This window comes from Vigna unguiculata, chromosome 11 (genome assembly GCF_004118075.2).
Source record: "Vigna unguiculata cultivar IT97K-499-35 chromosome 11, ASM411807v1, whole genome shotgun sequence".
Taxonomy (NCBI): Eukaryota; Viridiplantae; Streptophyta; class Magnoliopsida; order Fabales; family Fabaceae; genus Vigna; species Vigna unguiculata.
Genome location: NC_040289.1, coordinates 30,477,920 through 30,594,346, shown reverse-complemented (window position 1 = coordinate 30,594,346; position 116,427 = coordinate 30,477,920). Strand labels below are relative to the sequence as shown.

The window sequence follows — 116,427 nt, the reverse complement described above, 5'->3', positions numbered from 1 at the left end:
ATAGACAAGTTTTTTAGGAGTAATGTAAATATAATTCACATAATATCAAGAGTTAATGAATATATATTTTTATTTTAATATAATATAAAATTTAAACTCATAATTAAATTCTTAATATTTTTTACTTCAATAGAATTTATAGGATTTAAAATCATAAATAAATATTAAAACACTATTCAATAATTTATCTCTAAAATTGTTAGGAAATACATTGTTAATGATTAAACCTATTCATACAATCACTAGTGTACAAATAATCATTAACGACTCCTAACCACAACGGCTATAGTACAGACGTAGCGGAAAGAAGTGCGGTGGCATTATGGTAATTATAAGCTCAAAATTAACAACGGTTTTACTAAGACCCGTCGCTAATTTTCATTACAGTTGTCATTGGCAACTGCTTGTTGTATTAGCTTTATGGTTTTGCTCTTGTCATAGACTTCCTAACCCCTTATATGAAGAACATAAGTGATACGTAAGTCTTTTTCAATAAATGTCTTCATTTATACTTTAATCTTGAATATATAATGTCATGTTTTCTAACATTGATAATTTTAACTTTAGTGCTTTTAATGGATAAAGTATATAGAGTGGTAGATCGACTACCAATACTAAAAGGGTCACTTGGATTTCCCTTTGGGTACTTATACGCTATCTATCATTCATTTACTTTAGTATTGTCATGTGTATTTATAACTAAATACAATTACTATAAGTGTAGTGTAATAAACAAACTGAGAGCTTTGAGTGTGGCTATTATGTGATGCAATGGATGACAACAATTGTTTAGGGCAATTATGAAATTGGTTGGGATGCGGTAATATACTAACTTATTTCATGTACTAATTTTAACTTGAACTGATTTACATATGTATTGCTTTAACTTTTCCTACACTTTTGCAGAAATTCAATGACCCAAGTCCGATGGGTTCATGAGCAATAATTTATGTTCAAAAAGTGTAGGCAAAGTATTTTCTATCTAGAGTTAGTAAGAGTTAGCTTTAGTCAGACTTAGATTTTTAGGCTTATTATGTCATATAAGTTATTTGTAACATTGTTTAAACTGTTTGGATTGGAACTCTGTTGGCATTGTTGGAACTCTATTTGGATTCGAATTTTGTTGAATGTTTTTTGAATTACAGGTTCAGGTTAAGACATAAATCAAATTTGCCTTTAAAAAAAACTATAATTAATGACGATTATAACATAAATCGTCGTTAATTTGAAATACATCTACAACGATTTTGATTATAACCATCGTCATTAGTGGTCAAAAGTTCTGTTTCAGTTGCAAGTACATAGTGTGTTCAATGACGACTTTTGAAACGTCGTGGTATATTCTAAAATTGACTATGAGTTTTTTGAACCGTTGTTATTTTAAGTTACTTTTAATGACGATTTTAACTTCATGAAACCGTCTTCATATGCTTTAAATAGGCACCGAGTCGTTAATAGCATCTGCTACCTTACTGAATATAAAAAAAAGGTTAAAATACTCAGTTGGTCCTCGTTTTTGTTGCAGAATCTCAATTTGGTCCTCATATTTTTATTAGTCTCAATAAGGTCCTCATTTTTGTAAATTAGTATCAATTAGGTCATTTCCGTTAGTAGATAACTAACACCGTTAAGTAGGTGTCACGTGTCAGCTCCTCGTTTTTTTGATTTTTTTTAATTTTTTTTTAATTTTTTTTTAATTTTTTTAATTTTTTTAATTTTTTTTAATTTTTTTAATTTTTTTAAAAAATATTTATGTCACGTGTCACTTTTGTAGTGTGCCACGTGTCAATCTAATATGGTGACACGTGTCAAATTAATGTATGAATCTCAATTTGGTCCTCATATTTGTTAAATTGATTTGATTTAAGTCCCAATTTTTTTTTTAAAATTTCAATTTTAGGCACTCCAAATTTAGACCAAATTTTACTTTTATATAATGTGATGATTATTTTTATTAAAATTGATATTTTTATTAAATATTTTAATAATATTAATTATATTTAATATTAAAATTTTAAATATATTTATTTTAATTTTTTATAAAATTATTTCAAAATTTTACATTTGAATTTATAAAATTGTTATTTTTAAGCCAACTCTAAAATATTGTTAATATTGAATATTATACAAATATTCCGAATATAAATTTATTAATCTATATATTTATAATTTTAAAATAAAATTTAAATAAAGTTTAATGTAAAATATAAATTTAAATAAATTAAATGTTGTTAAAAATATGTAATAGAAATATCACTTGTAATAAAAGTATCATCATTATATTTATAAAAAAAATTAAATTTGTTCTAAATTTGGAGCACATGAAATTAAAATTATTTTAAAAAAATTTGGGACTGAAATCAAATCAAATTAACAAATATGAGGACCAAATTGAGATTCATACAATAATTTGACACGTGTCACCATATTAGATTGACACGTGGCACACTACAAACTTGACACGTGGCATAAATATTTTTTTAAAAAAATATAAAAAAAAATTTAAAAATTCAAAAAAATGAGAAACTGACACGTGGCACCCACTTAACGGTGTTATTTCTCTACTAACGGAAAGGACCTAATTGATACTAATTTACAAAAATGAGGACCTTATTGAGACTAATAAAAATACGAGGACCAAATTGAGATTCTGCAATAAAAACGAGGACCAACGGAGTATTTTAACCAAATTAATTCAATAGAAAAGTTAATATTGTTTCGATCTCAAGTACATTGAAATGTTTTGAAAGTGGAATTGCATCAATATTTTGTAACTCGCAGAATTAAGAAAGAAAGTTGCAAAGATATAAAATTTATGGTTTTTTTATTTTTTATCAGCGACATAAAATTTATGGTTAAGAGTGACTTAAAAGTGGAAATATATTTATTTGTGTAATTAATTTAACTTTTTTAGTTATGAAAACATTAAAATAACAATTAAAAACTATTAAAGTGTGAATGTTAAAGTTAATTTCATATATAATTTAAAGATAAGATAATATAACAAGACAATCTTAAGGGCATGTTTTCGTGAATAAATGTCTTTGGAAAGTGTGTGAAGATGAATTTGTGTAGATTTTGGTAGATAAATATGTGTTTTTTTTTTTGTGAATTTAAATGGTTAATTGCCTGGATATGAATGTATGAATTTTGTAAAAGTTAATGAATAATTTGAGTGATGTGATAGATAAAATAAAAAATTATAATAGATGGAATTTAATGAATACTAAAATACCATTGGTGATAAAGTATATAAATAATTTGCAGGTTAGTTAAAAATATTAAGTTTTAAAAACTATTATTTAATAAATTTTAATAAAAAATTAATAAAAAGTTAAATAATATTAAATTATTATAATTTTTTACAATAATTACTATTATTTGAAATTATTATTAATAAAAAATATTATTATTATTAATTATATTTATTATTTATTGTTATATTTAATTGCTATATATATATATATTATTACTATTATTATTTAATTATATATATATATATATATATTATTCAATATATTAATATTATATTTTCAATATTATTAATTATTATAAAGATATATGAGTCTATAAAAGAAAATTAACTCTCATCATTACCTAATAAATAAGGGGCTCATTTTAATGCATTAATTACGTAATCGATACTAGCGTAACACAGGCGCTATCGTGCCTGTGTATGCACTTTTTAAATATGCGTGATATTATATTAGTAGGTGATAATATTATAATGCTATTAAGTTAATATATAAATTAAAATTATATTTATTAAAAATAAAGTAAAATATATCAGAACAGATAAAAGAATAACTATTGATAAATAAAGAAGAAGCATAGACATCCGATTTTATAAAAAAATTGTAAAAGTAATGGTCAATTTTTAAAAATTTAATAAATTATTATATTTAAAGGGTAAAATCGGTATTTTGAAAAGTTGATACAAAAAGGGGAATCCCCTTTCTATATTGTTATAGATGATTGAAGTAAGAACATAAATACATGAGTTACATAATGTCTCTATGTTAATCATGTTAATAAATGTATGAATTTGTTTTTTCGCTATAAATACATGTAGGAATGTTGTTATGGTAAAAAATCAATTTATTCCCAAAAATTTTCTCTACACGAAATGGAATGAGAAGTGTATGATGGCAAATAAACCCGTCCCCGTGGGTATTGTCCGAACCCGTCCCCGTTTTGACGGGGAATCACCGCATTGACTGGGTATGGGTATGGGTATGGGGAATCCCCGACTTTTTCAATTGGGTATGGGGATGGGTATGGGGATGTACGTATCCCCGCCATAATACCCGTCCCCGCCATATCTCCATCTCCATTTAAATTATTAAAATATTCATAATTAATTAAGTAACTATATATATATATATATATATATATACTTTCTATTTTTTATTTCTTTTAATTATTTGGTTTGTCATGAAACTCATTCGCATATCTAATATATTTTTTATTTTATCATAACTTTTATGTAATTATGTTAAAATGATTTATGTTAATTAAAAATTTTTTATGCCTCACATTTGAATATTTCTATTATTTTTTAATATTTTTATTTATTATATATTTTCCTTTCACATGAGAATGTTTATACTATCAATTTAAGGTAATATAAAAAAAATTATTTACTTATTATTATTAATTTTTGTTTAATTTGAAGAACTCTTTTGTTTCATTAAAATAATTTTCGTTATTTTTCAACTATTGAGTATATATGTTGATATTTGAAAAGTTTTCTTAGTTCTCTAAAGTATTTTTCATCTTATCATACCTTAATTATACATTTGATTTTCTTTGTGCGATTTCTTTCGATAGTCTCTCAAATTATTTCTAAAACACACATTTGTTAATTTTTTAATATTTTTATTTATTGTTTATTTTCATCATGTAGAATAATATTTCGATATATTCTATCTAATTATTTTTTATTTTATAACTCATTATTAATCATACTATAATTTTTTCATTTTAAATTATGTTTGAAGTGGTTAAAATTATATATATATATATATATATATATATATATATATATATATAATGATATTTGGGAATAATATATGATAATTCACTACAAAAAAAAACATGAAATAGTGACCGATTTAGTCAATAACCCATATGAATCACTATTTTCCGTCATTGGTGGTAGTAGTTGATTTATTGACTGAATAAGTGATTAAATTAGTTATTGAATCGGTACTTGATTTAGTGACCAATTTAATTACTAATTTATTTGTAATTTAGTGACAAATTTTTTGGGCACTAATGATATTTCTATTTAATTTTAACCACTTTAAACATAATTTAATAATTTGTTCTCTAAGGTATTTTTCATCTTATCATACCTTAATTATACGTTTAATTTCCTTTGTGTGATTTCTTTCGATAGTCTCTCAAATTATTTCTAAAACACACATTTGTTAGTTTTTTTAATATTTTTATTTATTGTTTATTTTCATCGTGTAGAATAATATTTCAATATATTCTATCTAATTGTTTTTTATTTTATAACTCATTATTAATCATACTGTACTTTTTTTACTTTAAATTATGTTTGAAGTGGTTAAAATTATATATATATATATATATATATATATAATGATATTTAGGAATAATATATGATAATTCACTACAAGAAAAACATGAAATATTGACTGATTTAGTCATTAACCCATATCAATCACTATTTTTCATCATTGGTGGTAATAGTTGATTTATTGTCTGAATCAGTGATTAAATATTAGTGACCGATTCAATGATTGAATCGGTACTTGATTTAGTGACCAATATAATTACTAATTTATTTGTAATTTAGTGACAAATATTTTGGGCACTAATGATATTTCTATTTAATTTTAACCACTTCAAACATAATTTAATAATTTGTTCTCTAAGATATTTTTCATCTTATCATACCTTAATTATACATTTGATTTCCTTTGTGCGATTTCTTTCGATAGTCTCTCAAATTATTTCTAAAACACACATTTGTTAGTTTTTTAATATTTTTATTTATTGTTTATTTTCATCATTTAGAATAATATTTTGATATATTCTATCTAATTTTTTTATTTTATAACTCATTATTAATCATATTGTAATTTTTTTCACTTTAATTGTATAAATAACTTTTATTTACTACAATATAAAAATTTAATGTAATTGTTATGAATATTTTTTTGTCACTATCCAACATATATTGAAGTTTAAAAGATACAAAATCTATGTCAAAATTTTATTATTGTGTTTATTATTTGTTCTTGGTGTCATTTTGATCAAATGATGTATTATAACTTTTATTAGTGTATAAAAAAGAGATTCATTAGAATTTAAAAAATTGAACGAAACAAACATTTAAAATATATTTTAATTTAAATATTTGTTTTCCTTTTATATTTTTTTGAAATATTTTTAATTTTATCAACTAAGTTTCATTAATGTTGTAGTTTGCAAATTTAATAAATGTTTTGGTTCTCATGAAATTTTATTTGGTATTCAAATATAACATGTAGACAATTATAATTTATTTCAAAGTATTTGATATGGAAGAAACAATCATCCTCCTAATATTGAATATTTGATAATATTATGTTTTCTTTATCGTAATTTTTTTCTCTTATAAAAATTAATTAACATTGAAGTTGTTAGAACACGGGTACGGGTATGGGTACGAGATTATACCCGTTACCCGGTGGGGATGGGGATGGGACAAAAGTTTAATACCCGTTGGGTTTGGGTATGGGAATGAGGATGAATTTTTTTTGTGGAGATGGGTATGGGATAGCGAAACCCGTCCCCGCCCCGCTCCGTTGCCATCCCTAGAAACAAAAATGCTTCGTAATATAAAATCTCTATCTTTATCTTAAAGAAACTAATAACTTGATTAATTAAGGTTTAATATATAATATTTCCTCTTCATTTCCTCACTGAATAATTTTGTGAGGGATTAGTGTATTATAGATTTGAATTATTAATCTATTTTATTTAATTTTGTACATCCGTATACTATTTTCACTTTAAATTCTTTAAACAAATTCTAATAATATTTTTCTCGTATATCTATTAAATATAAAAGAAAAAAATATTTTACGTCATTTAACAAGTTTTGTAAATAAGATAGTTTTAGCAAAAATTATCTTTTGTATTTCTAAAGAAAAAGAGATATTGAAAAATAATGAGAAATAATGTTAAATAAGTGTAAAAAAAGTTCTGATACCAAAATCCCAATGTTCAATTAAAAATTAATACCATAATGGCATATTTTCAGCTGAGATATAAACAATATTTTCAAAGATCATAATAAAAGGTGTTCTCTATTATTATCTTGGTCTACCACCCTTAAGACTTTTATTAAACTTTTATAAACTTGTTAAAGACTTTTATTCAACATTATAAGAAACATTTACAACGTGTTTTATCCTTAAATTTAGTTTGTTTTTACCTTTAATTTTGAAATGATTTTTAAGCTTATAAAAGTCAATTACAAGCTACAATACTCAGCTTTTGGAAAATTTTATTGAAGTATGGATAACTTTAGTAAAGTATATATATATATATATATATATATATATATATATATATATATATATATATATATATATATATATATATATATATATATTGAAATTGTTTTCAATAATATAAATTATTTAAAAAACAAGTTATTCAAAAATTTCTTTCCGAAATTTATTAAAGGTATATATTGACAATTTTTCTTTTGATATTTACTGAAATAATTTTTTAATTAATATCAAGCATAATTATTTAAATTAACATTTATTAAGGATGTTTTTACAAAGTTGACGATTGAAATTTTCATTTATAAAATTTTACCAATACTTATTAAAAGTTTTTCTCAAAATTTATCTTAATCAGCATTGATAGAAATTAACATTGATGAAAAATAATTCTAATTAATATTATGTCTAAAATGTCATGAAACAAATCCTAAGCAACTAAACAAATAATACTCATAATTAAAAATACAAAAAATATTAATAAAAAATTCACAATAAATATTAATTAAAAATGTCTAATTTACATTGGTAAAGAAAATGGTCTTTTAACAGAAACAATATATTAATATGGAGGAAGAAATAACATTAAATATAAGAACATCAAACATTCATGGTAATATGTTTCGATCCCAAGAATCTTTCTAAAAACCATTGGATTTAAGGTGACTTAGTTTTGAATTTAAATTTCGATTTTGTCTTATGGTATCCACATTAATTTAAAATATAGTTTTAAACACTATATTAACAATAAAAATTATTTAATATTGTTCAAACACACTTCACTTCAAACTTTGTATTTTCATTTCCGATTCAAAATTCTCGACCAATTTTTCTTATGAATTTCACAATTTAATTTAGTGATAACGCTTGTGTTAATCCCAACTTCTTCATAAAAATCAATTAATAAAATATAATTAGTATTAGCAAATGATTGTTTTGTCAATAAATTACAACAACAAAAGTTCTTTAACATTGTCGGTGGAAAAATTGTAACTTTTATTATTGTCCATAACTTATCATTGTAATTATAGTTATAAATTTCGTTGGTAAATTTTTTGACCAGTAATTTGTATATGAAGGAAAATGAGTGAAGTGTGTGAAAATGAAGGATAAGTTGTGAATTTACATATTCTTAATCAAAGTTAATGTTTTAATTACTAAAACTTTTTGTTAATAAAAAAGTAAAATGAAAAATTTGAATCTTGTGAAGTTTTACGCTATATTCGTCTAAGCTGATTTATTGTTTGAAATGATTAGGAGGAACATATGTGCGAAAACATGTTATGTTCCCTTCAATATATTTTTGAGAGAGGGAGAGTACAAATTTGTAGGATACACTTAGGGATGGCAACGGGGCGGGGCGGGGACGGGTTTCGCTATCCTATAACCATCCCCACAAAAAAAATTCATCCCCATCCCCATACCCAAACCCAACGGGTATTAAACTTTTGTCCCATCCCCATCCCCACCGGGTAACGGGTATAATCTCGTACCCATACCCGTACCCGTGTTCTAACAACTTCAATGTTAATTAATTTTTATAAGAGAAAAAAATTACGATAAAGAAAACATAATATTATCAAATATTCAATATTAGGAGGATGATTGTTTCTTCCATATCAAATACTTTGAAATAAATTATAATTGTCTACATGTTATATTTGAATACCAAATAAAATTTCATGAGAACCAAAACATTTATTAAATTTGCAAACTACAACATTAATGAAACTTAGTTGATAAAATTAAAAAATATTTCAAAAAAATATAAAAGGAAAACAAATATTTAAATTAAAATATATTTTAAATGTTTGTTTCGTTCAATTTTTTAAATTCTAATGAATCTCTTTTTTATACACTAATAAAAGTTATAATACATCATTTGATCAAAATGACACCAAGAACAAATAATAAACACAATAATAAAATTTTGACATAGATTTTGTATCTTTTAAACTTCAATATATGTTGGATAGTGACAAAAAAATATTCATAACAATTACATTAAATTTTTATATTGTAGTAAATAAAAGTTATTTATACAATTAAAGTGAAAAAAATTACAATATGATTAATAATGAGTTATAAAATAAAAAAAATTAGATAGAATATATCAAAATATTATTCTAAATGATGAAAATAAACAATAAATAAAAATATTAAAAAACTAACAAATGTGTGTTTTAGAAATAATTTGAGAGACTATCGAAAGAAATCGCACAAAGGAAATCAAATGTATAATTAAGGTATGATAAGATGAAAAATATCTTAGAGAACAAATTATTAAATTATGTTTGAAGTGGTTAAAATTAAATAGAAATATCATTAGTGCCCAAAATATTTGTCACTAAATTACAAATAAATTAGTAATTAAATTGGTTACTAAATCAAGTACTGATTCAATCATTGAATCGATCACTAATATTTAATCACTGATTCAGACAATAAATCAACTATTACCACCAATGATGAAAAATAGTGATTGATATGGGTTAATGACTAAATCAGTCAATATTTCATGTTTTTCTTGTAGTGAATTATCATATATTATTCCTAAATATCATTATATATATATATATATATATATATATATAATTTTAACCACTTCAAACATAATTTAAAGTAAAAAAAGTACAATATGATTAATAATGAGTTATAAAATAAAAAACAATTAGATAGAATATATTGAAATATTATTCTACACGATGAAAATAAACAATAAATAAAAATATTAAAAAAACTAACAAATGTGTGTTTTAGAAATAATTTGAGAGACTATCGAAAGAAATCACACAAAGGAAATTAAACGTATAATTAAGGTATGATAAGATGAAAAATACCTTAGAGAACAAATTATTAAATTATGTTTAAAGTGGTTAAAATTAAATAGAAATATCATTAGTGCCCAAAAAATTTGTCACTAAATTACAAATAAATTAGTAATTAAATTGGTCACTAAATCAAGTACCGATTCAATAACTAATTTAATCACTTATTCAGTCAATAAATCAACTACTACCACCAATGACGGAAAATAGTGATTCATATGGGTTATTGACTAAATCGGTCACTATTTCATGTTTTTTTTGTAGTGAATTATCATATATTATTCCCAAATATCATTATATATATATATATATATATATATATATATATATATATATATATATAAAATTTTAACCATTTCAAACATAATTTAAAATGAAAAAATTATAGTATGATTAATAATGAGTTATAAAATAAAAAATAATTAGATAGAATATATCGAAATATTATTCTACATGATTGTCGCAACCGGAATCGCGACGGGAAGGCGAACCGAAAAGGAAAACGGGTTTAAAAAAGATTTAGGAGTCGCCACCATAGTTATTCTGGAAAACTATGGAAAACCATAAAGATAAGACAAGTCTGCGAAAAACCATATTTTGGATTCGGGAGTCGGTTACACGTAGGGAAAGTGTTAGCACCCTATCGCGCCCGCCCAAGGGCGGTACCTTTAATTAAAAAATGCAAAGTTGATGTGGTTTTCAAAATATTAACTTTTCCCAAAAAAATAATAAGACAAAAAAAACTAAAAGAAACAAAACTAATTTTTTTGTTTTTTGGGCCCGACAAGGATTGACCTTGGTCCTACGTATTCTCATTAAAAATGAGAAATCAGGGTTACGTAGTTCTTTAAAGATATTTGAAAAAAACAATTGAGAAAAAGATTTGATTTTTTAGAGGTGAACCTGACAAGGACTGACCTTGCTCCTACGTATCTCACAGGGGAGAATCAAGGATCACGTAGTTCTTAAGAAGGCTTTTGTTTGAAAATGTTGATGTTTTTATATTTTGAAAATTTTATATTTTTTTGTATTTTTTGAATTACTTGAAAATATGTGTCACACGACGCGGGCGGTCGGACAGACACTAAAAGGGAAAGAAAACTATTTTTGGTATTTTTGAAAATGAGTGTCACGCGATGCGAGCGACCGGACAGACACAATAAAGTGGAAGAGAATATTTTTTTTCATTTTTTTGGATTTTCCTATTTTTTTGTAATTTTTAATAATTTTCAAATATTTGTTTTTGTTTAGAAATAATAAAAAATAAAAAAACGAAAATCAATAATAATAATGAATAAGTAAATAAATAAATAAATAAATAAACAAATTAATTAAGAAGGATGAAAATGGAAAACAAAACATGGGGGTGTGTGAGTGATTAGTGGGAGGTATATGAAGTAAAATAAAAAGAGCCCAAAATAAGAAATAAATACAAATGAGTGGTGGAGTCAATAAAATTGGAGGTGTGTGAAGTAGAATGTGAGCTGCACAACAAACGAGTCCAAAACAAAATAGGGGGTGTGGTGTTAGCAAATATAGGGGTGCGCAGAAAAAATAATCAAACAGTCTAGCTCAAATAAAAGGAGGTGCAGGCATAAGAAGAAGGGGGTGTATGAAGTAAAAGAGATGTGGCATATGAGACACCTAAACCCTAATTGCTCAAAGAAAGCCTCCTCTCCATCTCTCTCGACACCAACACGCTGCCACCGGCCACGCCAGCGAGTGCCGCTGCCTACCAACACGCCGCCCTCACCACTGCTCCATCGCGCCGGCGGGTCGGGAACGCCGGCGACGACGCCGATCACAACTCACCGGCGACACGCCTCTTTTTTCCTCCTTCTTCTATGCGCGAGACCCTTTCTCCATTGCCTCGAGCCACCACGATTCCAGGAGCCAATGCCGCTGCCGCAACTCCCACGGCCGGCGAGGCACGCCGCCGTCGACACCAGCCACCAACGGAAGCATCGCCGGCGAGAACCCAACTCCACGAATCGTCTCCTTTCTCGTTTCTCCTCCCGCGCGCGAGATGGCTGTCATAGCCTCTGTGATTCGCCACCACCGCGCCAGCCACACTGCGACTAGATCCGCCAACGTCACGTGACCATGCTCGTCGCCGGCAATGCCGCCGGCGTTGTCCTCTCTTCTCTGTTTCACTGTTTCGATTGGAAGTGGTGATCTGTTCTTTGATTTTGCGCAGGTGAATGATAAAGATGAGGAAAAAAGATTAATTGATGGTGGAAGAGTGTGTGACGGTGGTGTATAGAATATGAAGAGGGGAAGTTTCTTTGCGTGAATGATTCCTTGCGGGGCTGTGAGCACGATGAAGGTTCTGAATGGAGAGAAGGGTGGAGATGGAAGCCTAATGGTGATGGCGGTGATTTTGGAGGGACGGTGGTTTTACGAATGGGAGAGATCAAAGTTGAATGTGAAGCTCATGATTTATGGCTATGGATGGGTGATGAGTCTGTGAACAATGGTGAAGCAAAGAAAATAATGGTGATGTGTGTGTATGTGGACCTCTAGATGCAGGTTGAAACGGAGTCTTGATGTTAAAGGAGAATGAAATGAGATAATGGTTGGGGCTTTGGGTCGAACTGGTTTGGGTTATGCATACACAGGTTTGGTCTTGCGAGCACAGGTGAAGGAGACCGGGAAGGGGAAGAGAAAAGAACAGGAATCGTGTGGGATGAGTTGATGTCTAAACATGTTCCCTCTTCGTCACTCAAACAGCAAGCAATATAGACTGGGTCATGAGCAGAGCAACCGAGCAAGCAATAGAGATTGGGTCCTCTTGAAGTTCCTCACCCTCCCGTTCTCGTTGCTTCTCCCCTTTTTATTATGTAACTATCTCGTTTGTTCTGTTCACTTCTCTCTACATCTTCCAATCTTGAAATTTGGGATAAGGTTGAGAGCAGATGTTGCTTCCTGCTCCTTCAGTCCTCATTACCATGTTACAGGTCATTCCCAATACCAAACCATGATAGCATAGCAGACATGGGTCTGATAACAGAGAGACCTTACTTTACCTCTCTTTTTCCCTTTTTCCTCTTTTTTTTGTTGTTTTCTTTTTGTTTCATTTTTTTTTATATACATATTTTTTTGAAATAAAACAAAATAATAATAATAATAAAAAGTAAACAAAATATGATTAAAATCAAAATTAAAAAAAAATTAAATTTAAAAACAAAAATAAAAATAAAAATAAAATAAGAATAATAATAAGATAAGAAGAAAAAGAAAAAAGGAAAAAAAAAGGTATTATCCGGACAAAATTGGGTGTTGACAATGATGAAAATAAACAATAAATAAAAATATTAAAAAATTAACAAATGTGTGTTTTAGAAATAATTTGAGAGACTATCGAAAGAAATCGCACAAAGAAAATCAAATGTATAATTAAGGTATGATAAGATGAAAAATACCTTAGAGACAAACGAAGAATAATATGTCATATAAGACAAAACAACAATTATTATATTGCGTTTTTTAAAAAAGAAATTGGAAATTAAGATAACTTCATTAAGGACTATCTTTATATGAAAAAATATTACCAAATTTAAGGGTTTTCTTCAGTTTCTTTTTTAAAATATGATTTAGCATATTAAAGCAGGTAAGTGTGTACAAATATTTCTTTATTACAACTAGGGATGGCAACGGAGCAGGGACGGGTTTCGCTATCCCATACCCATCCCCGCATAAAAAATTCATCCCCATCCCCATACCCAAACCCAACGGGTATCAAACTTTTTTCCCATCCCCACCGGGTAACGGGTATAATCTCGTACCCATACCCGTACCCGTGTTCTAACTACTTCAATATTAATTTTTATAAAAGAAAAAAAATTACGGTAAAGAAAACATAATATTATGAAATATTCAATATTAGGAGGATTTTCTTCGATGCCAAATACCTTAAAATAAATTATAATTGTTTACATTTTATATTAGAATACCAAATAAAATTTCATGTGAACCAAAACATTTGTTAAATTTGCAAACTACAACATTGATGAACTTAGTTGATAAAATTAAAAAATATTTCAAAAAAATATAAAAGGAAAACAAATATTTAAATTAAAATATATTTTAAATGTTTGTTTACTTCAATTTTTTAAATTCTAATGAATATCTTTTTTATACACTAATAAAAGTTATAATATATCACTTGATCAAAATGACACAAAGAATAAATAATAAACATAATAATAAAAGGAAAACAAATATTCAAATTAAATTATATTTTAAATGTTTGTTTACTTCAATTTTTTATATTATAATGAATCTCTTTTTTATACACTAATAAAAGTTATAATACATCACTTGATCAAAATGACACAAAGAACAAATAATAAACATAATAATAAAATTTTGACATAGATTTTGTATCTTTTGAACTTCAATATATGTTGGATAGTGACAAAAAAATATTCATAGCAATTACATTAAATTTTTATATTGTAGTAAATAAAAGTTATTTATACAATTAAAGTGGAAAAAATTACAGTATGATTAATAGTGAGTTATAAAATAACAAATAATTAGATAGAATATATCGAAATATTATTCTACATGATGAAAATAAACAATAAATAAAAATATTAAAAGACTAACAAATGTGTGTTTTAGAAATAATTTGAGAGACTATCGAAAGAAATCGCACAAAGGAAATCAAATGTATAATTAAGGTATGATAAAATGAAAAATACCTTACAGAACTAATTATTAAATTATGTTTGAAGTGGTTAAAATTAAATAGAAATATCATTAGTGACCAAAAAATTTGTCATTAAATTACATATAAATTAGTAATTAAATTGATCACTAAATCAAGTACAGATTCGATCATTGAATCGGTCACTAATTTAGTCATTGATTCAGACAATAAATCAACTACTACCACCAATGACGAAAAATAGTGACTGATATGGGTTACTGACTAAATCAGTCACCATTTCATGTTTTTCTTGTAGTGAATTATCATATACTATTCCTAAATATCATTATATATATAATTTTAACCACTTCAAACAGAATTTAAAGTGAAAAAATTACATTATGATTAATAATGAGTTATAAAATAAAAAATAATTAGATAGAATATATCGAAATATTATTCTACATGATGAAAATAAAAAAAATAAATAAAAATATTAAAAAACTAACAAATGTGTGTTTTAGAAATAATTTGAGAGACTATCGAAAAAAATCACACAAAGGAAATCAAATGTATAACTAAGGTATGATAAGACGAAAAATATCTTAGAGAATTAAGAAAACTTTTCAAATATTAACATATAATTAATGGTTGAAAAATAACGAAAATTATTTTAATGAAACAAAAGAGTTCTTCAAATTAAACAAAAATTAATAATAATAATAAGTAAAGAATTTTTTTTATATTATCTTAAATTGAGAGTATAAACATTCTCATGTGAAAGAAAAATTTATAATAAATAAAAATATTAAAAAATAATATAAATATTCAAATGTGAGGCATAATTTTTTTTTAATTAACATACATCATTTTAACATAATTACATAAAGGTTATGATAAGATAAAAAATATATTGGAGATGAGAATGAGTTTCATGACAAATGAAATAATTAAAAGAAATAAAAAATAGAAAAAAAAAATATATATATATAGGGGTTACTTGATTAATTGTGAATATTTTAATAATTTAAACGAGAATGGAGATATGGCGGGGACGGGTATTATGGCGGGTATATGTACATCCCCATACCCATCCCCATACCCAACTGAAAAAGTCGGGGATTCCCCATACCCATACCCATACTCAGTCAATGCGGGGATTCCCCGTCAAAACGGGGACGGGTTCGGGCAATACCCACGGGGACGGGTTTATTTGCCATCTCTAATTACAATCCTTAATATGTGAATTTAAAATATAGTAAAACAAACACATAAAAAACTGAGATATAAGAGTAACTTCGATCATTATTTTTTAGTATGACACTCGACGTCAATAATATTCCAACTGTAAGCATGTTATGTTACGTTACTATTTAAAACTCACTTTTAATTATGCCATCATTTTTTAAAACATGTTTCAAAGAATTAAGAGAAAATGATGTGTATAAATTATAATTATTAATTTCGAAAAGTATATATCTCACTTCTGGAAGTACTTAAATATAAACAAACAATAAACATAAAATCCAAATATTGTGAAACTAATATTGGAATTGGATATCTGTCCTATCTTGACTATTTGAAAATTTCATTCAAAATTTGCTGCACATAAAGATTTTGGATAGATTTAGTCTTATCCAAATCACAAGTTAATTGATTTTTCCTATGTGTTCCTTTGATAGGATGGATATGGGGGAGAGTGTAAAGATGAATTTGTGTAGATTTGGGTGGATGAATTTTTGTGTTTTTTTGAGTGGATTTAGAGGTTAAAGTGAGTAGATTTGGAGATAAATTTTATGAAAGTTAGTGAAAGATTTGTTTGATGTGATAAATAAAATAAATTGTAAAAATAGATAGAATTAGAAAGTTACCAAAATACCCTTAACGAAAAAAGAGAATGATTTTGTAATTTGATGTTATAAAAATAATTATAATTAATTAATACGAATTAAAAAAATATTAAACGGTTACGTATATTTATATATAATAAAATAATAATAAGAACAATAATTATATATAATTATTAATAATATATATTTTAATTGTAATTTAAAGATAATATAGTGTGTAATTATTAATATTTGAAATATTGTGAAAGAAAAGTAATATATGAGAGGTTAAAATGGTAAAGTTAGTTATTACTTTTGTAAATCTTCGCATTTTAGCGGGATGAAGGTTTTGTTCAATCCCTTAAATCTGTCTTGGTACATGCTTCTAAATCGGTGCAATGGAACATGAAAAGTAACGAAAATCCATCTGCGCAAATCAGTGGATTCGTAAAATCAGTGCAAACGAACACTGCCTAAAAGTAGTAGGAATTTTGGTTACTTTCACTAGCCATGTGTTTTTTATTTGGGTATATAGGTGAGGCTCTGGAAACTATAATAATTATGAAAATAGATAAACAAAGTTAAACATTAAGTAATTGATAAAATGAATAGGTGATATGATTTAAAAAATTAATAGTTTATTAATTATTTAATTTTGAAGATTTATTTTACTTAAAATATTTTTCGATGAGATTTAATAAATAATTATTCAATTAAAAAGATATTAGATATCATATTAAGGGATGTTATTAAATATTATTATGTATTAATATAAATTATGAAATACTTTTAAATATTCTAATGTTTTGTCTTTACATTTGTTTTTTGGTATTATTTTTAAATAAATGTTTTTTAGAAATTAAAATAATTATTTTATTAATTTTATATTTTAAGTCTTCGTTTCTTTAAAATTAATTATTTTTTGAACTTTTTTTTAATTCAATTATTTTTTAATTGTAAAATTATTTACAAAATAAATAAGAAATATTTACAATTAAAAAAATAATTTTATAATTATAATAGTAATAATAATAACAATTTTATTATTTTTTATTATTAAAAATTATGAACACATGTGCGTGCATGTGTTTCAATAGTATTATTAAATATAATTAGAAATTACGATATGTTTTTAGATATTTTATGATTATACATTAGATATTTTTAGATATTATGAAATATCTTTAGATATTATGAGTTATTATTGAATATTATTATATATTATTAAATATTATTAGAAATTATGAGATGTTTTTTGATGTTATGATGTATTGTTATTAAAAAGTGAAATTAAAATATTGTATGTCTTTATACATATTAGGCTCGTGAGGCTAATGTTTAACAAAAACAATTTAATAGAAAGGGTTAAATATGTTTTTTGTTCCTTAAGTTTAAGTAAAATTTAGAATTGGTCTCTCAAGTTTAAGTAAAATTTAGAATTGGTCCCTCTTTGAAATTTTTGACCAATTTAGTCTTTTGTATGAATTTAGTCCTTTTAATCAAATATTGTTAAGTTTATCTAACATTTCAAGCGCATCTCATGATAATATTTGAATTGTTTACACTGTTTTACCCATTTTCATTTAAATGCTAACTCAAATATTATCATAAAACTCATTTGAAACTTAAAAAAAAAACTTAATAAAATTTGATTAAAAGAACTAAATTCACGCATTTCTAAAGATGAATGACTAAATTGGTCAAAAGTTTCGACGAGGAATTAATTTCAAATTTCACCAAATCTAAAGAGACAAAAAACATATTTAACCCTAATAACAATTGTGGCAAGTAAAAAAAAAAAAAAAACCCGAATACTTAATGGTTGAGTTTCAAAAGAAAACAAAGAAATACCAAAAGAGTAAGATGAATGCATCAACTAACATTATTGTTTTTCTTCTTATTTTTATTGTCTTTAAGTTTGTATGGTGAATTGGGTTAAACCGTAACTATTTTTGGTTTGATTATTATACTTTTGAAGTTGGAAGAGATCTTATTTGAAGAGTGTCGAGATTTTGAGAGAAAGATGATATTTTCATGTGAATAGGGTATATGAATCTGTGAATATCTCGAGTCTTAAGAAAAACTAACTTTCATGCTTATAGTGTATTGTTAAGTTAACTGGATTATGATTTTTATTTTATTTTAGTATGTTGTTGTTATTTGATTATCAAATTATATTTTTGGTGGTGAAGGTGTTTGAGGTTTTGATTTTTAATTATTATTCTAAAGTTGGAAATTTTATTGTTAAAAGGTGATTACAATAAACAGAGTTAAAGTCATGCTTTATTTATTCCTTTGTTATCGCTATCATAAAGTATAATATTTCACTAATCCATACTTATAAAGATTTTTTGTTCACATTTGTTTTTTAATTTAATCTTTTATATGATTTTTTTAATTAAAATAATTATCTTACTTATTTTGCTTTTAAGTGACCGTTTTTTTAAATGTTAACTGTCTCTTTTGGTTGTATGATTTCTCAAACTTAACTATTTTTTAAATTAAAAATTAAAATTTAATACTGTTTTTATTTGTTATTATCATAATACACATGTGTTATATATATATATATATATATATATATATATATATTTATTTATTAAGAAATAAAATATAATAGTCAAAAACTACAAATTATAATATATTTTTTTATGTTTATTCTGATGTAGAATTTTGGTCAAAATCATATGTACAAAGAATGTCTAAAGCTGGAGCGTCTATATTCCAACATGATTTGAAGTGTGGAGAAATGAAGGGTGATGCGTGGTGACAGTAGTTTGTGGAAAATGAAGGGTGTAGCAGTGGATTATTTTGATAGAACATGTTTTCCACGTTTTAAATAATTATAAAATTGGGGTTGATGTTGAGAATGGTTTCAGCAGTGATCTCATACTAACAATGAATGAGTGTGATTTTGTTGATCTTGATTTGAAGGTTGGTAGGGTCACGTGAAGGGAGTTCCTCATGGGAATTGCTCTGTCACTTCAAATCAAACCACGTTCCTGCGCGACACTGACAGACACATATTATTATCCTCTTATCTCCGATATAATTTTTATTTTTAAACTTAAACTTAAAATTAAAACTTATTTTTATTTTAATTTTTTTAACTTTAAAACTAAATAAATATTCCTTTTAATTTAATACGTCAAATTTATATGTTAAATAATATTTTAATTAAAATGTATAACCAACTCAAACATCGACTTAAACATAGATTAATATATCAATAATAACTTATATATTTAGATTATAAAAATCATATTTATGAGTTTTAAAATTTGATAATAAACTACGTCAAAATGTAGAATAAAATTAAATTTTAATTTTATTTAAATTTAAGAGTTAAATATATTCTTTAACCAAATATATATAATATAAAATAAATAATATAAACAAGAAAAAAAAAAGAAATTTATTGTTAATGAACCATAAATATCTAAAGGGTGTCTCTTTCATATATTTATAGTGAAAAAAAGTAGGTTACGTTATTTCTTTTTCTTTTCATTTTAGGTAGTGGAAATTGTCAAGCAAAATAAAATAAAATGAAGTTTTTTTTTTTTGTTGAGAGCAATGTATATTTTGTTGTATAGATTGTTCATATCTTAATATCTTGAAAGTTGTATTGCAATCCATATCGTGAAGCTACTCATAACCAAACATATTTGATTTACTCATTATTTCGGATATAGCAATATTATATTTATATTTCTAAATATCCAACTTTTGATTGTATTATATTATTATTTTATTCACTCTTTAACCAATACTAATTGACTTTAATGTCTTCCAGTGGCAATTGTGGGAGAACAAATAAAATGACGTCATTGATGACTCTGAATCTTTTGCTACAGAGACATAAGATCTACTTGTATTAATATCTAAATATCTAAATTTACTGTTCTCGAAAACCAAAACATGTTTTGTTTTGTTTTGTTTTCAAACAGTGGCAGTATACTTAATAGATAACAATAAAATGTGTCAATTGATGATGAAACAGTTTTGTAAAATCTATCCCCGAGGGAGATAGTTTTGTAACCGTTTGTTTTTTTTTTTAACATTTTTAATGTGATAGTTGAGGTTTTTTTATATATTTTTCATTTTTTTTTTATATTACAGATAATGGTGGCGCAAGTTCATCGAATAATATAAGCTAGTTAAGAAAGAAAAGAAGGAAGAAGTTAAAAATGGAAAAGTGAAGAAAAATATATTTTTAAAACTGTCAAAACGGGTAACTTGGTCAAATTCGATTTGATTCACCATGAGTTAATCACTTAATAAGTCAACCTAATCCGGCTCACTTATTAGCGAATCAACAAAATTTGAATCCGACTAGATTCACCACAGGTCGATGGATTAAACAAATTGACTCACAAAAAATACAATTTTTTTACTTTTTTCAGTCAAAACTAAATTATAATTATAATTAAAATCTAAATAAATTTTAATATAATCTAAATACAAAGTAAAATCACAAAAATACAAATTATCTATTTGTTGGCTAAAAAAATCTAACATGACTGAAATGCAAAACCAAACTTAATAAAAAACATTGTATGATCATTTATTTGCAGGTTGACTCACCAACCTAGTTTACCATAAATTCAACTCGGGTGAGTCGGGTTCTAGGTGAATCGGGTTAAAAATAAACCCGTATTGAAATTTGTAAAAAAAATTCAACTCAATCCAGCCTGAACCCGTGGTGAGCCAGGTTGACTCACGAGTTTCAACGCATTTTAACATCTCTGTATATTTCTATTAATAACATAAAACTTTAGTTTTAAAAAAATGTATCATATAAATTATTTTACATTATGAAATGAATATATAAAACATGAACCATTCAATGTTTCAATTTCATGAATTTTGATCCGTCAACTATCAACTAACTTTCCAAAGTTTGACTAGATTTACTAAACATAATAATTATAGAATCAAAAGAAAAACACTTTGAGAGTTAAGAAAATTCTTGTTCTTATGACATCCTTTACTTGTATACCTAATTCTCATGACCCGGTCCAGAATAATTGCTGGACCTTCCAGAAACTTCACATGCCTCAAGAAGTTTTCAAGGTACGTAGAAGAATAAACACACAAGTCAGAATATTTGACTAAGTAATAGTCAAAGTTTTCAATTAGTAGTTTGAGGTTGTATTCAGAAACTTCTTCAGAAGCAAAATAATGCACTTTGAAAGTGTAAACCCTCTCCCACACATATTTGGTAAGAAAAATCCATAGGGTTCCTTCTTCTTACACACCCATAATTTCTTTCTGCACCTGTTGTTTTCAACTTTCTCTTTTATTCACTGGTATCTTTTATTGTTAAGGAAAATTTTCAATAGATTTGACATTCATTTTTGATTTATTTTAAAATTATGTAATATGAAATTATATTATATTAAATGATCCAAAATGATAATTTCAGATTTGGTAAAGTCAGAGGTCATATGATTCGGAAGTCCACCGTAACATTTTGGATTATTTAATTTGTAATAATAATAAATTAACATGTTGATTCACAATCAAGAAGGACATCACATTAGAGCAATTTTAAATTGTACAATCCAAGTTGTAATTTTAATTTACAATTTGTAGAGTCCACTGCTTGTTTCCATAAAACACAGTCAAAAATATAAATTATGACTTTCAGATTGTAAAATGTAAAATATATTTTAGATTTAATCCAGAAGTCATATTCACATTTGGAATACACGATTCAAAAATATAGTTTGAGTTATACAATTCATAAGTTTAATAATTTCAAATTATATAATTTATAAATATATTATAAATTCTGTAATAAAAGAATATTATGAAATATGAATTAAATGGTCCATAATATATTTTCAAATTGAATTTTTGTTTTAAGTTACATAACTTGAAAATATATTGTACATTGAAATATTTTCATCATAACAATATATAAAAAAAATTTCTTCTTTTATGTCCATATTTTAAAATATTAATTTTATCTTTTAAAATATAATTATTTATTAAATTTTTGATATATTTTATTTTATTTATATTATTTTTTGATTTTTTATATATTTTATTTTATTTTTAATAAATATAATTTTATTTTATAAATTAATTTAATAATATTTAATATTATCATCTACTAATATAATATCACATCACGTATATTTAAATATATAGAGAATTTAAACTTTTCTCATACCTCGCAAAGGAGCAGGGAGGAATTATGGTGGTGCAATAAGGAGAAGGCAATCCATTAGTATCAGTTTAACAACATCAAATGCCAAAGCCCAAAAATTGAGATACAATGATGCCTATCCAATGATAAACAAATAGAAAGAAATTACTTCCTGTACGTCCCATTATTATAATGGGTACGACAAAGAAAAACATCGCTTTCTTCTGAGGATCGCAAATTGGGCCACCTTCCGTGGACTGGGCTTCAGCCCATCCAACTACGGTCCGGAATAACCTAAACCACTGATATTTATTAATTAAAAATTTAGATAAAAATATTTTAAAAAATAAACTATTTTATATTATTCTTTTTTCAAAATGAAAATATTCAATAATTTTATAACTTAAATTATTAATGATTAGAGATTAAGTTTATAATAGAGTAATTTAACTTATATATGTAATAATTATTTTAAAAATTAGATATTTTTATAATTCCTAAATTTGGATAAGAAATTATAATTTGTTATATTTTATCTCTTAAACTTTAAAATTAAATAAATATAATTATTTTTGTGCTAAATCACATTTTAAATTGAATTCTCAAACTCCGACTTAAAATGTCATCTAAGATATAAAAAAAATAGTAAAATTATATTTATTTATTTTTAAAGTTTGGAAAAGATATCAAAGACAAAAACAAATTTTAATTTTATGTTAAAATTTAAGGGCTAAAAACATTAATTAATCAGTTGAAAGCTTAAAATATAGTTAATAATTAAATATTCTTTAATGTTTATTTTTATATACAAATAAAAAATTAAGGATTAAGTATGTTTTTAGTCCTGAACTTTAACCCAAAATTAGAATTCGTCCTTGTGTGAAACTTCGATACATTTTGGTCCCTAAACTTTACAAATGGATGAATATAGTCTTTTTAATCCAATTATATTAACTTGTGTCGATCGTATTTCCCAACAAATATTGAATGAGAAATTTGTCAAACAGTGTAAACAACTCCAATATTAACATGAACTGTGTTCGACACTTAAAAAAAATTAACGTAATTGGGTTAAAATGATTATATTTATTTATTTTAATCAGTTATCAATGTACACTACATATAATTTAAAAAAGGGTTAAATATGTTTTTGGTTCCTTAAATTTCAGTGAATTTTGGAATTTGTCCTTATTCGAAACTTTATACCAATTTAGTCATTCATCTTTAGAAATACGTGAAATATGTGGATGTAGTCATTCTTATTAAATTTTGTTAAGTTTATTTAACATTTTAAATGCATTTTATTATAATATTTGAGTTAACATTGTTCCAAAAATGTGTCGGTGTAAACAATTCAAATACTATCATGAAATACGCTTGAAATGTCAGATAAACCTAATAAAATTTGGTTAAAATGATTAAATTCACACAATTTTAAAGATGAATGACTAAATTGGTCAAACGTTTTGAAGATGAACTATTTTCAAATTTCACTAAAACTTGAGAGATGAAAAATATATTTAATCTTTTAAAAAATAGAAAAAAGAAATTATTTTAATATTTATACATCTAATTTTAAAAAATTGGGGGTCATAACCTCCTCCTTCCTTATAAGACCCGTCCTTGATTACGCCCTCAATTTAAACATTTTCCCCACTTTGTATTTTTATTTTATATGTCTATTGATAGTAAATTTAAATCATTTGACTGTTGACAAATAAATAAATTATAAATATCATACTACTATATAACTTACATGATTTTTTATGCATCAAGTAAGTTAGTTCATTTTATTTTATAACCATATATAAAACTGCAGGATTTAAAAAGTAGTTAAAAAATTATTATGTACTAAATCAAAGTAAATATCATATCTTATTATATTAGAACTTATTTTTAATTTTTATGAAAAATATCAAAGTGAAATTTGAAAAGTATTTTTTCAAATTCCATAGAAAAAATTTCGTAAGTAACTCATCTTATATTAGTTTTTCATATTTGATTTAACTTATTTTGAAAATAATAATTACTATTTTAATTTCTTAAATATATTCTATTTTTTTATACTTTTTCACATGAAAAATTACTTCTATTTATACTATTAATAGTATGATAAGTTATATTTTGTACTATACATCTACTAATGAATTCATATTACACAGAACAACGTCAATTTTATGGTCGACTAATATAAAAAATGGACAAACTATATTAAATTAAAGTTATTATCTGTAAAATCACAATTTACACCAGCAAAAAACACGTGTTATCTACATCTTTATTATATTAAAATAATATAATTTTATTAAATTTTCGTACAATTAATTAATATAAAAATAATATATATATATATATATATATATATATATATATATATATATAAAGATTATAGGACGGTTATTTTTAAAAAAGGGAATTATTCAATTATTTGAAATAAAGTGAAATTTCTTAATTATTTGTTTTATCAAAGAGAGAAATTATTTTTTATTACATGTCCATTTAACAACATTGTAAATTAAATTACCAAATCTCTTAACATAATAAGTTTACCAATCTTTTATTTATGTCTAATTTAAATTAACAACATTTTTATTTATGAAAAACAAAGAAAAATGAAAAGAGTGAGTGTGTAAATTAAAGAAGGTTGTATAAACCCATATTTTGACAGAACCTAAACAAAACCCTCGCGCTCTCGATTCGCATCGCAACTCACTCTCTCTCACTTGCTTCGCCCCAACCCTACCTTCTTCCGCGGTCAGTCTCTCGCGTTCTCTGTACTCGAAGTGTTCAACCTTTTATGCCTTTTGATTCTCGTTCTTGTTTCGGTTCGCAAGCTCCTTTATGTTGTGTTCTGCATCAGCTTCTTAACTTCTACCTCCATTTCAAATCGCGTTTCTTTTCTTTTTCCATTTCTCACCTTCGCGTAGTAAATCTATGCTGCTTTCTCTTGTCCGAGCCAAACCCTGATTCTTTCATTTTTTGATAGGATGGTGTAGAGGAATAGGTAGACCTGAATTTTATTAAGACTTGAGAATGACTTAGTTGATAGAAGTGAGAATTGCATTTGCAGTGTGTAACCTAGAACTAGACACAAAGGATTGAGGTTTTCTTGTGTGGACTTTGGACATAGTGGATTATTTAATTTTATTTAATATACAGGATGTATATTTTTTTTCCTGTTCTCTTGATAGATCTGTGTTATTTTAGTAGTTTGATGGTAAAAACTACTATATGTATAGTTTTTTTAAGCGTAACCCGAGTGATGTACATGATAAGAGGCTGGTTTATTGTGTAAGGTGGAAGGAACAATGTAATCTGGCACTATATATGCATAGGGCTATTGGGCAGTGCTTCTTTAGGGTGCATTTTTTTTTACGTGATTGTGTTGTTATTCTTTTTCAGTTGGCCTGATCCTCTCATATAAACGTAGATGTTTTTTTTTTTTTTCTGTGATTGATTACGTGACAATATTTGATTCTGTATTCAGGTGATTGCATTTGATTTTTCCTGTAATGGCGGTAAGTTACATGCTATACAATTTTGTATTTTTCTATACCTACCTTTTTTTTACTTCATCTGAGGATTTCTTTTGTGGTGAATGCTATAGATTGATAGAATTTTTAAAGATGAAGCCAGTGAAGAAAAAGGGGAGCGAGCCAGAATGGTTAGCATGTTATGATCTTATGTTTGTGCCTTGTTTTCTTGAGAATAGTATAATGTTTATGATCTATATCAGTGAATGTTTCCGTGCATTATTATTTTTACGAGTCTAGGAATATTTGGTTTACTCTAATTATCTATGTTGAATGATTTGGTTTTGTGCAGGCTTCTTTTGTTGGAGCCATGGCTATTGCTGACTTGGTCAAGACAACCTTAGGGCCAAAGGGAATGGTAAAATTTCTTCTTGGCTCATTTTGATAAGTGGTGGTGATAAATGCTTTATTTTCTACTCTTAGCTAATTCATATATCTTGGATGTGATTACTGCAGGATAAAATTTTGCAGTCTACAGGTAGAGGACGTGAAGTTACTGTCACTAATGATGGGGCTACAATCTTGAAGTCCCTCCATATTGATAACCCAGCTGCTAAAGTCCTTGTGGGTATCCTTATTAATTTTTATTGTTGTGGTGAAACCAGCTTAGAAAAGTTGGATTTTAGAGAGAGCTAATGTGAAATTCTTATTCATGTTATCTAAGGGTTTGATAGTTACTTGATGAATAGTTTTTTAACCATGGAAAATGCGTAATATAATGAAATCCAAAGTGAGAAGTCGTGATTTTGAATTTCTGAAGCAGATGCGAAACTCCTAGTTTCATGGAAGTCTCTAATCACCGTAAAGTTAATCTCCTAGTTTCATGGAGCCAAAACTAAAAAACAGACTACAATCTGGATATTTAAAGGATACCATTAATTTAAGGTACCTGCAATTTTAAAAGACATACTAGGATACATTTATCTCCTTTTTGAATCTGCAGAAGAAATGCAAAAGTACTATGTTGTAGTTCACCACTATATGGCACCCACCAATCTGAGGCAGCATAAGTGAACAAAAGCAGAAAAGAATCTCCAAATTTCTCAAAATAGTAACTCAAAAATTCCTTTACACTAGAATCATGGATGTGGATGGCCAATTTTTGAATAATTTTAACTAGTGGTAATGTTATATGCTACATATTTATCTTTAAGGTGGCAAGCAATTTGTTGCAGAACACCCATCCAGATAAGGTTGAGTGTTTGCTCATTTGTAATTTTGCTTCCTTGTGAGTTATAGTTCATAGTTCACAGTTTCAAGTTTTGGAAGCAACCTCTCTAGTTTGGAATGCGAGGGTGGGGTATAATGTTGTGTGCATACCGAACCCGGATCCCACTTGGTGGGAAGCATGTGTGTTCGGTCATCCTTATTCTACCCATCCAGTTATTAGAGAGCATTGGTGTGGGTATATTTTTCATGTTTAAATCTTAAGATAACCATCCTTAATATAAGTTAGACATATCAAAAGTACAAGATGATGAAGTTGGGGATGGAACCACCTCTGTCGTTGTTTTGGCTGGTGAACTTTTAAGGGAGGCGGAAAAGCTGGTTGCAGCCAAGATTCATCCAATGACAATAATATCAGGTTCAATTCTTTTCTTTTCTACAATGGCTCAACTGCCCTTATCCTGAAAATGTTATGTTTTCATATTAATGAATTTTCTACTGGCAACTTCAGTGATCCACACTTTGAATACAAGACAATATATTCATTAAGTAACTGTATTGGATAAGAAAGCTACATCTTCCTTATTGTGCATCATATGTTTCTAAATTGTATTTTGAATAGCATGTCTTTCGTTGATGTCTGACATAATCGAGTGTTCCTTTAAAGCTTGATATTAAGCAGGGAATGCAAAACCTAATGTTAAAAAAAAATTGGTGCTTGTTTTCTTATTAAAGTAAGAATTAATTTTTTGATTCTTGTTATTGAGAGGTGTGGTAATATAAGTAGTCAATGAAATTTCCATTGTCAATCTTTTATTTCCCTTATTTCGAATACTTCCCTATATGTACTTATTTTTCCACATGGTTTCTAGGTTTCCGAATGGCAGCAGAGTGTGCTCGAAATGCATTGTTGGAGAAGGTTGTGGACAACAAAGCTGATTTTGGTATATCTATTAATTTTAATATCATTATTGTAAAACATAATTTAAAATTTGTGTTTCTTAAGTAAAAGTTTTATTTTTCAGTACTTACGTATCCAATATAATTTTATATAATTTTGAAAGAATTTTCATAAAATCTCTTTCTCTTTCCTTACATTCCTCTTTCAGCAACCCTATTCTCTCTGCAAAGTTCGAGCGTCTTACATTCCTCTTTCAGCAACCCTATTCTCTCTGCAAAGTTCGAGCGTCACTCTTGAAAATGGGGTTTAGAGAAACGGCTGCGTCTTGTTACCGCGTCCAATAACTGGGCCGTGTCTGGACCAGAGAAGAGTGTCCGAAACCGCGTTGTACTTCCGACGAGTGTCCGCGTCCGCAACGCATCGGAAGCAGGGAAGCGCCGTCTCCGAGCCGTGTCGGAGCTTCCTATGGCAATGCAAATGCAAGTTCCGGTGGGAGGGAGAGTGCCCACATGCTTTTCTCGCCGGAGATTACTGGAAGAGAAGCTCTGCTACCTCCACAAGTGCACCAACCTCAACCATGTCAACCAAATCTTTGCCCAAATTCTCAAAGCTAATCTTCACCGTGACCTCTTCGTCGCTCCCAAACTCATCGCTGCCTTCTCCCTCTGCCGCCACCTCAGTGCCGCCGTCAATGTCTTCAACCAGCTCCCCCAACCCAACGTCCACCTCTACAACTGCATCATCAGAGCTCACGCCAACAACCATTCACACCCCTCTTTACCCTTTAATGCTTTCCTCCAAATGCAGAAAAACGGTCTTTTCCCTGATAATTTCACCTACCCTTCTCTCCTTAAGGCTTGTATCGACTCTTCCTCGCTCCCCTTGGTCCGAATGATTCATGCCCATGTTGAAAAATTCTGTCTTTACAGAGATATTTTCGTGCCCAATTCACTCATTGATTCCTACTCCAGGTGCGGGAGTTTCGGGCTTGATGCGGCCATGAACTTGTTTCTGGCCATGGAAGAAAGGGATGTGGTCACTTGGAATTCCATGATCGGTGGGTTGGTCCGATGTGGGGAATTGGAGTGTGCGTGCAAGCTGTTTGATGAAATGCCTGAAAGGGATATGGTTAGTTGGAACACGATGTTGGATGGGTACACCAAGGCAGGAGAGATGGAGAAGGCGTTTGAGGTGTTTGAGAGAATGCCTGAGAGGAATGTTGTTTCATGGTCGACTATGGTTTGTGGGTATAGTAAGACTGATGACATGGACATGGCAAGGGTGTTGTTTGATAGGTGTCCGAAGAAGAATGTGGTGCTTTGGACGACGATAATAGCAGGGTATGCAGAGAAGGGGAATGCGAGGGAGGCGACGGAGTTATATGGGAAAATGGAGGAGGCTGGGTTGAGGCCTGATGATGGGTTTTTGTTTAGTATTTTGGCGGCCTGTGCTGAATCTGGAATGCTTGAGTTAGGGAGGAGAATTCACACGTCTGTGAAGAAGTGGAAGTTTAGATGTAGCAGTAAGGTGTTGAATGCGTTTATTGATATGTACGCCAAGTGTGGTTGTTTGGATGCTGCGTCTGAAGTCTTTATTGGAATGATGGCGAAGAGAGATGTGGTGTCTTGGAATTCCATGATCCAGGGGTTTGCCATGCACGGACATGGCAAGAAAGCGCTTGAGCTTTTCTCTAGAATGGTAGACGAAGGTTTTGAGCCAGATAGATGTACATTTATTGGCCTCTTGTGTGCTTGCACCCATGCAGGACTTGTTAACGAAGGGCGCAAATACTTTTACTCAATGGAGAAAGTGTACGGGATCGTTTCTGAAATTGAGCATTATGGTTGCATGGTGGACCTTCTTGGACGTGGGGGACACCTAGAAGAAGCTTTCACGCTTCTGCGCAACATGCCTATGAAACCAAATGCCATTATATTGGGTACTCTTTTGAATGCTTGTCGGATGCATAATGATGTAGATCTTGCAAGAGCGGTGTGTGAACAACTGTTTAAGTTGGAGCCATCAAATGCTGGGAATTACTCCCTTCTGTCAAATATTTATGCTCAAGCAGGAGATTGGATGAATATGGCCAATGTAAGGTTACAAATGAAGAACACAGGAAGGCAAAAGCCTTCAGGGGCTAGTTTCATAGAGGTAGAGGAAGAAGTGCACGAATTTACTGTATTTGATCAGTCACACCCTAAATCTGATGATATATATTGGATGATTGATAGATTGGTTGAGGACCTCCAGCAGGTTGGATTTGTTCCAATGATACACCAATAGAGGCTAATGAAATCATTGGTTGCATTAGCATGCACAACACAACTGATTTGATGTTTCAAGAAATGTATATGATTATTTAGCTGCGCTCAACACTTTGCTTGTTTGCAAAAAATGAGTATACAAATCGTGTTATTGGTTGCAACCACTAGTTCTGCAGCACAGGCCAATTATTTGTGTACTTGTGAGACATAGAGGTCGCTTGTGGGTTATTATGATTTCTGTTTTTTCATTTCTTGTTATTGATATCTACTTTTCTTCATTTCTCTAATATAACTTACATGTTCATGAAAGTGAATGACACTATTATTACCTATTTGGATATTTAAAGGCCACCATTAATTTAAGGAACCTGCAATTTTAAAAGACCCAGACTAGAATACATTTATCTCCTTTTTGAATCTGCAAAGGCGATGCAAAAGTACTATGTGAGGCAGGATAAGTGAACAGAAGCAGAGAAGGGTCTCCAAATTTCTCAAAATAGTAACTCAAAAATTCCTTTACAGTAGAATCTGTAAGTGGATGGTCAATTTTTGAATAATTTTAACTAGTGGTAATGTTATATGCTACATATTTATCTTTAAGGTGGCAAGCAATTTGTTGCATAACACCCATTCAGATAAGGTTGAGTGTTTGCTCAGTTGTAATTTTGCTTCCTTGTCAGTTATATTTCACAGTTTCAAGTCTTGGAAGCAACCTCTCTAGTTTTGAATGTTGAGGGTGGGATATAATGTTGTGTGCATACCCAACCCAGATCCCACTTGGTGGGAACCTTGTGTGTTCGGTCGTCCTTATGGTACCCATCCAATTATTAGAGAGCTTTAGTGTGGGTATATTTTTCATGTTTAAATCTTAAGATAACCATCCTTAATATAAGTTAGACATATCAAAAGTACAAGATGATGAAGTTGGGGATGGAGCCACCTCTGTCGTTGTTTTGGCTGGTGAACTTTTAAGGGAGGCAGAAAAGCTGGTTGCAGCCAAGATTCATCCAATGACTATAATATCAGGTTCAATTCTTTTCTTTTCTACAATCACTCAACTGCTCTTATCCTGAAAATGTTATGTTTTCATATTAATGAATTTTCTACTGACAACTTCAGTGATTCACACTTTGAATACAAGACAATATATTCATTAAGTAATTGTATTGGATAAGAAAGCAACATCTTCCTTATTGTGCATCATCTGTTTTTAAATTGTATTTTGAATAGCATGTGTTTCGTTGATTTCTAACATCATCTAGTGTTCCTTTGAAGCTTGATATTAAGCAGGGAATGCAAAACCTAGTGTTAAAAAATTTTTGTGCTTGTTTTCTAATTAAAGTAAGAATTAATGTTTATGCTTGTTATTGAGAGGTGTGGTAATATAAGTAGTCAATGAAATTTCCATTGTCAATCTTTTATTTCCCTTATTTCAAATGCTTCCCTATATGTACTTATTTTTCAATATGGTTTATAGGTTTCCGAATGGCAGCAGAGTGTGCTCGAAATGCTTTGTTAGAGAAGGTTGTGGACAACAAAGCTGATTCTGGTATTGATTCTCCCACTTTTTTGTAGGATTTGTTTTCAGTTTTATAATTGTCTCTACTGCCTTTTAAACATTGTTGTTATTATCCCATGTTAGAAGGTCTGAGCCAGGTATTTAGGCATTCTTGTGTCGTGTTATCTGATATATTGATATAATTTACTGAAATGTGCAGAGAAATTCGGGTCAGACTTACTGAACATCGCAATGACAACTTTGAGCTCCAAGATTCTTTCACAGGACAAGGAGCATTTTGCTAATTTAGATGTGGATGTTGTAATGAGGCTAAAGGTAAATTCGTGCGTATCCTACTGAATACTGGTTTTCAGTTTTAATAGATATAGCATATAGAGTCTTTCTGTTAGCCAAATTTTCTCCCTTAGACAATTTCTGAACAGCAGACGAACTCCATTCTTGATACACCAGATTCAAACTTAATCAATTTATTTTTCCACATACTTGACTGAACTTTCTTGAACCTTTCTTGAACGTGTTAGTAGAAAGTTGGATTACATAACTACTTTTATAAGAATATGTGTTGCTTCATAATAACTTCTTATAGTATAAATGTGGCTATTCAAATGTATTCCAATCCATAAATAACAATATACTTATGGTACGATTTCATAATAGTGAATTTGGAATACTCTGTAGGAACTCACAAATTATTTGTTTAACTATTTTTTTTTTGGCTGGGTTATGGCAGCTTTTCATGTCGAGTAGTGATTTTTCCATTTCTAGATGGTCTTAAAATAGGAAGTTTCCTTCGGTTGTTTTGTTAATTTTGTAATATTGATTTTACAGTGCAAACTAATGTTTATTATGCTTCAATATCTATTTTATTAGTTTGAGCTATATTTTGATTAAGTATGTCTTTTCATTCTTTCATCTTATATCCATCCTTTCCATGGTGTTGTCTGCAGGGAAACACAAATTTAGAATCTATCCAGATTATAAAGAAACCTGGAGGCTCACTGAAGGATTCATTCTTAGATGAAGGGTAATATTGCTGAAAAGTTGGACTATTTTGCAGTTTGCAAATAGGAATTCTTCAACTTGTTGCTGAATCCTTATTGTCTTATTATATCGAGTTGCACAAGCTGTTTCCAAGAAACTTGTGCAGAGTCATGCTCATAAAAAAAGATATTATCAACTTCTGCAATTTCCTGCATAATGAAGGATTTTGTGATAGCAATCTTGTCTTTTTCTTATAAGCATTGCTTAACATTGCATTGCTCCGGCAAAGTGTAAGCTATCTTAATTGAATTCATATTTTTTGCCAGATTCATTCTTGACAAGAAAATCGGTATTGGACAACCCAAAAGGATCGAGAATGCAAAGATACTGGTGGCCAACACTGCCATGGATATAGATAAAGTGAAGATATACGGTGCACGTGTTCGTGTTGATTCTATGGCTAGAGTTGCTCAGATTGAAACAGCGGGGAAAGAGAAAATGAGAGAAAAGGTGCAGAAGATAATAGGTCATGGTATCAACTGTTTTGTTAACAGGCAGTTGATTTACAATTTTCCAGAGGAGCTCTTTGCCGATGCGGGGATATTGGCTATTGAGCATGCTGATTTTGATGGTATTGAGTGTCTGGCTCTGGTAACTGGCGGTGAAATTGCATCAACCTTTGACAATCCCGAGTCTGTTAAGCTTGGACATTGTGACCTTATTGAGGAGATTATGATTGGTGAGGATAAACTAATTCATTTCTCTGGTGTTGCTATGGGGCAGGCCTGTACAATAGTTCTGAGAGGTGCTAGGTACATTTTATTCTTGTTATTACAAAATTCCTTTCCAGTGTTCTTTTACATAGTTAGGCAATTTAGTCTTGATAATATGCTACATCAAATTTTGTCAGCTGAAGTTTTTTGTATTTTGGCCATAGGGTTTGTTTGTGATGTTCTGCTTCTATCAACCTTGACCAGAATCATTAACTATTTGTGGTAGATTATAATCTTTTGCTGTTTCCTTGATGACTTGCTGAAATTTCACACCTAGAATTGTGCAACACGGTGATTTAACTACCAAGTGCTGGATTTCTGAATGCTACTTTGGGTGTCTTAATGTTTTCATGTCATCATAATGAATTTAGGCCTTTATGTAGTGCTGTTCCAATATTATATTTCAGTCAGTGCATTGTGAGCTGGACATGCTCAGGATTGTTTTATTTGTATGAATAGATCCTTTTTTTAAACAAACTAGAACAAATGTTGTTTGTATGTGCAACTTTAAGTCTGATGCATCTGCTTTTTTGGCAGCCACCATGTTCTCGATGAGGCTGAGAGGTCTTTGCATGATGCCCTGTGTGTGCTATCACAGACTGTAAATGATAGCAGAGTGTTGCTTGGAGGTGGGTGGCCCGAGATGGTGATGGCAAAGTAAGTGGATGCATTGGCTAAGAAAACTCCAGGAAAGAGGTCTCTTGCTATTGAGGCATTCTCCCGTGCACTTTTGGCTATCTCAACAATAATTGCTGATAATGCTGGTTTGGACAGTGCTGAGTTGATTTCTCAGCTCCGTGCAGAGCATCAAAAGAAGGGCTGTACTGCAGGAATTGACGTTATTTCTGGTTCTGTAAGTATTGAAACCAAGAGTTTGGTGAATTTGTTGAGTGATTATTATGATGTAGGATATTGCCTTGCTTCTGTTGTATGAAGTGCACTCTTGTCAGAAGATCCATTTCATTTTGTAATGTAATGCTTTATTGTCATCTTTATTTATATGGGTAGCTGATCGTCTTTACTTTTCACTGGTCATTCACTGATTTCTGGTTTAGGATTAAAGGGTTTTGAGGTTCATATACTGATTTTTGGTATTTATTTTGATGTGCCCCATCAAAATATAAAATATATGTATATGTTCACGGAGGGTATGTGCCTAATGCTGGGTGAGTTAGGACTTGTCATTAACGAGTGTGTGTTCAAGTTTAACATGTTAGTAAGAGCAGGATTTTACATTGGTTTATGTATAATTGTCTGCATTTTTGTTCTACTTTTACCTATGTTTTTGTTTTTGTGGAAGGTTGGAGACATGGCTGAACGGGGTATCTGCGAAGCATTCAAAGTCAAACAAGCTGTATTGCTATCTTCAACAGAGGCAGCTGAGATGATCCTCAGAGTTGACGAAATAATCACGTGTGCTCCAAGGAGAAGAGAAGATAGAATGTAAAATATGGTGAAGGTACCTTGGCATTTTCTGACGTACCATTAGCGAGTGCTGTGATTTTGATACGGTGGTTGTGATTGGAAAAACTGTTTGTAATGCTAAAAGTTTGTTAGGTAAATTTTTTATTTGTTTTGCACCCCAGTCGCATGCTAGTGGATCGGGGTGGGTGGCAGGGTCAGGTTGGTGGATAAATTTTGCGTAATTTATTCCTGCCCTGTACTTATTGTTAATTATGTTATTTGAATTTAAGAACAGTCTTTCGAAGATATCAAGATTTTTCCTTTTAACTTGTATCATACACCCACTGCTTACAAAAAAAATTATAGACAATATTTATTCTCTTCTGCGAGTTAGTTAGTACTATTAAAAACTGGTTTCAAATTTGCTTTGCGAGTTAATTACTACTATTAAAAAGAGACATGAATGACTTTTATGTTGTAGTGATTTCATCGAATGCGCAATGCTACAGAAAATAGAGTAACCTTTCATGAAAGGTTGGTTGAGTTTTCCGGTAGACATTCCAAACAAAATATGTCGCTGTAAACGTATATTTTATTTTTTGGTGCACATTCAAACTAAATTATTCTATTCTATTCTTTATATATATATATATATATATACTTTATTTTTTTTCTTGTGAAAAATAGTTGATAACGTCCTTGAACGGAAAATCTAATAGATTTGTGAAAAGTCATTGTTTTTGCAATTGCAAAAGTGAAGGAAGTGTTGGACAATCGGTTGAAAATCGCCTTTGAGGGTGGTGTACGACGTTACTTTTTCTTCTCTGAATTGTTCTTTTGTTTTATGGTTTCCCTCATTACTTCTTTCATTTTCATAATCAACTGAAAAAAAATAAAATTTTCGGACATTTTATGTAAAAGAAAGGCTTCAGTACCTATCAAAAGAAAAATACAACATTAATGAAATATTAGTCTAATCTACATAAGATATTAACGTCACTTTTTATTTAAAAATATTAAAGTGATAAATTTTTCAGTTTTATTGCTTATAAGGTTAAATACATTTTTGATTTCTTAACTTCTAATGAAAATTGGAATTGGTCCCTTTTGAAAACTTTTGCCTAATTTAGTCCCTCGTCTTTAAAAATGTATTGATTTAGTCATTTTAACTGAATTTTTTTAAGTTTATTTGATGTTTCAAACGTGTTTCATGAACACATTTAAGTTATTTACATTGTTTGACACATTTTCGCTTGAATGTTAATTGAAATGCTATAATGAAACACATTTGAAACGTGAAATAAACGTAACAAAATGTTGTTAAAATGATTAAATTCACGTATTTATAAAATTGAGAGACTTAATTCACCTAAAATTTCGAAGAGAAACTAATTCTAATTTTCACTAAAAAATAAGGGACACAAATATATTTAACCGTTAGTTATATATCACTACTAAACTATTTCACTTTACTCGATATGAAACAATAAATATTTTTTTACTAGAAACCTGAAGCATGATTTGTGTTCAATGGAGAATCACTCCAATTTTTTTTAATCTATACATATTTTATTTATCCTCAGATGCAATATAATAGTAAAATAATAAAGTAGAGTTGATAGTGTATAAAGAATGTGCAGCACATGAAAGTTTATTGAATGAAAGTAAAAAAGTGAAGTGAGTGGATTAAGAATGTTTTTATAGAATGTTGTAGTTTGAGATATGAGTGAAAGTGTGAGATAGTTTGGTATAAAGCAAGTTGAGTTTGGTGAGTTGGTGAAATGGCATGACAGCCACTTGCTAATAATACATGTACAATTGGCATTTGGCAGCAACTATATGCAAACGTGCTTCTAACCAACTTGCCAAATGCTTCTATCCCTTTAACACACTTTCGCTGTCAAAGTTTTTTTCTTTTTTTTCTGAAGATATTTGTTTTATATATAAATCTAGGTTGGTCTACTTCGTAGACTTGTGGGTCAGACTCTTTTTTCAACTAATAATTATATAATTGAAAAATTACTGATTTATTAAACTGTATAAAATAATTTAATATAAAAAAATTTGATTCTATTACTGAGGTTTGTTTCGGGTACAGAGACTGAGCGTCTATTTAAAATATTCGCTTAATCTTATTTTTCTTTATTGTCACTCGATTCCTCTTTTCTCTTCCTGCTCGGTATTCTTTCTTTTTCCCATTCGATCATCCAGACGATCGGAATACCTGTCAATTAGGCTCCAATGCCAAAGTCGTTTAGCCGTTACGGGCGGCCTTCGACCAGTTATTCTTGGGTCGTTCGGTTGTTGAGCTATTAATAACACTATGAAGAAATTGTCACATCAACGAGTCACGACTTAGATTGTCCGCTTATAGCGAGCGGCCGAAGGCCGCTTATCCTTGGGCCGTTTGGTTAGAGATGTTGATCAACCCTACGATACAAGATTTAAATTTTAAATATTTTTTACTTTTAATTTGTTAAACAAATTAAAATAGTTGGTTGATCTAAATTGAGTTTATATATCATTAAATTATAGATTAAACTTACCATTTGTTTATGTACCAAGGAAATGTGAAAATAGATTCGACAAAAATAAAAGAGATAAGAAATAAAATAAGATTTAAATGTATTTGATTAATATATTAATATTATATGTATATTAATTTATTTTTTCATGTCAAGTAATTTATTTTAGGTTAAAATACTCCGTTGGTCCTCGTTTTTGTTGCAGAATCTCAATTTGGTCCTTGTATTTTTATTAGTCTCAATAAGGTCCTCATTTTTGTAAATTAGTATCAATTAGGTCCTTTCCGTTAGTAGAGAAGTAACACTGTTAAGTGGGTGCCACGTGTCAGCTTCTCATTTTTTTGAATTTTTTAAATTTTATTTTTATTTTATTTTTAATTTTTAATTTTTTAATTTTTTTAAAAAATATTTATGCCACGTGTCAAGTTTGTAGTGTGTCACGTGTCAATCTAATATGGTGACACGTGTCAAATTATTGTATGAATCTCAATTTGGTCCTCATATTTGTTAATTTGATTTGATTTCAGTCCCAAATTTTTTTAAAATAATTTTAATTTCATGTGCTCCAAATTTAGAACAAATTTAATTTTTTTATAAATATAATGATGATACTTTTATTACAAGTGATATTTCTATTACATATTTTTAACAACATTTAATTTATTTAAATTTATATTTTACATTAAACTTTATTTAAATTTTATTTTAAAGTTATAAATATATAGATTAATAAATTTATATTCGGAATATTTGTATAATATTCAATATTAACAATATTTTAGAGTTGGCTTAAAAATAACAATTTTATAAATTCAAATGTAAAATTTTAAAATAATTTTATAAAAAATTAAAATAAATATATTTAAAATTTTAATATTAAATATAATTAATATTATTAAAATATTTAATAAAAATATCAATTTTAATAAAAATAATCATCACATTATATAAAAGTAAAATTTGGTCTAAATTTGGAGTGCCTAAAATTGAAATTTTTAAAAAAAAATTGGGACTTAAATCAAATCAATTTAACAAATATGAGGACCAAATTGAGATTCATACATTAATTTGACACGTGTCACCATATTAGATTGACACGTGGCACACTACAAAAGTGACACGTGGCATAAATATTTTTTAAAAAAATTAAAAAAAAAATAAAAAAAATTTAAAAAATTTAAAAAAAAATTAAAAAAAATTAAAAAAACGAGGAGCTGACACGTGGCACCTACTTAACGGTGTTAGTTATCTACTAACGGAAATGACCTAATTGATACTAATTTACAAAAATGAGGACCTTATTGAGACTAATAAAAATACGAGGACCAAATTGAGATTCTACAACAAAAACGAGGACCAACGGAGTATTTTAACCCTAAATTTTTGGACTTAAAGTGAGTACGTACTTTGAAGGCTTTTTTTGTATTTTGGGTTGTTTTTGTTAGGAATCTAAGTGTGAGTCTAAGTCCCATATTGGATAGAAATGAGAAAGTAGAACACTATATAAGAATTAAGTCCCACATCACATTGCCTTAAGATTTTGGGTTGAGAGTGGTGTCAATTCCTTATGTGGTTGGACTCAAGTCTCATTGGTGTTTGTTCTCCCTAGTGATACCCCTAAAATAGGGTCCGTCCTCATTATTTTTTTAAAATTTTGTTAACAGTACAAATTATATTTATTTTTTTGGTAATTATTTTTATTGGTACAATAAATTAATTTAATTAAAAATATTAGATAATAAAAATGACATAATAAAAATTACATAATAATGTTAAACTATATTAATGTTTATTTTTATTCCAATTTTTTTACCACTTATTGTTAAAAAAACCTAAAAGTGAAGTCATCATCTGTGAAGACGACTTCACTGTTCACATGAACAAAAATTGATCTTTCCTCTAACAACTTTGTTTTTTAAAAAAAAAAAGAATAAAATCGGCTGGATGGAGGACAATTTCACCTTTAATATCGTTTTTCATCCTGACAACTTGACCCTGTTTCGAAAAAAAATTAGACAGACCCTTTTTTATAAATTAAAGTTAAAATTGATCCTCAAATAAAAAAAAAAACCCACTTTGAACAAAGAACAACCATGAGAAAAGTTCAATTCAAAAAACGATGCTGTAAATTAATATACGACAAGTATTGCATGTCTCTGTATGGTTAGAAATATTTACAAGTTTGTCTTGGGGTTGTCTTCTATTTGTATACAAATATTGGCAGGTTTATTTAGGTGCAGAGAATAAAACACATGTACTTGTTGCATATTTTCCGATTAACAATGAATTTTCTACGCATGTTAAAGTGTACAATTTATTAACATATTTTTGTGTCTATAATTTTACAAATCAATGTGTTATAATACCGATAAAAATATCCATCAATAATATCAAATTGTTGACATTTTATATATCATCGATAATTATCGAAAGACTTTATACATTTGATAAAAAAATTTTACAAACGGATAAATTATCAATGAATTAAATGTCGTCGATAATCCTTCAAAAATTACAAGTTATCGATGAATTTCATCAGTTTTCAACCGATTATGACATTTGTGATATCAATTTTATTTTTTTTAAGTGTGTATTTAAAAGATGACTAAAGAACATATGATGGTTTAATAACTATCGTATTATAATTTAAGAAGTGATTACTTTAAAAAGTGTCATATTAAAACAACTTTTGTACTGAAAGATAATTGATGAGACGTTATTCATGTTCAAACATCAAATAATTGATAAAGACGAGAAAAAAAAGTGGGTTTTACGTTAGAAATTAACAAACACTAAATTAAAAATTATTAGAAATGCCTTTTATGGAAGGAGGATTTGACGTCTCGGGGGTAATTCAGGCTTAGAAAATTAAAATAGGGAAAATAATTTATTGATTATTAAATTTTGACAACTTTCTCTTACAGTTTTAGGTGATATTTTCTAAATAGTTTTTATTTCTCTATTTTCTCATTCTCAAAATAATCATTAATTTTAAAAAATTTAGTAAATAATTATATTGTAAAAGGTAGAATAGGTATTATAAATTGTGGATACAAAAGAGAGAATTCTCTTTATATATTACTAGCGTAATACAGACGCTATCGCGTCTATGTGTATAATTTTTTAAATATACATGATATTATATTAGTAGATAATAATATTATAATGTTATTAAGTTAATATATATATTAAAAATATATTTATTAAAAATAAAGTGAAATATATCAGAACAGATAAAAGAATAACCATTGATAAATAAAGAAGAAAAGAAGAAGCAGAGTCATATGATTTTATAAAAAGTTTGTAAAAGTAACGATCAATTTTTAAAAATTTAATAAATTATTATATTTAAAGGGTATAATCGATATTTTGAAAAGTGGATACAAAAAGAAAAATCCCTTTATATATTGTCATAGATTATTATAGATAAAGATGAGAGGAGTAATTAATCGTTGGGAAAACAAATGAAGAACTTGATGACGAGGAAAATATTACTGATAGAGGATTCGAGTACATCTAGCACAAACATTTATTAGGGTAGCTATTACAAATTTATTTTAGCTCAATTATTCTTTCTGAATTTTATTTATTTTTATTTTCCAAGTTCCATCAACCTTTATTCTATTACAGATTTATTACAGGTCAATTACTTGACAGCATACTTCACAAGTCCAGGAATGTGAACGTTTAACACGTAGTGAGTCCAATCAATGGTTGTGGGATCAAAGTTAAATCTTCCAACATCATCGTCATCTTTTGCCTTCATTTTTGTCATCCTTAAATTTTCTGCGTTCTTGTCATCGAAGCTGTGTCATTGAAGATCCACAAAAACAATATCATATATTCATAAAACCGAAGTTAGAACATCAATTTTAGAGTATTTTCTACTTACATTCCCTCAAAGAGGAGAAAAGGTTCATAAAATCTCATTATTCCCATCATCTTTTTCACTTTCCGTTTACTTTCATTGTAATAGGCCTTGTGACCGTAGCAGCACACTTTGTTCATCACCTTTAGTCTCTTCAAAGTAGAGCACCAAAATAAGAAACAAAAAATTGACTCAATCTGAAAAAACACCAGAATATATAAGGTAAAACTATGTGTGCTTTAATTTCCATTGAAATGCAAACCTTGAGAGGTAGCATGTATCGAATGTTGATGTATCTGTGAAATGAACTCACACTAGACATCCACGAAACTTTCTTGGAACAAGCCACTGGTTTTCCAAACATGTCTGTCAAAGGATGTTTTGTAAAGTATTGATGGGCCAAGTCCTCAAGATCAGAAATTCTGAATGGATTTCTGAGTGAAGAACCAATATGATAAATCAATGTCTTTGAACAACTCTTTGAACAAGCTTCCAGTGCTACTATCATTGAGTTTATCACCATGTCTGCTGGTATCTGCATGCATAATTATTTCAATTTATTCTTCGGTTTCAAATAAAAATGATGAGAGAAAAAGAAAAAGAAAAAGAATAAATTGATAACTTGCCGCTTCTATAATTGTACTCCGACGACCAACGCTTCTTCTTAATTTTCCTTTACCGTACATCACAACAAGAAGGTCCATAGTTCTGCATTCACGTCATTAAAAATCCTCATCACCTTTATCTCTTTTATGTGTTAATTTTTCCAAAACATTCTCATAATTCTTCGAAACACATACCTCACACCTTCGATCCAACCAGGAAATGGTTCAGAGTGAGTGTTGAGTATTATGGTGGGGCGTGCAATGATCAATGGTATATCACCTTTCATCTTCAACAAAATCATTTCCCCCATTGCTTTTGTAAATGTATACACATTTGGCCATCCGTGTAAATTTGACCTAAATTCAAATTTACAACATTGCCAAACATATATAAGATCAAAATTTTAGGGTTTCCAAAATACAGGAAAAATGAAATAACTTTTTACTTGAATTCCACCTATCACCTTATAGTTCCAAGGTTTTTCATAACTGATGTGATTGTTTTTTCACTGGCATTTTCTGCCTCAAGTTCCTTCAATTTTTCTTCAGTTAACAGTTTTTCTAAGTTGACGTCTAATCTTGAGGACCCATTTCAAAAGGTTCCTCTGCGACAAGTCCTTTTCCCTCGCCACATACGTAAGCTTAAACAACAAATTAAAGTTTAGTTTAATAGTATCATCAAAGGTTTTGCAAGTTTATTATTACACGTACCAGTAGATACATGAAGAAGCATTTGTAATTTACAACAGTTCTTGGCGAAGTTCAGAACATTAAGAGCACCCATCGTATTAATCCCCATCGCAACATCCAATCTGTAGGAAAAAAACAAATATAATATACGTAATGAAGATTATTTTCTTTCCTTACCATATATATAATTATATAATGATAATTAACCTCTCATAAAAATAGGTAGTAGCAGCAGCATTTACTATGATGTCCGTCTCCGCCAACAACATTTCTCTGAGCTTTGTGTCTTTAATTCCCAAGTTCTCAACAGAAACATCGCAACCAACAGCCAACAGGTTCTGAGATATGAAGGAGACAAAATCTGTACCCCATATCTACTTTGTCTAAATTTTGTTGGTGAGCAGAAACACAAACCCACATCTTCAATAGGAACAACTCAGGTATCCTCGTATCATTGAACACAATCTTTGCTAGTGTGGTCTTTCCCAAGCCTCTAATCCCCACAATGGGGATGACAGAGAGCCTTTTTTTCATTTTTTCATTATTATTCGGATTCTATTGCACCAAAAGCTGTATAATATTTTCTTTATCTTGATTCCTTCCTATGACATCCTCTTAGAATCATTTTTAAAATTCTGTTTTGTTTGTTTTAGATTCTGATAATCAGTTTTTGTTTTTCCCACTCTACTCTTTTTCCTTTTCTGTATATAAGGAACTTCGTTCCTCTGGGACTTCATGCTCCGTAACCATTTATCTTACACTAACAATAGAAGTCTTCACATTCGTTTATGCTTTCGTGCTCTCTTATCATCATTTTGCTCTCACGTCCTTTTGCCAGCACCCTGCTGTCTTCTTACCTTTCAACTATGAAGGATCATGTTGTCTAACATGGTATCAGAGCTCTTCGATTGAAGAGCTCTGCTGCGCCTGGTTTGCTTACTCTGATTCTTTCACCTTTCTTGTTGTTCTTTTCCTTTTTCTTTCACTGTATTGTCTTCTCCTTCCTCCGTCATGACTAAAGAAGAGAATTTTGAAAAGATGTCTATCACCAGTGAAAGTCACCTATACTTACATCCTGGAGAAAGTCCAGCGGTTGCTCGTGTCACCTGTATTAGATCCTGGAAATTACCATTCGTGGAGCAGGTCTATGTTGACAGCCCTGAGTGCAAAGAACAAACTACAGTTCGTCTGTTGAACCAGAAAAACTTCACATAATGCCTGGATAAGATGCAACAATATGGTCGTTTCTTGGCTTATGCACTCTGTTTCACCACAAATTAGGCAATATATTATGTGGATTGAGAACGCTGAAGAGATATGGAAAGATCTCAAGGTTCGGTTCTTTCAAGGTGATCTACTCCGTATTTTAGACCTCTAATCAGACGCGTCACAGCTAAAACAAGGGGACCAAATTTTTAGTGAGTATTGCACAAAATTAAGGGTCATCTGGGATGAACTTGAGAACTTCCGTCCAGATCCAATTTTTTGTAGCTGCAAAGATCTTTGCAAGGTTTCAGAATTAATCACCCAAAGGAAATCTGAATATCATGCGATGCAGTTCCTAAGAGGCTTGAATGAGCAGTACTTGAATGAGCAGTACGGTAATATCAAATCACATGTTCTATTAATGAATCCTTTACCCCCTATTTCGAAAACTTTTTCCTATGTGATGCAGCAAGAAAGACAATTGTTTGGGAATCATGTGATTAGTAATCAAGAAAATAAGATTGTCGCCGCTGCCAATACTTCAGTAACATGTTCTTTTTGCGGGAAAAGGGGTCATATTGAGTCTGTTAGTTACAAGAAGAATGGTTTTCCTAATAATAAAGGAGGAAAGTGTGTCTGCACCTATTGTGGCAAAAATGGCCACAATGTGGATGTTTGTTATAGGAAGCATGGATTCCCACCTGTCGGTCATAAAACCTTTAGTGCTAAAGCCAAATCCAATGAACTCAAGAATGATGAAGATGACCAGGAGGTGAAATTTACTCAACAGTAGTATCAAGCTTTGATGGCTTTGATCAAACCTGGGGTGATTTTGATAACATCACCCATAAACAAAGTCACATCAGTAGCATTTCTTCTAACGTTGTTAAACCAGGTAATATCTTTAATTGTAGTAGTTTCTTTCACAATAATGAGAAATGGATTCTAGATTCAGGGGCTACAAATCATGTTGCCATAAATCTTGACACCTTTGCTTCGTATAAAAGGATTAACCATGTCAAAATAAACCTTCCCAATGGTATTTGTATTAATGCCACTCACAAAGGAGATATAAAGTTGAATAATGGTATTATGCTGCATAATGTTCTCTTTATACTCGATTTCAACTATAACTTGATATCTATTTTAAAGTTAATAGCAGATTCTCAAGTACATGTTATTTTCACTAACTTTGGCTGCCTCATTCAGGACCAAGTGAGCAAAAAGATGATTGGTTCAATTAGCTTCCATGAAGGACTATACATTTTGTATGATTTCAAGAATTCTGTTAATTCTACGTGTAGTAATACGTGGCACAGAAGGCTTGGCCACTTATCTGACCAAAGGTTACATATATTGAAAAGTAAACATGGTTATATAGATATCAGAAATGAACACTGTGATGTATGCCATATGGCAAAACAAAAGAAACTTTCTTTTTCCAATAGTCAATCTCGTGCTGATAAATGTTTTAATCTCATTCAAGTTGACATATGGGGTCCTGCACCCACTCCTTTTTTACATGGACATCGCTATTTCTTAAATGTCATTGATGATTTTAGTAAGTTTTCTTGGATATACCTCATGCATAATAAATCTGAAACCACAACACATCTCACTAATTTCATTAACTTTGTTGAAAATCAGTTTGAAACCAAAGTGAAAGTGATTAGGAGTGACAATGGCCATGAATTTAAAATGAATGAGTTCTTTAGCTCTAAGGGCATTATACATCAAACCAACTATGTAGAGACTCCCGAACAGAATGGGATTGCCGAGAGAAAGCACCAACACTTGCTCAATGTAACTAGGGCTTTACTTTTTCAATCTAAAATATCAACACATTTTTGGTCTTATGCCCTCACACATGCTGCTTTCTTGATTAATATAACCCCTACTCCCTTTCTCCAAAATTCTACTCCCTATGAAAAATTATATGATGATTCTTATAATTTTAAAAATCTTAAAATCTTTGGATGTATGTTCTATATGCAAACCATATCTGCTAAGCGTTCTAAGTTTGATCCCCGTGCAAAAACTGGCATTTTTCTTGGTTTCCCGTCTAGTACAAAAGGGTACATAGTGTTTGATTTGAAACATCATGACATCAAAGTGTCTCGTAATGTCTTGTTCTATGAAGATGTTTTTCCTAGCTGCACTAACATTGATGATTCTGTTGTTAGCAAAACTGATATATGTTTTCCTGTTAATCAATCATACAAGTCTACTTTTGATCAGCCTGATAATGCATATAATGATACTGTTTCTGGAATTGAACAGTCTGATATTAGTGAACAAGCTAATAATTCTGCACATTCTGAAATCAGTAACCAAGGTAACAACTCTGAACAATCTAGTACTATTGACATTGGTCATAGAAGATTTCACAGAACTAAAAGTGTTCTTACATATTTGAAAGATTATCATACAGATTTAGCTTGTGTCAAGTCTTCAAAATACCCCATCCAATCATATGTTTCTCTATCTAGATTGTCTACTCATTTCCAACAGGTCACCCTCAGCATTGATAGTCACAATGAGCCAAAATCCTTCAACAAGGTTGTTCAAGACTCCAATTGGAGAGCTGCCATGGATACAAAGTTAAAAGCTCTTGAACAAAACAAGACATGGACGTTAGTCAAACTCCCTACCAACTGCTCCTCTATAGGCTATAAATGGGTCTACAAGTTAAAACATAAAGGTGATGGTTCTATAAAGAGATATAAAGCCCGCTTAGTCGCAAAAGGATTCACTCAACTTGAAGGGATGGACTTTCTTGACACCTTTGCGCATGTGGCCAGACTTACAACAGTACAAATGATTCTTGTTGTGGCTGCCATTAAAAATTAGCAATTAATCCAGCTTGACGTCAATAATGCGTTCTTGCATGGTGAGTTAGATGAAACTATATATATGGATATGCCTCCTGGAATGACAAAAACAGATCCTTAGCAGGTATGTCTTTTACACAAGTCTCTATATAGCCTACGACAAGCTAGTCGTCAGTGGTATGCTCAACTATCATCTTTTCTTCTTAGTCACAACTTTAAACAATCATCTACTGATCCTTCCTAGTTCATTCATAAAAATCAAGATAACTGCTTTGCTTGATCAATGATTTAAAATAAAGAATTTTGGAAATCTGAACTACTTTCTTGGCTTTGAAATTGCCCGAGGCAATAAAGGAATAATTCTCTCTCAAAGAAAATACACTATTGACTTGTTTGAAACTGGCACGTTAAATTTCTCTCCCTGAGCACTCCTATGAATTTTTCTATCAAGTATCATGCAGATGGTGAAGTCCTTCCTAATCCCACAGCTTATCGTAGACTCATTGGGAAACTCATCTACTTGACCAACACAAGGCTCGACATCACTTATGTTGTCAATCATCTTAGTCAATATGTCTCTGCACCAACTACGAACCATCATCAAGTTGTGTTCAGAATCCTTCGTTATCTAAATGGGTCCATCAGACAAGGGATTTTTCTTGATGCAAAGAGTGATATTCATCTCAAATCTTGTAGTGATTCAGCCTGGGCTGGATGCACTGACACATGATGATCGGTAACATGATTTTTGGTCTATCTCGAGAACACCCTCATAGCATGGAAATCAAAGAAATAGGCCACTATATCTAGGAGCTCCTCTAAAGCAGAGTATCGGGCTTTAGCACAAACTGTGTGTGAAGTTCAGTGGCTTACTCATATGCTGCACGATCTGAATATCATAATGCCACAACCTACAACTATTTACTGTGACAACACTTCTGCCATCAAAATTGCCAATAACCCTGTTTTCCATGAGCGTACTAAGCACATAGAATCGATTGTCACACTATAAGAGAAAAGATTCAGCAAGGCTTGGTCAAACTCCTCCTTGTCAGGACCAACCATCAGCTTGTCGACATTATGACGAAGGCTCAACTCCAAGCTTGGCAATCTCTATATATTGCCAACTTGTAGGGGGTCTTAGAATCTATTTTAAAATTCTGTTTTGTTTGTTTTAGATTCTAATAATCAGCTTTTTTGTTTTTCCCGCTGTTACTCTTTTTCCTTTTCTGTATATAAGGAACTTTGTTCCTCTAGTACTTCATGCTATGTAACGATTCTCTCTGATCATCATTCTGCTTTCACGTCCTTTTGCCAGCACCCTGTTGTTTCCTTCTTACGTTTCAACTATGAAGGATCATGTCATGTTGTCTAATATCCGAATCGATAACGTAGGAGTATGTCATGTCATGTCCTTCCTATGTACAAAACGTCTATCAACATCAATTCTTTCAAGACCAAACTTATGTTTGTCTGCTGCAACCTTGTCCAATCTCTTCTTGATTGTTTTGATCTGTTGAGTCATTCTATAATGAAAAACAAGAGGATTATAACTTGAGAAGAAATGTGCTACCTGGTGCTTCCATGAGCTTGGACAACTTGTTTTCGCAATGTTTCGCACTCAAATTCATCCAACATATTTTTGGCATCAGAGAAGACATGTTTGATCTGCCTCAGCCATTCCCGTAGCTCATAATTCTCCTGTTGCTTCTCCTCGGCATCTAACAGCACAGCCTTGACTAACAAGAGAGTTTGTGAAACCTCTTGCAGATGGTGGTATAACCTCAGCACGTGTGAAGTTTCATCGTATGTCCAAGAAGCAAGCTTTGCTATGAGTGATTCTGCGATGCTGAAGAGGAGTAATTCAGCCATGGTTATCAAGAAATCACAACGGTGGAAGAGATTTTCTGGACAATCAGTGTTTGAAATTTTTGAAGAGGTTAAGTCGATGGAAACTGTTTTTGACCTTTGAGGGATTACACGTCTTACATTGTTGACTAGAGTCGAGAAAAGATATTTTGCAGTGTCATTGTCTTACACCAAACAATAATAAGTCTATTCTTTTAAGAAAATAAAATTTAATCAATCTATTCTTTTAAGAAAATAAAATTTAATCAATCATATACAGATAGGGTTTGGACTTGACCATACTATAGCCATGTTGGACTAAAACTTGCCTATAAATTAAAGTTGTATTTTTAATAATGGCAACAAATTTTGAAAATGGAAAAAAGTAACATATATCGTTGAAGAATGGGATTTACCTTAGTGTAAAGAAATATATCATGTGAATGGTGAAGTTCAGTCATGATCTCACTAATAGTTCGTGCTCATATGCTAATCAAAACCAGGATAAAAGTAGATTTTCTATGGTTCTTCGATGGAAAAAACTTCAAAGGTGAGTTCCTTTTACATTAAGTCATAAACAAATTCATATAAGAAACCAAAATACCACCACCCGAAAACCTTAAAACAATGATTGAGCTAAAATCAGATCATATACGAATTAAAAGTCAGATTTTGAAAAAGCAAATAGGAAACAACTTCTGTAAACTAGATAATGCATAAACTAATTTTAACTTGTGGAGGAACTAATTTTGTGTTTCTTCTGATTTTTCATTCCCCTAAGTATAATGGAGAAATCTTTCCCCTAACATAATTTGCTATTCAAGATCTCTCAACATCAAACTAAGATATTATTAATCACAGAAATACAAGTAGGAATTCCCTGTTCTTAAAACATTGGGCGTTTCGAACTCTCAGAGTCTTAAGTCTTTGTTGCTGGATGGAAAAATTGTCCTAAATTAGAAAGTTTGATTGTTCATGCCTGCAGTAATTTGGAGTTGGAAATGTGGAAGTACCATGAAGAACAAAGCCCCAATGTCGAAACGTTTCCAGATAGGTTAACAACACTGATATGAAAACACTTGCTATAACGGATTGTCCAAATTGGTATCTCTTATTATAACATATTTCTGAAAGATATAAATATCAACACAGTAGGATATATCATTTGAAAAGAAAAATAATTAAGTAATTAAATCATGAATATAATTTTCACCTTTTCTAGCTGATATGGCAAAAGTATTTTTTAATAAGAAAGAAGTTTTAAAATGCCAACAATGATAATTTAGAAGCAAACCAAACTTTTCAATAGCAAAACTCTGTTTTATATGAATTGAATTATACTTGAGTGACAAGTGAATGTTTGAGATGTATTCATCTATAACTATATTTCTAGTTATTCAAAATTTAATTCATTAACAGGCTCTAACAGGCTTGACAATAAAGGGGATGAAATCAATTAGATACAATTATAAACAATTTTCTTCATATGTGAAAAAAAGAGACATAAGCGTCATGGGAAATATAACATATATAACTACTCCTGCTCATGCTTTTCTCCGTTACCTCTGGCTTTGTACTTTGTTTTTGCAATTACAAAATGCTAGAGAAGCATACATGAGTAAACACTGAATTAAAGTGTATGCTATCCAATCGGAATTGCTCATGGTGATTTGCTTCATTTAATAACATTTATCACCACAAGATTCTAATTTTATATACCTGTTTTTGGATTGGTAACTTAAATTTCTCTTTCATATCCCATATTGAGGTTCTAACCTACATGCAATTGCAACAGCTTAAAACTCTAAAATTTATAATTCCATTTTCCTAGACCGGTTCTTATACCATTGATGTTTTCTTTTTTTTCAAGAGAAAATTCATTAGGAAAAGATTATATAAATGTGATCTAAGTCTAATCCATATAAGAGATTGATACTACTTTTAACTCAAAACCAAAAGAAAATGAACTTATGATCTTTTTTCTTATAAGGTATTCAACTTTCTTATTTCTACTTGTTGTGGAACTTAGACTCAAACTTAAATTCCCAATAAAATGAAAGACGGATCATAAAGTATAAGATTCACAAGATTAAGAGATTTAGAAACTATAAGTGACAAGGAGGCTCTAAAATGAACCGTCCATTCATTGAAATCTAAATTTCTATACTAGAAAAAAATAGGCAAGAGTAACATAGAAGAGATGTCATCATCATGGTCTACATCAAGCAATCACCCATAGTGCGATCCATGTAGGGGTGGCAAAACGGGTTGGGCCCAACGAGCCAGTCCATCAGCCCGTGCTAAAAGGAACGGGCTGGGTTGAAGATTTCAACCCGTCAGCCCGTTCTGGCTCGTCCCGTCCAGCCCGTCAACTTGACGGGGCCAAAGTACGGGCCAGCCCGTCCTGGCCCGTTTTAAAAAAAAAAATAAAATAAAAATAATTAAAAAGATTAATTTTTTAGATTACATATTTTAAATGTATAAATATATAATAGTATTGTAATTTAAATCATTAACACCTACGAATTTGCATTTAAATTTGATTCATTCACTTATAAGGTTTCCAACAAATGTCACTTCTATGAAATGTTCTAGAAGTATCATGATCATCGGCCATTGTTGGTAAATAGGTATATTATTCGTAAAATAATTATAGTGAAAGTAGAGAAATAGAAAAAAAATGAAAAAAAAAAAAAAATTGGCAGTGGCCACCGCCGGGGGTGGCGGCCGGTGGTGGGAACTGACGGCGGCCGACGATGACAGCAACTGGGGGTGGTGGCTGCAGGGGAAGGAATAATGTGTTTTGAACTTTTGGGTAAAAGAAAAGTAGGAAAGTTTTAGGGTAAATAAATTTTACTGCTCTGTGGCTGCAGTAAGTAAGTGAAATAATAAAATAGGGTAAAAGTGAGAGTGAATTGTAAGAAATCAGAAGAGGTTTGTATTTTAATGGGTCAGGCCCAATTTATTAAGAAGTATAAGTTAGGGTTTCTACTTATCTTCTTCATCCTCCCACATTGTTGTCGCCATCATTCTTCTGCCACCATTCTTCACCATTCTTCCCTTCTGTTCGGTCATGGTTTTTGCTTTTGGGACCGAATTTTTCGCCACAACCGTTGTGTCACCGCCACCCGCCATGCCAAAAGCGGCCGCCATGAGCCGCCATGAAAAAACAGATTCGCCTCAGCCTTGTTGTGGCAGAAGGCCTGGAAATCGTTACCGGTTTCCGCCATGGCACCGCCATGGCCGAAATTTAATAACACTGCTTACAGCGTAAATTTTCTGAATAATTCAGGACAGTTTATGATTTGTAAACGTTCAAGGGCAGTGAGGCAATTGATGCCATCTGGAAGAGAACGCAACTTCGAGCAATCTTTGATGTCAAGTGCTTTCAGACAAGTTACCATTGGTAGCCAATCAGGAAGCACCTCAAGATTGTGGCAGTGTTCTAGTCTCAAGGATAGTAGTGTTTTAATAGATCCTTGAAGCGCAATGAGGCAATGTCTCTATCTGTAGCATTGAAGCAAATACTATTGCTTTTAACTTTAAGATGAACTTCTGGTCTTCATGACCCTTAGACAATTCCAATTGGTCACAGTTCCCAATCCACAACGTCTTTAATGCAGGAAAATGCTTACTGTCAAGTGGCAAAGCTTCTAGCCTCTTACAGCTACTAACGTTCAATGCTTTCACATAAGGAAGTTCTATCCCTAAGAATAAAGACTCCACATTATCACAACAATGAATAGTCAAATACTGAAGAGAGCTCAAGTTTGCAATGTCATTCTCGGGCAAAACAGCTTGCTGTGTGGTTATGGAAAAATCTCGATGACTGATCAATTTTCTTAATCCTTTGGGTAATGCTTCTAGCTCCATGCATCCACCAAGGTCCAACACTTGCAAACTTTGAAGCTCACAAATAGAATCAAGGAGTCCCCTGATTTTCTTATTATTATAAAGACAGAGAGATCTCAAATGTTTTAACTTCCCAATGAAATAAGGCAAAGTTTCAACTGAAGAATGACTTAAATCCAAAATACGCAAGTATTTGTACCTTGAAACCAATGTAAAGAAAGCTTCACTCTTGGCACCAACACCATCCTTAGGAAAGAGAATGGTTCTCACACCTACTGATTTTGAACTGATTGATTTGTCATCCAAATCGTTCTCGACAAATGACAGATGACGAATACTCTCAGGTATACTTTGAATGTGGGAATTTATAAGTAGACACTCATCTTTTGCAACAAACAAGGCTAGATCATGCACCAAATCATGTATTTTTAATGTATAAATTGCCCCATAGCTCACAAAATCTTGAATAAAAGATCTTGACTGTAGTTCATAGAAATACTGATTAACAACATCTTCTTGTGTCATATTCTTTTTCAGAGACTCAAGGAGTCCGAGTGCACCCCAAAGAGTAGCTAACTCAAAATTAATTGTACGTGATAGGCAAAAAGGTGCTCTAAACCACTAAATAGGCTGCTGCCTAAAAAGCAGAGTACACTCCAGCCTTTTGAGCAAAGTAAGCAGTGTAGATTGTAGACCTGACGCATTAATAAAACTAGTCCGAGTATACTCCAGTTAGCTAGTTCGGGTATATTCCAGCACAGGAACCTTCATGGTGAGCGCTAGTTACATAAATAGGCAACGTGGAAACAAGCAAAGAGGTTACAATACGGTGATCAGCTAAAGAGAGAGTTGAAGTGAGTTCGGCACAGGAGCAGAGAATGTTTCGGATATATAGTAGTGAGGATTATACGAATCCGTGCTGGAAGATAGAATGGTAAAAGGAGAATTAAACTAATTAAACATAGTTAATAAAACCTAAAACCAACTAAATACGGCAAACCCTAGGTCCATAGGGTTAGGCCCATTAAAGTACTATAAAAGGCACTATTCACGAGGTACGAGGATCACGCTATTTTTTACTATTACTATCATTTATTGTCCTGACACTGACTTGAGCGTCAAAGTGACTTTGGAGGCTCCGCCACCAGCAGGACTTACCATCGGAAGGGGATATTTCGGCTCGCGGACTTGGATATTGAAGTAAGGTGGACATGTGCATTTGAAGGTTCATTGGCTCCTATATCTCCTATATATCAAGTGTTAGCAAGTATATTTGTACTTAGCAGGAACATTAATGAATTCGTAATCCTTTGGGTAAAGGGAAAACAAAGCAAAGCATTGCCTCAAATAGGATGGCATAAGATCATAACTTAATTTGAGTGTAGGTAAAATATCTTCTTTTTCTGTGGTAAATTCCAAATTTCACTGTCTCTCACTCATTTGCTTCAAATTTGGAAAATAATAAACTCCCTATAGTTCTCACTGCCAAAGGAACCCCTCTGCAGTTTTTCAGAATATCTATGCCAATATTTATCAAATGAGGATAATTTTCCTCTCTCCTTCTTTAAATGCCCATTTGACAAACAGAAGCACCGAATCCACCAAAGAAAGACCTTGTAAAATGTGAGAGGAAATCGTGCCCATCAAGGATGCAATGGAGTGATTACGAGTGGTCACTAGAAATGCACTTCCTACAACAACACCTACTTATATTAAAGCCCTCAACTCAACCCATTTAACACGGTCTTCATTCCATACATCGTCCAAGACAAGTAAGAACTTTTCACCAACAAGTTTGTTTCTCAATTGATTTTGCAGCTGCTCCATGTCTAGTATGTTCAAATTCTTTTGGAAACCAGGAGCATGAGAGTGTGAAGCAGAATCGTTAGCAGAATTGATAATTCTAACAACCATTTGCTTAATGTCAAAGTTTTCTGAAACACACTCCCACATCTTTAATGGGAAGCACTCGTTTATCCTGGCATCATTAAACACAAACTTTGCAAGTGTGGTTTTTCCCAAACCTCCCATTCCCACAATAGGGATAATAGGGGGACTTTTATCAACACTAATGCTGCAGCAAAAGATGTATGATATCTTCTTTGTCATGTTCCCTTCCAATCACATCTGAAACACTCACATGGGAGTGTGTCATCTCTCTTCGATGCACAACACGTGTGTCAACATCAATTGTTTGAAGACCAAACTTATGCCTATCAGCTGCAACCTTGTCTAGTCTGTTGCTGATATCTTTAATTTGTTGGGCCATTTTGTAACGAAAAACAAGTGGATTAGAGCTTAAGAAGAATTGACCAACCTTGGTTTTGGTGGTACCGTGAGCTTTGACAACTTAATTTTGCAGCGTTTGGCACTCAAATTCATCGAGCACATCTTGGGCATCGGAGAAGACACGTTTGAGCTGCTTCAGCCATTCCCGCAGCTCATGGTTGTGCTCTTGCTTTTGCTCAGCATCCAACAACACAACTTTGACTAATGAGAGAGTTCTTGTAAACTCTTGTAGATGGTGGTACAAACCCATCACCCAAGAAGCTTCTTCATAGAGCTGAGACACAAGCTTTGCTATGAGTGAATCGACGATGCTGAAGAGAAATGATTCGGCCATGATCATCAACCCAAACACCAAAGACTTTTTGACCAATACCAAATATGAAAAGTTGAAGTACAAGCTCATCTCAATTAAACTAGATAGAAAAAAAAATTGAATCAAGTAAATTCAATTAAAGGGACAAAACCAACATTTTATCCCTCATTTGAATAAAAATATCCTATTACTATATTATAAGGGACACCTTAAATATATTCATACAAAATTTTCAAAAATATTCAAAAACTGTCAACTACATTTAGAATGCATACGTAACTCATATTTACAAAAATGAATAAATATGAAGTAAGATTATAATCTGGAAACATTCCACTTTTGGCCTACAACGCAGCAAAAGATAGCTAAAGAGTTCATCAGCAATCTGAATAACATCTTAAAATTTTCTCATCTGAACAAAGACAGTCAAAGCACACTTTGATAATTCTTTTCATGACAGGACAGCTAAAAATATATCCATATGGAATTTACCCAATGAACTAGAAAACCAAAGTGTGATTCAATAATTTGAAGTGGGACAACTCAAAATATATCCTTATGAAAATTGCACTGTGAATCAAAAAAACAAAGTATTATTCGATAGTTCCATTTAAGGTGTATGCCCAACTTAAGTCATAAGACTTTCAAAATTCGAACCGCAATTTCAACTCAAATTCTAGGAGCAAATTAAACAATATATCTATAACATGTCAAATCCATACAAAGATCAATAACAATATATATTTGCCATAAATTCAATATTAAACTAAATTGTAATCTGACAATTCCACATGAAATTAGGCTCTCAAACCATTATTGTTTCTTGTGATAACTAAACATTTTTATCTTGCATAATAATTCAAAATGTTAACTCGGATATACTTAAACCTTATCCTGACCATGAATACATATTTTGAATTTTGCTCCGCAGTCTCAATGTGGTTGCACACCCAAATTAAACATCCAATATTCCAATTGTAATCTCTCAATATCATTTCAACTTAAGAAATAGTCATAAATAAAATAAAGCATTCATCTCACTACTGAATTATGAGCAACAAATAAAATATTAGCATCTAAAATTTGCATTGCAAATAAAAGCACTTTTTAAGGTTTTCAAAAATTGGAGGCACAATATCAAACCAAGTTGTAGGACTCTCAAAATTGGAAGACTACACCAACTCAAGTTATTGGACTATCAAAACTAGAGGCACAATTGTTACCCTTGATCAATACCAAAAGTTTGATGAAACATTTCAAAGGGTCAACTTAGATACCCACCTAACCAAATTTCATATGCCTTTTTAACCAATACCAATAATCAAAAGTTGAAGTACAAACTCAACTCAATTAAACTAGACAGAAAAAAAATATGAATTCAAATCCAATAAAGGGGCGAAAACCAACTGTATATCCCTTATTGGATAGAAATGTCATATTATCAGATTATAAGGGTCAACTTAGATATAGTCATCCAAAATTTTCAAAATTATTCAAATTCTATCAACTATATTTCGAATGCCAATGTAACTCGTATTTACAAAGTCAATAAATATGAAGATTATAATTCAGAATCATTCCACTTTGGGCCAACAATGCATCAAAAGATAGCTAAAGAATTCATCAGCAATCCGAATACAAGGAGGCAACTCAAAATTTTCTCATGTGAACAAAGACAGTCAAAGTGCACTTTGATAATTTGTTTTACGGGACAACTAAAAATATACCCATATGGAATTTCAACAATGAACCAAGAAAATCAAACTGCGATTCGATAAATCCTGGTGGGACAACTCAAAATATACCCTTATGAAATTTGCACTGTGAACCAAGAAAACAAAGTGTTATTCAACAATTCCATTTAGGGTAAGCGCCCAACTTAACTTATAGGGTTTTCAAAATTGGAGCCACAATTTGAACTCAGATTTGACAAGAGCGAATAAAACAATATATTTGTAAGATGTCAACTCCATACAAAAATCAATAACAATTTATGTTGGTCATAAATTCAATATAAAACCAAATTTTAATTTGACAATTTCCCATGAAATTAAACTCACAAACCATCATTGTTTCTTGTGATAATTGAGCATTTTCATCTTGCAAAATGATTCAAAGTTTAACTCAGATAAACTCATACTTTATCTTGACTATGATTACATATTTCGAATTTTGCTTCCTCTGTCTCAATGTGGTTGCACACCCAAATTACACATCCAATATTCCAATTGTAATCTCTCAATGTGGTTGCACACCCAAATTTCACATCCAATATTCCAATTGTAATCTCTCAATATCATTCAACCTCAAGAAATTGTCATAAATAGAATAAACCATTCATCTCGAAACTGAATTATGAGCAAAGCATATGAAATTTGCATTCCGAATAAAAGGAATATTATAGAGCTTTCAAAAATTGGAGACAGAATATCAAACCAAGTTAAACGACTTTCAGAATTAGAGACACAATTGTTACTTGTGATCAATAATAAAGAATTCATGAAATGTTTCAAAGGGACAACTTTTACATACAACATGCAAAATTTACAAAAAATAAAAATTGAAAACCACATCAAGTCAATTGAACTTAGGATACCCACGTAACCCAATTCCATTTGATTTTTGACCAATATCGAATATCAAAATTTGAAGTAATAACCCACCTCAAAATTAAATTAGACAAAAAATACATTTGAATTTCGTAAATTCAATAAAGGTCTCCAAAACCAACATTCAATCCCTCTTTGGATAAAAATATCATATTGCAACCAAATGGTTGTAAGCAAATTTCCTTTGGTGAAGAGTGTCACCCTTGGTCATGGTTATTTCAACATCCAAATGATTGTTTTTCATCAAAGGAAATAAGTCAATGTATGCCCAAAGGTTGTTAACTGGACATTTAAGCAACGACATCAAGAAAGAAGTGTCACATTAACATCATAGTAACACTTATCAATATTAAATAATCAGACAATGTTTGGTAAAGGAATAAGCATCTCAACAAAGAATTTAACTTGATCTTAGTATCACGAGGATAATAGAACTCAATTAACAAGTAAAATCATGACCACGATTAATGAAGACAGACTAATACAATGTCATCCAATATACATATCAGTAAATAGACGAAAAGGATGCTAACAAGGTTACATGATAATGTGGGGGCAATAACATAATGTAGATAATATGTTAACATACACAGAAGTAAAAGCACACCTGTTTCTAGACTGAGGTTCCCCTTTTAAAGCAAGAACAAAACCCACGGGTAGCCTCTCACCGGTACTCGCTCCAAGACTGCCTCTTAAATTTTCTTCAGAAATAACGCTATCATTTGCGAAAGACCGTCGATACCTCCCACCGACTCTATTAGATGCATTCTCCTAATGACCACAAAAATCACCTCATAAAAAATCTAACCGTCACAGCCACAACACTAATATCATATCAACTTTCCGCTCCTAATAACAATTCAACATTCAACCGATACTATGCATACAAATCTTCAGGAATTTCAACTTTCAATTGCAGTAACGGATATGTGGAATATGGAAAAAACAAAAAAGAAAATGAATATAACAGGTGGTGACGGAGGCGACGCACGTGGTGGCGACGGCGGAAAGAATCGGCGGCTTGGAGTTTTGTGTGGAACCCTAGATCGATAGCATTTCGTCCCAATCGATGACTTCTGGTGTGGAATAGCTCTGAAACGCTCGTCATACACAGTGAATCACGAATCAGTGTTTCTGTTTCGACGAGCGAATAAAGATCGATGAAGAAATGGAGAAAAAGGAAAGAGTGACTATAGGAAATCCTGAAATTCGAAACGCTTATAAAATTACGAAATGAATGTTAAATAATATAGGTAGAGTAGAGGTAAAGTTACCGTTGGTTTTAAATATTATATAATTTTTTATTTTTTTCAATTGTCGTCATTTTATTGTAATGCAAGATACTAAAATTTGATTTTCTACAAGTGAGTGCTCTGAATAACAATAATATCAATTATGACCATTTTAAAAATAATTTTCGGATTATTCTTGAAAATGTTCTGGAAACGTAAAGAATAGAGATGAATTCAACTCTTTTTTTTTTTTTCTAGAGATTACCCTACCATTAATTCTTTTAAAATTTATTTACTCAAGTCTTCGATCACTCGATGCATATTTCCAACAAATTAATGTAAAAAAAAAATAGAAGAGCAACAGGAATGATAACGAAGGTGTGGGTTTTACTATATTCATATTTTTAAAGTAAAAATTTACCTTTCGTCTTTTGTTTCATATTTAATAGATATAAAATTTTTGTTTCATCTTCCTCTCATAAAACATGAGTATATATATATATATATATATATATATATATATATATATATATATATATATATATATATATATATATATATATATATATATATATATATATATATATATATATATATATATATATATATATATTATATATATATATAATGGTGTCTTTACTCTTCTCTTTATTTTTTCAGATATTAATAAAATAATTTATTTTAAGAAAAAAAAAATTACAGCAAATAGGTGTAATGTACGTAAAGAATAAATTTGGATGTGAAGTGAAATTCTTTATATTATTGTATTATCCAATGATAATGGATTCCATACAACATAGGAATAAGAAAGGATTACATAATCGGATAGATGTCAATAGTCATAGAAAAGTGTAACAATCCCGTGTGTAACTTTAAAGTAAGTTTATAAGCTAAAGAACACATAAATTTCATATAAATTTTTAGATTATCCTATAAACTAAAGGAATTATTTAGTAATTTAAAACGAGAAGAAACGAGTATTGGATGGGTATGGAATGAGGTCAATGTGTATATATTTATCTTGCCTACTATAAGATAAATCTTAAATATTAATTAATCTTAGAGACAAAAAATAATTGGTTATCATATGGACTAATTTAGATAACAGTGACCAATATAAAAATTAATAATTTTGTTAGTCAAAACCATAATAGCTAATGACCAATTTAGAAATTGATTTCTTTAATATTCAAAATTTTGGTAATTAGTGACTAATTTAAATTATAATTCACAAACTAATTAATTTTTTATTTATAATAATAATTATTTTGAATACCAATAATTTTTAATTTATAGAGTAGTATTTTTAATTTTTTATTTATAATAATAACTATAATAATAAATTATTTTTTATCATTATAGTAATCTCATACCCAATTTTTTAATTGTATATTATCCATTGTTTATGTCAATATAAAGATTATTAAAATTAGGATGAATTCAAATAATATTCATGCTCACACGTCCATTCGTCATCTTTACAAGCAACACTCAAACACCATCCAACACAACTTATAACAATGTTTGTATTCCTTTGAGAAAATAATGATTTTTGAGTTACAAAAATAAAATAAAATAATGTTTACCTGCTTTAATACTTCATTTGTTACAAATAGCGACACTAGAAAAAAAGGAATTTGATTTTTTTTGACACCAACTACCTGACAATCCAATTTCATGAATAATATATAGTATTAAAAAAGTATAATTTTGTATTTATAGAAAATAAAAAATAAATCATAAATATAAAGTAGATGTAGAAATTTATTGATATTAATCCGAAAAAAATATAAATGTGGGAATAATTGATATTTGAAAGAGAAGCCTTATTAATCGGATAGTAATAAAATAATGAGTAATGATACTTTCGCCAACCAAATTTTACAAAACTTTTTTGGACGCATTTAATTTTATCTGACTATTTTTCACTATCTTTTTCTTTACATATAGATAAATTTACTTTTTTATGGCTATTTTATTATTACCGTATGTTGTCCAGTTATAATGTGTGTCAAAGTAATATTAGCGGAAATTGACGTAAAAATAACTGTCCAAAATAATTAGTCTAGCCTGTGTTAATCAGTATAATAATATTGTTAATGAAAATACTCCTCATGTTTGTTACAGCTTAATAAATTAACGTGTCAGCACGTATCCACAACGTACTAACGTCGTGACTAATAAGTAAATAATTATTATTTGATAAAAGATAAAATAATTTCTTTATAAGATTTATATATAGTTTATATTTATGTAATTTTTTACGGAATATTATAAAAATATATATTTTATATAATACTAATAGAAAATTATTTATATTTTTAATCTATAACTATATAAAGAGGATTCCTTATTGTGTGTACATATTTCATAATTCTAACTTTACTCTTTATAATATAATTATTTGTTAAATTTTTAAATATTAACGGTTAACTATATAAATAGGATTCCCTCTTTACATTTCATAATTTTAACTTTACCCTTTATAATATAATTATTTTTAAAATTTTTAAATATTAACGGTTACTTTTACAAGTTTTTACAAAATTATTTACTTATCTTTATATTTTTTTTCTATTTATCAACAGTTATTTTCTCATATTTTTTTTATACATTTTACTTTATTTTTGATAAATATAATTTTATTTTGTTTATTAACTTAATAACATTATAATAATACGTACACACAAATGCGATAGCGTCTGTGTTTATACTAGTATATATTAATATAAATTATCTATTAGTCAAATTTTAAAAAATATTTCAAATTTCTCGAATGACTTTCAATTAGATTCGAACAACAAGTGCATATGAAAAATTTCATCTCATGTAATGTTAAAATAGGTATACATATTAAAAGCAACTTTGTAACAGTTGGAATACTAAGATTTTAGTTTTTAGAAAGAAAGAAGCAAAAAAATGTTTGCAAAACATTGTCGCTTCATTTTCATTCCTTATAAAATTTAGGCTCACACTTAAATCTACTTCGAATTCCAACAGAAATGTCATTCATCTTATGATTCAACCGTCAAATAACTAAACTCAATGCTCAAGAAAATAATGGACCAACAAAAATTAAATTAGAAATTATTAGAAACGCTTTTATAGAAAGCAGATTTGACATGTTGTGTTAATTTAGGATTAGAAAATTAAAATAATAAGTCCTAAAACAAGTAGATAAAAAACTAAACAACATAACAACTAATTAATCATATATTATATATTACGATTCAAGTACATCTTGCTAGCACAAACATTTAGGTTAACTCTTGGTAGTGGAACATATCTCTAAAACCACAACCTTGAATGAGGCTTGTGCTGTAGATGTCTAGCACCAACAATGTCATCTGTTGTTTTCCTTCTATATCGAATTATTGACAGTAAATCTTATCATAGCAGTTATGAAAAAGAAACTGCGTAACAAACACAGCCTCTATGGAAATTCTGAAATTTTGTTAACCTTTTTTTTTTCTTCTATGTTAAGTTTCAGCAATGGAAGAGCTAGGTTGCCACCTATATTTATTCTGTTACAAATTTATTATACCTTAATTACTTGACACCATACTTCACAAGTCCAGGAATGTGAGCGTTTAACACATAATGAGTCCAATCAATAGTTGTGGGATCGAAGTTAAATCTTCCAACATCATCGTCATCTTTTGCCTTCATTTTTGTCATCCTTAAATTTTCTGCGTTCTTGTCATCGAAGCTGTGTCATTGAAGATCCACAAAAACAATATCATATATACATAAAACCGATGTTGGAACATCAATTTTGGAGTGTTTTCTACTTACATTCCCTCAAAGAGGAGATAAGGTTTATAAAGTCTCATTATTCCCATCATCTTTTTCACTTTCAGTTTACTTTCACTGTAAAAAGCCTCGTGACTGTAGCAGCACACTTTGTTCATCACGTTTAATCCCTTCAAAGTAGAGCACCAAAATAAGAAACAAAAAATTGACTCAATCTGAAAAAACACCAGAATATATAAGGTAAAACTATGTGTGCTTTAATTTCCATTGAAGTGCAAACCTTGAGAGGTAGCATGTATCGAATGTTGATGTATCTGTGAAATGAACTCACACTAGACATCCACGAAACTTTCTTGGAACAAGCCACTGGTTTTCCAAACATGTCTGTCAAAGGATGTTTTGTAAAGTATTGATGGGCCAAGTCCTCAAGATCAGAAATTCTGAATGGATTTCTGAGTGAAGAACCAATATGATAAATCAATGTCTTTGAACAACTCTTTGAACAAGCTTCCAGTGCTACTATCATGGAGTTTATCACCATGTCTGCTGGTATCTGCATGCATAATTATTTCAATTTATTCTTCCATTTTAATATAAAAAAAGATGAGAGAAAAAGAAAAAAAATGAATAAATTGATAACTTGCCGCGTCTATAATTGTACTCCGACGACCAACGCTTCTCCCTAATTTTCCTTTGCCGTACATCACAACAAAGAGGTCCACAGTTCTGCATTCACGTCATTAAAAATCCTCATCACCTTTATCTCTTTTATGTGTTAATTTTCCAAAACATTCTCATAATTCTTGGAAACACATACCTCACACCTTCAATCCAACCGGGAAATGGTTCAGAGTGAGTGCTGAGTATTATGGTGGGGCGTGCAATGATCAATGGTATATCACCTTTCATCTTCAACAAAATCATTTCCCCCATTGCTTTTGTAAATGCATACACATTTGGCCATCCATGTAAATTTGACCTAAATTCAAATGTACCATTGCCAAACATATATAAGAGTAAAATTTTAGGGTTTCAAAAATACAGGAAAAATAATGAATTAACTTTTTACTTGACTTCCACATATCACCTTATAGTTCCAAGGTTTTTCATAACCGATGTGATTGTTTTTTCACTGGCATTTTCTGCCTCAAGTTCCTTCAATTTTTCTTCAGTTAACAGTTTTTCTATGTTGATGTCTAATTTTGAGGACCCATTTAGGGTCTCGCCCATAGCAAAAGGCTCCTCTGCCACAAGTCCTTTTCGCTCACCGCATATATAAGCTGAAAAGAAAAATGAATGTTTAGTTAATGTGCCATAAGATAAATGTTAGAAATAATTCAATACCTTGAGATTTTAGTTATATGAAGTCACACATACATATAATTTCTCTGTTGAATCCTATTGAAAAATAGACCCATCAATAAACATATTCTTTTAATATCACCAACGTTTTTTCAAGTTTATTTTTAGTATACTGGTATTTTGATATATATTTTTTTTACTACCATTGGACATTACCTCGCATAACTACTTACTTTCACTTTCTTCTAAAAATATAAAAGTTAACTTTTGTCAAGACTATTTTATCCTTATACAAATTGTCAAATAATCGTCAAATAATATCAAATAACATTTTTACTCATTGTTATACTGCAGTTCTCGGCGAAGTTCACAATATTAAGAGCACCCATCGTATTAATCCCCGTCGCAACATCCAATCTGTGGGGAAAAAAATCAAGTAATATACATATAATGAAAATCATTTTCTTTCTTTATAATCATATAAATCATCAAATCAAATTCTATTCATGTTTATTCTTCGTTTGTTTTACTCCTATTCCTTTTCTGTTTATAGACCGATTATAGAATTCATCTAATTAAAAAATTAATTAGTTTAATGAATAATAATAAACATGTTAAGAAAAAAATTCTTAAGATTTTTTTTTATTTTACGTTTTATGTTTTACTCCTACCGTTTTTGTTTATTAAATAAAATTTTCAATTTATTATAAAAAGAAAAATGATTAATTTTACTGATAATAATAATTATGTCTTAAATTCATATTTTAGTTCATTGTATTAATTACCGTATAGGACAATTATAAAATAGGTCACTGTAAGACACTTAATCTATTTTTAGAACAAACATCCCTTTTTCACTTAAGTCTTACAATTAAGTATATTTTCTTTGGGGTTAAATATGATTTTCTCCCTTAACTTTTAATAATGAAAATTATTATCAGTCTATTTTGAAATATTAGACCAATTTAGTCTTCACTTTTAGAAATTGTATTGATTTAGTTCTTTTAACCAAAATTTGTTAAATTTATTTAACGTTTCAAACATGTTTCCTAGCTAATATTGAAACGAAAATGTGTTAAATAGTATAAAAAATTAAAATAACATCGTGAAACGCTTTTGCAACGTCGATTCAACTTAATACAATTTGATTAAAAAGATTAAATTCACGTATTTCTAAAGTTTTGAGACTAAATTTGATCTAAGTCTTGAAAAGTGACTAATTCTAAATTTGACTTAAAATTAAGAACAAAAAACATATTTAATCCTTTATTTGACGATGTAGAATGAATTACTAATCAGTTTCGCATGACTAAATTATGTTATTAATAATAATTAACCTCTCATAGAAATAGGTAGTAGCAGCAGCATTTACTATGATGTCCGTCTCCGCCAACAACATTTCTCTGAGCTTTGTGTCTTTAATTCCCAAGTTCTCAACAGAAACATCGCAACCAACAGCCAACAGTTTCTGAGATATGAAGGAGACAAAATCTGCACCCCACATACCTCGTAGCACCCTGAACAACTTCTTCGACAGAACCTGTTACATATGTGCTTAGGTTAAGTTATGATTACAAATAAACATAAGTTAAGTATTTGATGACTACCTCATCCTGCAGCCGTTTTCTAGCTTCTTCTGAATTTTCTGCTCTTAGAAGAAGGTATAACTTTTTTATGTTTGGTTGAACCCTTAATATCTTCTCCACCAAAACTGCACCAACACTAACAAAGATTAATCATACTGAACAAATATTAAATTCTGTGTTCTACAAAATATGTTACAAGTTAGAATAAGAAATACGTTTCGCAAGGAATCCCGTTGCACCCGTAACTAAAATGGTTTTGCCGTCTAGAAAGTTGTGAACACTTCCAAACTCCATTGAAGAGTGTTGTATAGCTTTCTCATGGTTTTGCCAATTGCCATAACTATCTATATATAGAGAGAGAGAAAAGAATCCAAATAGCGAAAACGCAGGGTTAGGGTTTGGTAAACATTGTCACGTGTATAGGAATTATTTTAAGAATCATGTATATATGTATATAATAAACATCTAATTAATATCTATTATTTCTTTTATCTCTTTTTTCACGTCATAATATAAATTTATGATATGGAAAAAATACAAAATTTAGAGATATTAATTAAGTGTTTATTATATTATATATATATATATATATATATATATATATATATATATATATATATATATATATATATTATTTTGAGTTCTGTATTTTTTTAACACTTTTTCTATTTAAAAAATAAGTAGTGTACAAAAGCTACTAAAATATTTTGGAACTTATAAGGTTTAAGGTCCTTCGATTTGACACAAAAATTATTTAATCGACGCGGACAGTATTAGTTAACACTTTTATTCATCATAAATGCGTTAACTATATATATTGGAAAGTAGGCAATACACAAAATATCTTGGATTGATTGTAGGGTGATTTTTCTTTGACTTCAACATTTTTTTCTCTTACACTCAACTTTTAGTTTTATATATTATTATTTCATATAATCTTTTATTTTTATTTATTTTTATTATGTTAATATAATATTTTATTATAAAATCAATTGTCAAGTGAATGTAGATTTAAAAGAGAGTGTGAAAAAATCTTTTTCCTTGGTTGTATTGTTTATTTGAGAAAAACGTTTGTGTCTTATTAGAAACTGAAGGTGTAGCAGCTTTTAAAATCCTCCAATATAAATGTTTCTGGAATAATTTTTATAAAAATATAGAAATTTAAGATTATTGGATAAACTAATTAACTTTTTAATAATCTAATATGTTAAAAGTGGATTTTAAGTCTAACTTAATCTCACAAAATCAGTTTATAAGATGAAGATTGTACCTATTTATATATTATGAATTGATTTTATTTTTAGTCGACGTAGAACTTCTAATAAAATTAATTAATTGGTTATTATATAATGGATTGAACAAGTTATTAGCAACACATTAATACCAATACCAAAATGATACATGAAGATATTTAGTAAAATTATATATAAATAAATATTATTATGCTTATATGTTTTTCTTGAATTTTTCTATAATATGAAAACATCAACATATCGATCGGTGTGAAATGAAAGCTTACTGACAAAAATAGAAAAGATGGTTAATGCCGTCGAAATGCATTAAAGTCTTGTCTTGGTCATCAACGTAGCATGCATTAACTGTGCTGACAGCTGGCGGTATGGAGATAAGTTGAAGCAGTGAAATAGTTTGCATATGGGTTATCCAATTTTTTTCAATAAATATTTTTTAGAGCTTAATAGTTCCTAAATTAAAATTTGAAATTAAAATTTGTTTTTAATCTATATTTTGATCTCAAATTTTAAAAATAATAATATAGTCCTCCTAATTCAATGATAATTTTTTTAGTATTAAATAATATTTTAAATTAATATTTAAGTTAAAATGTGTCAAACAATATAATAATTCAAACATAAGCTTCAAACGTTTATCGACATATGCATTGTTAACGGAGAGTGTAAAAAAAATTGTTAGAAGTGAGCTTTAAGCCTAACTCAACCCCACAAAACTAGTTTATAAGGTGAGATTTGCACCCCACTTATATATTATTAAATTGGCTTATCTCTGATCAATGTGGAACTTCCAACACACTCCTCACGCAGATGTATATTCATCTCGTGCGTGGAACTAGAAATAGGTGGTCCGATGGTGGCCCGAGATAGCGGGTGGAACAGAATGTATAAGGGGACAGGGAGATTTTCGATATAGGAACCATACTGCATTCATATGGCCGGTCACCAAGACTAACCATCGGCTCTGATACCATTGTTTGGTCTTTCGAGAAAGGATCACTAGCGAGATACAACATTAATGACACATGAGTCCAATAAGGAATTGACACCACTCTTAACACATAAACTCAATGCCTTAATGTTTTAAGGTCTTTATTCTTATATAGTGCTCTACTTTTTCATTTTTACTCAATGTGGGACTTAGACCCACTTGGATTCCCAACACATACCAATGACTAGTATAAAATAAATTAGTCACTTGTTTGGTCACTCATTGTGACTTTAGTTTTTGGTAACTAAGGTCGATCACTAGTTGTCTTTTTTTACAGACAACATCTGTATGACCAGAAGTCTCTAAACATCTTGATCTACAAAAATCTACTCGATAATAAACTTTAAACTTGAAAATTTTGTTTACATATTAATCTATACTTAGGTCATTGATGACGTTATAAAACAACTAATAAAGAATTAACGATCACATGGTCCAACCTAGTTAAAAACTCACTAGAGATCGTATAAATAATGACAATCTCAAGATATATCAATTCAATTCCTATATATATATATATATATATATATATATATATTATTTCTTTATCTTTAAGGTATTTGTATAGACATACCCATTATTAGTTGAAATAATTTGGAGGAGACTATTACTAATTAAATCATTGATGAAAAACAAGAAAATACCTAGACTAATGACATGTTATGATATTTGTAAAAGTCACTACAAGAATTTGCTTAACTATCGACAAGATTCTATTGACAAACAAAATCGTCAATAAAACAGAATTTACCAGTAAATTTTAGAATTTTAATTATAGATAAAACTTTTTTCGCTAATGAATCCATTGGTAAAAATTGATAGTGAATTATAATTTTTGTTACCAATGAATTTTTTCGTTGGTAAAATGAGCATCAAGGTTTCTATTTTGGATTGACCATTTCGTGGTCAATCCGTCGATATTTGGATTTTTTTTAAAAATTTATTGGTAAATCTATCAATTACTTATTTTTTTTAAATTTTTTGAGTAATTGGATTCTTTTAAAATTTATTGATAATCTAATAGTAAAATAGGCTCCAAATTTTTCAACAAATCAAAGAAAATATGTTTATAAATTAATTGGAGATGAGTGAGAGAAATAAAAATAAAAAGAAAAAGAGGAAGAGGAAACAAGAAGAGAAAGAACATGAAAAGTAGGAAGAAGAAGAGGAAGAAGAGGTAAAGGTAGAAGAAGAAAATAAAGGAAGAGAGAGAAAGAAGAATAACTTGATCATGATATTTACTGAAAGATTATATTAATGGTCAAAATCTGTCAATAATTGTAGGTGGATATCTACTAACAAATAATTATCGATGAATTTGTAATTATTGGTAAATATTGATAAATTGTTTTATTCATCGATAAACATTTTATTAAGAAATGTTTTTTTTTTTGAAATATTATTGATAATTTTAATTTATTGACAGCTGATTACCATCAGATTTTGTCCATTGATAATTTTGATTTTTTTTTTTTGTATTGGGTTACTCGGATGTTTAAGGAAAATTATTGAGTTATTCTTTGAGGGCGAAATCAAAAATTAGGTACCTATGTTTTTTCTTATTCAAATGAGAATTATTACATTTTTGTGAGAGTATTTGCGGATTGATATGTGGCAATTATGGTTGCATGTATGTCCTTTTTTTTCTTTTTGAGAGCTTAAATGATTGTGTGGTAATGGGTTGTGCAGAAACCATGCAACACTTTTGTTGGTGTGGTTGCCGAAGACATATATGGAGGAGACTTAAAAGTTTTAGTTTATTGGGATATCTCAAAATGTAGTGGACAGTTCAGTGATATGGCTATCTATGGAAAATATATTTTGGGAGGGCTAACTTTTATTAAATGTCCTTTTCTATAAATAGATTTGATTTACTTTTTTCTTTATAATTTGAGTTTAGTTTAATCTTTTTAAGATTTTTGTATCTTTTACTCCATTATAGAATAGTTATTTTTACATGTTAATTTTATTAAAGTAACTGCTGCTTAAAAATAAAATAAGAATTATATTCTGTTTAAGTTTATTACCAAATCTAAATTAAAAAAAAAATACTTGTTTTAATTACAACAAAATGAAATATAAATTAATTTAAAAATTATATGACAATATAAAAATCACAAAAACACATATTAAAGTGTGAAGGAGGTGATAAGAGTTGTTTCAATGTCATCATTATAAAGTGAAGTCAAAAAAATTGGATATCCATCACCTTTGCGAGCCTAACATCTTACCTAATTGTGGTCACTAAAACTCTCACTGCGTGACGCTACCTTGTTCAGTTTTAGCATTGTGTTAAACATTTTTTATTTAATTTCATACGCTACTTTATACAAGCGGCGGATACGGATGGCATACGGACGGGACAATTTTCGTTCTTCAATCCTCGTTTTCAAACAAAAATATCATTTACATTTTTATATTAAAATTTAACAAATATCAATTTTTTTTTTATTTTCGTCAAGTAATATATATATATATATATATATATATGTAATCGTACTTATTTTTTTAATATTTCAATATCAATTATATAATTGTTATAAAAAAAATATATATGTAAAAAAACATAATATTATCATATATTCAGTATTAAAATAAGAATATTCTTATTTTTTTAATATCAAATATTTGAGAAGAAATTATAGTTATATATATTTCAAATTCAAAAAACAAATAAAATTTTATGAGAATCAAAAGATTTATTAAATTTACAAATATGAATAAAATTTAGTAGATAAAATTTAAAAATATTTAAAAAAAAACAAATATATAAATTTAAAGAATAAATAAATGTCCCTTTATACATCACTTGATCAAAATCACACAAAGAATAAAGATTAAACTAATAATAGTTAAAATTTAATATAGATGTTTCATCTTTTGAACTTCAATATATGAATATATGTTGAAAACAAATTCATAGCAATTACATTAAATTATTATATTATAGCAAATAAAACTTATTTACACAATTATATTGATAAAATTACATTATGATAATGAGTTAAAAATTAAAAATAGTTATATAAAAAATATCAAAATTGTAATTTACAAGATAAAAATAAATAACAAATAAAAATATTAAAAGAAATTGTCAAATGTATCTTAGAAATAATTGGATAGATCATTAAATGAAATCACACAAAAGAAAACAAATGTATATTTGTGAGTATGATATAAAATATATCTTATGATCTAAAAAAAAATTCAAATATCAACAGTTAGGAATTAAAGTGTGAGTCTAAGTCTCACATTGGCTAGAGATGAGAAAGTAGAGCACTATATAAGGATAAAGACCCATCAACCCATTGTCTTAAGGTTTTGGATTGAGAGTAGTGTCAATGCTTTATGTGGTTGAGTTCAGGTATCACAGCTTATGGTTAAAAGAGGGATAACAAAAATTGTCTTAGTGGAACAAAAGGGTTCTTCAAATAAAACAAATAATTAATAATAAAATAATAAAGAAGATAAATTTTTTATATTAACTATTAAATGAAAGGTTTATGTTATTGAACATTTAAATTGAGAGTTAAACATTCTTATGTAAAAAAAATACACAGACAATAAAGAAAAAAATTAAGAAAGAGAATAATTATTCAAATGTGAGACATACAAAATATTTTATGGACATACATCATTTGAACATAATTGAAAAATGTTATAATAAGATAAGTATCTTAGATCTAAATAAATTTCATAACAACTCAAAGAATTAGAACAAATAAAGAATAGAAAGTGAGTAGTGTGTCTACAATGTTATTTAAAAAACTGAGTATTTTAATGATTTAAACAATATCGAAGATGAGGGTGGGAATGGGGATGAGTATGGAAATGAAAGAAGTAATGAGGGAAACCATAAAACAAAGGAACAATGCAGAGAAGAAAAAGTAACGTCGCACACCACCCTCAAAGGCGATTTTCAACCGGTTGTCCAACACTTCCTTCACTTTTGCAATTGCAAAAACAATGACTTTTCGCAAATCTATTAGATTTTCCGTTCAAGGACGTTATTATCTATTTTTCACAAGAAAAAAAAAATATATATATATATATATATATATATATATATATATATATATATATATATATATATATATATATATATATATACCAGAAAATAAAATATACATTTACAGCGACACATTTTGTTTGGAATGTCCACCGGAAAACTCACCCAACCTTTCATGAAAGGTTACTCTGTTTTCTGTAGCATTGCGCATTCGATGAAATCACTACAACAAAAAAGTCATTCATGTCTCTTTTTAATAGTAGTAATTAACTCGCTAAGCAAATTTGAAACCAGTTTTTAATAGAACTAACTAACTCGCAGAACAGAATAAATATTGTCTATAATTTTTTTTGTAAGCAGTGGGTGTGTATGATGCAAGTTAAAGGAAAAATCTTGATATCTTCGAAAGAGTGTTCTTAAATTCAAATAACATAATTAACAATAAGTACAGGGCAGGAATAAATTACGCAAAATTTATCCACCAATCTGACGATCATGAGGACGAAAATGCCCTGTTGAGGATGACTGCCCTGTTGGCTCTCCCAAAGATATCTTCTCCACCAGCCCCGAAACCCCTCGCAGCAAGTCTTCAATGCGTTGAAAGCGATCATGATTCTCATTATCAGTTTTATCACGATCTTGCGCCATTTCTTGGAGCAACTTTTCCAATCCATCCAATCTTGCCTCCATTCTTGTATTCACCATACCAGGTGACGTTGCGACCACAGTGCCAAGATCCCAGCTCTAGATACCAATTGATAGGATTGGTAATTGCTGGACTTTAGCTAACAACCTGTTTTATTGAATATGGGTATATCTCCCACTGCAGTGACAGGGAGAAAATCCCAAGAACTTGATTCTTACACACACTTTGCACCAAGCTCTGAGAGACCCTCTCTCAGCCCTTCCCACAATTCTGTAAACGGAAAACAGACTTAAAAAAACACCTAGACCCTTAACAAACTTATATAGGTCTGTTACATTTTACATTCCTAACTGTTTCTAACTGTTTCAACTGTCTGTTTGGCCCTCCTTTTGTACACAATACCATATCTATCATTACCCCCTCCATGGAGTTTCACCTTGTCCTCAAGGTGAAATTCGGGGAACTCCCTAGAAATGCACTCAGCTAATTCCCAACTGTTGTCTGAGGGTGGAAGATCCTTCCACTGAATTAAAACTTCGAGATCTCCCTGGGACGTACGCTTAACGTCCAACAAGTGCTCAGGACCAACTTCCAACACATAGTCGTCAGCCAAAACTGGAGGCAAGGACTGAGGCACTGCAAGTGGTGTAACAGCCTTCTTTAATAACGAGACATGGAATACAGGATGTATTCTGCTATGGGGAGGTAAGTCCAGTTGGTAAGCGACCTGACCCACACGAGTAAGCACCTGATAGGGCCCATAAAAACGAGGACAAAGCTTTTCATTGGGTCGCTTAGCCAAGGACCGAAGCCTATAGGTCTGCAACTTTAGATAGACCCAATCCCCTACCTGATATTCCACCATTCTACGATGTTTATTGGCCTGAACCCGATTCTGATCCTGGGCTTTACAGAGGTTAGCTTTGAGTTCCTGAAGCATATCATCCCATTCTTGTTGTAGCTGATTTACACTAGCAACTTTAGAAGGAATTGTAGTCCCTTTTAGAAGTAGGGGGTCACGTCCGTAGAGAGCTTTAAAAGGAGTCATTCGTGAGGAAGCATTGTAATTGGTGTTGAACCAAAATTCTGCCCAAGGTAGCCACTTGGGCCATTGTTTAGGTTGCGTCCCCGTCATGCAACGAAGGTACGTTTCCAAGCAACGGTTCACTACCTCGGTCTGGCCATCCGTTTGTGGGTGGTAGGCTGTACTAAACTTCAGCTTTGTCCCTGCCTGTCGAAACAATTCACGCCAAAAGTTGCTTAAAAAAAGTTGATCGCGATCAGATACAATGGTGGAAGGAAACCCATGAAGCTTGACCACTTCTTTAAGAAATACGTGAGCCACCTTTGCTGCTGTGTAAGGATAAGAAAGGGGGGAAAATGTGCATATTTGGTCAATCTATCGACCACCACGAAAATGGTATCTTTCCCTTGTGCCTTAGGTAACCCTCCTATGAAGTCCATTGAGATGTCCGACCACACAAGCGTGGGAATAGGTAGAGGTTGGAGTAACCCTGCAGGAGCCAAGGTTTCTGCTTTATTACGTTGACAGATCTCACATTGCATGACAAAGTTTTTGATATCCTTCCACATACCATCCCAATATACCACACCTGCTATCCTTTTCAACGTTCTGAAATAGCCGCTATGGCCACCAAACGGGGATTCATGCAGATCCTTAATAATAAGAGGGATGCGGGAATAAAGCTTTGGTAACACCAATTTCCCTTGATAAAACAATCTGTTTTTCGTCCATTCATATCCAGGGTGAGCCTTCGAATTTACCATAAGATCCTGGATTAAGGAGGTAAGATTAGAATCTTGGTGAACTTCCTTTTTTCAGGCTTCCCACTCATCAATATGAAAGCTGGATAAAGCGAGGAAATGCCCCTTTCTTGATAACGCATCTGCCACTGTATTTTCCTTTCCTGGTCTGTAAGTGATTTCGAAATCAAACCCAATTAATTTCGAGGCCCATTTGAACTGTTCCTCCGTTAATAGCCGCTGGTCATTGAGAAATCGCAAGCTTTTTTTATCTGTAACTACTATGAAGTGACTTCCCATCAAATAATGCTTCCATTTATGTATGGCTTGAACCACCGCCATAAGTTCCCTTTCATATACAAATTTGTTCTGGCTTCTTTCAGACAGAGCTTGGCTCCAAAAGGCCAGGGGTTTTCCCTCCTGTAACAAGACAACGCCCAAGCCTTTACTAGAGGCGTCTATTTCAACAGTAAAAGTCTTGGAAAAATCTGGAACTGTTAAGATAGGCAGTTGAGTGATAGCCTGTTTTAGTGTCTCAAAAGCTTGTTGAGCTTCTGCTGTCCAAAGAAACCCTTCCTTGGTTAATAATTTGGTTAGAGGTTTAGCAATGCTCCCATATCCTTGCACAAAACGCCGATAGTACCCTGTGAGACCCAAGAATCCCCTCAAAGACGTAGGATTCTTAGGGACAGGCCACGTTTGCATAGCCTCAACATTTTGAGGATTTGCTGCTACCCATTTACTAGAAATAATATGGCCCAAATATTCCAAACTAGCTTGCCCAAAACTGCATTTTTTTTATTCAATCGCAATTGATGACGTTGCAGCACCTGCAAAACTTCTGTCAAATGAGTTGCATGCTGCTCTAAGGTGGGGCTGTAAACCAAAATATCATTGAAGAAAACCAGCACTGATTTCCGTAGATAGGGCTTGAGAATGTCATTCATTAGGGATTGGAATGTAGCTGGTGCATTAGTCAACCCAAAGGGCATGACTAGGAATTCGTAATGGCCTTCATGAGTTCGGAAGGCAGTCTTCTCAACATCACATTTCCTCATCAAAATTTGGTGATACCCGGATTTCAAATCTAATTTCGAAAAGAGCACAGCCCCAACTAATTCATCCAATAATTCCTCAATTACAGGGATTGGGAATTTATTAGGGATGGTAATTTTGTTCAAAGCCCGATAGTCGATACAAAATCGCCACCCCCCATCCTTCTTTCGAACCAAAATTATGGGGCTTGAATACGGACTGATGCTAGGTCTAATAATCCCAGCATGAAGCATCTCTTGTACCAAGGTCTCAATTTCATTTTTCTGCTGATGGGAGTATTTGTAGGGTCTGAGGTTAGGGATTGTGGCTCCCTGCTGGAGGTGAATAGCATGATCATGATTGCGGCTAGGGGGTAAGCCTATAGGCTCTTGAAAAACTGTCTCGTGGAGCTCTAAAATTGGAAGCAATGTAGCAGGGATATCTAGAGTGTGGTTGCCCTCCTTTTCTTCTCCCAATTTCAGCAGATAACACGATCCTTCGTTTCGCCATTCGTGCAGCAGAGTCTTCAAGGAAGACTGCGATTTTGATAAAGTTGGATCTCCTGTGATAAGCCTCTCTGTATCACCCTTCCTGATGGTTAATTTTAACTGACCAAAATCTGCCTTGACCTCCCCAAGGTTAGCCAGCCATTCCAGCCCCAACACAATGTATGCCCCACTCAAATCAAAGACGAAAAATTGTTGTTGAACCTGGAACCCCTGTAAATCCAATAAAAATCCTTGGCATTTACCTTGGCACCGTACCTTGTGGCCATCACCAACTTCCACCACGAATAGAGGTGTGTCTTCCTGTTGCAGCCCACATCTAGAAATAAGGCTGGAGGAAATAAAGTTGTGGGATGCACCACAATCCAGCAACACCACTACTCGTTCAGACCCAATACTACCCCATAACTTCCAGGACTTCTTTGTAGTGATCCCAACCATGGTGCACAAGGAGAGTTGCAAAACTTGCCCCTTTGCAGCCCCCATTTCATCATTGGCCTCAGGTTTGTCTTGAACACCCTCTAATCCCGTCATTTCTTCCTCTGTTAACAACAACATGTGGAGCTGTTTGGTTTTGCAAATGTGGTTAGGGCCATACTTCTCATCACACCGAAAACAAAGGCCTCTCTTGATCTTGTCTTGTAACTCAACCTCAGACAATTTCCTAAAGGGTGCTCCTCTAAGACGTTGCCCTCCCGATGTGTTACTGGCAATACTAGTAGTCTCCCCCGATTTCCCTTTTCCGTCATTGAAATTGACAGAACTTCCTGAGGTTGTTGGCTCCCTGGAAAAACTTCTTGTCACTATATAAGGTTTGGAGGTAGTGGTAGACCTATTCAGAGATGAATAACCTGCCTTCGAATGCACGCGAATCTTCTCCTCCACCATTTGGGCTTTAAGCATTAAATCTGCCAGCGTAGCAGGGTCATACAATTTGACTTCTGCCTTAATGTCATCTTTCAGACCATTCAAGAAGATCCCCACCAAGTATTCTTGCTCAATTCCCTTCAAGAATCCTGCATACATCTCAAACTGCTCAATATACTCATCAACCGTTCCATTCTGACTTAAGCCTATCAAGATTTCAAAAGGGTTCCGTAACATGGTTGGCTGGAACCTTCTAACCACTGCTACTTTAAACTCTTCCCAAGAAGGGTTCTGATGACAAGTTTCCCACCACTAAAACCAGTTGAGAGCTTTCCCTTCCAACGCTACCATTATCGCCTGCATTTTTTCCTCCTCCGTCACAGCCTTCAATCGAAAATATCGTTCTAAACGATTTGTCCAGCCATAGGCCTCCTCCCCCACAAAAACTGGAATATCCAGTTTCCTCCAGCGCGACGGACACAACCCCATATCTGTTTCCTCCTTCTGACGATCATGAGGACGAAAATGCCCTGTTGAGGATGACTGCCCTGTTGGCTCTCCCAAAGATATCTTCTCCACCAGCCCCGAAACCCCTCGCAGCAAGTCTTCAATGCGTTGAAAGCGATCATGATTCTCATTATCAGTTTTATCACGATCTTGCGCCATTTCTTGGAGCAACTTTTCCAATCCATCCAATCTTGCCTCCATTCTTGTATTCACCATACCCAGGTGACGTTGCGACCACAGTGTCAAGATCCCAGCTTTAGATACCAATTGATAGGATTGGTAATTGCTGGACTTTAGCTAACAACCTGTTTTATTGAATATGGGTATATCTCCCACTGCAGTGACAGGGAGAAAATCCCAAGAACTTGATTCTTACACACACTTTGCACCAAGCTCTGAGAGACCCTCTCTCAGCCCTTCCCACAATTCTGTAAACGGAAAACAGACTTAAAAAAACACCTAGACCCTTAACAGACTTATATAGGTCTGTTACAGTTTACATTCCTAACTGTTTCTAACTGTTTCAACTGTCTGTTTGGCCCTCCTTTTGTACACAATACCATATCTATCAACGACTCTGCACAAGTTTCTTGGAAACAGCTTGTGCAACTCGATATAAAAAGACAATAAGGATTCAACAACAAGTTGAAGAATTCCTATTTGCAAACTGCAAAATAGTCCAACTTTTCAGCAATATTACCCTTCATCTAAGAATGAATCCTTCAGTGAGCCTCCAGGTTTCTTTATAATCTGGATAGATTCTAAATTTGTGCTTCCCTGCATCAGAAAACAACATGGAAACCCATCTTGATGAGTATAAAAACCAAGTCTTATATCTAATACATTATTTAGGGATGTTCATATATCCTACAGATGTGTTGGGAAATACTAATAATTAGCTCAATTACCAGTTTTGTACAAGTATTCCAACCTAAATCAAACTATTAACGTGTAAATAATCCAAATTAGCATGCCAACAAGAAAATAAATATAATGTGTCCTTTATAAACCATTCTAGAAAGATAATTCAGTATTCCAAACATTGTTGCATCATAGATAGTGGTGAACTAGCCTCTTGTAGCTCTGAGATGACAAAGAATATAGTGTCAATGTTGACTGTATCATAAAGCCTGATTCGCCGCAATTCTCAGCTAGACGGTTGAGGCAACTTCATTTGTGGTGTTCCTTTTCCAATTCCTCTTGGAACACAATTAGAAAGTAGACTATCCCAATATGCCACGACTTGGTATTGATACCTGATCCCACATAGGCAATAACATTTAATGAACTTAATTCTTTGATTAATTTCCTTGAGTTGAAAGAAAGTACATATTATTTTCACTTTCAGAACCATTTCATTTCTTATCAGTTTACCATTAGTGGATAGTCATTGCTTTTTTGAAAATGATAAAAACATTAGCAAAAACTTTTGTTAGTGAAGATAGATTTACTTTTAAAATTGTTGGAACTATACCTAATTTAACTTACTCCTTCATTATTGGTTGTTCGTCTATCCGCATACAGTTGAAGAGCCTCATCTGCTGACATGCCACAATAAGTTAAGTATGCACACACCATTAATCCAGTTCTACCTTTTCCTGCTGCATAATACTAAAGAATACAAATAAGAAAAAAATGTAACTAGTTATAGTTCGATGAGCTAGAGGAGATAGTATTTTACTCTTAAATTTAACATCTAAAGAATTCTCTTCTTTGTAGCAAACTAATTAATCTTGGAATCATCCATAAGAACTTACGTCCATTTGTGGCAAACTGTCAAACAACTTTAAAACTAATTTAGATAAGTGAAGGTTTCATTCTGAAGATGAAGTGAAATTCATAACAACTTAATCCCATTTGTAGCATACTATGATATTTATTGAGTTATTTATTTCCCCAAAATTTAATGTGATGAATTCTAAATCCTATTTGGAATTTACAAAATATTCTAACAAGAAGTGTGACCTCTCATACCATGCAATGAATAACAACAATATTTTTGGGGTCACTTGACAGCCATGAATCCACACTTTCACAGAAATCTCTGATCATTTGAAGAGATGGCACATGGTTATCATCAAAGGGGTATGCTTCCACACGTCCATAAAAGTGAGCAGGATCATAACTTTCTTCTATACAAAGATTATAGATCTGAAAATTTTAGAAGTGGTATGCATTAGCTATAACAATGAGTGATAGTGGGATAGGAAACAAGTATAATGATAGGTACAAACAACAACCTCTACATCTATCATTTGTCAACATCGATAGTGGGATAGGAAACAAGATCGAACAAGAATTCCTGATTAATCTTCATAGTAAACATATGAGAAAATAGGTAATAATAGTGTCATTCACTTTCATGAACATGTAAGTTATATCAGAGAAATGAAGAAAAGTAGATATCAGTAACAAGAAATGAAAAAACGAAAATCATAATAACCCACAACCGACCTCTATGTCTCACAAGTACACAAATAATTGGCCTGTGTTGCAGAACCAGTGGTTGCAACCAATAACACGATTTGTATACTCGTTTTTGGCAAACAAGCAAAGTGCTGAGCGCGACTAAAAAATCATATACATTTCTTGAAGCATCAAATCAGTTGTGCTGTGCATGCTAATGCAACCAATGATTTCATTAGCCTCTATTGGTGTATCATTGGAACAAATCCAACCTGCTGGAGGTCCTCAACCAATCTATCAATCATCCGATATATATCATCAGATTTAGGGTGTGACTGATCAAATACAGTAAATTCGTGCACTTCTTCCTCTACCTCTATGAAACTAGCCCCTGAAGGCTTTTGCCTTCCTGTGTTCTTCATTTGTAACCTTACATTGGCCATATTCATCCAATATCCTGCTTGAGCATAAATATTTGACAGAAGGGAGTAATTCCCAGCATCTGATGGCTCCAACTTAAACAGTTGTTCACACACCGCTCTTGCAAGATCTACATCATTATGCATCCGACAAGCATTCAAAAGAGTACCCAATATAATGGCATTTGGTTTCATAGGCATGCTGCGCACAAGCGTGAAAGCTTCTTCTAGGTGTCCCCCACGTTCAAGAAGGTCCACCATGCAACCATAATGTTCAATTTCAGGAAGGATCTCGTACACTTTCTCCATTGAGTAAAAGCATTTGCGCCCTTCGTTAACAAGTCCTGCATGGGTGTAAGCACACAAGAGGCCAATAAATGTACATCTATCTGGCTCAAAACCTTCGTCTACCATTCTAGAGAAAAGCTCAAGCGCTTTCTTGCCATGTCCGTGCATGGCAAACCCCTGGATCATGGAATTCCAAGACACCACATCTCTCTTCGCCATCATTCCAATAAAGACTTCAGATGCAGCATTCAAACAACCACACTTGGCGTACATATCAATAAACGCATTCAACACCTTACCGCTACATCTAAACCTCCACTTCTTCACAGACTTGTGAATTCTCCTCCCTAACTCAAGCATTCCAGATTCAGCACAGGCCGCCAAAATACTAAACAAAAACCCATGATCAGGCCTCAATCCAGCCTCCTCCATTTTCCCATATAACTCCCTCGCCTCCCTCGCATTCCCCTTCTCTGCATACCCCGCTATTATCGTCGTCCAAAGCACCACATTCTTCCCCGGACACCTATCAAACAGCACCCTTGCCATGTCCATGTCACCAACCTTACTATACCTACAAACCATAGTCGACCATGAAACAACATTCCTCTCAGGCATTCTCTCAAACAGCTCAAATGCCTTCTCCATCTCCCCCGCCTTGGTGTACCCATCCAACATCGTGTTCCAACTAACCATATCCCTTTCAGGCATTTCATCAAACAGCTTGCACGCACACTCCAATTCCCCACATCGGACCAACCCACCAATCATGGAGTTCCAAGTGACCACATCCCTTTCCTCCATGGCCAAAAACAAGCTCATGGCCGCATCAAGCCCGGAACTCCCGCACCTGGAGTACGAATCAATGAGTGAATTGGGCACGAAAATATCCTCGTAAAGACCGAATTTTTCAACATGGGCATGAATCATTCGGACCAAGGGGAGCGAGGAAGAGTCGATACAAGCCTTAAGGAGAGAAGGGTAGGTGAAGTTATCAGGGAAGAGACCGTTTTTTTGCATTTGGAGGAAAGCGTTGAAGGGTAAAGAGGGGTGTGAATGGTTGTTGGTGTTAGCTCTGATGATGCAGTTGTAGAGGTGGACGTTGGGGTGGGGGAGCTGGTTGAAGACGTTGACGGCGGCAGTGAGGTCGCGGCAGACGGAGAAGGCGGCGATGAGTTTGGGAGCGACGAAGAGGTCACGATGGAGATTAGCTTTGAGAATTTGGGCAAGGATTTGGTTGACATGGTTGAGGTTGGTGCACTTGTGGAGGTAGCAGAGCTTCTCTTCCAGTAATCTCCGGCGAGAAAACCATGTGGGCACTCTCCCTCCCACCGGAACTTGCATTTGCATTGCCATAGGAAGCTCCGACACGGATCAGAGACGGCGCTTCCGGTGTCGAACACTCTTCTCTGGTCCAGACACGGCCCAGTTATTGGACGCGGTAACAAGACGCGGCCGTTTCTCTAAACCCCATTTTCGAGAGTGACGCTCGAAGCTTTGCAAAGAGAAATAGGATTGCTGAAAGAGGAAAGTAAGGAAAGAGAAAGAGTTTTTATGAAAATACTTCCAAAATTATATTGGATACGAGTACTGAAAAATAAATTAAACTTTTACTTAAGAAACACAAATAAATTTTAAATTTTGTTTTACAATAACGATATTAAAATTAAAAATATAACATAACACTAAATAATCAATAATTTAATATTTTTTAAAAGTATATAATATATTATATTATAATTAATTTTAATTTGTGACATTTTTTATTTTAATGTTTAAATAATTTAATTTTTATTATATTAATTTATGTGATTATATAATTAACATATATATATATATATATATATATATATATATATATATATATATTTCTGTTACAAAAGTTTTTTTTTTGTTAAATTTTGTTCTTTTTTATAATTATTTATCTTGATTTTTATTAGATTATAAAATATACTTGATAGACTATTTTTTATATAAATATTAATTTTTATTTATTTAGACTATGATTCGTAATTGTTATATATAAATTTTTACTATAGAAGTCTTTTTTAGATTTTGTTTCTTTTATAATTGTTTGTTTTAATATTTATTAGATCATAAAATATAATCTGATAAAATATATATATATATATATATATATATATATATATATATATATATGTATATTTTGTCGTGTTTTGTGTCTTATATTTTTTTAATTTATATATATTATCGTGTCTGTGTCTTATCCGTATTCGTATTTCTTTGGGTACTTCATGGATTGTCACTCCAACACTATATGTAGCAAATAATAGTTCCTACACTTCCAGGTTCCACCATCACCGTATCCTTAAATTACAATATGAAATTTTCATATAAAAGTAGTTGATTTGTTAGGACCATGAATAGTTGATTTAGTAATTTATGAAGACATGTAGAAAAGTAGTTTTGGAAAAGAAAGTATAATATGAGATGAATGAGGTATGAGTGGATTTGTGAAGATTGTTTAATAATTTATTAATTCATTTGTATATCTAATATTTGATTTTCTTTTAAATAAATATATTTAATGAAGTTTTCTTTATTTTTATAATTGTTATTAAAAACTAATAAATAGTTTTAAAATTATTAATACTTTTTAAAAAATAACCCATTTTTATGTTGTCAACTGATCCGTCTAACAAAGGCATTTGTATTGTAAAAAATACTTTTAAAAACAATTTTCATCTGCTACTAAAAAAAGAACCATCAAAACTCAACAATTCTGTCAAATCAATATATATATATATATATATATATATATATATATATATATATATATATATATTCAAGTCTATTATTTCTCCAATTGACCTGAAAATACCTTTTTAAGAAAAAAAAATCTTCTTCAAATCAATTCCTTATAATAAATGTATTCAACCATAATTATTTTCCAGTGAAACTTCCTAATAGAAGCATTCACGTGCCGTAATTGTTGGATATGTTTGATACAGGTTGAAGAAAGAATCAAGAGTAGAAGAAAAGGTTAAAACTTGTGGGCGTGAAGGGATTATAAATGTAGAGTTTTATTATTTTTTTTTCAATAATATTGTTTTAAAGGTAATAGGTGGAACAGTTTTGAATGGATTTCAAAATAAATGTTCTTTCTGTCATCTTGACCAATTGAATAGAGATGTTTATAAATTGCTGAAATGGGCTGTTCTTCATGCACCCCCATTTTTTGTCCCCGCACCCCCTAAATTCAAATATTCCATTTTACCTTTGCGTCTCCTTTCCCCTTGCATGGCTAGTTGAGACAACACCCACTATGGAAAGTATAAAGAATAATGATATTTAATGATTTTTATTTTAATTGTAGTAAAAATAGTTTGGGAATTACAACTTTTGTGGGGTGCAGGAAGAAAATGCTGAAATGATTCAGATAGGCCCATTTTTGTTGACAAAGCCCATTTTCTAACTAACACTTTCATGAACTTTCATATTTTCATCCTGCATTCCACAATACATTTTAAACTTACAATTTTACCTTTTATTTTTTATTTATTTTTTTTAAGTTGTAGAATTTACAATCTGAAGATATTATAGAATGTACAATCTCATTTAAAATTAAATTGCATTATGTAGTTTGGAATTTTTAGTTTCAATTCCCAATGTAATTGAGAGGCGTTTTGCATAGTATAGAACATTAAACATAAGTAAATTTATGTTTTAGAATGTATAATTCGATACATATAAATTTATATTTTGTAATGAACATTTAAAAACACAAAATCAAATTTCTAATTTCACGTTATAAAATAAACAAAATTAAATTATATAATATAAAATGTATACAAAGTTTAAAATAAATTTAAAATTATAAAAAATTCAAATATCTTTTAAAATGAATATATACAATAACAAACACAAAAATAGTTACGGAAACTAACCCCTTCATCCGACATTGTGCCAGAAACAAAATTCAAGGAAGAATGAAAGAAATGAGTGCATAGGAAAAAAACAAAGACAACTCACGTGGATACAGATTGAGATTACAGGGTGCAGAAATAAATGACTAACTTACTCATTACAGGTTGCAGCAATAAACAAATGAAAAAACTAATATTTTTTTTACAAAATTGAGATATAAATATTGACTATACGATATTATTATGACTTACAAAGATCAAATCATGTAATAAGTCACGGAAGTTTTTAAGTGAATAAGTGATTTTAAAAAAAATGCAGTTTATTTTGTCATTCTTTTATAGTAGCAGAATCTAAATTATTTTCCAACTCCAATACTTTCTTACTGGATACTTAATTTTTTAAATTTATGGACGTAATATGTATATTCATTTAAAAAATATTTTTGAAAAGTTAAAATTGTTTTTACAATGGTTAATCTTGGTATTTGAAAATTTTTTTGTTCACGATCACTTCACAATTTTGAAAGTCTTGGACTCTGGGTTTGGTTTATGTATTTGAAAGTCTTGGCCGCTATATCTTAATGGATTTTGAAGGTCATGTTATCGAATGTGGAGGTATTTGCAATAATGTTTCAACACTCGTGTTATATTTGGATGGGAGATCAGTGTCAATGTTGTTTGAATAAGTGAATTTGCAAGTAACTATTCTTAGGATTACCCACAAAAGTGAGAAGATAAAAGAAAAACTACATCAAGTAGATAACATTATTTATTTGATCCTCTAATTGTAATGTATCTATGAGCTTGCAATCGGTGAACCTATTGTTGGTGAGATAAGTATTGGAGGAGTGCCAATGGTTTATGGGAGAAGGTTTCGAAGGACAAAAGTGATGAAGATTAGGGTTGGAAATGAATTATAAGAATGAGAGAAGTGATGCTCTCATTTAAAAAAAATTCAAATATTTGAACAGAATCGATTCCCCCTCTCTCATCGTAACCACATAATTGATTCACTCGTCACATACTCGGATCTCATGTAAAAAAAATTAAAAAATAATAATAATAATAGTATTTACCTTTAAATTTATATTTATAACATTCCATTTTAATGGTAAAAAACTAATAAAATAAGATATTTCATAATAATATTCAAAGGTAGGTTAACAAAATTAAAATATATTAATACAGTCATTTAAGGGTACAAACAATAAAAAAATTTCACTAAAAAAATTGTGTAAATTGTGGTGGTTATTTTTGTATAATGTGACGGTTTTGACCGCCGTAATTTACGTTTGTAGTTGTTTCAAAAACCTTCGTAATTCGTGTTGCCATAAAGCAAAATGTGGTTGTTTTAATTTAACTGTCGCGCACACTGCCATATTTTGCAATGTATAAAATGGCAATTTTGGGATGTAAAATAAGGCGGCTAAAATCGTCATAATTTAATTAGTGGGAAACAAATTCAATGTGAAAAGCGTCAGTTTGAACTGTCATTATTCGAATTATACTACGACATTTTTAATTGTCGTAATTCAAGTTTTATATCATCTATAATCCACACTTACTATTTATAACTTCTTAATTAATTGTCAATGGGTTTCACCGTACCACACACAACGTTAATCCATCATTATCTAAGGTCATTATCATGTCATAGACTAGGACCTTCTCATACTCTCACCACATGACTCATTATACTCTATTTGAGTATGAATGATCATTAGAATGCATAGACTAAAATAACACCACCATAAAATCTTCTCATAAGACTCATGGAATTACGTTAAACACATACAATGCTCGTATATATTAACAAACACATTATCATCACAATTTCACAATAATATTTTCACAATCATGTATAATCATATTTTCATATTATACAAATACATATCAAGTCAAGTCTCAGTATACCAAAATCAATCATACATAAGTCATACCTCATATTATAGTAATATCACATTCAATCACGTTGGAAAATAAAAAATTAAAACAACCAGGGTTTCACTTGGGCGAGATCCTATCGCCTGAGCGACATTTTATACAAAAACTAGAATAAACTCTAGAGCATTATCGTCTGTGCAACAAACGCTATCACTTGAGCGACAAAATTTTCACTTTAGCTAAAATTTTACAGAAGCAAAATAAGTCACAATGGCTTTATCGCCTGAGCGAGAAGCCTATCGCTTGAGCGAGTTGTCGCTTGAAGGACAACTCGAACAAAGAGTAAAGTGGAATTCTAGGCTATTGTCACCTAAGTGAGATTCCTCTTGCTTGAGCAAAAATAGCACATTTCCACCCTAATCTTGGTACCCAAGGTTCATAATCACACACCACAAAAATTCAACCAATTTCATGGATCGATTTACAACATGCAACACATGTTTATTAAAAACCAAGACGAATTATTCCCCTCACCTGGCAAAATGATTAAGCAGACTCAAACAACTCTAAGAACATCAAAACACCTTAGCTCCCCACGATGCTCTATTTATATCTAAGAACGACACAAAAACGATCAGGACCTGCCATTATGATCACTTACTAACAAAGACTCATAAGGAGGGTTTAAACCTCAAATGCAACCAAAGGAGAGTCACATGCGAGCCAGAACAGAGAAGACCCACAGGAAAACGAGCAGAAATTCAACTAACATGATTGAATAAACTAATCAAACAAAAAGGAAGAGGATCACCCTAGCGGTCTCCGATCTTCAAACAAATAAACAGAAGATGAGAACTCCAAGAAAGAAGTCAAGGAACTCTAAAAAATAGTTTATAGATAGATAATGTGTTTTAAAATAATAAAGCTCATTTATGATGTTTATTATAATTTTAAACATTGTGTTGAGGTGTTCTTAGCTTTGCCTAGTACTTATTGATAAGAGTTGCACTTCTCGTTCTTGCTTGATATTTTTAAGCTTCGTCCAACTTACTTGTTACTTGTCAGTAAGGTGGTGCTTTCCGACCTTACTTACTTCTTATAAGACCCGAGAAATTTAAATAATTATTTAATAAATGCGGGGTAGTAGGAGCCTTAAAGGGATTTAATGCGGATTGTTATGATGTGGAAAAGTACTAGCTCAAGTGGTTGAAGGTACTTAATTATGTGTGAGGGCTTGGGTTCAAGTCCTATGTATGTCATTTGTGTGTTATTTAAGTTATTATTATTTTTGATAATATGCTTGATCATGTTGAGTGATAATATAATCATAGAATTATATTAATCATCACGAAACATGAATTGGTTAAATGGTTGTGTATTGAGTTGGTATTAGCATGATCATGGGTTCAAACCTTGGTAAAACCATTTTAAGCTTCCTTTTTGCCAAAATTTCTTGTGGCATGAAGGTGAAGGGGCATAGGAACCCTAGCTAGCCAAAGAGCAGGCAAAAGTGACTGAAAAACAACTCATAATGGAATTTGAATGGTAATTACATTCATTTTAATGCCATTTTCGTTTTTGGCCATTAACCACAATTAAGGACCATAATAAAAAGGCAAACTAAATCAATTGGAAGGGTTTTTTAGACTGGAAAATTAGAGTGTTGTAAGGAACACGAATTCAGAGGAAACAAAATGATTAGAGAGTTAGGGGAGTTATACCACGTTTAATTGTAGTTCTATGAATAATTGCATGATTTATAACTCATCATGTATGATTTATCCCTTGCATTGCTTGAGAATCGTGTTTCTGGAATTTTTCCAAAAACCGCCTGGCAGGTGATGGCGACTCATACCATTTCAACTGCATTTCTGGGTTGCGAAGGGCAACCGCCTGGCGGCACGAATGGGACCGCCAGGCGACGCTTGTTGTTCAACCCAATTTGAGTTTTTTTATGAAGGGCTTGGCGGTATTGATTGAACCGCCAGGCGACGGGAGCCATGAGGCTTGATTTTGATGTTTTTCTGGATTCTGGGCAGATTTGGACTAGTAGGAAGTGTAATAAGATTATTAATTAACCAAATCGAAGTGAAAACTTGTGAAATTTGGGGCGTGATAAGCATAAAAATTGAGGGAATGAGACATACTCACATTTTAGGGTTTCATAATTGGGAATTTCTATAGTGGTAGCAATCTAAGGGGAAAATGTGAATGAATTCGTGAATGGAAAGTGTTATGAATGAACTGTAGTCCTAATAACTGGGTTCGTATCCTATGGAGTCAGAAATTGATGGAAATCAGAGTTGTTGTGAAGGGGGTAAGGTTCTCAGGTGCAGGAACCACTTGGCGGCACCCATTTGGCCACCAGGCGCCATACCAGGCGATGCACGTGGTGTTCTGTTCACGAAAAATGTTGTTTTTCGTACTTTTTGCGCACACGTCGGGCGATATTTTAGTCCCTCCATGCGCCACATCCTCACTTCTGGGCGCTAGGCGCTACCATGTTCTTCTAGTTCATGCAGTTTTCGTAAAACTACATTTCTCGGTTTGTTAACTGTCTGATTTAGGTGAAATTTTGACAGGTGGTCCATAACATGTGGTTCTTCACTTTGAACGGTGGAGATTGATTTCGAGGTCAGTAGCTAGAGATATACGTTACTCAATATTGCTGATTTTGGAGTCGTTAAAATGCATGAATAACCTCTTGATAAGTTCAAGTAACTTCTAATGAAGCATGATTGGGTTATATGGTATGTCTCTATCAATTTGAATGTTCCTTTGGGTTAGTCACATGTGGAGAATTGGTTTGGTGAAGGCATGGGTGTCCATATTAAATTGCATTGGTGCATAAGATCATGTGCTTAAAATTGTTAGAGTGTTGCTGCTTATATTTTGTTTAAGCATGCTTGGGATGGTTTATATGACTAGAGGATGAATGCACATGTGAGGTGCTACGAGGCTTGGAACATTATAGAAGGCAATGCTTTTCATTAGGTGTACTCTAGAATGTGAGCAAATGAGAACAACCTGTGTGAAGTGTGCTTGAACCTGAACTAAAACCAGTACTGTGCAAGTACTGGTGTAGCGCCTGGCGGTGGTGATCGACCCGCCAAGCGACAACATAGAAACAAGGGGGTTCTGAATCACGATGGCGCCTGGCGGTAAGGTGGGGTGCGCCAGGCGGAGCCTGCAGTTCGGTAAATACTAAGGCACGTGGCACATGGCAACAGAGGAAGTCCCGTCAGGCGATAGGTGCAGTGGTAGAGAAGACTAAGGCGCTTAGCGCTTGGTGGTACGTGTAAGACCCGTAAAAATTAATTAATTAAATAATTAATTAAGTAATAAATGAGGGTAGAAAGTGCCTTTATGGCATTAATTATTATTTAATATGATGTGGAAAAGTGCTAGCTCAAGTGGTTAAGAGTACTTTTATTGTGTGAGAGGACTTGGGTTCGAGTCCTATGTATGCCAATTATTTTTAATAATATGTATGAGTATGGAATTGGTAATGTAAACTTATATTGATTGGAGTGTATTGTGCTTTGGCATTGTGAGTGGAGGGTCACGAGTTCAAACCTTGGTAGACAGAACTTAACCTTTATTTTTACTAAACTTAGTTTGGAATGAATGTGGAAAGGTAGAGAGAACCTAATGGGGCAGCCAAGAGGGTTGGAAAACCACCAAATAATTAACATTGAAGAGGAATTAAAACCCACACTAAGCCCAATTTCGTTTTATTTTTAAAACCCATCTTAAAGGCACCTATAAAAGCTAAAATTTAGGTAAAAGGAAGGGTTTTGGCAGTATGGTGAACTGGTATAGAGAGGAGCACGGGATTGAGAGTGTGAGTTGAGTTTTGGGTGTGCAAGGGCTAAAGCAAGAAGGAAATTGTGAATCAAGGGTCCTGTCTTTCTCAATTTTGATCACTATTTCCAGGTTAGGGGAGCTTATCCTAATTTTCGTGCTGTTATTTTAGGTGTATGCATTGGATAAATTGTATGTCATGGAACTCGTGTGGTATGTGCTGTGATTCAGAATTTGATTGGTTGAGATTGTGTGCAAAGCCTTGCTATGCATTTTTTTGTGATTAGAGGGAGGGTTTTGGTATGGAATGGGTAGAGATGATTTAATCTCGAGTTGGGTAATATGAATGGATGATATAGGACATGTTCAGATGATTGTGGCCATTATTTGTGCTTGGTAATGTGTTAATGGTGTTTTGGTATTGTTGGTGGTGCAAATTGGGCAAAGTTGGGTGATTTGAGTGCGTAAAACAGACTCGAAAACCTGCAAGTCTCGCCCAAGCGGGTCCACCTCGCCTAAGCGAGAGTTGCAGAGTCTCACATTGGGTCCTGGTTCGTGGTTCTCGCCTAGGCGACCAGGAAAAGGGTTGAGCGACAAGGTCACTCGCTCAGGCGAGAGGCACTCGCCTAAGCGAGGTCGCGAGGAGAACCTGGGAGTTTTGAGCGCAATATCTCGCCCAAGCGAGAGGTTTTGAGTTTTGAGCGACAGACACTCTTGCCTAGGCGAGAGTGGCTCGCCTAAGCGAGTTCTCGAAGTGTGTTCTTGTGTGTTTTGTTGAATACTCGTCTAGGCGAGGTTTTGGTGTGGTTTTGGGCGAATGTGTGGCTCGCCCAGGCGACAGGATCTCGCCTAAGCGAGATGACGTGTTGATGCTACTATTTTGAGCTCGCTTGGGCGAGGTGAGCTAGCCCAAGCGAGACTGAGGGCTTAGCTTGGGTGAGTGTCCCTGGCTTAAGTGAGTTTATGCGATTTTGTCATGTTGTATTTGCTTGTGGGTGTGATTTGGCTACTTTATCCTAAGTAGAGGAATTATATGCATGTGGTGTGGCGTTTGGGCTTGAAGGACTAAGTCCAATAGGGGTCTGGGATGTGCTTGGTGGTTGGACACATGATGGGCATGGAACTGGTTGAGTTCCCGTCGGCTACTAATGGGTGAGGAGTCCTTAGTATGGTGATTACATGTGTCGGGCGCACGATGGGCAAGGAACTGTTATGTTCCCGTCAGCTACTATTGGGCGAGGAGTCCTTAGTATGGTGATTGCGTGCGTGCCAGGGTCTAAGTTGAGAAGACTTGGATGTTTTACTACAGATGAGGATTCTGTAGGGCAGAACTATAAGCGGGTTAGGCTCATAGGGTTGGACCACGAATGAGTTAGTTTCGTGGGAGCACAGTGAAGTCCCAAGGCCTAGTTCATGCATATGACTCATGAAGGACTATAAGGTCATGGCTGGGTGATTTGAAAAGTATGAGAATTTTAGTTATGTTATTTTGGGTTGGGGAACATATTTATATTCATGTATTTTTTTTATATATTGTGCATAGCTCACCCTTTTTGTGTGTGTGTGGCGATGATCGGATAACTCGTTATCCGGGAGCAGATGATTTGACAGGTGGGCCAGGAGATGTCTAGAGGCGGAGAGCAGGGGCTACCTGGGCTTTTGAAATCATTGTTTTTGTTTTAAGATTTTGATGTAACTTTAATTATGTTGAACTTTGGTAAATTTTGTAATAGAATAATTGTGAACATTTGTATTATGTTACAGTTATAATTTTTGTTTATATTTCCCATGTTTTTGGGAAATGATATTTTACTATATGAGGTATTTAATCTTCTTTTCTATTTTTATTTATTAAAAATTCATAATATTCCTTAGGGATGTTACAGTACGTGTCCCCCGCCAGGCGATCTAGAAGCGGCAGCGCCTGGCGGTACATGTCCCCTGCCAGGCGATTTTGCTGCAGCAGATTGGTGTTATGCTTGCTATGATGTGCGTGATCTACGAGGCTTCTAGGATATCTTAAAGGTTGGCTTGCTGGTGTTCCTTGAGTTGAGCTCAAAACGTATCCCTTGAGTTGAGCTCGGGATAGGGGTTAAGCACGTGGCATTCCTCGAGTTGAGCTCGGAATGGCATCCCTCGAGTTGAGCACGAGATGGCGGATGAACACGAGGAACCCTTGAGTTGAGCTCGGGTTGGCGAGTGTTGCCGGTGTGAGTGTGCTGGTTGTGGCCAGTACGGATGGGTCAAGATAGATTACCCTCTTCAATAGTTGACTGACGAGTTTGGTAGTCTTGGGATGTTACGGATTATGTTCGTATATGGGAACTCCACCTGGAGTTACGGTGTATGATTCGTAGCATGGTTTCCCGCACGTGCTCTATCGGTTGTGGCCGATAGGTATGGCAGCAAGACACCTTGAGGTACTCACTAGAAGATGTAGAACACAAATAACATGGTGGTGGCCATGTGATGTGATATCAAAGGATGGAATTCCTTTGGTGTGATTGTGTGATTGGTATATTTGTGCCATATATATATATATATATATATATATATATATATATATATATATATATATATGTTTATTTTGTTAGCTCACCCTATCTGCTTGTGTTTGGCGATGATCGTGTACGCGGTACACGGGAGCAGATGATGTTGCAGGTGGATCTGGTAAGGCTTAGCAGCGGAGCGGGAAAAACTCATGGGAACAATTTTATAGAGTTTTATCATTTATGGTTTTGGAATAAAGATGTAATCTATTATGATACTGTTTTGGTATTTCATTGAATTTTGAGAAGATTTGAACTTAGAGTTATCTTTATTATGAAATAAATTATTTGAAATTTCCTGCGTTTTTGGGAAATGGATTTATAATAAATGTGATTTTATTTTCTTATTTTATATTATTATTTAAATCCGTAATATCTGGTCGGGATGTTACACTTCTCATCCTTACCTCGTGCTTTTTAGTCTTGTCCGTATTTATTAACCTTATTTGATACTTTTCGGTCTTGCTTGATACTTATCGACAAAACTAAAATGATTCTAACTTATTAGTTAATTTATTATTCAACTTAAACCTTCTTGAATTTTAAACGATATAGTATATTGACTCCTTGTATTCGAATGTACTACAATGAGTTTTGAAATAAAATTTTATTTCTTTGCATAATTATCATTAAGTATAAAAAATATTATTATTTATTATCTTTTTATTTTTCATAACAAAATAGTAATTTATTTAACTAATAATTTTCTTACAAGTATATACTATCTTACACTACAAAAAAAATTAATTTTAGTGGGGGTTATATTTGGCATTTCTGGGGGTTTTAACCTCCACTAATGGTTTTACCAGGGGTTTGGAATTTCTCCGGAAGAACCAGCGTGGCTAACAGATTAGCAGGGGTTTTTATCAACCCCTGGAAAAGCACAACTTATCGGGGGTTTTCAAAACCCCCACTACTGCCTGGGGTTTCTGGAACCCCCACTACTGCCTAAGGTTTCTGGAACCCTCATAACTCCCCAGGATTTTCGAACCCCTATTACTATCTGGGGTTTTTGAAACCCCCACTACTGCATGGGGTTTAAAACCCCCACTACTGTCCTGTCTGGGGTTTGAAACTCCTAATGCTGTCTCATTTCAACAATAATTGAGTTTAGTTCATCTTCCTTCATTTTAAGTAACAACTCTGCAATTAAATGATAATTGCATTAGTCTAGGAACTTGATAATGATTTTTCAAACAAAGAATAAAAAGCAACATAAATCTAAAAACTGCCAAACCTTAACATTTGTCTCTCCAGTTGGCATAAACTCCTCATAAATGTAGGATCCTTCACGCCTTACTCTTCTCGTGTCTGGGTGAAATTCACTGGACCTATTTCCAACATAAGATAATGTTATACCCAAAACAGAGACTTGCATGATTTTAGACTAACTTCAATATTACTTTATATTAACTATAAAATATTATATTTTTAATATGAGAAAACAAATAATTAAACAAAATATAGTTAACACAAAAATTAAATATATTGGCTTAATTAAAAAAATCTGTTAAAAAATATAAAAAGTTTGAATACTTAATAAAAAGAATTTATTTAAGATTCAAGTAAAAGTACTTAAATTTACTAGAAGTTTAAACTTAATTAATTATTTAAAAGTTAATAAATTTTCATTATTTTTATTTATTGTGACTTAAATATGTTTGTTTTACTCTTTCTCTCTTTTATATGTGATATTATTTAAAAAATTAGAGATCGAGAAACACAACTTTCATTATTAGAATCAGACTTCCCCAAAAACACGACTCTGCTACCAAGTCACAGTTTCCCAAATTCATTTATGATTAAAAAAAATTACTCTACAATTAGAAGAAAAAAAATACAAGAAAAACATAAAAACCTAAAGTTGGCATTCAGGGGAGAATGAATTGATCCTAAATGAAATGGTAGAATTCCAACCATTGGGAGTTTAAGTGGCTGAAACTGCCCCTAGTGTTGGAGATGTTAAAGCTTGTGAGTGTAACAGATGCAAACTTTTGCACTGCAAAGGAAGTCCATTAATGTTGCATGCTTGTGAAAATGAGAGGGCAAGGGTGAGGGGTTTACACTATTTTTTTACCATTATGTTTTACATAATATCACAATGATGGGAAGAGGTGTGACAATCTCACCTAATTCGAAGGGAATCCCATGAGGGCACCACATGTTTTCTATGCATGTTGATTAATAGAAGGCACTCATCTTTTCCTAGGCATTTATTGAAACAATGGAATGATAAAGTATCAAACAATCAGAATAAACAGTAATATTCCTTATACTTACATTCAAATTTTGTATACAAGTTTATGGATTTCATTTTGTTTTGTGCATGTTGACTACATACAAGGAAAATAGATTAGATTTTGGACCTCCACCTTGCAGAATTGCTAGTTACATTTAGGTTTCAAAGTATATTCACCATAAGAATGTTGTGTCAAATTATAGTAATACTTGCCTTTTTTTTCTATAATTCTATTGTTCAAGTAGCAGATGCACAAGACCCATTAGATACTATAAAAGGCAATCAAGTCATCTTCCCAATGGATATTCTACTACATTAGATCTTCTATATTGCTCCCTTATTCTCTCTAGAATCTTGCAAGAGAAATTTATGAAAAAACTCCCACTACAGAAGCTATCAGTAAATATCTAGTGATAAGGATTACAGCTATAAAGGTTTAAATATTACACAGACAAGTGAAGTAGAAAATCGTGTACTACCTCGTCTTCCCTACCTCTTGTGATCTCAAATGGAAATCTCACAGGTAAGATTCCAGGTTCAGTGGGAAACTCGTCCTCCTTTTAACGATATATATTAATTGATTGTAGATTGGAGAAGAGTTCTTGTATTCTTTCTCGATGCTCATATTAATAACAATTCCTAAATTGTTTTATTCCATATTACTCCCTTCTCTCTCACTGTTCTACGAATTCAAGAGTGGTATTAGCTTGTCCCTTCTGCATAATCATGCAATGGCTAATGCAACTCAAATAAACAAAATATAACTAGTATAAGAAAAATTAATTTATCCATCAGGAGGATAAGTAGCAGTATAGTTTCTTCTGTAAATAAAGTGTAACTAATGCCTAAAATGTTCAGTGATTATACACCTAAAATTAATATAGGAGGCAGGAAACAAGCATCTCAGAAAATTGCAAGCATAACATAATAAATGAGATATTAACTATTGTATTAAGAAATTGCAAAGATTAAATGTAGCAAGTATCATCATTGATTCTTTACCTCAATTTCTCTTTGCTTTTCATCAAAGAGCATTTTCTGCTTTAGAAGTTGCCTTTGCGATTCATCATTAGCAGCTAGATTTTTATGAATGTGATCCTCTTCTTTTTATACCATAACATTAACTTGACTTTTATGAATTCCATCTTCTTTTTCGTTACCACATGAATCTTCTTCTTCTTCTAATCGAAAAATGTGTGGTTATAAGAATTATAGCTATTTAAGTTTCATGAAGATCCTTGAATATGTTAAACACTAGTTATGTTACCTTTTATCTGCCACAATAGACCCACTGCTTTGAGAAACAAGATCAATCAAAGTTACTTTTGCTTAGGAAGTTACAAGATAGTGAAGAAAATCAAGAACAACTTGCCAACAAAGTCAACTTAAGTAAGAACCAGTACAACTAGGAATATACTAAACTTATAACAGGACACTTATAACAGGACAGGTCGATTATCTAAAAACTAAGGAAATTATGAGTAATTAAATTGTCATACCTTTTCACCTTGGCTTGTTGTTCACTTGTCAAACTCCTCTACAACCTTGCTCAAAACAGATCAAACCAATTGTTCTGTGCACAAGAAAAATATTAAAAACTAGATTTAAAGGAACTTTTGCTCTTAGGATTGGGAATGACTAAAACAAAGTGAAGCAGGATATGTGTAGTTCAACATCTATGCCTAAAACATATAGAGAGCCATACTCTACCATGATCAAATGAATAATTTACTTCATACTTTTGGTTATGGGTTGCATTAAATGTTAATTAACCTTGATATGTAGATCAAATTCTTATGCAAATTGCAATCAGTAGTCAAGCATACTCAGATGTTTTCATGAAAGAAAAAAACTAAACTATTCATGTACAGAAACTAATTTTGCTTATCAGTATTGGTTTGGTATTTGACAGTGAAGTGTTTATGTGTGAATGTGCAAGGCATGCTTCGTATTTTGCTATGGAATGGCTCAATGAATGAATTGGTGATGTAAAATAGTTTTTATTAACATAAATTGTGTATAGAAACTAAAATGAAGAAAAAGATTGAGTAAAACTCTGAATTCGAAAATTTAAAACCTAAAATTAACGAGAAAAACTATCATGAACGAAATTAACTGTCAAATCCAGTGTTGAAATGCAAGAAATTTTATAGTCAATCAAATCAAGTGAATCAAAGTCAATTTAGATGAGAAAAACAAAGAAAGAAGAATTGATCAGTGGAGAAGTAATGAATCATGAATAAAGATAAAGAGAATAATTAAAATCAAAATTGAACTTAAGAAATGCATTATTTACAATGAGACTCGAAGAATATCCAAGGCACCTAGCTTCCTTAGTAGAATCTGATCTTTTGGAGCAGCTTCAAAGAAAGAAAAAAATGGAAAAAGAAAATTTGAACTCTCGTATGTTTTTGCTATGTGTAGTTCATTACCTTGAACTTCAAACAAGAATGGTGAAGGCATAATGGAGGCACAATGGAGGCACACACGCGAAGGCATGGTGGAGGCACGGTGGTGACGCACGAGAAGCCTGAATTTTCTTCCTCATAGGTTAACACGATGAAAAAGAGGTAACAGGAAAGGCAAAGTTATTTAACTAAAAATGATAAAAGAGGAGAAAAATGAAAGAAATAAAAGAAGATCCAAATTTCATGGGGGTTCTTAAAAAAACCTCTGATATTTTAAGAGGGTTTCTAAAACCTCTGGTACATGTATTTCTTACCAGAGGTTATTAAAACCTCAACTAAATAACCTCCGATAAAATTACTTATTTTTGTAGTGTTAAATTATAAATAAATTAAAATGGATAGAACACGTTTCTTAAACAGCCAAATATTGCTTGAGAGAAACAACCAAGTTTCTTAAGGTGTCAATTCTTATAAATCACTTTCATGTACAAGGAAAGAAAAACGTTAATTAGTTAACTTTATATACACATAATAGATTAATACTATTGATGACGATTACTAAATAATAACATATCATTAGAGGAATAATTTGCGCAACACACTTTTCATTGTCCAATAACTCAATCAAATCCTATGAAAACTTGGATTAACCAAGTTTCTTTTAAGAACAAAAAATATGAAAGTAAAAATATAATTTCATCATCATTCTAATTTTTTGAACCATATTTTCAGTTGAATTTTTAATTTGTTTCTTATCGTGTTTTAAAAGTATATTAATTTTAATAGATTAAAAATTATATTTAAAATATTAAAATTAATATTATTTTGACAGAATAGAAAAACAACACTAAAAAAATATGTAAAAGATCCAAATTCAACATTATTCTCTTTGAAAGAAAACAGTGAGTTTTAGTCTTAATGAAGTTTCGGTGATGATTTTTAGATGTTAATAATTATAACTTCAGCGTTTTAAACTCAATTCTTTTATTTTTAACGAGTTTTTAACCATGATAAGGAACTTACAATTTTTCCGCCTAAGAACTGCTTAAAAAAAACTGAAAAGAAAAAAATTTAAGATTAATGGTGTCCTTAGTTAAGAGTTAAGAAGTAAGAGATGATGAAATTAAAATAAATTACTTGACATGAAAAAATAAATTAATATACATATAATATTAATATATTAATCAAATACAATAACCAAATTGAGATTCATACAATAATTTGACATGTGTCACCATATTAGATTGACACGTGGCACACTACAAACTTGACACGTGGCATAAATATTTTTTTTAAAAAAATTTAAAAAAAAATTTTAAAAAAAATAAAAATAAAAAAAAAAATAAAAAAAAAATTTTAAAAATTCAAAAAAATGAGAAGCTGACACGTGGCACCCACTTAACGGTGTTACTTCTCTACTAACGGAAAGGACCTAATTGATACTAATTTACAAAAATGAGGACCTTATTGAGACTAATAAAAATACGAGGACCAAATTGAAATTCTGTAACAAAAACGAGGACCAACGGAGTATTTTAACCTAAAAAAAATGTTAACTATGGATGAATATTTTTAAGTTCCAATTTTTACTTTAATAAGCAGAATCAAGCTAAAGTTCCACATTGAGATCTAATAAATAAAACAATATTAAATTTGAAAAATTATATAAATTATTTTTAAATTTGAAACTAAAATAAAATGTAATATATTTTTAAAATCTTACTAAAATTATTAAATATTTAAAAAGTTTGGTTTAATAAATTAATATACTTCTAACATTTCACTAAAAAATAGAATATATTTAAAATGAACTAATTTTAATATCGATCAATTTCGCTAAAAATTAACTTTATTAAACGTTATATTTGTTAAGTTTAAAAGTACAGTAAAATTAAATAAGATTATTCAGTATCTAAAAAGGCTGTGTTTATTAAATTAATATACGTTTATCATTTTATTAAACATATAATGTATTTAAAATGAATTACTTTCAATATTGATCAATTTCTTTAAGATATTATCATTTTACTAAACATTTTCAGTGCTGATATTATCACCTGCAGAGAGACAGATCTGATGGGATAAAAGAGATAAAAATAATTAAATATTAATGAAGTATTTGTTAGAAATTCATCTGAATCTAAATTGATAAACATATATAGTGAAATTAAATAAAGTTATTAAATATTAAAGAAAATTTCTGTTTATCAAACTAAACTATTTTTAACATTTTACTAATATAGAATATTTAAAATGAATGATTTTTAATATTGATACATTTTTAAAAAATTAAATTTATAAAATTTCATATAAAAGAATATTATTAAATAGAGTCATATAAAAGAAAATTATTAAATATTTTATAAAATTAACATATTTTTATCATTTTTACTAAAGATAGAATACATTTAAAATAAATTAAATTTAACATCGATCAAATTTGTTAAAAGATAAATTTATTAAATATATATATATATATATATATATATATATATATATATATATATATATATATATATATATATTGGTGTAAGGGTCTTCAATACTTAAATCATTAATAGTTCAATCGGCAATAACAATTAATGTTGTAGTAGATGCGAGATAAAAGTTTCAACAACCTTACCTTTGACTTTTTTTTATAGTTTTTAATGTAGGGATTTGATTAGGATTGACCTAATCAAGGCCTAATTATTTTTAAAACATGATTACTGACTTGTTTAATTTTAATTGTCAATGGACCTGTTTATTTTTTATGTCATACAGTGTTACACGTCGAACATCGTTGTCTAACATATCTACATATATCCAACATTGTAACTTGATTAACCGTCGAATTGTTCGCGCGACGCACACTCAGGCAATTGATCACTCATTAACACATATTTTCATATGATCAACAATTGGGCCCTGAATGGCTGGAGAATCGATCACGTGATGTCGCTGAGGCAGCTGATCGCTCATTGACACACATTTTCATATGATCAACAATTGGACCCCAAACGGTTGGAGAACCAGTCATGTGATGTCGTTGAGGCTGTTGAAACGTTCGTTGATACGCCAAACCAATCCTCACTTTAACATGATACACTACAAGAAAATGTTTCATTAGTAACCAATTTTAGTGACCAAAAGTTGTTAGTCACTGTAGTGACCAATTTTTATACCAATTCACAAAGTAAAAAATTATTAGTTACTAAAGTAGTCACTATTATGAATAAAAAAATATAATTGATCACTAAATTGGTCTTTAAAATTAGCTACCATAGTTTTGACTACCAAAGAAAATTGGCCACTAAAAATTAGCTACCTAGGTTTTGGTTACCAAAATGACTTAGTTTCTAAATTGGTCTCTAATTAATTAATGACCAATTATAATTTTTTATTTATAATAGTGACTATTTTACTAACCAATAATTTTTTATTTTTTAAATTAGTATTTAAATTGGTCAGTATAGTCACTAATAACTTTTGGTCACTCAAATTGATTACTAATTTTTTTAGTAATATGTTCTACATGCTCGTACCTCTTCAGGAGCAATTAATTTCCAAGGAAGTTATTGTGTGCCGCTCAAAAGTGTATCATGAGGACCAGCGATCGATGACTCGTGTTGACTCATTTTGTTAAACTTTTACTAGATTATACAAATTACTTTGGACATCGATTGTCCGATGGGCCATACGGTACGATATATATATATATATATATATATATATATATATATATATATTCTTCCTCTTGAACATATTCTCAAATTCAGAATTTATTCTCATTTTTTTTCTTGAACATATTCTCAAATTCAGAATTTATTCTCAGTTTTTTCTTTCATTAGAAAGACAATCAAGTTTTGAAATAGTACATTTATGTTCGCTTGAGGAAAAAACAACAATTTAATGTAATGGAGACAAAAAGTTAGGATGAAACCAGAAAAAGAAAAAACGTGATTATTAAATTGTTTGAGATGGTTGGTCAGCCATGTATGCAAAAACTGCAAAACCCATCAACATTAATCCCTAGAATTTTACATGTAAAAACCCTACTCTTTTTAAAAGTTCTAAGGCTAATAATTCAAATCACTTTTGGCTTCTCAATTGAATATTTTAACTTCGATTTGAGACAAACTTAATCTAAAATATATAGCTGAAGAGAATTCTTACATTTTTATATTTTTATTTTCGTTTTATATGTGAAGATGAATTAGATTTAAATTAAATTTCTCATTATATTATAGAGTTTAATTTAGTAAGACTTATTATAAACATATAAAGTTATTATTATTAAATCGGTTACGAATATTTAGTTTATATATAAGATGTTTATATCTCATTCCGAAAGAAATATGTTGGAAATGTTATATAAAATAAAACTAAAATTAATTTATAATATATATGTGAATATAATAATAGATTTGTTTGAAAGGTTCACTAAAGAGATTACTTAGATATGATCTGAATTCAACAATCCACATCAAAAAATTAATATCACTTTCAGTTCAAAATTCAAAATTATAATATAAGAAATTTATAATCGTATTTATTTAACTCACTTATTATATTTCCGTTTCATAGAGCCAAAACGATATCACTTATTATATATTTGTATAAGAAATGATTTTTTAACACTAAATTTTAACAATTTTTTTTATAATTTAAGATAACATTTTTCAAATAATTTCTCATTTTTTTATTTTTGTATATTTTAAAATTACTTATAAAATATCACGTCAAAGAAAGTTGTTAAAATATGATTGTTTCTGGAAAATGGGTTTGGGTATGATATTCGCAATCATTCTTGGAGATGTCATGCTTTTCTTTTATTGACATTGATTAACTCAATTTGTTAGCTTATTATTCATGCATTGTTCGTCGTTTTTCACTTTATAAGAAAAGAAAGCAATAACAGAACAAGTGGTCTAAACAAAGATCACTGAGCACACCGAATATTGAAGGGCCTCTTTGTTCTTATATATTGTTCTTTTCAATTTTACAGTTTCGTGTTCTACGATCTCACGTAATTTCTATCTTCCACTTTATCTTTGTAATGCATGTGCCACCCTGTGTAGCTCCATTTTTACTTAAGGAAGAACATTCATGGGTACTTCAGTGTTGATATTATCACCTGCACAGACATATGTGATGGGATAAAAGAGATAAAAAATTATTAAATATTAACGAAGTATTTGTTAAAAATTCAAAATGTACATTGATAAAAATATATAGTGAAATTAAATAAAATTATTAAATGTTTAAGCAAAATTCTGTTCATCAAATTAATCTATTTTAATAAACATAGAATATATTTAAAATGGATAAATTTTTATATCGATCAATTTCGTTAAAAAATTAAATTTAAAAAATTTCATATTTGTTAAATAAAAAATAGAGTCGTATTAAATAAAATTATTAAATATTTATAAAAACTCATGTTTATCAAATTAACATATTTTTAACATCTATAAAATATATAAAAATAGAATATATAAAAATTTTAGTATAAATAGTTTTGTTATAAATAAGTTTATTGTTTAAAACACATAATTTATCTAGAAACCACTTTTCTCTATCTTCTAAGAACCTAATGTTTTAAAATTATTTTTTATCAAAACATTAAGAGAGGGGTACTAAATTGATCAATTGAACATGTCCCATTTTCTCAAATCACATATTTTCATTTGTTGATATATGATACAACTCTGAACGATGGTAAATTAGTGCTAAGCTCTAGTGTCGTTGTACAAGTTTGAGAGTATTTTAGCTATAGACCATTGAGTGCCGGTTTGTATTGTTGAACGTCGTGATTTGCAAATGTTTTAGTGCTGACCAAAAATAGGACAACACTGAACACCATCTTAACATTGCAGATTTGGAGTATTTTAGTTCCAGGAAGTTGAGCACCAGAAAGTACCCGCAACTTTTTGCAAGAAGAATGACACATAGCATTTTAGTATATTGCTGGTTCTAGTTTGTTCGTATAAATGTTATATTTTTATAATCCTATCTTTTGTAAGACTCTATTAATATACACTCAATTATTATATTTGAATATATGACGAAGTGTCCTATTTTATTAATTTTAAGACGTTAAAATGGAATTTTAAACACTATATTTAAAATAAAATAATTTTAACATCCATCAAATTTGTTAAAAGAAAAATTTATTAAATATATTATATATTCAAGTTACCAATTCTGTAACATACTATGTCAATTAACTATAGTATATTTTGTTACCTTTTAAAGATGATTGTTTTCTATATAATGATCAAACGAAAGCTAAATATTCAAAATACGATCATAGAAACACAATGTTTTTCTGTGAAGTACCTTTTTCTCAATTGTTTTTAGCCATTCTTTGGTCATTTTCAACTATTATTATATCTCTTGTTAGTGTTGTGAGTTTACCAAACAATGAAAGTGTTCCAGCACTGTTTGTGTTTGGGGACTCCATCTTAGATACAGGTAACAATGACTACATTGAGACCTTCTTCAAATGTAATTTTCCACCATATGGTGAAGATTTTGGTGGAGGAAATCAACCGACTGGGAGGTTCAGCAATGGTTTAATCCCTTCAGACTTCCTTGGTAAAAACAAAACTCCTTACTCTTTAATTCTTTTACCATTATATATATGCGTAATAGAATGAAAATGTTCTAATAATTTCCTTAACAAATTTTCTCTCTTTGGTCTTTTTCAGCTGCAGAACTAAAAATCAAGAAGCTTTTGCCTCCGTATCTTGATCCAAATTTGAAACGTGAAGATCTTCTCACAGGTGTAAGCTTTGCATCTGGTGCTAGTGGATATGATCCTCTAACTAATAATATAGCAGTAAATAACTATTCCCACCTAAAACCTTCCAATATATTTTCATTCTCCTCTTCATATCTCTTAACGCTGACTATACCTTTTTTTTTTTCTGTCATATGTTACCTTAGTTAGTGCTATCATTATCAGATCAACTAGACAAATTCAAGGAATACAAAACCAAGATACAAGACATGGTTGGAGAAAACACAACAACAACAATTATATCGAAAAGCATATACATCTTGTCCTCAGGAAGCAATGATATTACCAATACTTTCTTTTTATTACCATTTAGGCGACTACAGTATAATATTTCAACTTACACAGATTTAATGGTTTCAAAAGCTAAAGAATTCTTGGAAGTATGTGTGAACCACCTACCGAGATCAACAATTTAATCTAAACTTGTATCATCAAAACTTATTTCATTTACATTTGCATAAAATGAATGAAATGCAGGATCTTTATGAACTTGGAGCTAGAAGGATTGGAATAGTTGGTTTGCCAAATTTAGGGTGTCTGCCCTCTCAAAGAACACTGAGAGGAGGATTTAACAGGACATGTTCAGATCTTGAAAACCAGGCTGCAATGCTCTTCAACAACAAGTTATCATCTCAAATAGATATCCTTGGAAAAAATTTTACTGATGCTAAACTTGTCTACCTTGATATTTACAAAATATTATCGGATATGGTTCAAAATGCCACTAAATATGGTAATCAAACACATCTACCATACTATATACGAGTAGTAAAATCCCATTAACTATTTATTAATTAGTACATTTTGGTTTGTCTAACTTATTACTCATTGTGAATGTGTTTGGTGGTTTAGGTTTTGAAGTAGCAGATAAAGGATGTTGTGGCACAGGATATTTTGAAGTAGGCGGTCTGTGTAATTTTCTTTCCCAGATATGTTCAAACAGGTCAAACTACATATTTTGGGACAGTTTCCATCCTACGGAAAAGGCATATAATATAATTTCTTCTGAGGTGTTTGATAGAAACATCAATAAATTCTTCTAAGTTCCCCTCTTGTACTCCTACTAATTTGAATATAACAAAAACATATATGTTCTATACTATAAAGTTACATGATTTTTCCTTTAAGTAGCATAATTAAGAGTAATCTTCTACTATTCCAGTGTGATGTTGCTACCACGAAGGGTATAATAATTCTTTGTTGCTGCTGAAAATAATTGATATTAGGTATTGTAAAATGAATTACTCTAATTAAAGGAAAAAAGAAAAAGAAAACTATTTAGAGGTAATAAAACAATGTTATTTTTGTTGTAAAATAAAATTAATAATAGAGAGAAGAAATAAAGGAACAATTAGAGAATGAGAGAATAGGAAACAACTTTTGTGTGTATTTATTACTGATCGGAAAAGTCCTATTTATAGATAGAACATAGTAACTCATCAAGCATAAAATTCAAATGGTTAATATAAATATTTACATAAAGAATAATGAATCATATGAGTATCAATCAAATGAGTAACTGTATCAAATTAATGGACGACCATTAATTTATAACAAACCCCCTTGAGTATCCATTGATAAGAGAATGTGTCTCATTAAAACCTTACTAGAAAAAACCCTTTGGGATAAAAACCTAGTAAAGAGAAACGAGTACAACATTCTGTATTCTTTAGTATAATATTGTTCATCACATATTTTATTTCTTCCTTATGTAAACTTACATCATTAAGATAATAACCAAAGTTGTGAATCATTTGCTCAAAAGTTCTTCTTGGCAAAGACTTTATAAATAGTCCTACCAAATTTTTACATGAATGAATCTTTTGGATATCTATATCATCCTTTCAATTGAACAATATTGTCTTCATATATGATTATTGATTCCATCTTTGTCGAGATAGCCATAAGTTTCTTGCACATGTTGAATTATAGACCGTAACCAAACACATTCACAACTTACATCATGTAATAATAAATATTTTGTATGACTAGACGATGTTGCTGCTATGGTTTGTTTCATAGACCATCATGAAATTATTGTGCTACCACATGTGAACAAATATCTTGTATGTGATAAACCATTATGACATTGCAAAAATATGTAAAATAACATGCATATGCATAACTCATTAGCTCTGATTTTGAATCATTTAGATAAAATAAGCTCATATTCGTAGTATCCTTAAGGTAACGAAGTATATATTTTACTCCAATCCATTTTCTTCTTGTAGTTGAAGAACTATATTTTGCTTAACAAATTTACAACAAATGCAATATCAGGTCGAGTATAATTAGCAAGATACATGTGTTCCTACGACACTAAGATATGGTACTTCTGGACCAAGAAGATCTTCATCATTTTCTTGAGGTATAAGAAGATCCTTTATCAACATCTAATGACCTCACAACTATTGAAGTGCATAATGGACGTGACTTGTCCATTTAGAACATTTTAAGCATCTTAATTATATAAGCCTCTTGATGTATAAAAACACTTTTATTAAATACTCAATTTCTAATTTCAAACAAGACTTTACCCTTCAAAGATCCTTCCTCTCAAATTCTTTCTTTGAGCAATCAATTGCCTATGTGAACTCATTAGGAGATCCAACGATGTTTATGTCATCTACATAAACAATAATTATGGGAAATTCATTTTCTAAAATTGTAATATAAATACAAGGACAAAAAGGATTATTTCTATATCATTCTTTTAACAAATACTCAATAAGACGGTTATACCACACACATCCTGATTGCTTTAATTAATAAAAGGTCTTGTTCATTTATATTGAATAACCCCTTTAGAATTTCCCTTATTGGGCAAATTAAATCCTTCAGGGATTTTCATATAAATATCATTCTCAAGAGAACCATAAAAATATGTTGTAACATCATCCATTAGATGTAAATGCATACCTTGTTGTACAACTAGTATAATCAAATATTGCAATGTTGTTGCACCCAATACTATTGAATATGTCTTTTCACAAATCAATATCAGATTTTTGTGAAAAATCTTGAGCAATCAATTGTGCTTTGTATTTAACAATTTCATCATTCTTAATTTATTTTTGCTCCAAAATTCATATGTACCCAACGGGTTTCACACCCTCAGGTGTGTGAACTATAGGTCAAAAAACCTTTTGTTTAGCAAGAAAATCTAATTATGCTTCTTTGCATATTTTCATTTTGGCCAAACATTTCTTTGTCGACAATCTTCAATGATCATTGGTTATTAATCCTCATTGTCATTCATATCATTCATCGCTATATTATATGTAAAAGTTTCGTTAATGTTGACTTCATTTTGGTTCCATATTATATGATTCATGACATAATTTATTGAGATCTCATCATTTTCAACAGTTTTAGGTACCCGGGGTTCTTCTGGAACCAAATCATTATGTCAAATGAATCTTTTGGGATTTCAACCTTTTCGATTAAGTCATCTTGCATTTTAGCTTCATTTCTCATTCAAGAGTTTTTATCTTTGGAACCAATAAGCCTACCACACTTCAAGTGTGTCTTTGGAACTAACAAGCCTACCATGCTTCAAGCGTGTTATGAATTAGTATCGATTATCTTTGAAGCATTAGTAGCTGATATTAGTTACCCTTTTTCTGTTAGTAAAACATAAGGTAATTAATTGACTAATGAATTATCCTTTGAACTTCTAGTTCACATTCCTTTGTACGAGGATCAAGACAAGATAATGATAATTCATTCCGACCAATATCTTTTTTCAATTGTTTTCTTTTTAGTTACCCTTTTTCTGTCAATAAAACATAAGATAATTAATTGACTAATGAATATCCTTTGAACTTCTAGTTCACATTCTTTTATACGAGGATCAAGACAAGATAATGATAATTCATTCCGACCAATATCTTTTTTCAATTGTTTTCTTTTTCTCCTTAATGTTGAAAAACTTATTCACCAAAGTGACAATCGAAAAGTTGAACTATAAATAAGTCTCCTGTTGGTAGTTCAAGATATTTTATTATTGAGGGAGAATCATATCCAACATATATTCTCAATCGTCTCTGAGGACCCATCATAATCCCTTTTGGTGGGAAAATTGGAACATATTCACCACACCCAAAATTTCTTACATGAGAATATTAGGTCACTGACAAAAAACCAACTACATAATAGAGTATTTACAATTAATTGTTGGCTTGATGCAAATCAATAATGCAACATGCAAAATTGCATATCCCCGAGTAGCCATTGGAAGATTAGCTCTAATGGTCTTGCAACCAATTTTGGTGGGGAAATTGGAACATATTCACCACACCCAAAAATTCTTACATGAGAATATTAGGTCACTAACCAAAAACCAACTACATAATAGAGTATTTATGATTAATTGTTGGCTTGATGCAAATCAATAATGCAACATGAAAAATTGCATATCCCCAAGTAGCCATTAGAAGATAAGCTCTCATAAGTAATGGTCTTGCAACCAATTTTAGACGTTTCAGTATTGATTCTGCAAGTTTATTTTGAGTATGAACATGTACTACTGGATGCTCAACTTCAATTATAATTGATATACAATATTCATAAAAGCATGAGATGTAATTTCATAAGTATTATAAAAACATATTTTCTTAATCGGATAATTTGGGAAGTGAGCTCTTAATTGTACTAATAACTTTGCAAATACTTGATTGTGAGTTGATAATAAACAAATATATGATCATATAGTTGATGCATCAATTAAAACCATGAAATAACTAAATGATCAACATAATGGGTGTATTAGACCACAAATATCATCTTGTATTCGTTTTGAAAATGAGATTGACTTTATAATTTTTCTAGTGATAGTTTTAACATCAACTTTTCTTTGTGAACGTATAGTACATGAGAACTCATTGGTCTGAAAAAGTCTTTTTTGGACTCTTAAGTGGACCTCCACATGAGTTTTCAACTATTTTTTGCATCATGATATATCCAGGATGACCCAACCAATCATGCCAAACAAGAAATTCATTTCTATTTGTAAGCTTCTGGCTTACAATGACATATGTCTCAATTGCATTAATATATGTTTAGTATAAGCCATAAGAGAAGGCTAATAATTTCTCCAATACACATTTTTTATTCGACTCAATTCGAGTGATATAAAGATATTCAATATCTCATTCATTGTTTGTTTCAATATGATATCCATTTAGACGAATATCCTTGAAACTTAATAAGTTTCTATTAGACTTAGAAGAATAAAATGCATTTTTAATATGGAATCTTGTACCTCTTGGTAGAAGTACATTAGCTCTTCCGGAACCTTCAATTATTTTTGTAGTACCATAAATAGTACTGACACCGACTTATCGTATTACCAAACAAGAGAAAAATTTATTACTCTTGAGAATTGTATTTCTATGTTCATAAGAAAAATGTGTTTCTATGTTCTTCTCATTATTTTTAAGATGTTTTGGTGTACGACAAGTATAACTCAAATGACCTTTACCACCGTAAAGATAACATATATTATCATCTTGCACCCACTTATATACCGTGAAAATGCCTTATATCTAGTCGATTTGGAACTTCCAACACATCTTCCTCATGACGAGATATATACATCCCGTACATGAGACCTAGACACTAATGGATGGTCTGATAGCAGGTGGAATCATATGTCCAACAAACACAAATCTCGCTAGGATAGGCTTTAAACAATGACACTAATACCATGTTAAAAAGTAAACTTTAAGCCTAACTCAACTTCACAAAATTGGCTTGTAAGATGAGGTTTGCACCACAATTTTCTTTTTCTTTTTTCACAATATTGTTCCACTTCTGGTGATAAAATGTGTCTTTAAAATTTCCTTTATAACCATGTCCATAATCACTATTATGACCATGAAAATATAAATCAAATGTTGTTGCATTCACTTATGGGATTGGAGCAAAACCAATTGGACAAATTTCATGATTTTTTATCCAAAGCTCATTGCCTTTGTTCAGCCACAAAAAGGCATCAAATAAATTCAAAATATTTGTGAACTTTCTTTTCAAAATTTTATTATCACAGGAGCAAATTAGTTGCTCAGATATGCTATATTTCTTTTCTTAATGGTATCACCAATACCCATTGCATCTAAATGTATTTCAATATTTAATATCCAATATAAGTAATTCTTCCTTGTAATATCAAGGGTCATAAATTCAAGATTTGTAAGGTTTGACATGTTTAGAATTAGTACATAAAATAATAGTAATAATAATCATCATAATAATAAAAATAATAATAATCTGAGATGAAGATTGATAAAGTTAAACAATTCTTATGATAAAAATAAGAATATAAAATAAAATTGTAAATGAAGAAAGAATTAGAAAGAGTTTGAATTGAGACACACAAAACATTATCGTTAGAGAGAGAGAAATGCTTCCACTAGCGTTGAGTTGGTTTGAGCATTATGCTAATAACGTGTTATAAAATAAAGCTAATAATATAGAGAAGAAGTAAAAGAAGAATAGAGGATGAGAGTATAGGGAATAACTTTTATGTGTATCTTATTATTAAGGGTTAAATATGTTTTTGGTCTCTTAACCTTTAGTAAATTTTGGAATTAGTTAATTTCAAAATTTTGAACCAATTTAGTCCTTCATCTTTTGAAATACGTGGATTTAGTCATTTTAATCAAATTTTGTTAAGTTTATTAGACATTTCATAATAGTATTTGAATTAACATTAAAGCAAAAATGTGTCAAACAATATAAACAACTCAAATACAATCCTAAAATGCGTACGAAACATCAAATAAACCTAACAAAATTTGATTAAAATTATTAAATCCACATATTTCGAAAGATGAATTACTAAATTGGTCCAACGTTTCGAAATGGACTAATTCCAAAATTCACCTGAAAGATAAGGGACCAAAAACATATTCAACCCTAACCCTATGATTAATGATAGGAAGACTCCTATTTGTATATATAATATGGTAACCCACGAAGAATATAAATCAATCAAATAGTTAATAGAAATATTTACTGTTTACATAAAGATTAATAGAATAATGAATTATATGAGTATGAATCATATCATTTATTATAAATTTAATCTACCAATATATTTTGTAAAAATTGAAATTGATGATAAATGATGTTATGAATGGCGCGAGTAATGAGCAGATGAAGGACATGGGACCCATGGGACACATGGCAAAGGGGGAGGAAAACAAAGGCAAACGAAAAAGTGGAAGGAAACGAATAATCAATTCTGCACTGAAGGATTTCGTGTGGAGTACGACGTGATTATAAAAACAGCTTTTGCTATAGGAGAAAGGGAGGATGTGAATTTTCTTTTTCTCTCTCTTGGCCCTTTGGGATATTTCTCTGTCATTTCTGTTATCTTTTTCTTCTGTCATGAACGTTGTACTACTGTGACAGCTTGCATTTTTTATCATTTCTGCTGATATGACTTTTTCATACTAGAATTCACACCCATACAGACCATTCTGCTTTCACAGTTGCTATATTGTTTTGTTTACTAACCAAACACATTACATTTTGGTGCTTTCATCGACACCACCATGGCCGAAAACACACGTCTCAAGGATCTTGATGCTAACGTGAAGAAAATCCTTGACCTCATGGAGAAGCGTGATCTCAGTTATACAGAACGTTTTGAAAAGCTCAAGCTAGCCATCCATAACGTTTCCAAACAACAAGCCCTTGGTGGTTCGAACTCAACATCCAGCTCGTCGTTTCAGGTTCGGAATATTAAGATTGATTTTCCTAAGTTTGATGGTACTAATGTTTTACAATGGATCTTTAAAGCGGAGCAATTTTTTGAGTATTATAATACTCCTGAGCCCGAACGTTTCACTATTGTTGCTATCTATTTAGAGAAAGATGTGGTGTCGTGGTTTCAGATGATGCAAAAGAACAACCCCTTCCAGTCATAAGATGGTTTTACTAAGGCATTAACCCTGGAATTTGGTCCTTCACCCTACGAATGCCCACGATCTGTTTTCTTCAAACTCTCCCAGTTGGGATCTGTCAATGATTACTACGTTGAATTCACGGCCTTGGCTAATCGCATTACGGGCGTTACCGTTGACGCCATCCTCGAATGTTTTTTAAGTGGCTTTAAACTGGAAATTAGACGTGACGTGTTGGCACAATCCCCAAACTCCATTCTCAAAGCTGTATCATTAGCTAAACTTTTTGAAGACAAATATAACCCTAATTCCAAACATCACTTTTCTTCTAGCTACCCCAAAACGTATTCCACCAAAACCACAGCCCACCCACACCCAAACCTAAATACCTTACCACCCTTCTTACCCCCACCAAACATGAAACCATTTAGCCAACCTTTCAAACCATCCACTGTCAAACACATTACCCCGACGGAAATGCAAATTCGGAGAGAGAAAGGATTATGTTATACTTGTGATGCCAAATTCACCCCAACCCATAACTGCCCTAATAAACAGTACCTATTACTTCAATAGGAAGAACCCGAGGACCCTCCTGATCCAACACAACCAACTGCCACCCCTACTCATACCACTACCGACCATAACTTGGATCATCATCTTTCCCTCAATGCCCTTACAGGATCTCACGGATTGGGTACCATGCGCTTCTAAGGCTCCATTCAGGGTGCCCCTGTTCAGATTTTGTTAGACAGTGGTAGTTCTGATAGTTTTCTCCAACCTCGACTTGCAACTCACTTACAATTACCCATTGAACCCATTTCCACTTTTAACGTGATGGTGGGAAATGGCAACTCGTTGAAGGTTGAAGGTCTGATAAAGGACCTCACGGTGGCAATACAAGGTCATATCCTTACTCTTTCCGTGTATTTATTACCGGTTGTTGGCGCAGATTTGGTGTTGGGTGCATCGTGGTTGGCTACGTTAGGCCTTCATATTTCAGATTATAGTACATTGACTCTAAAATTTTACTTGAATGGTGAATTTATTACTCTCCAGGGTGATAACTCTAAGCTTCCCACTCCAGTGCAATTTCATCATATCCGGCGAATGTCTCACACCCGTGCTATTGATGAATGTTATGCATTACAACTTCAACTTCCTACGGAGCCAAAGGATAACTAGGTTGACTGCCATGTTGACTTACACCCAGAGCTAGCTCTTCTCCTACATCAATATCGCTCTGTTTTTGCTGAACCTTCGGGTTTACCACCAGTTCGGTCTCATAATCACCAGATTCCCTTGTTGCCTGGTACGCAACCGGTGAAAGTTCGACCTTATAGATATCCTCACAGCCATAAGGAGTAGATCGAAACCATGATTACTGTCATGTTGAAGGAAGGCATTATTTCTCCTAGCAACAGCCCATTCTCTTCACCCATACTCTTAGTCAAGAAAAAAGATGGTACATGGCGGTTTTGTACTGATTACAGGGCTCTAAACGCCATCACAGTTAAGGATAGCTTCCCCATCCCTACGGTCGATGAATTACTGGATGAACTATGCGGCGCTCAATACTTCTCCAAACTAGATCTTCGTTCCGGTTATCATCAAATTTTGATGGAACCAGAGGATCGATTCAAAACAGCCTTCTGCACTCATCAAGGTCATTATGAATGGCTCGTGATGCCCTTTGGGCTTACAAATGCCCCCACTACTTTCCAAAGCTTAATGAATTCTATATTTCAAGGGTTGTTGCGAAAATTAGTGTTAGTTTTCTTTGATGACATATTGATTTACAATACTTCTTGGTCCCTTCACTTACACCACTTGGAAGTTGTCCTTCAGATTTTACAACAACACCGTCTCTTTGCCAAATTATCCAAGTGTCATTTTGGTGTACAAGAAGTGGAATACCTTGGTCATGTTGTCTCGAGTAAGGGTGTTTCGATGGACCACAACAAGGTGACAGCCATATTGAATTGGCCCATTCCAACCACAGTGAAACAATTACGTGGGTTTTTGGGATTAATCGGGTACTATCACCAATTTATTAAAGGGTATGCTTCCATAGCTACTCCCTTAACCAATTTGCTAAAAAAGGATAAGTTCCATTGGGATTCGCATGCCAAGATTGCTTTTGATACCCTCAAGACAGCCATCACCACGACTCCTGTTTTGGCACTACCAAACTTCTCCAAACCGTTTATTTTGGAAACGGATGCATCAGGGACTGGCATTGGAGCGATTCTTAGCCAATCACAACATCCCATTGCATTCTTTTCTAAGAAATTGTCACCACAAATGCAAAAACAATCTGCCTATACCAGGGAATTCCATGCAATCACCGAGGCTATTGCGAAATTTCGGCACTACTTACTTGGCCATAAATTCACCATCCGAACTGACCAAAAAAGTTTAAAATGTCTCATGGAACAAGCTATTCATACTCCGGAGCAACAAGCTTGGCTACACAAGTTTTTGGGGTATGATTTTACCATCGAGTATAAGCCCGGCAAGGAGAACCAGGCTGCAGATGCCCTGTCTCGATCCTTTTTCATGGCTTTGTCTCAGCCTACCTGGGATCTCATTATACACTTACGTGATGCGATTGCTGCTGATTCTAAACTCTCAGATATTGTCAAACTCTGCGACGCAGGCACTCCCCCAAGTCCGCATTATACTGTTCAAAACAAGTTGTTGTTCTGGAAGCAACGACTAGTGGTACCGACCTAGCACCCCTTGATTCAAACTATTTTGCAGGAGTTGCATAGTTCTCCCATCGGTGGCCACTCCGGTATTGCGCGCACTTTAGCAAGAGTTTCATCCCAGTTCTACTGGTCGGGTATGGCCCAAGATGTTAAAGCTTATGTCCAACACTGCTTGATATGCCAACAAGCCAAATCATCCACTACATCACCAGCGGGACTATTACAGCCCCTCCTTATTGCGCAACAAATTTGGGAAGACTTGGCCATGGATTTTATTGTTGGCCTTCCCCCATCATATGGCTTTTCCGTAATTATGGTTGTCATCGATCGTCTCTCAAAGTATGCGCACTTTTGCACCCTTAAGGCAGATTATTCAAGCAAGCACGTGGCTGAGGCGTTCATGCAATCTATTGTGAAGTTACATGGGATGCCCAAATCAATCGTTTCAGATCGTGATCGCGTCTTTACATGTAATTTTTGGCAACAACTTTGTAAGCTAAGTGGCACTACCTTAGCTATGAGTACCGCCTACCACCCACAATCCGATGGTCAGTCGGAAGCTCTTAATCGATGCTTAGAAATGTATTTACGATGCTTCACAGTGGATGAACCGAAAGGCTGGAGTAAGATGTTATCCTGGGCTGAATACTGGTATAATACTGCCTTCCAAACCAGTATTGGCATGACGCCATTCAAGGCAGTTTATGGGAGAGACCCCCCTACTCTTCCGAAGTATGAACAAAATGCCACCGAGCCCCCTTCCTTACAAGAAATGATGTTGCACCGTGATCAAACCCTTTTATGTCTTAAGCAGAATTTAATCAAAGCCCAGACTCTGATGAAGAAATATGCAGATCAGAAGCGCGTCCATGTGGAGTTCAAAGTGGGAGAATTAGTGTTTGTAAAACTCCAACCATATAGGCAACATTCGGTGGCTCTTCGCAAAAATCAGAAGCTTGGCCTTCGTTATTTTGGTCCATTTCCGGTGATACAACGCATTGGCCCTGTGGCTTATAAATTATCCTTGCCTCCTACAGCGAAGATTCACCCAGTTTTCCATGTGTCTTTATTGAAACCGTGCAAAGGAGAACATCAACAACCATATCTGCCTCTGCCTTTGCTCACGCATGAACTTGGCCCTGTTATTCAACCGCTCAAGGTGTTACAATCCAGAGTCATTTTACGAGCAGACCAACATATTCCTCAAGTACTAGTCTAATGGGAAGCGTTGGATATCTCGGAAGCTACTTGGGAAGACATGAGTACTATGCAACGGGAGTATCCTCACTTCAACCTTGAGGACAAGGTTGACTTCCATGGGGGAAGAAATGCTATGAATGGCGCGGGTAATAAGCAGATGAAGGACATGGGACCCATGGGACACATCGCAAAGGGGGAGGAAAACAAAGGCAAATGAAAAAGTGGAAGGAAACGAATAATCAATTCTGCACTGAAGGATTTCGTGTGGAGTACGACGTGATTATAAAAACAGCTTTTGCTATAGGAGAAAGGGAG

General features: G+C 31.4%; 7 protein-coding genes, 1 long non-coding RNA gene and 2 pseudogenes across 25 annotated transcripts; 3 read left to right on the top strand and 7 right to left on the bottom strand.

The window, feature by feature from the left end:
• The first annotated feature begins 25,647 nt into the window (after positions 1-25,647).
• LOC114169589 lies at positions 25,648-35,877 on the top strand (annotated as a pseudogene).
• LOC114169588 (pentatricopeptide repeat-containing protein At3g29230-like) lies at positions 28,707-33,397 on the top strand. Its single transcript, XM_028054819.1, has 4 exons — positions 28,707-31,888; positions 32,340-32,411; positions 32,581-32,696; positions 33,329-33,397. Exon 1 carries the CDS (start codon positions 29,061-29,063, stop codon positions 30,879-30,881), a length of 1,821 nt encoding a protein of 606 aa, XP_027910620.1. The 5' UTR covers positions 28,707-29,060; the 3' UTR covers positions 30,882-31,888; positions 32,340-32,411; positions 32,581-32,696; positions 33,329-33,397.
• Positions 35,878-41,644: 5,767 nt separating the features above from the next.
• On the bottom strand, positions 41,645-59,111 carry LOC114168302 (fatty acyl-CoA reductase 1-like). 8 transcript variants are annotated; one of them, XM_028053058.1, is made up of 9 exons: positions 58,783-59,111; positions 55,282-55,564; positions 43,249-43,349; positions 43,002-43,178; positions 42,733-42,894; positions 42,559-42,640; positions 42,195-42,467; positions 41,957-42,084; positions 41,645-41,870 (listed from the first exon to the last, which is right to left on the bottom strand). In XM_028053058.1, the coding sequence occupies exons 4-9, from the start codon at positions 43,022-43,024 to the stop codon at positions 41,711-41,713; spliced, it is 828 nt and encodes a 275-aa protein (XP_027908859.1). In that variant the 5' UTR covers positions 43,025-43,178; positions 43,249-43,349; positions 55,282-55,564; positions 58,783-59,111; the 3' UTR covers positions 41,645-41,710. The 8 variants fall into 8 exon arrangements, with proteins under 8 accessions (XP_027908859.1, XP_027908860.1, XP_027908862.1 ...); XM_028053059.1 differs by lacking the exon at positions 55,282-55,564 and having other exon boundaries at positions 58,783-58,801; XM_028053061.1 differs by lacking the exons at positions 55,282-55,564; positions 58,783-59,111 and adding an exon at positions 43,435-45,564 and having other exon boundaries at positions 41,957-42,129; positions 42,246-42,467.
• On the bottom strand, positions 51,621-54,995 carry LOC114170351 (annotated as a pseudogene).
• Positions 59,112-62,612: 3,501 nt separating the features above from the next.
• LOC114170448 (alcohol-forming fatty acyl-CoA reductase-like) lies at positions 62,613-66,351 on the bottom strand. Its single transcript, XM_028055920.1, has 10 exons — positions 66,264-66,351; positions 66,070-66,173; positions 65,800-66,002; positions 64,800-64,879; positions 64,248-64,440; positions 63,978-64,139; positions 63,805-63,886; positions 63,441-63,713; positions 63,203-63,330; positions 62,613-63,116 (listed from the first exon to the last, which is right to left on the bottom strand). Exons 1-10 carry the CDS (start codon positions 66,340-66,342, stop codon positions 62,957-62,959), a joined length of 1,464 nt encoding a protein of 487 aa, XP_027911721.1. The 5' UTR covers positions 66,343-66,351; the 3' UTR covers positions 62,613-62,956.
• An 8,872-nt stretch (positions 66,352-75,223) lies between these two features.
• Positions 75,224-77,428, bottom strand: LOC114169831 (uncharacterized protein K02A2.6-like). The gene has a single exon (XM_028055153.1). The coding sequence runs from the start codon at positions 77,351-77,353 to the stop codon at positions 75,440-75,442; it is 1,914 nt and encodes a 637-aa protein (XP_027910954.1). The 5' UTR covers positions 77,354-77,428; the 3' UTR covers positions 75,224-75,439.
• A 941-nt stretch (positions 77,429-78,369) lies between these two features.
• Positions 78,370-80,105, bottom strand: LOC114169833 (phosphatidylinositol 3,4,5-trisphosphate 3-phosphatase and protein-tyrosine-phosphatase PTEN1-like). 2 transcript variants are annotated; one of them, XR_003601018.1, is made up of 6 exons: positions 80,078-80,105; positions 79,864-79,925; positions 79,598-79,774; positions 79,112-79,161; positions 78,696-78,879; positions 78,370-78,400 (listed from the first exon to the last, which is right to left on the bottom strand). XR_003601018.1 is itself a non-coding variant. In XM_028055157.1 (5 exons), the coding sequence occupies exons 2-5, from the start codon at positions 79,876-79,878 to the stop codon at positions 78,847-78,849; spliced, it is 348 nt and encodes a 115-aa protein (XP_027910958.1). In that variant the 5' UTR covers positions 79,879-79,925; positions 80,078-80,105; the 3' UTR covers positions 78,697-78,846. The 2 variants fall into 2 exon arrangements, 1 of the variants encoding a protein (XP_027910958.1); XM_028055157.1 differs by lacking the exon at positions 78,370-78,400 and having other exon boundaries at positions 78,697-78,879; positions 79,112-79,234.
• LOC114169832 (pentatricopeptide repeat-containing protein At3g29230-like) lies at positions 80,043-82,266 on the bottom strand. Its single transcript, XM_028055156.1, has one exon. It carries the CDS (start codon positions 82,090-82,092, stop codon positions 80,272-80,274), a length of 1,821 nt encoding a protein of 606 aa, XP_027910957.1. The 5' UTR covers positions 82,093-82,266; the 3' UTR covers positions 80,043-80,271.
• An 11,318-nt stretch (positions 82,267-93,584) lies between these two features.
• Positions 93,585-97,790, bottom strand: LOC114168990. Of its 10 annotated transcripts, XR_003600803.1 has the most exons (7): positions 97,532-97,788; positions 96,599-96,672; positions 96,367-96,390; positions 96,102-96,280; positions 94,990-95,065; positions 94,098-94,191; positions 93,585-94,003 (listed from the first exon to the last, which is right to left on the bottom strand). It is a non-coding gene; the product is annotated as an uncharacterized LOC114168990 (long non-coding RNA). The 10 variants fall into 10 exon arrangements; XR_003600799.1 differs by having other exon boundaries at positions 96,102-96,390; positions 97,532-97,790; XR_003600801.1 differs by lacking the exon at positions 96,367-96,390 and having other exon boundaries at positions 97,532-97,787.
• A 6,015-nt stretch (positions 97,791-103,805) lies between these two features.
• On the top strand, positions 103,806-105,397 carry LOC114170665 (GDSL esterase/lipase EXL1-like). Its single transcript, XM_028056190.1, has 5 exons — positions 103,806-104,086; positions 104,200-104,330; positions 104,438-104,671; positions 104,769-105,024; positions 105,144-105,397. The coding sequence occupies exons 1-5, from the start codon at positions 103,810-103,812 to the stop codon at positions 105,332-105,334; spliced, it is 1,089 nt and encodes a 362-aa protein (XP_027911991.1). The 5' UTR covers positions 103,806-103,809; the 3' UTR covers positions 105,335-105,397.
• Positions 105,398-116,427: the final 11,030 nt, after the last annotated feature.

Excerpts from the sequence above, each read along its gene's own strand:
- LOC114170665 (XM_028056190.1), top strand. The coding sequence starts at position 103,810 with ATGTTTTTCTGTGAAGTACCTTTTTCTCAATTGTTTTTAGCCATTCTT. Across the intron at positions 104,087-104,199 it reads AATCCCTTCAGACTTCCTTG|CTGCAGAACTAAAAATCAAG; the intron begins GTAAAAACAAAA and ends GGTCTTTTTCAG. Across the intron at positions 104,672-104,768 it reads AAGCTAAAGAATTCTTGGAA|GATCTTTATGAACTTGGAGC; the intron begins GTATGTGTGAAC and ends AATGAAATGCAG.
- LOC114169832 (XM_028055156.1), bottom strand. The coding sequence starts at position 82,092 with ATGGCAATGCAAATGCAAGTTCCGGTGGGAGGGAGAGTGCCCACATGG.
- LOC114169833 (XM_028055157.1), bottom strand. Across the intron at positions 79,235-79,597 it reads TTGTTGTTATTCATTGCATG|TATTATGCAGCAGGAAAAGG; the intron begins GTATGAGAGGTC and ends TGTATTCTTTAG. Across the intron at positions 78,880-79,111 it reads GAACAACCAATAATGAAGGA|GTATCAATACCAAGTCGTGG; the intron begins GTAAGTTAAATT and ends ATGTGGGATCAG.
- LOC114168302 (XM_028053058.1), bottom strand. The coding sequence starts at position 43,024 with ATGAAAAACCTTGGAACTATAAG. Across the intron at positions 42,468-42,558 it reads GGAGTACAATTATAGAAGCG|ATACCAGCAGACATGGTGAT; the intron begins GCAAGTTATCAA and ends TTATGCATGCAG. Across the intron at positions 42,085-42,194 it reads GATACATGCTACCTCTCAAG|AGACTAAAGGTGATGAACAA; the intron begins GTTTGCATTTCA and ends TCTACTTTGAAG.
- LOC114169831 (XM_028055153.1), bottom strand. The coding sequence starts at position 77,353 with ATGTTACGGAACCCTTTTGAAATCTTGATAGGCTTAAGTCAGAATGGA.
- LOC114170448 (XM_028055920.1), bottom strand. The coding sequence starts at position 66,342 with ATGGAGTTTGGAAGTGTTCACAACTTTCTAGACGGCAAAACCATTTTA. Across the intron at positions 64,880-65,799 it reads ACTACCTATTTCTATGAGAG|ATTGGATGTTGCGACGGGGA; the intron begins GTTAATTATTAT and ends TTTTCCCCACAG. Across the intron at positions 64,441-64,799 it reads GAACTGCAGTATAACAATGA|CTTATATATGCGGTGAGCGA; the intron begins GTAAAAATGTTA and ends TTTTCTTTTCAG.
- LOC114169588 (XM_028054819.1), top strand. The coding sequence starts at position 29,061 with ATGGCAATGCAAATGCAAGTTCCGGTGGGAGGGAGAGTGCCCACATGC.